Here is a 144,179-nt window from a genome sequence, read left to right on the forward strand (position 1 = left end):
CCACTCTAAACGGTACCGCCGATGGCTAACTTTTAAAGGTATGCAGCGTTCAGGACGTCTAGCAAATAAGCCACCTTTGTGGAGGCGTCTGGCCACTGTAAATCTTGATACTTGTCGTCCTGTGGCTGTGCAAAGTTGATGAGATATGGCACTAGCTGACTGAAAACGGTTTCTTTTCGCCTGGAGGACAATGTAACGGTCATCTCTTGGTGTTGTTTTCGTTGAACGGCCACCACCAACCTTCCGAACAGCTGTACCAGTAGTTTTAAAGGCATTCCAAGCACGAGAAACAACACTTTTGTTGATCCCGAACTCTTCGGCGACACTGGTCACACTACGCCCCTCCTCAAGCTTCCCAGTCGTTCTTCCTGGAGTAAAGTCATCTAAATGATTTCTTGAAGACATGTTTCACAAAACAAATCACTTGCACTTGCAGCGAATGTCTTTAACTACGGTGCTCTTCATCCTTTTATCACAGTTTTGACCTGCTCGCGCTGACCCACAAGGTTTACGTACACTTACATCAACTACGACGTTTTATTTCTAAAATTTGCATACAAAAAATCTTTCTACTGAATTACGTGCATATTATACTGCAATTTCATGGCTATCTTATACTTTGTTGGGGAGCTGTGGCCGAAAAACCACTTGTTGCTTAAGTTTAGCACACCAGCGTATGTTAAGTGAATAATTTTTAACTTTAGTAGAAAAATTGTTATCTGCCAAGAAAAGACAATTATTTCAAAGCAATCATTGGGGTTGGTGAGCGACAGCGAACAGTGGGTTTAGCCCCCCTAGTGTATATATATACACCGAAGAGTCATTACATTATGACCACCCTCCATCTATAACAATGGGCTCACCAAGGTTTTCATAGTTTCTCGCCCAGGAACAATGTCTTCATGAGGCACATTAGGACTCATAATCCTCATAGAACAATCCCCGACGTCTGTAAGCTACTTGAACATAGTTGCAGACCAGGTTGACCCATTCAGGGCAACAGTTCTTCCTGCGGGGGATGGTGCTTACCAACAGGATAATGCACCATGTCGTAAGGGTCGAATCGTCGAGGAACATTCCAGTGACTTTCAAGTCATGTCTTGGCTCCCAAATTCACCTGACCTTAATCCAATAGAGCATTTGTGGTCCTACTTGGAAAACCAAATTCGTGCTGCCACGCCACCCCCTCGCAATGTGAGGGAATAGCAGGACCAGTTGGTGAGCGCTTGGTACCAGATACCTCAGACTACCTATCAGCACCTTGTGGAATCAATGCCATAGCGGGTGCTAGCAGTTTTGAGGGCTAAAGGTGATCCTACATGTTATTAGCAGGGTGGTCATAATGTAATGGCTCTTCGGTGTACATATATATAAAAGTATGATGTGAAATATTTTACTTTATTGTTTTCTTTCATAAATAAATGTTTATTTATAAATAATATGAGGTGCCCTTTCACAAAAAGTGACGCCAGATCAAAAGTTATGAAATAGATAATTTTAAAAGTTCGAATGTTGGATCGAATATTATTTAATCTTACGTAACAATAGCTATAAAATTTGCTGATAAGACATAGGAGTCTAGCGTTTTCTACAACAGCAGTATTAGATTTCTTTTATCTGATGTTAAATAATAGTGTTGCGCTACCTGGGGTACCAAACATTACTATTTTATATGCAAATTTAAGAAAATTATGCATGCAATTACACGTGATGTAGTCAAAGGGATACATGGATCAGGTGTACGGGACGGCTAAAGGCCCGACCACAATTCCTTACAAAAAATGTAGCGGACACTATTTAGGTTTTTTTTTTAAAAGAAAATTGCAGAGAATTTGTTTATAATCTATGTAAAAACTATAATTTTGTCTAAAAGCGCCTTAAAAAAATTCTACAAAAGATTAAAATAAGGCTATTGTTTGACTTGAGGTAGAATCTGAAAAATCTCGCCATCTTATCTTCTTCCTCCACTGCACTACAGCTTTCGTGGGCCCACACACATCATAGGGTAAACCGATCAATCTTACCCTGAGAGCAGGAGTTACTGGAACGCAACAGAATTTAATTTTTAATATAAAACAAATTTCAAATAATTTCTTCATTACGAAAATTGTAACATTTCACTCTATGTTTTTCCTTACATTAGCGATGCATAATCTCTGAATTTTATTTTGTAATTTTATAACCGTCGTTGAACAGCTGATCAATTTTCGGGTTCATGAAAGATTTACCCCGACTTACCCCAATTTAGGGCATACGGGTAAATGTTTATTAAAATCCAAAAGAACAGTGCAAAATATAAAATACGTAGAATACATAAATTACATGGCAGCAGCCCATAAACAGAAATCAGTAAAAACAAAGTTGAGTAAAGAAAAGTTCAGTTAATAACTGGATCACAAGACAAAATGTTCAATAATTAAAAGTTCGTTTGGAATTGAATATATTTTTGTTAAACTCAATTCTTTGATCAATCTTTTACAACATTTGCTAAGAAGATAGGCATTGCCTGATTTTATTATATATTAGATCGCATAAAATGAGAAATTAGATTTAAGAAACAAAATCACCAAGTCACGATTGCATTTTTTCCTTAATTGATTCTTTACACGAAAGTGTTTGAAATGAAAACTTATATTTTAGGGTATATTGAAGTGATATTTTAGGTTATATTGAAGTGAACTAAACTGATAGCGCCCTCACTGGGGGATTAGCCGTATTTATCATAATTTTTGGATATTAATCCCGCTTTAAACTTTTACAGGGTCTGAGAAAACTTCGCCAATTTTTAAACAACGATAGAAAGCTATTTTCATACTTATTATATGTATAACTGGATGCAGATACCTTTAAAATATACAAATATTAATAAAGTGATTTTAGATAAATGTGAGTAGCAGTAAAGGTAAGCGTGGGGTTAAAAATGGGTGCTAATTGTGAAGAACTTCTTTACTAGTGCGTTACGTATGGAGTTGGACCTTACCCATGCAGTTTATTTGTACATGAACACAGAAGTAAATAAATTTAAGATCTCCTTTCCTGCAGAAAATTGTTTAACAATCAAAATTATTTAAGTAATAAGCTAATTTTTATAAATTAATCTCAATCCGAAAATTATTTTAACAATAATTACTGTTAAAAAATTTCTTATAAAAGGTTAGAGTATAAATAGCTTTCCTCATAGAGAGAAAATAAATTAAAATTGAATCGAAAATTCATAAAATTGGCTATACGCTCGCTTAGCAGGCAAACAAAGTATTGGAGATTCCCTTTTCACAAAATTTTATTATTGAATATTCAATCAGAATATGAATTACGGTTGAGAAAAATTGATAAATCTATAAAAATCAGTTACGTAAATATTAATTTTTAAATTAAAATATCGTCTAACCTCAAAGAGTATCGCATATTCTCTGACTAAAATAAATCTGTTTCAGCATTTTTTTTAATTATAAAATAAGACAAAAATTGTACAGTCATTGCTTAAAAATTACAGATACATTTTCTTTTTTGATTTACACAAAATCCTTCCATTTTATATTTTTTATGACGATAAAGCAACTAAGAGTTCTTTGCAACTTGATCCATTATTTTTTACAGTTCTGTCTAGACTTGTAGCATTCTTAAGCGGAGAGATTTTAAAATAAATTTTAAAAAGTAACGTAGGTCAGCAATTTAAGTTAACTACAAAAATTGTTTCTGGATTTACGAAATAAATTATGCCCGCAGTTTAAAAAGCATTGTAAGAATCTCTTCTAATGTCTAGTATGCTTAAATCTGTTGCCCCAAAAGTAAACATTCCATACATTCTAATGCCCTATTATAGCTAGATGATAAAAGTAGGACTAGTTATGTATTCAGTTATTGAAGAGTGTCTCGTAATTCTAGAACAAATGTGGATCAAATAGTTTGTCAAATAAAAATTCGGGTCAATCAAAATCTCATTGAAAGGCTAGAATATTCAAATTTCAAGTGGAGCTCTAGGCGCTTAATTAACAAAGAATCAACTATTTCTTAAGACAGCAATTTTTACATAAGAGTAAAATTCATTTCACTGATTTAGCATTAGCCACTGTTACAAGTTTAACTAATGACAATTGAGTTCTCTTCGAATATTTAAAATATATCGGCCATGTTTATTAGCTTACAGATTTGTTTATTCAAAAACGTAGTTAATTATCCGTTCTTCAACTATTAATTTTGATCCATTCGAACGAGAGATTAAGGAACCTAAGCAATTTCCGTCATTTAAAATGAAAATAATTATGTGTGTAAAATTTTAAATTAAATTTTCCAGCTTATAAAAATGTAAATGGAGAGGTTTTCGATGGGTGAACATCATTCAAAAGAATAAACTCCCAATAGATATTTGTTCGAAAAAAAAACAAACGATTTTAAATCAAACTTGAAGCACTGCTGTACTCATTCTTTGATCGTCAGCCATTTCTTTTTCAAAGAGTGGTTCAAATGAAGAAGTTGATGCTATCACTTAAAATTGAGCTATAATAAACCGTAAAAGATAGCTTACAAGATTAAAATTCATTGATATCTGTTGAATCCGTTGAAATCGATTCTATATGCTTTTGCTTCATAGAAGCTTCTTCGTTCTACTTACAATAAATGTTATTTCTTTCCTGTTGACTTTGACTGGGTACTGTACTTTAAAAATAGTAGCCTCTTTTGACATAGTTCGTTTTAATATATATAAACGAAGAACTCATATGATAATGGTAGAAACGATGTCACCAAAAATTGAATATTTCAAAAAATGTATCACTTTTGTTGAAGATTGTATTTAAATTGGAATAAGGGGTATGATCCTTTTATGGTATGGTTAATAACAATTGTATTTCTAGTCTTAAGAAATTTCGAGCTTTCGTAATGGTTATTTCGAACACAGAAAGTGATTTCGTAAATTCCGTTTTGTTCCAAGAGGCAACAAAAAGAGAAAAATCATATGTAAAACGTGAGTTTGTTTCCTTGCATATAAGCTTTTATATTGGAGAATAAATTTAAAAAATAAATAAATTGAAGAAGTTATTGTTATAATATTTGATGATTAAAGAAACTTGATATGTTTTCAGTTATTTTTCAGTTAATTTCTTTAAGTCCATTTAACTTCTTTGTTAAAAGGTTTTTTCGTTTTCTAATACTTATTGGGAGTTTTGCTTTCAATTGTTATTTTTACTTCAATCAAATTTTTTTAGGGTTCATTTTTTCAATGCATCCCAACTAACCCTATTTTTTATAGATTTTATTTTCTAATTTAGATGGATTGGATTTAGATTTTGTGAAGTCATTAATCTTTTGCACATTTTTTAAAAAAAATTTTAGGCTTTTTTTTATAAATATATAAGTTTTCGAACAGTTCAGAAATTAAAATATTTTAAGTTTATTTTAATTCAAAATCTTGGTTTTTTAATAACAAATGTATACTTCCAAAATGGGCCGGAATAGCCTGCTCGGTAGGGCGCTGGGCCCATGTCCGAGAGTTCGTGGGTTCGCACCCCGCCGGTCGAAGACTCCCCGTGTAGTAAAGGGTGACTGATGCACGTTACATTCATCGCGACACAAAGTCCTCCATGTTCCCATTACAAGTCAATACCTCTGGGGGTACTGGATTGGAGATTGATCGTTCTCTGATTCAGGTCAAAATTACGATCTGTGGATGAATGAATGGATGTATGAATGGGTCCGCCCTATAAAACGGGCTGTGACATGTGTGTGGCTGACGACAAATTCTTGGTCATAGAATGGCACCACTAAAGAAACAAGAGATGCACACGCTGCCTTAAATTTGCTCGGTTTCACCAAGCAGGCTTTCCCGTGTGGCAAGTAGCATTAGAAACAACAACAATACTTCCTAAATTATTTTAAGGGTTCAATTTACAATGGGATACCTGCAAGAGATGTCGTGTGGGTATCTCGATCCTGATTGGGTTGTTGAAACTTAGCATTTGTTTACGTTAGAAACTTTTCTTTCCATTCAACTTTTAGTAAGCCAAGCCTGTCAAGTACCAATATTCTTAAGTAACACAGCCTATATTCTTTCACACAGTTTTCAATTCTACCACTATATATTTAAGACAAGGACATCCGCGAAGTCATGTAGAACATAAACGTACTTATTATGCATCGAAATGACCAGGTACTCAAAACAAAACTATATCACGGTCACAATAAAATACATAAACAAATAATAAATCTAAGAAAGAATTATATTTCAACAAATGCTATGTTTTACACGTCTCCGTATTTAATTTACAGAACGTTCATTAACATTTTAAGTTATGTAAAGATACTCGAAATTGCTGATAAAGATTAGCTGCTGCTGACGTTATAGGTCACGTGCGTGGATATAGGCTGCTTTCTTTTTCTAGTGCAAGTACCGCGTTAGTATATTTGAGGTCCATTCACTGTTAAAATTGAGTCTTAGCACGTAAAAATACGGTGACCAGATCAAAAGTTAATTAGGGTGCTGTTTTTTTTTAAAATACTTTTATCACGCTTTATAATTTAAGGCGAATTTTTATTTCTCTCCATAATAAAAAAAATCTGCCCCTGTTTCGTTCAACTTAACTTTATATTTTGTTTCACTGAAAAAACTATATTTGAAATTGACCTGAAATTATGAAATTGTATAGAAAAACGTATAAAAAGCTAAAAACGAGCTCTTTTTTTTTCTCCCCCTTCTGAAATTTGTAATTATTATTGCAATTTTAAGTCCTTGTTTGTGAATGAATTCTTTCTCTCTCTCTTTTTTTTTTTTTTTTTTTTTGCCTAACGTAATTTTTTGTTTGTTTTGTGGTGCATTATCTAGGCTTAGAAACTTGAAACGATGAAAGTGTGTAGCAAGAGATTTGATAATATATTTGTTACCGGCAAAATATGATATGCGGCATTATATATAAAGCCTAAAACTAGCCGGCAAAGTATGAAATGATTTATATTTCACACATTGCCTAGGCATTCTATAGAATGCCGGATGCTATTTGGGCAAAGTATGAAGCAAACGTCCTGATGAGGTTACTATGAATGACCGAAATCGGTGGTTGTTGACAATCACATAGCCCAATAACTTTTTGCCATCTTCATCTATTCGGTGCCATTCCAGTTATTCCTATTATCTTTAGGTACCTCTCATCTGCGTCCAGCCAACTAGTCGGTGGGCGACCGCTTTTTCTCGTACCTTCTAGTTTTGAAAAAATTACTTTTTTTTGCGATATTATGGTCTTCAGATCTATAAAGGTGTCCCAGCCATCGAATGAGATTGGCCTTAATAACATGAACAATGCCTGGTTGTTCATACTTTTTATATAACTCATGATTACAAAGGGTGCGCCATTTGTTATTCGCATTGACTGCACCGAAAACTCTTCTGAGTAACCCTCCCTCAAAAATAAGGAATTTATCTCCTGTTTTTTATTTAGAGTCCAGCACTCACTAACATATAGGATCACAGGCCGGAGGACTGTTTTGCATATGGTAATTTTTGTCTTTTGTTTAAGAACTTTACTTTTCAGTTGGGTTTTAAATCCAAAGTAGCACTTGTTTGCCATTGCCAAACGGCTATCGATTTCGGTATTTATGTCATTTTCGCAGGTTACAGTAGTCCTCACATATTTAAATTCATCAACAGCTTCAAATTCATAAACATTCACATGCAAGGGCATTGCCTTAGTGACCCCTCTGTTTATCGCCATATTAAGTTTTGTCAGCATTAATGGTTAGTCCAGTGTTTCTTAACATTTTTGGTACACTGGTCCAAAAAAGTTAAGATTTGGTATGATATGCAACTTTGAGAGAAGCCTCAACCAGAGTTTTTCTGGAATACCAAATGCAAGTTTGGTTAATGTTGCAGATTTCAAAAACTAGGCTTTCTTCTTTGTAAAAAATTCTAGATCAAGTAACCTGGACAAGGTGTCAAATGTACGTAGCTTGATAGGGGATGATTAAAAATAGCACAGCGGACGTCATCAGGGGGTTGCCTCTGATGGTGCAAACTGAAAGCAGGTTAGTGGAGGATGTTAAAAATATGGCAGGGATATTAGCGGGCTGTGTGCATTCCGAACTGAATTTTTGTATCTCGATCACCTAGTTTCAAGTCCCACAGTGGACTGATCGTTAAGACACGGTTCCCAGCAGATTACCGAAGTCAAGCATCACTGGCTGCGGTCAGTGTGCGGGTGGGTGACCACTTAGATCAGTCTGCGTAGGGACAGAGGGTGTGCGGTATGGGTCCTCGTTAAACTGTGCTACCGTAAAGTGCTCGACTTCACGTGCAGGTCGTCGGGCTACCGAAGCGGGGGTGCCATCCCCTCCGCAGAGGATCAAAATTGTGATGGCATATCTTCGGATCATCCTCAGGGATGTTTCCCAGACCGTCGCCAATAGCCCATTGTGCAGCTCTAGTGCGACGTAAATGAAGAACAACAACACCTAGTTTCAAATATGTATTTTCCCCTTTTAGGGAAAAAAAGATCAATGTCATTTAAATATTATTGATCCAAACGTTTTAAAAATTAAGTCGGCGGACCCCCAAAATATGACCCATGGACCACCTAAGGGGTTCATGAACCACAGGTTAAAAAACCCTGTTTTAAAGGAATATATATGCAAAGAATCCTTAAACCAAAATGTGTGAAAAAATGTTAAATAAATTTTAAAAATTTGTTAAATAATATTGTTCGAATAAAAATTTTCTAAAAATTTTGAGGAGGGCCAAACTTACACATTGCTGGATGAATGAACTATTGTACGGTAGATGTAAATATAAAAAGTTTTCCTTATTTACTTTTTGTAATTTAACCGTTTAGAATATACAGGGCAATTCAAAATGAATCGAGCAATTACTAATTGCTATAGCTATTTAATGAAAGAGCGAATTTATCTATAAAACCAGCAAAAAATGCAGAAGGAACTTCAACTTTTTATATACGTGTGTCACAGATTTTTTATGTGACTTCCACTGGTCACTCGGCCATAGGTGGCACCACCTCTGCCTTAACGACGTACGTCAACAACAACAAAACGGACGTCCAGTCGGTAGTTCATTTCACGTCATGCATTCTGAAGCTTTTGTGCAAGTCATCGAAGCAAGCTTTTCCCTTTGCACAAACATCCCGTTTCTTCAAACATCCTATGCGTACATTGTTTTTATTTAAAAAGGTTCTTGATTGTGACGATGACGAAATCTTCTCTCCACGGCGATAACAGAATCACAATTGTTAAATTCTAACACGCAGAATGCACGGGACTTTCCCCTTTACCGCGCCTTACGTAATGAAAGTTGCATCTGCATTCTATGTAAATCATGTGGATGAATTATTTTTCATTAGATAGTCATAGCTGTTTGTAATCACTATATTAATTTTGAATGGTGTTATTAATATATACATACGTATATCTATATATATAAAAGTGAATGTGTGTCTGTTTGTCCTCTATAGACTCCTAAACCATCCGAGAGAAAGCTATGAAACTTGGCATACAGATAGTTCAAAGCACGAGGAAGGTTTCTGTCGACATTAGAACATTCTGCGACCAGCCGTTTCAGCGATATCAGCGAAAATCAAAATGGAATTTTCTGATTGATTAAAAGTTAGCCATTGTTTTAAATTTTGCTATAAACGATACAGTTTTCAAATATCTTGAAGATAACAAGAGTGATATTTTCTATCTTATAGCAATATTCTTTTTGAAAAGTAAATTACATATACTGTAATATTTAATTATAATTCGAGCAAGTTTCTTTATATTAGGTGAGCACAAGCAAGTAAGATTTCTTAATTATTTTGATTTAGTATTGTGAAAACTGTTTAATAAATATCAAGGCAAAAGCAAATTTTATTCAAAAAATATCAAAATAACATTTAATTGGTAATGTAATATTGGCTAGATTGTTTGCATTATTGTTATAATTTGTTAGGCTCCTATACTATCAGAGCTGACCTATCAAGCAATATTGGAGCAAAAAAGTCCGCAAGTTAACGTTATGTTAGTATTGTGCTTATGTTAGCTCTTTGGAGCAAAAATAGATGATGAGTCTATTATTCACGTGATATCAAATTCAGTATTATTCCTACTTTACAATGACTGAAGATGGCAACTTCTATTATTTCTTATAGGATGTAATACGTTTGTAGGTTGTTTTTTAAGATATCAAAAAACTTATGCAGTTATTAATACGAGAATAAACTATTAATACGTGAAAATTATTAATATTTTCAGGAATAATGAATTAATTAAATTATTTAAAACCGCCATTGAACAAATGCCATCTGACGATTACAAAGTAATAATAAAAGCAGATAAAACACCTGTTGGTCAACATCAAAGAAAATTCAACGCACCAACGATTGATGAAGTGGCAATTGTCATAGTTGGTGAAGAATTTACTTCTCGCGACATAACTCTTCATCGTAGAAATGGTGAAGTCCAGAAAGTATCAGAAACGCATCGTTCATATGATGCATTACAATATCCCATTCTATTTTGGCAAGGAGAGGATGGATATCATTTTAATATTAATATGAGAAATCCTACAACTAATGTGGACAAGGACATTAACAAAAAGGTCAGTGCTATGCATTATTATGCACATCGAATGATATTTCGTGAGAATGCTGATAATCATGTATTGAAATGCAGACAATTATTTCATCAATACATTGTTGACATGTATGCAAAAATAGAAAGTGAAAGACTCCTCTACATACGACTAAATCAAGTCAAATTGCGTTCTGAAGAGTACATCCATTTACGTGATGCAGTTGTAAATGATGGTAATCTCAGTGAAATTGGAAAAATAGTCATTTTACCATCCACACATACAGGCAGCCCAAGACACATGCATGAATATGCACAAGATGCAATGACGTATGTTCGTGCATATGGTCGTCCAGATTTTTTCATCACTTTTACATGCAACCCAGCATGGGATGAAATAAAGGAGCTTCTATTAACTGGACAATCGCCATCAGATCGTCATGATATTTCTGCACGTGTATTTAAACAAAAGTTAAAATCCTTAATGGATTTTATTGTCAAACACCATGTATTTGGAGAGACGCGCTGTTGGATGTATTCCATTGAATTGCAAAAAAGAGGTTTACCACATGCGCATATTTTAATATGGATGATGGAAAAGATAACACCTAACAGAATTGATGAAATCATCTCTGCAGAAATACCAGACATTGAAATTGATAAAGATTTGCACTAAATCGTCTCAAAAAATATGATTCACGGTCCATGTGGCTCACTAAATAATAATTCACCATGCATGTCAGATGGAAAGTGCACAAAGCGGTATCCTAGAGACTTACTTGCTGAAACTATTACAGGCAATGATGGATATCCACTCTATCGTTGACGATCTACTGAAGATGGTGGAAAATCCATTAAACTAAAAGTACTCAACAATACTATTGATGTTGATAATCGTTGGGTAGTACCATATTCTCCATTACTACTAAAAACGTATAACGCGCACATAAATGTTGAGTACTGCAATTCAGTGAAAGCTATAAAATATATTTGCAAATATGTGAACAAAAGAAGCGACATGGCAGTGTATGCACTGGAAACTACAACTGCTTCTAACGATGAAGTCACCCAATATCAACTGGGACGCTACATAAGTAGCGATGAGGCTGTATGGCGTATTTTATCATTTTCCATTCATGAGCGATATCCAACGGTTGTTCATTTAGCAGTACATCTTGAAAATGGACAGCGTGTGTATTTTACATCAGAAAATGTACGTGCAAGAGCAATGTCACCACCGCCAACAACATTAACTGAATTTTTCACATTATGTAGAAATGATACCTTTGCAAAGACACTACTGTACTCTGAAGTACCAACTTATTTTACGTGGAATACATCAACAAGAAAATTTCAGCGTCGTAAACAAGGTAGAGCAGTACAAGGACATCTAAATTTATATTCCACAGATGCATTGGGTCGTCTGTACACTGTACATTCAAATAACGCAGAATGCTTTTACCTGAGATTATTATTAATCAATGTTCGTGGACCAACATCTTTCCAAGAATTAAAAACAGTCAATGGCCATGTGTGCGCTACATTTCGTGAGGCTTGCCAGAAATTAAGTCTCTTAGAAAACGATGCTCATTGGGATATTTCACTCGCTGATGCTTCTAATACATCTCAACCACCACAGATACGTACACTATTTTCCATCATACTAACTACATGTTTTCCGGCTAATCCAAAGGATCTTTGGGAAAAATATAAAGACTATATGAGTGGAGACATTTTACATCGCATGCGTAGAATAAATGCTAATCCCAACATTTAATTTACATCAAATATATACAATGAAGCATTGATTTTAATTGAGAATGTATGTTTGACAATAGCCAACAAATCACTGACAGAATTGGGAATGATTGCTCCAAATAGATCTGGTAATGGCATTTTCGATCGTGATATACAACGAGAAACGCACTTCGATGTTAATGAATTACAAGCATTTGTTCGAATTAATCTACCGAAACTGGTATTAGAACAACGAACAGCATATGACACAATTATAAATGCAATATCTAACAAGAGTTGTGGCTTATATTTCTTAGATGCACCTGGAGGTACTGGCAAAACTTTTCTTATTTAAATTATTCTGGCAACTATAAGATCACAAAATAATATTGCACTTGCTATTGCATCATCTGGTATTGCAGCAACTCTTTTGGACGATGGTCGAACAGCACATTCAGCATTGAAATTGCCATTAAATGTGCAGGTAATCGAAACTCCAACATGTAATATTAGCAAAGATTCTTGTATGGGAAAAGTGCTAAGATCATGTCAGCTTATAATATGGGATGAATGCACCATGGCGCACAAGAAATCATTGGAAGCACTCAATCGCACATTAAAAGATATGAGAGGAAATGAGCAGCTCTTTGGTGGTGCACTCACTTTGCTAGATGGTGATTTTAGACAAACTGTACCAATTATACCCCGTTCAACACCAGCAGATGAATTGAATGCATGTCTCAAATCATCAGTATTATGGCGGTATGTGGAGAAAATATCTTTAAAGACCAATATGCGTATTCAATTACAACAAGATGAATCTTCCGAACGATTTGCAAAACAATTGCTAGACATTGGGAATAGTAAAATGGAAATGGACCAATCCACACACTGTATTACATTACCAGAAAACTTTTGTTACATTGTAAAATCCACTGATGAATTAATTGCAAAAGTTTTTCCAAATTTATCGCAGAATTATAAAAATAATCAATGGGTTAGTGAGCATGCTATATTGGCAGCCAAAAACATTGATGTGAATTTAATAAACTGCAAAATTCAAAATGAAATACCTGATGAAGAAACAACATATAAATCCATAGATACTGTTGTCAATCAAGATGAATCAGTTAATCACCCAATAGAATTTTTAAATTCATTGGATCTACCAGGAATGCCACCGCATATTTTATCTTTGAAAATTGGTTCCCCAATCATCCTTCTACGAAATATAAATCCACCACGACTATGCAATGGGACTAGGCTATCAGTAAAAAAATTGATGAATAACATAATTGAGGCAACCATTTTAAATGGAAAACACCAAGGAGAACATGAACTAATACCACGCATTCCCATGATACCAACGGATACTCCATTTGAATTCAAACGTCTACAGTTTCCTGTACGACTAGCCTTTGAAATGACCATTAACAAAGCACAGGGACAATCATTGCAAGTATGTGGATTGCATTTGATAAATCCATGCTTCACACATGGACAGCTGTACGTTGCGTGTTCACGAGTTGGAAAACCATCAAATTTATTTGTTCTTGCACCAGATGGGAAAACAAAAAATATTGTATATTTACAAGTACTACTAAGATAAAGTTCACCATCAATCATCAAATATCCTTCATTTCATGATGTATTGTTTAATACCACAAGTGAAGAAACATGTTTATTCTACCATCAACTATGCATCTATGTTTTGTTATATTCAAGTGACATATATGTAGGGATAATTTTATTATTAATTTTCATTTTGATGTATTGTATAAATTTGATCATTAATCACAGCAACGGGTGTGCGGGTACAGCTAGTATTGTATATAATACATTTGTGTATATGTATTATCCATCTATGTATGTATATATCAGGGATGAGAGTAGTTGGAAAGTAAAAGAGAGGAAATTCAAGAATAAATGAATCTATACACTGAGTGGCCAAATTATTATGACCACCCCTTCAGTCGTCTGCTTCCCTACCCTATACGGCGCAATGTGCGTCGAACAGTACGTTCAGAGACATTCACAGTTGCTCCTTGATTAAGATCACTTGCAATTTGTCGCACTGTTGCTCTCCTGTTGCGCTGCACAACCCTGGCCAGCCTTCTCTCTGATCAAGCATTCAGTACCCTGTGACGACCACAAGTCTGACGTTGAGATCCGGTTTTTTGCTTGATTGTCCATTCTTTGTACACATTAACAACTGCTGCTCTAGAACACTTCACAAGTGAAGTGCAGCCCTTTTGTGATGCTCGTTCCGACGCATCTCGCACCCACAATCACTTTTCTTTCCCATATCTGAGCAAGCAACACAGTATAACTGATGACTCACTTGTCCAGCATTCCCGTGTTATGGTTATCTTGCCCTCTAGCGGCAACGCTGTGACGCAATAACTCACTTGCAAAAAACTCTGAGGTGGTCATAATAATTTGGCCACTCAGTGTATATACAGAAATTTGACAAAAAAGTGCAATTTTTAAACTTGTAAACCATGTGATTATAAATCCCGATGATTAATTTTAAAATTGCATGAATATATAAATATGAATCACATGCATGATTTTAAATTAAGAGAATATGAATCCCGAAATGAGGCTTTTTAAATCACGTGAATATGAAACTCTATATTGAATTTAAAAAATGCGAAAATACAAATCATGATGCGTAATTTTTAGATCACGTAAATACGAATCACGATGCGAAATTTTTAAATAGCGCGAATACGAATCCCACTGTCTAATTTTTAAAGCATGCATAAATAGGAAAATCGATGTTCGATATTACAACCGCAAAAACGAATCACGACATTGAATTTTAAGCTTGCGTGAATACGAATCGCTACATAGGGTTTTAAAAGCGCGTAATTACAAATCACGATATTGGATTTTTAAATATCGTAAATAAGAATCGCAATGTACAACATTTAAATCGCCTGATTAAGAATCGCAACGATCAACTTTTAAATCAGGTAAATACGATAATCAATGTTTGAGGGAGGAATGAGGACTTCAATACTTTCGCTTCGCGGAAAATTTAATTTGTCCTAAAATATTTTAACTTGTGCAAAAAAAATTTTCAGCGGAAATTAGCGGGAAAAATCTGAAAAAAAAGTGGATATCCGAGAAATAATCACATCCCTGATATATATACATTTGTAATCACTATATTCATTTTGAATTATATTATTAATATATCAGTCCAACCTCGATATCTCGAACTTGAAAGGAGAGAAAAAATTCGAGATATTGAAAATTCGAATTATCGAAAATCGCATGTTATCGATGGTAGAATAGAGAAAAATGCTCTTTACATACCTTATTTACTATTCCATATTTATTCTAAAAACACTTTTTACGCTTTCATTTAAAAAAAAGATTCAATTGTTGTTTGCTTTAGCGATTTGTTGAAGAAAGTTTGTCTATAACACTTTCTAAGTGGCCTATAGCTTTAAATGTCTCCTCTGACATATCCGGCTGTCTCTCAATAAATCTCCTTACAGTGTCCACTGCAGAAAGTGCTTGTTTGTTAGTAACATTGGGCGGTAAACCTTAGATTTCCTCTTCTTCTGATGGTTCACAAGAAGCTTTCGTTTGATATCATTGTCATGCCACTGACCACACACTGTTGCTGCATCATCTACGTTTACAAAGTCATGAAATTCGATGTCATCAAGCTTCATGAGATCGGTCAATCTGTCCCAATCATTTTCGGTGTAGTTTTCAGCAGAATTAACGATATTGATTGTTTGACTACTTTCGTGATCTTTAATGAATCCAGACTTCTTGAAGTCATTCATTATCGTAGAGGAAGACACATCATTCCATGCCTTGTCAGCCATTCTTAAATTTTTTTATTCTTTTTGGAAAATTTTTTTAATTTTAGAAAAAAAATCTACACTATTTATGGAAAAAAATTCAAGTCATTGAGGAATTAGAAAAAAAAAAATCGTGAAATCAAGTCTTTTTTAATATTGAGTGTATAGAAAATTTGAAGGGAATTTTTTTCTTCTTCAAGATATCGAAAAATTCGTGAAATCGAGGTTCGACTGTACATACATATATATTGTATATACAGAGTTGCACATGCGAGTTCAATAATCTCCCCGAACCCAGCTCAGTAGACGTTCGTACGGACTCACAAGTATTTCTTCAAACATGTAAAATGATTGGCGATTTCATACACAATGGACCGACGGTTGGATTGTGGTTGATTGTCGAAATGAGTTGTGGTCGAATGAATTGTAAAAACGTTGAATAGAACAATGTGAAAAGCACGTTTTGCATACTACATACAAGGTATCTGCTACATTTTAGATTTTCAAATTCATGACTAATTAAAAGAACTTTTCATGACTTAACGAAGTTACTAGTTTCTCCTGACAAAAACAGAACAATACATTTAAAAAGCATTATAATACACTCATTGAAATGATAGGTTAACCAAAACAGTTATACTCTGCATCTTCATATTTAGAGATTTTAAATTTAAAAAACAGAGAGAAAAAAAAGAGTTAAAACAATAAAATAGCCAAAAAAATAGACAAGCAAATAGTTTTTCTTCTTTTTCTGCAGAATTATATTCTAAAGATACTTTTCTTGTTCATCGGAAAGGAAAGAAATACTTTGTATTTTCCTGTTCTCATTTCGGAATTTTAAAAAAAAATTCGCCAATGACTGGGTTGCTTCAGCTAGAATTTTAAATTGATAAAATAAAAAAATAATAAAAATTCCGAAATCCCAGAAGTTGAAAAGATAATTCACTCTAGAAATGATGTTTTTTTCTTTCATTTTATGAAAGAACACCATAATTTTTAAAGAACATGATGAAAAAATTTTATATTTTAATCAAATATGACTGTGTGATTTTGTTACAAATTCAGATACTCGGAAAACCATGAAATTAGAAGGAGGGGTAAAATTCATTTTGAAAATTCGGTGACCTAAATCCATGACTGTTTTAAAAAAATAGTTAAAATCATGACATTTCATGACAAATTTTGTTCGATACTGAATTTCATGACTTTCCAGGATACTCTATACAAGTCGACATGGTAAAGAAAACAATCTCATTTTCGAAACGGTAAAATTAAGTACTTTTTAAAAACACCCAATGAAAAAAAGTCCCTTTAAGTGTTTCGAAATAACGAAAAGAAGCATCTTTAAGCACCTTTTTAAAAACGTTACTCACAATGTATAATATAAAAATATTGAGAATGACTCTTTATTTTTGGACAATAATTGTTTATGTACACAAATGAAAGAAAAACAATGCTGATGATATGATTATTTACAGAAAAAAACATTCCGCAGTTATTTTAGTTTTATTTTCCTTTCCCTCCTTTGATGAAATGTGCTGTCTAGGTGGACCAGTTAATCTCGCTTGGAAACAACATCGACTGAGCAGAGCTCGCAGCGGATAAGTTCGAAATCTCTGCTCCTGCAAACAAATCAGAACTCTTTTAAGTAACAGTTACTCAAAATGAATCTTTTATCGAGTTTGAACTCGAAAGGGAAAAAGTTTCGACATTCGTGTCAAACTGAATTACTTATTTAATGAATAAATAACTTACCTTCAAACTTAATTTAATAACCTAAAAACAAATTATAATAATTTATAATTATTAAATTTATTATAATTATTCATAATTATATTTAATAATAATTTAACAAACTTAATTGTGTCACAGAGTGAAAAACCCTGATGTTCAAAAAATCGATATTAATTTATATATCATACATATTTCATGTTTAACATAACTTTTTGAACTAACATTTATATTGACAAATGAACAATATGACACCTTTTCAGTAACTACTGAAGAATATGACACCTTTTCAGTAACTAATGAAGAATATGACACCTTTTCAGTAACTAATGAAGAATATGACACCTTTTCAGTAACTAATGAAGAATATGACACCTTTTCAGCAACTACTAAAGAATATGACATCTTTCACAGTAACTAATGAAGAATATGACACCTTATAATTCACACACAAAAAAAAAAAAAAATTTACTTCCTACAAGAATCACGATATGGGATTTTAAAATCGCGTGAATACGTATAGCGATATTCTGTTTCAAAACAGTGTCGATACAAATCGTGATATTGGATTTTGAAATCCCGTGAATCGTAATTGCGATGTACGATTTTCAAATTGCGTGAATATGAATCACAACGCGTAGCTTTAAATCAGGTAAGTACCAAAATCAATGTTTGATATTAAAATCACGTGAATAAGATTAACAATATTAGCAGATTGTGAAGCACAAATACAAACTGTGATATTAGATTTTTAAATCTCGTGAATCGTAATTGCGATGTACGATCTTCAAATTGCGTGAATATGAATCAGAACACGTAGCTTTAAATCAGGTGAATTCCAAAATCAATGTTTGATATTAAAATTGCGTGAATGAGAATCGCAATATTAGAAGATTCCGGCGCAGTTCCAATCAAATAAAATGGCAAAAGAATTGCGTAAGACTTGATTCTTCACGTAATTGAAGAAGAATGTACGTAAATGTTGCGTTAACGGGATTTAGAGAAGGCTTCAAATTTTTTTTCGGATTCGTCTGATAACCAATGATATTGAGATAAGCGGAATTCTGCGATACTCGTGCAAAAATCGCATGCACTGCTTCTAGTTTTTATTCCGGCTGTTTAATGATGATTTACAATAGGGGTGCTCAACCTGCGGCCCGCCAACCCTCGATGTGCGGCCCGCGGCAGCAATCTGAACAAAATGAAGAGAAAAAAATTAAATATTTGTTTTTGAAAAATAATAAAAAAAATTCGGTAATTTAAATTTACACTTTTAAGTTTTTGACGCACCCAATCTCAATCAGTGTAGTTTTTCGATGGTTAACGGTACGGATTTCAGCATAGTTTTAAAAATCGCAATATTTTTAATACATCATTATTACGATTTACGAATTTTAATTACCACTTTTGACGCTTTTCGTATGTGCCGATTCCAATGACTTTTCGGTAATTATTGCTACCCATTTTCAAGTAGTGTCTGAAATAGCGATTTTTGTGCAAACTTCATGGAAAATCTAAATGATTTTAGAGCCTTTCTTCAACAGTTATTGCTGCACATTTCCCCTTGGTTTTTAAAACTTCTATATTTTAGCACGATATTATTACGAATCGCGAATAAAGAATCGCTCATTTAGATAACCATTTTTTGACATGGTTTTTTGTAACGATTTTATCGCAAATCAAATTATTTTTCAATCGTTATTTTAGAAATTATTGCTACACATTTCTACAAGGTTTTGAAAGTACCGATATTTTTTATACGCTATTGCGACATTTTAATTTTAAATTCCGCATTTAAATTACATAAAATTTTGATGGACTTTATTTACTCCAATTTCATCTGAAATATTAAAGTAATTTGGTTATTGTTTTAGTAGTTATTACGTTTTCCCCGTGATTTAAAAAGATTATGATATTTTTAATACTATGGTTTGACAGCAAGCGAGTTTTGAATCGCGCATTAAAATAATTATTTTTTACGTGCTCTGTTTGTGCCGATTTTATCATTTGCGTTGTACCGATTTTAACACGCATTTTTTAAGAGGTTTTTTGAACGTGATTTTTCTTCTTTCCCGTTATTGCTGCATTTTTATTTGTGATTTAGAATATACCTGATATTTTCACACAATAATACAACTATTGAAATTCGATTCAGTTTTAATTTTTTTTCGTTACTTAAAAAGTAATTAACGTATCTTAGCCAAATCAACACCTTCCCAGGAAAAAAAACGAGATGTGTTTATATTAAAAGCGGTCTGTTTTGCAAAAAAAATAATTCAAAACACGGCATAATTCTTTAGTCCCATGAACACGTGCAAGTTTAACAACACACATCGAACCTATTCTTTTTGTTGTCACATGTAATTTAAAAGTCGTACATCGTAATTTGTATTTACGCTATCTGAAAATTGCGCATCGCATTTCGCATTAACATTAACGAGATTTAAAAATAATCCATCGCGTTTCGTATTTACGGGATTTAAAATCACATATCGCGATTCGTGTTCTGGTGTTTAAAATATCATCCGTTGCTACTTTTCTCGCAATTCATATGCAAGCGTTTTAAAAACCATATATCGCAATTCATATTCATGCATTTTAAAAATCAAGTGTTGTGAGTAGTCCTTTCGCAATTTAAAAGCCACACGATTCGTATTCACGCGATTTGAAAAACAAGCATCGAGTTTTTTATTTGCGCAATTTAAAAATCACCCGTGGAAATTCGTATTCAAGCAATTAAAAAATAACACATAGCAATTCGTATTCAAGCAATTAAAAAATAACACATCGCTATTTGTATTTCCGCGATTTAAAAACCCAGAAGGGAAGAACACCATCTAGGACAAATTCCAAAACTGATTATGTTATTTGCTCTAAGTTTATTACTACCCACAACAGCCTCTGTCGAAAGACTGTTTTCCAGAATAAATTTGGCCTGTTCAAAATTACAGAGTTGTCTTTAAATACAATCATTACATTTTCATTTAATGGCTCAAAAAATATCACATGATCAAGTAGATAAAATTATCACAATATTCAAAAATTTTGCAAATTACAGTATAACCATTAAGAAATTTTTTAAACCATTTTCTACCTTCTTGGAGCATTTTATATCATTTATGATTATATGCTGGGAATTGATTTGTATATCATTAAATTTTAACTGTATAAAAAATTTTATCAAGATAAGTTTCGCAAAGTAATGTAAATTTTATTGATTGTTAATTGATTGTGTATTAATTGTAAATAGTAAGGGTCATGTTAAAAATATATTCGTCATAAAAAGTTGCAAACAAGTATCTTAATAGTTTTTTTATTATTAAGGAATATAGTTCCTTAAAATTTAATGTGTTTTCTTTCCTTCTTTTTCTTCCCTCTCAGCCTCTTATTATTAATTTAAAATAAAAATGTCTGAAAGTTAAAGTACATTCCCTAATAAATGCTAAATCTTATTTTCCACTTAAGGGGTTTTGTTTTAGTTTTAATCATTTTTAACCCTATAAACTTTCTTTAAATCAAAGTATTTAACTTGAATTTATATTAATAACTAGAATATTTATTTATTTGAAATTTAATTCTATGAAAAAAATGTAACGTTAAAATTTATGTTTAAATGGTTTTTTGTTTTTTGTAATGTGATAAAAAAAAGTCAATTTTTCCATAGTTTTTTAATTATTTAAATTTATCTAAATTTTTTCTGATAAATTGATTCTGATTTTCGAATTCTGTTTTCCTTCTTAAGTAATCAGTTTTGCATTTTCTAATTTTAAACGTTTTAAAGTAGTATTGTATTTTCTGCAAAGAGATTACAAGGTTAACTGACAAAAAGAATTTAGTGTTATAAAAACAATGATGTTTATATAACAATCACAACCAACAATTGCTTTCAATATGTCGGTCTAAACACTTTGGCATGCGGCCCTTCATTGGTCAATCTGCTATGCATGTGGCCCTTCACTGAAAAAGGTTGTGCACCCCTAATTTACAAGATCTGTAATATTATATAATAAATCAGAAGATCATAAAGACACAGTTTGTATCTATATATATGTTTAAAGTGAAAAGAAAAGGCATATTTTTGAAGTAATGTATTGAAATACCACAATTCTATAAATGCCAACCTGGAAGTCCTAAAGTGAAGGTGAGACAATTTTATTTAAGCGTTACATAATACAGGGTGCGTAGCCAAATCTTTCAACAAAACATAAGCACCTTTTAAGTACTTTTTAAGCACTATGTACACAAAGAAAATAATTTTCAAAGACTTTACATGATCATGATAAGATAATTAGTTTCGGACAAAGAACTCTTTTCTTGATTATACTAGCCACCATAAAAAGACCGAGAGATTTTTCAGTTAAATTTCAGACGGTGGAAAATGAAGCCCGAAATTGAGAATATCGCGCAAAATGCAGCAGAGTTGCACACAAGAGAGCAATAATCTCACTGAACTCAGCTCAGTGGATCCACAAGCGGACTCACAAGTACTTCATCTAACATGTAAAATGATCAACGCTTTCATACGCTATGAACCGAGAGTACAGCGAAATAGATTGCGGTTGAATGAATTGTAAAACGTTGCATAGAACATTGAGAAAATCACGCTTTTGCATAATATATGGCGAAAATTGACAGGGTAATCTCATTTTGTAAAAGGGAAAATTGAGCACTTTTTAAAAACACCCAATGAAAAAAAGCACCTTTATGGGCTTTTTAAATAACGAAAATCGAAAATAAGCACCTTTAAGCATTTTTTAAAAAAAGCAACGCACCCTATTATGAAAGCCAAAATTACAGTATAACCAACAAGATTTGCCCCTACCAAATCATTTTTTAAAAGGTTTCTAAGATCTTTAAATTGGATAAGAAGAACAATGGCATTGTTTAAATTTGAAAGAAAGAATTTCATAAATTTTTCCTCTTATTAATGCTTCTTAAAAATAATATTTCTATTAAGTAACTTTCAGAAACATTATTAAAATTTATCAAATTGTGTTCTCCATTGATCTTTCTTTTTAGTGCAAAGAGAAGTAACAGTTCTACCAGTTTGGTTCGAAATTGGCTAAATATGAGTCTATAACAGGCCAGTTTTTCATTAAAAAAAAGAGCACATTTTAAGTATTTTTCATGCATCGAAAAAATATTTTTAATCACATTCGAAAAAAAAAATCATAATTAGGATTTGTGCAGCAATAAAAATTCTTTCTATCGTTTAAAGTGCTTAATTTGCAAACATAAAATCAATAACATTTTCAAAAATTTGACATAATCATGATGATATAACTAGTTTCTGATAAATATTGCAGAGAAAATTGTGTAAATGCATTTTTTTTTTGTAATTTAGAACAACAATCGATATGGCAAAGAAAAAAATCTCTCTTTAAAAGAGAAAATTAAGCACTTTTTACAAACACCGATGAAAAAAAGCACCTTTACGGGCTTTTAAAAAACATAAATCAAAAATAAGCACCTTTAAACACTTTTTAAAAACGCCATGCACCCGTATAAGAATGTGCACCGAGGAACGGATATTGGAATGTCTAGATTTTGTAATATTGGTTTTAGAATGGCCTATGTAGGGCCTACAAAGGGTAAATAATGGATATAAAATATCAGGTGAATCTGAAAATTCTACACCGGGCCGATATTGGAAAAATGCCTTTCGAACCGTTACTGAGCCGAGATTCATGATTATTGGCCCAATAAAAGCCCAAGTTATTTTGCTGCCAGGGTTTATTCATTCTTCAACATGAGCATACACCCATAACAAATTAATATGCAGTCAAACTTATATATAACAAACTTCCATTTTTCGAATTTTTTCAAGGAACCAAAAACATTTCGGAAATTTCTTCATAAAATAACTTCCAATAGAGAAATGAGTTTTCTATTTAATGAACTTTTCTTTGAGATCCACTTTCCCTATTTCCCAAAATATATCAGAACATTTTAAACTTATTAATTCATTTTATGGGGGAAATGACCTTGAATTAATTTTCGAAGCCACTGCTTTATGAAGTGTATTACTGTTTTCTCTAAAAATTATCTTAGAGAAAGCAGTAAATTCCCTTTTTGTTTGCATTTCAAACGAAAAACTCAGTTTAAATGAACAGATTTAATCCGTAGAAATTTAACTTAAGAACGCATGTGGTAATGTATGTTTAAAATTACTTTTATAATAAATGCACCTATAATTTTATACATAAATTTACCCTTTTCTTAGTTGAAAATGTATATAGCATGATTGTGTAACACTGGATAATGTTTTGCTCTATTCTTGCTTTCCATGCAGATTTATTTTATGGTTAAGATTTATAAAATAAATAGTAGATATTTTTATTATGTCTGGTGCTTATGAATTTAAAACCTGTTTTGTGTCGTTTAAGTGTTTCAAAAGGGGATTTTCTATTTAAAGTATTTTCTATACAACGAACTTATAATCAGGATTTAGCGACTTCATTAAATAGAGGTCCGACTGTAAAACGACTTGCTAAATGAGATGATCATAACCAAAGGAATAGAAACAACACAAAGGACTTACGTTAAGTCTTCGACGACTGAATACAGATGATCCAACATTCTTTGCGTCCCCTTGGAGACAACAAGACTAGGAGGTTTCAATAATGGCAGGACGTCCGGATGATCGGCACTTTCGCTGAACGAAGTCTCCAGTAGCAAATAAGATTCCACCTGGTCCCACAGATGAGGATTTCTACTATGTTCAGGTTCTTTGCACTGCCTCTCAAGTAGCCTTGAAAAAAAATCAAATAATTTAATACCTTACAATGAGCAATAATTGAAGTCCTGGGGGTCACAGTAACTTTGCAACAATTTTTTTAAATAAAGGTATAATCATTCATTTTGTGGATGCTTTAGATGCTCATTTAACTTATAATCAATACTTTATCTTAACTTATAATCAATACTTTATCAATACTTGATTTTTTTTAAATTTTAAAAAAATTCAAAGTTTTTAAATCCCTAAGGCTTTTTTATTTTAACATATTTCAAAATAAATTTTTTTTCCTTAGTGCTGACGATATTCATCTTAACAATTTTGTGCATTCATTTGCTGATACATATATCAATTAGAATATTTTTTATTGATTATTTTGTAAAAAAGTAGAAAAAAATGGTTAAAAATTCTTGTTAGGTATATATAACATGCTGCAAAAATTGTAGTAGAGTAGGGAACCGATTATCTGGAACGATCGGGACCATCCCTATTCCGGATAACTGATTTTTCCGGTTTTCTGAATCGCTACAAAAAGCCGTTTGTTTATTGTTAAACCCAACAAAAAAAATGTTTTTTTGGAAATAATCTTAAAAAGAAGAAAAAACGATGAAGGAATACACTAATGATTATTTCTAAAATGATGGTAAGGTAAACATTTTTCAAAAAGAAATCCTAAAATCTTATAAGGAAAAAAAAATTTTTTTTTTAAAAAAATGGCGCGAAAATTTATCGAATTTGCTCCGGTTTTTTGGTTTTCCGGTTTTCTGATTTCCGGATAACGGGTTCTGTACTGTACCTCATGAAATGCTTATTCTATGCACAGTTTAACTAAGTGCATTATACTTAAGGTAAAAGAGTTTACTTCAAAGCGTTATCGTAAATAAAAAAAATTCCTTAGGGATTTAGTTAAGATTAAAACACAAAATTATCATGTATGAGAAAAAGAACTTTAAAGTCCGTCTGCTGAGCAAGTTTCTGTTTTAGGGCAATCTAAAACCATTTGCAACTTTTTTAAAAAAGTAGATAGAGAGATGATTTTTTTCCCAGGGCATTTGAAATAGTTTGAAGTTTTATAATAACCAAAAAAATTTCTCTCTTGATATTTTGGTCATTTTTTGGGTACTGTGACCCCTTAAAGTTCAAATAAATACAGTTGAACCTCATTAACGCGAAATATCGCTTTACATGATACACATGTTTCGTCCTGTGAGTCAGCAATCAATTATTATTCTATTTTACATATTTAACATGAAATTTTAAAGCTGATTATCACTTACAGGGTGGCCACTCAAATCAGATTTCAAATTTCCCTGATTTTTCCAGGTTTTCCAGTAAAAATCTTTCAGTGTGCTATTTTTTTTTTTTTGTTTTAACATTAATTGTAGGTGGGTACAAAAAATGTGTCAATATTATGAAGTATTTTATTTAAAATGTTATTCTCAATACATCATATTGAATAGATGTGGAGGAAATAATACATTTAGTATTATAGAATATGTTGTTTTTAATGAATAAATTTTTCTTAAAATTGTTAAGTAGTTTTTGTACAAAATGTACCAAATAGCGAATACAGAGTGAGCCTTGGATAAGTCCCGTTAAAAAAAAACCTTGGATAAGTACTGTTTAAAATATTTTCATGGAGCAAAAGAAAATAATTCCATGTGTTTTTACATCAATAAATTTTTACATTTATTTACATTTCAATATAGAGCCATTTTATGCTGTATTTGATCCAAACAGTGCTCTTTATAAAATACACTGATACAATTTTCTTTAAACCAATATCCAAAGTCAAATGTTTAAATAATGTTGTTTGTTTTGAATTAGCATTATTATTTTAAGAGATATCCAGTATTTGTAAAGGTAAAATTGTCAAATTTTGCCTTTATTGTCCAGTGACCGAGAGAAGTCACATAGAAAATCTGAAACCCATATGTACAAAAATAAGTTCCTTCTACATTCCACGTAGCTTTTGTCTATAAATTATTTTTCATTCAATAGTTATAGCCGCTTGTAATCGCTACATTCATTTTGAAATACACTGCGCAATACAATCCCCCTTTTAAGCTTGGACAATTTCATTTCTTACACCAATAATGTAAAAAGAAATTACTATTGCCCTGTGATAACTAGTGCTCTGGCTTGGATGCCCGTAAAAAAAATATCTAAAAACTGCATTGCTGATGGTTTCAGATTGTTATTATTTGCTTCAACACCAAAATAAACCAGCAAAGTTTATTTATTATAATAATGTATCTAACAATATATCTAACTATATATATATATATATATATATATATATATACAGTGGTGGCCAAAAGTATGGACACTTTTTGAAAGTTTCATGTTTTTCAACTTTGTGTGCTTGTAGAATATATTAATTTTCACTTAAATACAAAAGTTTACATATCAAATTGAAGGTAATTTAATGTAGAATTTAATAATGAATACAGTATTACAATATCTGTATTACAAATAAAGTAATGCAACTAATAGTAAGATCTATCTTAGATTTGCATTTTTTTAAAGTGATACTTACACAATCAATACTTAGTAGGGTAACCCTTATTTTTTAAGACAGCTTCCCAGCTTCTTTTCAGTGAGTGAACAACTGTTTGAAGTTCATCTTTCGTAATCACATGGTGCCAAGAATCAATTATAGCTTCAATAAGTTGTCTTTTATTGGATGGACGATTTTTTCGTGCAAGAATTTTCAAACGTTGCCACAAATTTTCAATTGGATTGAGATCAGGACTGTTTCTTGGCCATGGTAATATATCTATACCTTTATTTTGAAACCATGCTTTGCATACTTTTGCTGTGTGGTATGGAGCTGAATCCTGCTGAAAAATAAATGGTGCGTTGTTGGGGAAGAGATCCCGGATGGAAGGTATCAATTTTGGTTTCAAGACAGTTTCGATGTATTTTTTGGCATTCAGGATGCCAAGAATCACTTGAACTCGGCCCACACCATCTGCAGACATACATGCCTAAATCATAACATTTGTTGGGTTTTTTGTAGTTGCTTCAATGCAATCAGGATGAAGTGCTTCACCTACTCTACGTCTCACGTATTTTCTATCATCACTACCAAAGAGCGATATTTTACTCTCATCGCTCCAGATTACTTGCTTCCATTGATTTTCTGACCATTTAATGTGCTCTTTTGCCCACTTAATTCGCTTTTCGCTTTGCTTTTGATTTAAATATGGTTTTTTTCCTTGGAATTCTAGCTTGCAGTCCAAATCCTGATAACCCTCTTCTTATTGTTCTTGAACTTACTGCAATACCCGCTGCATTCATTTCACATCTAATGGCATCTGATGAAGTTTCTCTATCTTGAAGGCATAGCCGCTTAATTTTTCTATCGGCGGTAGCACTTGTGCATTTTTTTCGACCTGATTTGGCTTCATTTTCCACTGATTTCGTTTTATCATAACGTAAACAGAGCTTTCGTACACCAGAACAAGTCACTGAACCACTAACTTGTCTTGCAATTTCAGCATAAGAGAGGTCATTTTCTCTCAATATGACAATTCGGCTTCTTTTTGTAGATGTCCAATTAGTTCTTCTTGTTGATGACATTGTTTAGAATTAGTTTAATTAAAAGAAAGGACTTTAAAATTAAAAAACAGCAATACTCTATTTAATTGTACTAGTATGCATCATTCCGCAAAATATTTCCACAACAATAACTCTTTTGCCATCCAAATAACCTAAACTATAGTTACAGACATTTGATTGGTCCGAAGAACAGTGTTTGTGATTGGCTAGTACGCTTTTATTACAAAACATGTACTTTATCCAAAACGATTTATGTTTCTTTGTTCTACTAAAATAGGCATAACGTTTTTTGTAAAACAGATATTTTAATTTTGTTTTTATTATTAAATTTTACATTAAATTACCTTCAATTTGATATATGAACTTTTGTATTTAAGTGAAAATTAATATATTTTACAAGCACACAAAGTTGAAAAACATGAAACTTTCAAAAAGTGTCCACACTTTTGGACACCACTGTATATATATATATACATACATATATCCATAGAGAGAGAGATAAAATTTTTTGATTATTATTAAGAGTAAAAAAATGTAAGAAGATTCATAAATTTATTCCTTTCTTTAAAATCTAATAATTCAGGGTTGCCACTCAAATCTGTAAAAGAAATTCTGTGTGTTTTCTCCCTTACATATTATAAACAATATCTGGGTGGGTAACGAAATCTTTCAACAAAAAATAAGCACCTTTTAAGTACTTTTTACGCACTCAAATTTTTTTTTCAAAAATTTTCACTATACACATTAACAAAATGCAAAATAATTTTCAAAGACTTTATATGATCATGATAAAATAACTAGTTTCTGACAAAGAACTCTATTTTCTTGATAATATTAGCCATTAAAAAGTGATCCACAGATTTTTCGGTTCGATTTCAGAGGGGGGAAAATGAAGCCAGAAATTGGTAATATCTTGCAAAATGCAGCAGGGTTACACATGAGAGTGCAAGAATCTCATCAAACATGTAAAATGATTGGTCCAACGAATCATATTCCAATGGTACGCCGAAATGGATTGTGGTTAAATGAATTGTGAAAACGTTGAATGCTTTTGCGTCAATGTGAAAATAATGCTTTTGCATAATACATGGCAAAAATAGACATGGTAAAGAAAAATATATAATTTTCGAAAAGGAAAAAATGAAGCACTTTTTAAAAACACCCCATGAAAAAAGCACCTTTACGGGCTTTTAAAATACTGAAAATCGAAAATAAGCACCTTTACACACTTTTTAAAAACACTACGTACCATGAATATATTGAGAGAAAATATACAATCATTGTGCTCTAGTTCGAAATTATAAAACAATTTGTCATAATAAAGAAAGGATAACGAAACTGAGTAACTAAAATGGATTAAAAAAATTTCAACATTCCAAAACTCTTGAGGCATAACTCTTAACTCTTGAGGTTTCAAGTTCCTGAATTGGAACATCCAATTGACAACACTCAGAAACGATTAAGAATAATAGAAGAACTTTGAAGATGCACCCAATGATGGTCGGTTCAAAAAAAAAATTGGATATTTTTTAATCCCCAATTGCTTAAATTACGATATTATGAAAAATGGATGAATTCTCTGAGAATGATAATTCTCAGGTCTTACAAATCAAACATTTTACTTTCAGACACTAGCTTTTTTCAATTTTTGAATTTTCATTCCAGATTCTAAATTTAACAGGATCCAAGTTTAGAAAAAGATTTATACTTGTTTATTATTTTATTTCGTTTTTAGTTTTAAAATGCAATATTCTTATAAGGAGTGGTAAAACTTTGTAGCGTTTTTAATTGAATGTTACCATTTCTTAATATTTAAGCTGCTTTTTTTAAATAATGCGTTAAAAAAAAACCAGATCATCCAAATTTGGATTCTATTAAATGTTTTATAAGTCTCTTTGGAATCATTTAATTGCACCAATAATATAAGTATTTTTGGAGGAATTAGAAAAAATGATGTGTGGCTCAGAAGATCAAATCTCGAGTGTTATCACTCATATAATGAACCTGACATTATTAACCTTATTAAACGACAAAGAATAAAATGGGCAGGCCGCCTTATTAGAATGGACAAAGATTGTACCACAAAAAGAGTTTTCAATGCTAGACCAGTTGGCACATGAAAAAGAGGCAGGCTGAATTTGAGATGGATAGATGACCCAGAGAAAAACCTTTCGGTCTTAAAAACTAAAAATTGGAAAACACTTGCAAAAAAAAGGTTAGCCTGGAAAAAACTTCTTGAGAAGGTCAAGGCCCATCCTGGGCTGTCGAGCTATTGATGATGATGAATAATAAATATTTATACAAGTTTATTTGGACGAATTATGAATTATAGTAGTAGTCCAGACAAAGCTTGATGGTTTTTGTACCTTTTCTCCCACTAGCAACAGTCAATTATGTTTATAATTTACTAAATTATAATTTACAAAATTCTTCCAATTATTTTTTAAATGATTAAATTTAGCTTAACTATTTTTCTACTTTATAATTGAATAATAAATAGCTGTATTTTAATCGTTCACATATTTCCATTTCACTTTTTTATTAGTAAAGGGGATATATTTTTCTTTTTATTTCCCTTTCTTCTGTTCACTGATATGCAAAAGCACAATGCATTTAGTCTCCTCTTAAATCAAAGAGAAATCAAAACCAGCATGCCACTGCTTTATGTTTCATTGACAGCAGCTTATCGTAAAACGATTCTTTCGAACACACAGGAGAAAATGAAACATTTGTCCTTTTTCTGCCCCCTCTCCACATTCTCCTCTACTCGAATTCAAGGATGAGCCAAATTTTCACTTTTTTCAATTGTTCCAGTTAACAAAATGGTGAAAAAATGGAGCGAAATGTTTTCCCGTTTTCTGAATACCGGATAAATGGTTCTGTACTGTAGTTTAGTATAGCTGAAATATCTTCCATAAATATCCCCATCAGGGTGCGTAGCCAGATTTTTCAACAAAAAATAAACACCTTTTAAGTACTTCTTATGCACTCAAAAAATATTTTTAATCACTTTAAAAAAAAATTCATAATTACGGTCTGTTCAAAATTTATAAACATAAAATCAATAAAATTCGAAAACATTATCACCAACTTCATATAATCATGATAAAATAACTAAATTCATATAAAAAAAATTCAGAGAAGTTATGAAAATCATGCATATTTTTTTGTAATTTAGAAAGACAGTCGACATGGTGGTGTTGATCCTTCAGTTTACATAATATACTTGCAAAGTAACACTAACAGGGGTCTATTTATAAGAAATTTGGGTTCGTTAATGGACTCTTCACAAAATATCTTTTCATAAAAACGGACCCTTTACAAAATGATTTTTCTTTTTATCGGACCCTTTACAAATTTTTTTATCTTCATTATTGTTTTGTTAATCCAATAAACCCTTCCCAGGGCAGAAAACAAGAAAGATGGATGTAAATGATTGAAGTTTTGTCATCGGCAGACGACTCTTCCATTATTTGTCCGAAATGAATATTCTGCGTTCAGCAGTATAGGCTAAATACCAAACATTTGCACGTATATTCCGGCGCATAATGCGCACCTGTAATTTCTAATACTTTTTTTAAATTTTGAGGGTAAAAAATGTCTGACAAATCTGTCCTGGTTGCGTAAGAAAACCAGAAAGCCTTTTAGTGTGGGACATGTTTAGATCCCACCTTACAGATAATACAAAAAAATTCTTGAAAGAATGTAACACCGACATGGCAGTTATTCTGGGCGGATTAACACCATTAGTTCAGCCATTGGACGTCTGCTTAAACAATCCATTTAAAGCCAATTTAAAAAAACAGTGGAACACTTGGATGTTGGAGGGTGTGAAAACCTTTACGAAAGGAGGACATATGTGTCATGCAAGTTTGGAAACAGTGTGCAAATGGATATTAAAAGCATGGGATGAAATTAAGCCAGAGATAGTTAGAAAATCATTCAAAAAATGCAGCATTTCAAATAATCTGGATGGATCAGAAGATGATTGTTTATTTATGGATGAGGGTAACACACATGATGAAGACGAAACAGATTGTGATGACGTGCCTGAATAACGGAAAACGAATGTAATGAACTATTTATGTAATAACGAAAATCAATAAAGTATATAGGTAAAATAAAGGTATTTTTCTAAATTAAAATTTTTTTAATCTATTATTTTTTATATTCGGCGTATACCACGCAACCGTAAATCCCAATGTTATTTTTTGTATTAAAAGTGCGCATTATACGCCGGAATATACGGTATGTTGCATTTCTAATCTAGAAGCTGTTAATTTTTTTAAATAAATTTTTCTAATTATAATTTTGCAGTGCTGAGCATAATCTTGTATCTATTTACAATTTAAAAACTCCTAGAAAAAGTTTTTTGCAATCACCGGACCCTATTTGAACAAATTCATAAAAGCAGAACCCTGGTTGAAAGAATGCGAGTAATTTTTTTTCACAAAACCGGACCTTTCACAGAATGTCTGGACAGACCCCTGACTAAGGAAAATTAATGTGGTACTATTGTACAGCGAAGAATAAAAATTGTAACTCTAAACTACTTTCATCTAACATTCAGAAATCTTTCTTACTAATATCAAAATCTAATGATCTAAAAGCGTCTGAAAAATAGAATTTATTTCTATTTATAGCTTTTATTTTTTTTTAAGAAAAAAAAATGATAAGTTAAAGTTCATTACATTATTTAACAAAAATTTTGATTGAAATAAATATATTACTGTCATGTCTTCTCTAACATTATAATTTCAGTTATTTTTATTCTTTTTAAACTTACATCTTCTGAATTGCTACATACTTCAAAATGCTTGAATTAGCAATTCACAATTATTTTATACTTATATACTCTATAACCTTTCATTTTTATTTGGCATTAAAAGATAATTTTATCAACAAAAAAAAAAAAGTTATAGAATATTTGCAAGCCAGTGTTATTATAAGTATTTAAATTTTCATGAAGTAATCATAGATTAAAGACATAATAATGTATACAAAAGAGAGGCGATTCAAAGTAACTCACTCTTCTGTTTAAAGTGTGGACATCGTGCGTGTTTTCGGACTTCCAAGAGACTTGAACATCGTTTGAGAATTTTCAAACACTGATCCTTCCATGTTGCCATAGAGACTTGCCTTCTCTCTCACCTCATGATTTTGCTGCACGTGTGGAAGGAGACAATAATTAGTGATCAGAAAGTTTTTCAGCCAAATTTTTTCAACAAAAAATTAGCACTTTTCAAGCACTCAAAAAATATTTTTAAGCATTCTAAAAAAATATAATAATTAAGATACAAGTACTAATAAAATTTTTTTTTCTTCTTCCAGTTGTTGAAAGTTCCTCATCCAACGAAACATTATCAAAATGCAAGATAATTTTCAAACACTTTACATGATCATGATAAAATAGCTTGTTTCTGACTAAGAAATCTTATGCCATGAAATTATACACAATTTTAAATACATTCAATATGAAAGTGGCTCATTCTATTTTTTAAAATTAATTATTTTACTTTATCATGAAAAAAAATTTAATTCAAAATTATAATTCAGGGGTTGTTCAGGCCAAATTTACTACCGTTAAGCGGTACCTTCACAAATTCAACTTTAGGAAAAACGGTAGTTTCACTAAATACTTTTCATTAAAATTTTATTTTTGTATCCCATAAGAAACGATAAATCCATATTTTTGTGTTGATTTTTTAATATAATTTTTAATTTTCACAAAATAGGTACCTCTCAGAAAAAGTTAGATAGACCCCTGTAATTAATTCAACTATAATTTGAAAAAAGGTTATCGAGTGTATTTTTTAGATTTAAAAAGCTGTTTATAAAAGCATGTTCAACAAAACATTCAAAAGATTAATATTATTGATCTTTGCAAATCTCTTGTAAAATGCAGAAGAGGGCAGTCAATAAATGCACATCAGAAATAGCACATATTTCCTGAAACATGTAAAATGATTGGCACTTTCTAACGCTATGGACCAATGGCACGCCGAAATGAATTGCGGTTGATTGAATTGAGAAAACAATGAATAGTGAAAAACATGTTTTAGTGAAAACATAAAACATATGAGAAACATATGTGAAAAACATATGAATAGTGAAAAACATGTTTTTTGAATAATTTATAGCCAAAATTGAAGAAAAATATCATTTTAGAAAAGGGAAAATGATACATTTTTAAAAAAACACCAAATGAAAAAAAAAGCATCTCTAAGAGCTTCAAAAAAAAAGAAAAAAAAAAAAAACGAAAATTAGCACCTGTAAGTACTTTTTAACAAGGTTACAAACATTAGCATTTTTTTTACTTGCTCGATTCAAGACAACTTCATTATAAATCTACATTAACTTTTGATAGCTTTTTCAACAGTTACTTTTCCAGGGGTGATTGTGAGCCCAAGTCAAAATTCCGGAAAATTCATTGAGTTAAAAAAAAAAAAGAGAACAGTTTAATTGAAAAATTAGAAAAAAAATTTAAAAAAGTTTTTTTTCCCTTTTACTCACTATTTCTCAGTTCACTTAAAAATATTTAAAATTTTACACATACCTGGAGAAGTATTTAAAATTTACAAATATGTTTCTTTCTTGAGTTTATGATTACAACTTCTATTAATCATGAATATGAGCTTATAAAGTAACTCTCTGGCTCTCCCTTACAAACAAATAAAATAAACTGTGTTTTTAAGTTCTACATTTGAAAATTTGATTTCTGGAAACTTCTGTGATCAATGATTTTTTTAAACGTGTGGACCTTCGATCTCCGGAAACTTCCGGATCACTGTAAGCAAAAATTTTAGAAATCCGGAGCACAATCAGCCCTGCTTTTCGTATTTTAGGTTATGTCCACATACAGGGTTGCCACCCAAATATGGAAAGAAAAATTCCCTGTGTTTTCCCTGTACATATTATACACAATATATTAAAAGGAAACACACTATCAATGCGCTTTTGTGTGAGCTATATTGGGCTAACTATATTTATTAGTTTTAATTGCTGGAAAAACAGCTGAACATACTTAAATAATGCTATAGTAAATGATATAGTTTAGTATAGTATAGTTTTTTAAAAAATAAGCATTTTTTAAAAAACCCCAATGATAAAAGCACCTTTAAGGGCTTTTAAAAAACAAAAATAAGCACCTTTAAGCACTTTTTAAAAATGCTACGCACCATATAATTAGAAAAATATTATACAAATAATTCTTAAAAATCACATGCTTTAACACTGTTAAAAAAATCTGATCCTGGATGCGTAGAAAAATCAACAATCATTTCACAATATTTGCATTTAATCCCGCCTCGCTCAGACCCTAATATAAAAGCATATTGTGCTTTATAAAGTAATCGCTCTAACATTTATATACAACTCATTTATATACATAATATTTATATACATAACATTTATATACAAAAGACTAGCCACAAGAGGAATGAAGAAACTAGAAAAACCCTAGTGGCTGAGTGAGGCAAATCAAAGCAGAATGTAGTACTAAGTGCTATGAAGAAATGGCCAGTAACTTGTGTCATAAATCAGTATTTGTATGAAGAAAACAAGAATCCTGGTCATCGAGATGAGCTGATGCGACAGGAGAGGTAAGAATTTTGGCATTATAGAAATAATCAGAGTAAAATGCTTTTCCAGGCGTTATGTAGGGGATGGAATTAATGCCCTTAACAAGAGAATCAAAAAAATGAATTAAATAAGATTCCAGGCATGAAAATGAGCTGAAGTAACTGGGGTGGAAATAATTTTAGCATTGACCAATTTATGCCAAATACAGCAATAAATGATTTATCGCATTCTGGTTAATGGACTTATCTACCGCGTTATTTCAGTCTAAATTTTAAAGCACGTCTGGTTTATCCAATTTTCACCAGCCGAATCAAAACAAAACGGTTTACAAAAGTAGCTCTAGCAAAACCATATTTAAAATGTTCCAACTTTTTCAGGGGTCTGTCCAGACATTTGGTGAAAGGTCCGTTTTTGTAAAATTGTGCAAAAATGACTCGTAATTTGTGTATATAAAATAAAGGTTAAGTCACATTCTTTCAACCAGGGTCCTGCTTTTGCGAATTTGTGCAAATAGGGTCCTGTTATTGCAAAAAACTTTTTCAAGGAGTTTTTAAATTGTAAATAGATACAAGATTATGCTCAACACTGCAAAATTACAATTAAAAAAATCAAATTTTAAAAAATAAACAGCAATTGCTGCTACTAAATTAGAGATGCAACATACAAATATTTGGTATTTAGCCTATACTACTGAAAGCAGATTATTCATTTTGGATGAACAATGGAAGAAGCGTCTGTGGAAGACAAAACTTAATTCGTTTACATCCATCTTTCTTTTTTTCCTACCTGGGAAAGGTTTATTCGATTAACAAAATAATAATGAAGATAAACAAATTTGTGGAGGGACCGATGATTAAAAGATAAATTATTTTGTGAAGGGTCTGTTTTTTGTTTTTATGAAAATATATTTTGTGAAGGGTCCGTTAACGGACCCAAATTTCTTCTAAACAGACCCCTGTTTTTGTATACCTAATCATTCAATTTTTTTCAATCACTTATGAAATAAACTAATAAAGAATAATTGTTCAGATGGATACTTAGCTTTGGACAAATAAATTTTATAGTGAGTTAATGTTTTACTAGAAAATGTAAAATTAGCATTCTTGGTTGAACAAACAGGTGGAATTCAAAAATGATACAGAAATAAAAAGTACGGAAAATTACGAAAATACCGACACGAACAATCACTTCAAAACAATTTTAATAATGAGCACTAAATCTATATATCTTTTTTCTGATTTCTTATTCATTCTAAGACTTTTTTTTAGCATTTCTGATTTTCCAGGGTGTGTAGCCAAACACGGTAAATAAAAAAATCCCATTACGGAAAAGGGAAAATTAAGCACTTTTTAAAGACACCGATGGAAAAAAGCACTTTGAAGGTCTTTTAAAAAACGAAAATTCAAAATAAGCACTTTTTTAAAAAGCTAAGCTCACTCAATTCTTGTTTTCTTTTTTCCCTTAACCTGTGAAAAACCTGGTTTATACAGTAGATTCTATAAACATAATATTAAGAATGGTCTTCAAGCAACTGAGGAAGAAACTTACTTTTACTCGAGGAGAATTCAACTTTAGAAATTTCTTCACTATCAGAAGAGCAAAATCAACTTCTTGGTCTCTTCCATGAACCTAGTGTTGCATAAAATGTTCTTAGTTTAAATCAGAGCATTATAATATGGAATCATACAAGCAAATAAATAGAGCTTATGAAAACCAGCCACTAGAGTCATAAAAATTAATAAATTCATTTTTAAATAGATTCAGGGTATCTGCTACATTTTAGATTTTCAAATTGATAATTTTTCATGATTTTCCATACTAATTCCAAGAATTTTTCATGACTTACCGAAGTTACTATTTTCTCCGACAAAAACACAACAATAAATTTAATAAAGCATTATAATAACATTCATTGAAATGATAGATTATAACCAAAACTGTTATTCTCTGCATCTTCATATTTATTGATTTTAAACTTAAAAAACAAAGTAATGAAAGAGTTGAAGCAGTAAAATAGCTGAGCAAATCATTTTTTGTTCTGCAGAATTACATTTTAAAGATACTTTTCTTGTTCATCGGAAAGGGAAGAAATACTCCCGATTTTTCTGTTCTAATTTCGGAATAAAAAAATTCGCCAATGACTGGCTTGCTTCAGCTAAAATTTTAAATTGATAAAGTAAAAAAAATAAATAATAACAATATTTCTGAAATCACAGAAGTTGAAAAGATAATTCGCTCTAGAAATGATGTTTTCTTTCATTTTTTGAAAGAACACCATAATTTTTAAAGAACACGATAAAAACATTTTATATCTTAATCAAATATGACTGTGTGTGGGGATTTTGTTACAAATTCAGATATTCGGAACACTATGAAATTGGGGGGGGGGAATTCTATTTTAAAAGTTAGATTTTTCAACGACCTAAATCCATGACTTTTCAAGATTTTTTTTTTTTAAAAAAATAGCTAAAATCATGACATTTCATGACAAATTTTGTTCAATACTAAAATTCATTCCATGATTTTTCATTACTTTCCAGATGCACGGATACCCTGTAAATTTACCCAAAGTCAAAATTCTTGATGGTTTATGTTGGTTTCAGAGCGACTCATAAGTGTCACCATCATTATGAATTCATGGTGTTTGATATGCCAACAAACTTCCATCATTCCATGTTGTAAAATGCTACTTTAATACTATGATGATAGTTTACCATCAAGAAAAGTTTGATTTCCATGAATCAACAGTCCATGATGATCCATGTTGGTTCTCAGGAACATACCATCAAAACAATTTGGGATTTTTTAAGTTGGACCATCATAAATCAGTCCGAATTCCTACATTACGATGATGGTTGTTCATAATCAATCAAACATTTGTGGTGGTCTATACTGGTACAACAATACATTTCTATGGTTGTTTAATGGAAAGTCTTGTTGGTTCAGCAGGAATATACCATCAAATCCATTTGGTTTTCTTTTATGCTTCTTTCGTAAACTTTGATGCAAATTTCTGATGGTTCAACATAAACAAATCATCAAAACAAGTTGTTATTCTTATGTTGAGCCATCTAAATCAGTTCGAATTCCTACATTGGGGGTGATAGTTACTTGTGTTGGTTATCATGAAAAAAATATAATGGTTCATGATGGCATGATTGGTCCATCAATGGAAAACCACAAAAAATTTTGGAAATAAATGTATTTGACTGAAATTAGTTATAATTTACATTATTGTTTTTTTTTTATAAATTTTTTTTTAAATATTTAACTAGGCACTTGTCAGTCTATATATATACGAGCTCACAGCTTTGTGGTTACAAACTGTCCTGCACAAAATTCACAACTTCCAAAATCAGGGGTGATTGTGAGCCCAACTCAAAAATTCCGAAAATTTCTTGAGTCAAATCATGACTGACGCATTTCAAAAAATGAATGTCTTTATAAATTTAAATCATTGATATTTTCACAATATGAAACACTGAATAAACTATATGCGGCATAATTTAAATTAATAACTGCTTATAAGTTTACTTTTATCTCTAATTGTGAGCTATTACAAACCCTGCAAAGCAAAGGACTTCGTTTATTTATATTTATGTTTTTGATGTAATTTTTTGTTTATATTTATGTTTTTGATATTTTTAAAATTTTTTACGAAATTTTAACGTTTGTAATCAGGGTGCATAGCCAAATATTTCAACAAAAAATAAGCACCTCTTAAGTACTTTTTAAGCACTCCGAAAATATTTTTAAGCACTATATACATTAATAAAATGCAAAAAAAAAAAAATACATGATCATGATAAAATAACCAGTTTCTGACAAAGAACTCTTTTCTTGATTATATTAGCCATTATAAAAAGATCAAGAACCTTTTCGGTTCGCTATCAGAAGGTGGAAAAAAAAAGATAAATGCAGCAGAGATGCACATGAGAGTGCAAGAATCTCACAGAACCCAGCTCAGTATACGCACATGTGAACTCACAAGTATTTCATCAAACATGTAAAATGATTGGCGCTTTCATACGCTATGGACCAACGGGATGCCGAAATAGATTGTAGTTGAATAAATTATGAAAACGTTGAATAGCACAATATGAAAAGCACATTTTTGCATAAAATGTGATGAAAATTGACATTGTAAAGAAAAAATTCTCATTTTCGAAAAAGGAAAATTAAGCACGTTTTAAAAACACCCAATGAAAAAAGCACCTTTAAGGGCTCTTAAAAAACGAAAATAAACACCTTTAAGCACTTTTTAAAAATGCTACGCACCATGTTAATGTTTTAACGTTTAGAATCTTCTAATGTTTTTATGTTACACATTTTATTGAATATTAATTTATGTTCCATGTTTGATCTCCGAGTATGCTTGCGTGAAGTGTCTGCACACTCCAGGGAATGAATATATATATCATCGAGTGCTGCTGCTAAAATTAAAATAAATAAAAGTTTATTATACCTCCCAGCAAATGAGATAGAGTCACAATTATAATTTAAGAAGCTGGCTCTTAAGATTTTACTACTTTTCTGATAAGAAAATTACTGTACCAATACATAAAAAGAATTTTTTTAAAGTTTTTGATGAGTCAGTTATAATCCATGGTTAAAACCATTGAAAATTTGACACATGTAAAAAAAAATTTAATTTTTTTCCTTCAAAACAATTGGTAAAGGAAGTGGTTAAGAACTGATGAAATAAAATAGAATGAAACATATTAAGATTGATATTTTGAAATCCTTTATGAAAAGGCATGTATGAAAGAGGATTACTTCATCAATTATGATGTGAGTATACATGTCCATCCTTTTAGCATTCACTAACTTTTCCAACAAGACACCCGTCGTGACGTAGGAAATGCAAGTAGAAGAAGAAATCTTCTGATCCATGGCTACCTGAAAAAGAAATAAAGTTTCATTTCAAAATTATTTTACGCATTGCATGTTTCAATGATCAGTCTTTTTAGAATACAATTCTGTGAATTTTAACACAAGTCAGTACCACTCCCGGGCAGTGCCCAGGGTCCCCAAGCACTCAGGGATCCTTGAGAATCTTACTTTTTATGTATTCAGTTGTCTGTTTAGAAAAAATTTGTGTCCGTTAACAAACCTTTCACAAAATGTCTGGACAGACCCCTGGTATTGTATTAAAAAAAAATTAAGAGCAAAAACACTTCAAAATATATTTTTATTCTAGTATAAAAAGTGTGAATTTTTTCTCTCGATATATAGTGATGGATAATCCATGCAAACCCCAATAATTCGTATGGTTTATCACCAGGAAAACTTAAAAAGTCAATCAAAATCTATTTTTCCACATTAAAATGAAGCTTTTAGGTACTCAACTAACGTTTATAGATATGTTTAACTACCACCAACTCCATTTAGTATTTATAATTAGTTAAATAAAGTAATAATTGAAACAGTTAAGAATGAGAGAGCACTACAGGACAGTAACTTTTAAACTTGTTGTGTCTGATGTGCATTGAAAGATGTTTTAATAACTGACTTTAATACAGTTTGACACAATAATTCAAACCTTTGAAGCCCTCATGTTTTTTTTAAAATTTATTTTAATTAACTTGGTTCTGAAAATTATTTCATTATTTGAGGATTGCAATTGGTTATCTATTTTTTTTTTTTTTTTTAATTATGCTTAGTTTGAAAATGCTTTATTTTATGTGCATTGAGAATTTGGGGTGATAAATATGTGTTTGTTAAAATTATTGCGTATCTTATAAATGCTTTATTTTTTATGTATGTGAGGTTTTCTAAGTTCAACAGTATTTTAAAACAGTATGACATGTTATAGGAGCAAAAAACATTTCTGTGCCCAGGGGCTCTGCTTGCTATCAAGACGGTTCTGTCACAAGTCTAAATCATTCAGACACTATTTTCTTATCTTGGTAATTGAATCAAATTCTCATATGGAGTCATTATTAGCATTGATAATCACATTATTAAGGACTTCCTTATCACAAATTAACTGTTAAAAAATACCTGTTACTGGTGGGTAGAAACATTAAACACAGTTCATGAAAATCCAATCAATAAGAGCAGAGCCCCCAGGCACAAAAACAGTTTAGACTCCTATAACATGCCATGATGTTTAAAAACGAACTAAAAAACTTCACAAACATAAAATAAATCATTATGAAGGTATTAGGCAATAATTTTAATAAATTTAAACACATTTTGATTACCCCAAAAACTCAAACTAAGCATTTTTAAACTATGCATAATTGATTTTTTAAAAAAAAAATATATGCTAACTAGTTGTAATCCTCAAATAATAAAATAATTTACAAAAACATGGAAGTTAATTAAAATAATCAAATTAAATAAACATTAAGGTATAACTAATAAAATAAAAAAATCGAAAGGTACGAAATATTTTGTCAAACTAAAACAGTTATTAAAACATCTTCCAATGCCCAAAAACCTAAAATTTTCAAGAATACCTAAAGTTTTCATTGGAATGTAGAAAAATAGAATTCGTTTGCCTTTTTAAGTTTTACAAATATGCAATCAATCATTAGACGTAGAAAAAAAAATGTACACTTTATGCAATAGAGTATATTCAATTTTAAAATTATATAATGCAATGTTGTTTATTCTTAGTTTTTTTTTAAAATACAATTTATAAAAAGTAAGATACTTCTTGAATACCACAAAAATTCAATATATATAAAATAAGCATTTTTAAACTATGCATAATTTAAAAACAAATTAGGATGGTAATCAGTTGCAATTTTCGAATAATAAAATAACTTTGAAAACCATGAAAGCGAATGAGAGTAAAATAAAAGCATAAAGGTATAACAAATGAGATGCCATCAAAATGTATGAATTAATTTCGTCACGCTAGTCACTTATTAAAACATCTCTCAATGCACATCAGATATAACCAGTTTAAAAGTTGTCCCAAAGTGCCATGTAATTCTTAACTATTTCAATTAGTACTTTATTTAACTAATTTTAAATACTAAACAGAGTTGGTGGTGGTCACGCATTTTTAGAACTATTATGACTCAAACATAAAACTTGTCGAGTACCTAAAAACCTTATCGCAATGTAGAAAAATATGTGGGGCAATCATATTTTTCTATGTTGCAATAAGGTTTAACTCAAATGAAACCTGGTCACTAGTGCAAAGTAACGGTAATGATTTTATTAACTCACAAATGTTGTCATACACAGTACATATACTCAAAAACAGTAATCAAAACTGTTGGCACATTTATCCCATTGCGACACTAGCCGGACGATTCCATCTTTGAAGGAGCTAGTAAGCTGCGGTCTGATCCATCCCTGGAGCCAGTCACACACACGTCATCATCCGTTGTGAATCAATGTCCGCGAATAGCTTAATTCAGAGGTCCAAAAACATGAAAATCGTATGGTGAAAGGTCTGGACAGTACGGTGGATGTTCCAGCGTTTCCCACCAAAACTGCTGCAATGTCTATTTTCCCGCATTGGCTGTGTGTGAGCAATAACTTGTTTGACCACCTTATCTTCGGCGTGCAACCATACTGTCGCTATGGTTGTCAGTCCCTTTACCAATAGGTGGTGCCGTCAAACTCGCAGTTACGTGGCCCCCCATTATGTCAAATGCAAGGCTAGACAGACTCATAGATTTCGGGGTGCTTTTTAAGTTTTCTTGGTGGTAAACTATTCCAATTATTGGTGTGTGTTATGATAATCAATAACTGTTTATGATAATCAATGATGTTATGATAATCAGTAATGTTATGATAATCAATGATGTTATGATAATCAGTAATGTTATGATAATCAATGACTATTTATAGAAAGAAAAACAAAATGCAAACTTCATACACTAGAAAAAAAATTTTTTTTAAATGTATAAGGCAATGTTGTTTATCACAGTTTTTTCTTTAATACAATTAATGAAAAGTAAGATTATCAAGGGCACTCTGAGTGCCTGGGGCCCCAGGGCACAGCCCAGTAGGCTCATGCAGGGTACGTAGCCAAATCTTTCAACAAAAAAAGCACCTTTTAAGCACTCAAAAACTATTGTTAAGCACTACATACATAAAGAAAATTCAAAATAATTTTCAAAAACTTTACATGATCATGATATAATAATTAATTTCTGACAAAGAACGCTTTTCTTGATTATATTAGCCATTATAAAATAATTGAGAGATTTTTCCGTTCGATATCAAAGGGTGGAAAACAAAGTCTGAACTTGAGAATATCTTGCAAAATGCAGCAGAGTTGAAATGATGGTGCAAAATCCTCACCGAATCCAGCTCAGTATATGCACATGCAGATTCGCAATCCCTGTGGCAGAATTTTTTCGGGGTTTCAGCGACATACCTCTCTAATACTGATATCTTTTTGCAAGATACTTATAAAAACAACAAATATATATAGGTTACTAATTTAAAGTAACAGAAACGTCAACAAAAAAAAATTTCGCATCAAATAAAAAATTTTTTAAATTGAATATGTCATATTTTTTTTACTCTAATATTAGGGGCGATATTCTTGCATTTTGTCGGGGTAAAACACACTTATTTCCTTTTTCACATTTTGCAATTTATCCTCTCAATAAAAAATTTAAAAAATCGCGAATTTAGTAGCAGTAGTAATAAAATTCAATATAATCTTCAAAGACTTTACACGATCATGGTAAAAATAACTAGTTTCAGACAAAGAACCTTTTTCTTGATTATATTAGCTACTATAAAAAGATCGAGAGATTTTTCAGTTCGATTTCAGAGGGTGGAAAAATGCAGCCTGAAATTGAGAATATCTTGCAAAATGCAGCAGAATTTCACACGAGAGAGCTAAAATCTTACCGAACCCAATTCAGTACACGCACAATTGAACTCGCAAATATTTCATGAGTGTCGGATTTGGGTTCCTACACTGTATATTATTTGATGATCTCCCAAGTAAAACAGAATCTTTACCTAATAACCAACTATTGTGCCAGTTTCCCAGTTCCTCTCTTTACACACTCTATTGGAAATGCTGATGGCTGCAATTTTCCTGGGCTGAGTGACAATAATGTTGCAGTACCTCTTCCACGAGACTGATGGTAGTCGAGTATATACTGGGGAACTTGGGTAGTCTTGCCGCAACCAGTCGGTCCTTGAATAATTAACACAGGATTGATATCCAACTGTTGTAATATCTAGAAATTAAAAAATGACATTAGTTTGAAAAGACAAACATACTAGTGTCATGAAAAAAAATAACTTTTAAAAAAACTCAGCACAGGATCCGGACTTAGCCTAATTGGGGCAAAAACTTCATTCACTTTTTCAGTAATGAAGAACCGAACTTCATTGAGGTATTTAAATTTTTCACCTCATTATAGATAACATAACAAGAAAATTGACTAGAACCTAATATAGACACGGAAAAATTTACCCCTACCAGCCCTTATTTAGGGCATACGGGTAAGTATTTATTAAAAAAAAAAAAAAAAATTATAATAATAATAATCCAAAGAACAGTATAACCATAAAATACATATCAGAGATGGCAAACAGCCCAAGAACATGGCGGGCATAGAACAGCAAAAATCATGTAAGGTGATAAAACATTAAAACCGCAAAATATTAAAAGTGTCAGTTAAAAGAACAATTTAAAAGATAAACATGTAAAATTTACAAAAGGACAACATAGTATAACATATTAAATAGTACAAAAGTAATTACAATAAAATTGGAGAAAGAAGAGCGTATAAAAGACATAATAAAAGTTACAAAACTATAAGGTCAATAAAATTGAGACACCCAAGCTGGAAAGAGCAAGTTCCGAGACCATTAAAGACCATCCCCCAATACATCCTCTCAAGATCGTTTAATAATCTTTTTTATGATATTTCGGCAAGTTAGGTTAGCATAGCATTGATGTTAACTAATATTATTAAAGTGATTGTCTGGAATTGAGAACAATTCATTAACAAGTGATCAATAGATTGATATTCACCACAGTAATTACATTCAGGAGTTTTGTGAAATTATATTGGTGTTCTCCAAACACTGTTAAAATATGATTGAGTAATATAGATATAAAGTCCCCCCCTCAATGGTCAGACGAAATATTGCTTCGTTCATTTTATTGATTGACAATTCCATGTCCATCATGCCGAATGTAGATTGCTAACTTTGTCATCTACCTGGAGATAATTAATATCCTTGCTGACATTAGGACGGAATTTAGCTAAATTTTTGCACTTACGATGGCGCACTTAAGCCAATGAGAGGCTTGTATTTCTGTAAATATATCGCATTTTGCGATGTGCAAAAATACAGACTTTTGATTGGCCAAATTTGTCTATCCTAATTGCGAAAATTTAGCTGAATTCCGCCCAAGAAACCCATGAATATACGAAGTATAGATTTTTGTGTTCATACAATAGATTAATGAAGAAGTTAACAAAAAAATGACAGATTTTACATTGCACAGAAATTTTGCTTTAAAAAAGATCATTTAGGAAGGAAACGTAAAATAAATTTTCAATCGATTTTGAAGCGCCCTCTTATGCGGAGAGCCCGGGGCAGTTGCCCCTTATGCCCCTGCCTTAGTCAGAATCTGCCTCAGCAGCTAAATACAAATATCTGCTACAATATTGATTTTCAAATGCATGACAGTTCAGGAATAATTCCAAGAAATCTTCAAGCCTTACCAAAGTTACTATTTTATCCGGCAAAAACACAACAATAAATTTAAAAAAAGCATTATAATAACATTAATTTAAATGATAGATTATAACCAAAACAGTTATTCTCAGCATCTTCATATTTATTGATTTTAAACTTAAAAGAACGTAGCAAAAAAAAAATAGTTAAAACAATAAACTAGCTTGGAGAAAAAAGAGTTGAAGCAATGAACTAGCTGGAAAAAAAATACAAAAGTAAAAACTTACATACAGTCAGATATATGTACGAATTTAAAGTTGCTTTATATCTTCCTAAAAGTGCAATATAAAATGCAAAAACTAGAATTTAATTAAAATAATAGATTATAACCAAAACTGCTATTCTCTGCATCTTCATATTTATTGATTTTAAACTTAAAAGAAAATAGTAAAAAAAAAAAAAAAAAAAAAAAAAAGAGTTAAAGCAATAAACTAGCTGGAAAAAAAAAAAGAGTTGAAGCAATGAACTAGCTGGAAAAAAAATACAAAAGTAAATAATTACATACAGTCAGATATATGTACGAATTTAAAGTTGTTTTATTTCTTCTTAAAAGTGTAATATAAAATGCAAAAACTAGAATTTTTAATTAAAATAATAGATTATAACCAAAACTGTTATTCTCTGCATCTTCATATTTATTGATTTTAAACTTAAAAAAACAGAGTAAAAAAGAAAGAAAAGAGTTGAAGCAATAAACTAGCTGGAAAAAAATACACAAGCAAATAATTACATACAGTCAGATATATGACGAATTTAAAGTTGTTTTATGTCTTCTTAAAAGTAAATATAATATAAAATGCCAAAACTAGAATTTAAAATTGAGGAAATAAAGAAAATAAGTCTGAAGTCAAAAACACAACAATAAATTTAAAAAAGCATTATAATAACATTAATTGAAATTATAACCAAAACTGTAATTCTCAGCATCTTCATATATAGTGATTTTAAACTTAAAAAAACAGAGTAACAAAGAAAGAAAAGAGTTGAAGGAATAAACTAGCTAGAAAAAAAACACAAAAGCAAATAATTACTTACAGTCAGATATATGTAGTAATTTAAAGTTGTTTTATATTTTCTTAAAAGTAAATGTAACATAAAATGCCTATATTAGAATTTTAAACTTATAAAATAAATAAAATAAGTCTGAAGTCAAAAACACAATAAATTTGAAAAAGCATTATAATAACATTAATTGAAATTATAAACAAAACTGAAATTCTCTGCATCTTTATATTTATAGATTTTAAACTTAAAAAAACAGAGTAAAAAAAGAAGAATAGAGTTGAAGCAATAAACTAGCTGGAAAAAAAATACAAAAGCAAATAATTACATACAGTCAGATATATGTAGTAGTTTAAACTTGTTTTACTTCTTCTCAAAACTGTAATATAAAATGCCTAAACTAGAATGTTAAATTGATAAAATAAATAAAATAAGTCTGACGTCAAAAACACAACAATAAATTTAAAAAAGCATTATAATAACATTAATTGATTTATATAAACAAAACTGAAATTCTCTGTATCTTTATATTTATAGATTTAAAACTTAAAAAAACAGAGTAAAAAAGAAAGAAAAGATTTGAAGGAATAAACTAGCTGGAAAAAAAAAGCAAATAATTACATACAGTCAGATATATGTAGTAATTTTAAGTTGATTTATTTCCTCTTAAATGTAAGTGTAACATAAAATGCCTATACTAGAATTTTAAATTGATAAAATAAATAACATAAGTTTGAACTCAAAAACAAAACAATAAATTTAAAAAAGCATTATAATAACATTAATTGAAATTATATCCAAAACTGTTGTTCTCTGCATCTTCATATTTATCGATTTTAAACATAAAAAAACAGAGTAAAAAAGGAAGAAAATAGTTGCTGGAAAAAAAACACAAAAGCAAATGATTACATACAGTCATATATATGTAGTAATTTAAAGTTGATTAATTTCCTCTTAAAAGTAAGTACAGTATAAAAAGCCTAAACTAGAAATTTAAATTGATAAAGTAAATAACATAAGTTTGAACTAAAAAACACAACAATAAAGTTAAAAAAGCATTATAATAACATTAATTGAAATTATAAACAAAACTGTAATTCTCTGCTTCTTCATATTTATTGATTTTAAACTTTAAAAAAAAACACAGTAAAAAAGAGAGAAAAGAGTTGCTGGAAAAAAAACACAAAAGCAAATAATTACATACAATCAGATATAAGTAGAAATTTAAAGTTGATTGATTTCCTCTTAAAAGTAAGTGTAATATAAAAAGCCTAAACTAGAATTTTAAATTGATAAAGTAAATAACATAAGTTTGAACTCAAAAACACAACAATAAAGTTAAAAAAGCATTATAACAACATTAATTGAAATTATAAACAAAACTGTAATTCTCTGCTTCTTCATATTTATTGATTTTAAACATAAAAAAACAGAGTAAAAAAGAAAGAAAAGAATTGAAGGAATAAACTAGCTGGAAAAAAAATACAAAAGCAAATAATTACATACAGTCAGATATATGTAGTAATTTAAAATTGTTTTATTTCTTCTCAAAAGTGTTATATAAAATGCCTAAACTAGAATTTTAAATTGATAGAATAAATAAAATAAGTCTAAAGTCAAAAACAGAACAATAAATTTAAAAAAATATTATAATATCATAAATTGAAAGGATAGGCATAACCAAAACAGTTATTCTCAGCATCTTCATATTTATTGATTTTAAACTTAAAAGAACATAGTAAAAAAAAATAAAAATAGTTAAAGCAATGAACTAGCTGGAAAAAAAAGAGTTGAAGCAATGAACTAGCTGGAAAAAAAATACAAAAGTAAATAATTACATACAGTCAGATATATGTACGAATTTAAAGTTGTTTTATTTCTTCTTAAAAGTACAATATAAAATGCAAAAACTAGAATTTTTAATTAAAATAATAGATTATAACCAAAACTGTTATTCTCTGCATCTTCGTATTTATTGATTTTAAACTTAAAAAAACAGAGTAAAAAAGAAAGAAAAGAGTTGAAGCAATAAACTAGCTGAAAAAAAATACAAAAGCAAATAATTACATACAGTCAGATATATGTACGAATTTAAAGTTGTTTTATATCTTCTTAAAAGTAAATATAACATAAAATGCCAAAACCAGAATTTAAAATTGATGAAATAAATAAAATAAGTCTGAAGTCAAAAACACAACAATAAATTTGAAAAAGCATTATAATAACATTAATTGAAATTATAAACAAAACTGAAATTCTCTGCATCTTTATATTTATAGATTTTAAACTTAAAAAAACAGAGTAAAAAAGAAAGAAAAGAATTGCAGGAATAAACTAGCTGGAAAAAAAATACAAAAGCAAATAATTACATACAGTCAGATATATGTAGTAATTTTAAGTTGATTTATTTCCTCTTAAATGTAAGTGTAATATAAAAGCCGAAACTAGAATATTAAATTGAAAAAATAAGTCTGAAGTAAAAAACACAACAATAAATTTAAAAAAGCATTATAATAACAGTAATTAAAATTATATCCAAAACTGTTATTCTCTGCATCTTCATATTTATTGATTTTAAACTTAAAAAAACAGAGTAAAAAAAAAAGAATAGAGTTGAAGCAATAAACTAGCTGGAAAAAAAATACAAAAGCAAATAATTACATACAGTCAGATATATGTAGTAGTTTAAACTTGTTTTACTTCTTCTCAAAAGTGTAAAATAAAATGCCTAAACTAGAATGTTAAATTGATAAAATAAATAAAATAAGTCTGACGTCAAAAACGCAACAATAAATTTAAAAAAGCATTATAATAACATTAATTGATTTATATAAACAAAACTGAAATTCTATGCATCTTTATATTTATAGATTTTAAACTTAAAAAAACAGAGTAAACATGAAAGAAAAGAATTGAAGGAATAAACAAGCTGGAAAAAAAATACAAAAGCAAATAATTACATACAGTCAGATATATGCAGTAATTTTAAGTTGATTTATTTCCTCTTAAATGTAAGTGTAATATAAAAGCCAAAACTAGAATATTAAATTGAAAAAATAAGTCTGAAGTAAAAAACACAACAATAAATTTAAAAAAGCATTATAATAACAGTAATTAAAATTATATCCAAAACTGTTATTCTCTGCATCTTCATATTTATTGATTTTAAACTTAAAAAAACAGTAAAAAAAAAAGAATAGAGTTGAAGCAATAAACTAGCTGGAAAAAAAATACAAAAGCAAATAATTACATACAGTCAGATATATGTAGTAGTTTAAACTTGTTTTACTTCTTCTCAAAAGTGTAAAATAAAATGCCTAAACTAGAATGTTAAATTGATAAAATAAATAAAATGAGTCTGACGTCAAAAACGCAACAATAAATTTAAAAAAGCATTATAATAACATTAATTGATTTATATAAACAAAACTGAAATTCTCTGCATCTTTATATTTATAGATTTTAAACTTAAAAAAACAGAGTAAACATGAAAGAAAAGAATTGAAGGAATAAACTAGCTGGAAAAAAAATACAAAAGCAAATAATTACATACAGTCAGATAAATGTAGTAATTTTAAGTTGATTTAATTCCTCTTAAATGTAAGTGTAACATAAAATGCCTATACTAGAATTTTAAATTGATAAAATAAATAACATAAGTTTGATCTCAAAAACAAAACAATAAATTTAAAAAAGCATTATAATAACATTAATTGAAATTATATCCAAAACTGTTATTCTCTGCATCTGCAAACATATTGATTTTAAACATAAAAAAACAAAGTAGAAAAGAAAGAAAAGAGTTGCTGGAAAAAAAACACAAAAGCAAATAATTACATACAGTCAGATATATGCAGTAATTTAAAGTTGTTTTATTTCTTCTTAAAAGTAAATATAATATAAAATGCCTATACTAGAATTTTAAACTGATAAAATAAATAAAATAAGCATGAAGTCAAAAACACAACAATAAATTTGAAAAAGTATTATAATAACATTAATTGAAATTATTTTCAAAACTGTAATTCTCAGCATCTTCATATATAATGATTTAAAACTTTAAAAAAAAAACAGAGTAACATAGAAAGAAAAGAGTTGAAGCAATAAACTAGCTAGAAAAAAAAACACAAAAGCAAATAATTACATACACTCAGATATATGTAGTAATTTTAAGTTGATTTATTTCCTCTTAAATGTAAGTGTAACATAAAATGCCTATACTATAATATTAAATTGATAAAATAAATAACATAAGTTTGATCTCAAAAACAAAACAATAAATTTAAAAAAGCATTATAATAACATTAATTGAAATTATATCCAAAACTGTTATTCTCTGCATCTTCATATTTATTGATTTTAAACATAAAAAAACAGAGTAAAAAAGGAAGAAAAGAGTTGCTGGAAAAAAAAAACACAAAAGCAAATGATTACATACAGTCATATATATGTAGTAATTTAAAGTTGTTTTATATTTTCTTTTGTAAATGTAACATAAAATGCCAATACTAGAATTTTAAACTTATAAAATAAATAAAATAAGTTTGAAGTCAAAAATACAACAATAAATTTAAAAAAGCATTATAATAACATTAATTGAAATTATAAACAAAACTGAAATTCTCTGCAATTTTATATTTATAGATTTTAAACTTAAAAAAAACAGAGTAAAAAAGAAAGAAAAGAATTGAAGGAATAAACTAGCTGGAAAAAAAATACAAAAGCAAATAATTACATACAGTCAGATATATTTAGTAATTTAAACTTGTTTTACTTCTTCTCAAAAGTGTTATATAAAATGCCTAAACTAGAATTTTAAATTGATAAAATAAATAAAATAAGTCTGAATTCAAAAACACAACAATAAATTTAAAAAAGCATTATAATAACATTAATTGAAATTATAAACAAAACTGTAATTCTCTGCATCTTCATATTTATTGATTTTAAACTTAAAAAAACAGAGTAAAAAAGGAAGAATAGAGTTGAAGCAATAAACTAGCTGGAAAAAAAGACACAAAAGCAAATAATTACGTACACTACGACATATGCAATAATTTAAAGTTGATTTATTTCCTCTTAAAAGTGTAATATAAAAAGCCTAAACTAGAATTTTAAATTGATAAAATAAATAAAATAAGTCTAAAGTCAAAAACACAACAATAAATTTAAAAAAGCATTATAATAACATTAATTGAAATTATAACTAAAACTGTTATTCTCTGTATCTTCCTATTTATAGATTTTAAACTTAAAAAAAACAGAGTAAAAAAAGAAAGAAAAGAGTTGAAGCAATAAACTAGCTGGAAAAAAAATACAAAAGCAAATAATTACATACAGTCAGATATATGTAGTAATTTAAACTTGTTTTACTTCTTCTCAAAAGTGTTATATAAAATGCCTACACTAGAATTTTAAATTGATAAAATAAATAAAATAAGTCTGAAGTCAAAAACACAACAATAAATTTAAAAAAGCATTATAATAACATTAATTGAAATTATATCCAAAACTGTTATTCTCTGCATCTTCATATTTATTGATTTTAAACATAAAAAAACAGAGTAAAAAAGAAAGAAAAGAGTTGCTGGGAAAAAAACAGAAAAGCAAATAATTACATACAGTCAGATACATGTAGTAATTTAAAGTTGTTTCATATCTTCTTAAAAGTAAATGTAATATAAAATGTCTAAAAAAGAATCTTAAATTGATAAAATAAATAACATAAGTTTGAACTTAAAAACACAACAATAAATTTAAAAAAGCATTATAATAACATTAATTGAAATTATAAACAAAATTGTAATTCTCTGCATCTTCATATTTATTGATTTTAAATTTTAAAAAAACAGAGTAAAAAAAAAAAAAAAAAAGAGTTGAAGTATATATTAATACTAAATTAATAGTATATACTAAGAGTATATATTAATATTTACAATATATTAATAGTAAAATAATATTTGAAAAATTATTCATATAACTATGAAAACAACAACCATTCTGTAAATAATACCATAGAGAGAATAAACAACTATTTCTCTTTAATGTGAGATTCGTGCAAAATCAATCAACAAAGTAAATTTACTTACTAGAAAAGTTCAAATATTTAAAAAAAATCATATAAAGGCTTGGCATAGTTAAAATTGAAAAATAACACCAAGGTCGCACCACAATATAATATCATAAACATTATAAATCAAACATATGACGAGGAGAATACGAATACCAAATAAACATCCTAAAAATTAAGACTCACAAATATGTCATTTCATTATCCTGCGTGTAAGAAGATTAGTAATATGCTAAAAAAAGATCAGCTAAAAATAACACCAATTTGCACCACAATATAATATCATAAACATTATAAATCAAACAGTATGACCAGGAAAAAATACAAATATCAAATAAATATCCTAAAAATCAAGACTCACAAATATGTCATTTCATTATCATGTGAATAAGATTGGTGATACGTTAAAAAGAGATCAGATAAAAAATATAATTAGAATAGATTTATGATACAGTTGAACCTCATTAAAACACAAAACTGCATAACGTGAAATATCGATTTACATGAAACACATGTTTGGTCCAGTGAGTAAACTATCAATTATTGTTGTATTTTACATGTTTAATATGAAATTTTCAAGCTGATTATCTCTTAACATGAAAGGTTGCCACTCAAATCTGGAGAAGCAAAAAAATTCCCTCTTTTCCCTGTACATATTAAAAATTCCCTGTATTTTCCAGGTTTTTTCTCTGTTCTCCTTGTGGAGTGGCAACCCTGAAAGTATATTGCACTTAAATTTTTAGGGAAATTTGAAACCAGAAAAAAAAGAGAGCAAAATGTTTTTTACCTGTTCCCTGTAACTCGTGATGGGATGATCAGGATCATAGTTTGCGGCTTCATTAAAGTTGAGTAGATTTGTCTGGTTTCTTCATTATGCAATTCACTGACCGCTGGTCCCTCAGTGATGGCAGTACTATTATCGTCAACATCCTCCAAGGTAGTGAGGCTGACGGTTGAACCGGGCAATTCTAAGGTCTGTCTCCTAGTCAAAAACTAAAGAACAAATTGTCAAATGCTTAGTCTTCAGCATGTGGGAAGGATGCACAAGCTACAAAAACTAAAAAATACTAATGACCCCAGTGACATAATTTTTTCAGTTGGTTTTCTCCTCTGCAGAAATTTTTGCTCTATTTTTTATTTACATTTAATACTTTTAACTTCCACAAAGTTTTGAAAAACCTATAATTTTAATACAATATTATTTATTACAACAACGGAATCTCGAAATGAAAACAAGCATTTAGTTATCCTTTTTTGACCAGTCCAATTAGCGTGATTTCTCCGTCGGTTGTTACTGCTACGGATTTCAAGATTTTTTATTATCATTTTTTTTAATGTGAGGATGATTTACAAAAAAGGAAATGATTAGTGCTGTTTTCACCCTACGAAATTGGAAAAGGTCATCCATAATATTAGAATTAAAAAAATATTACATATTCAATTTTTTTTTAAATTATTTTATTAAAAAAGTTTTTTTTATGTTGAAGCTTTGATTAGTTTAAATTGGTAACATGTATACAGTCAGACCTCAATATAAGGTCACCCTAAGATACATTGCAAAAGTGACCTTATAAGCGGGGTGACCTTTTAACAGATTCATTAGCAGTTCATAACTAAGCACATAAATAGTACACATTATGATTTTTAAAAATGGTAATACAAACGAAAACAATCAGTCATAAATTAAATATTTAAGTCAATAAATTTTAACAGAATTAATAAATTAAAAAAAGTTAGATTTTTGAAAAAAAAATTAATTTTAAATAAAGCTGTTTACAAATTTCCTCAAAGTTTATAGACATACATTACATCTAACCTTATTTAAAATAATCATTTATGAAGGTTCGTCTCGTTTTTGGCTTCATTTTTCGAACAATGTTTTCTAGATTTTGTAACTTCTCAAAATGCTCCTCAGCTCCCTCATGGTTTGTAAAAAAATTTTGTTTGACATTTATTGCATTGAAGCTTTTCCTTTAAGTTACAGCTACAGTCTCAGGATCACTGTCATTGTCCACAACTTGTGAAACTTGTAAAACAATTTCAGAAATTGTAGCTTCAGAAGAGGTGGCAATTACCTCATCAGTCAAACCATATACAGCCTCCTCTTCAATGACATGGCCACGATTTTCCAAATCTTCCATCAGAACAGATAGAGGAAAATAGTCTTTTTCTTCGGTTTCGTCATCCATGATATTCAGAGAACTCACAAAACCTGCATGACGAAAACAATTTTCTATGTATGTGGTGGACACCATGTTAAGTCTCAGATAAAAATGACCTTATAAGCGATAACAATTTTTAAAACTTGACCATATATCCAATAATTTGTAAGAAATAATTCCTATTCAGTCAACCGGGACTATGGAAAAGTGACCTTATATATGCGGTTGACCTTATATTGAGGTCTAACTGTATTTGTTATTACTAAAAGTATCTTGAAGAAAGATATTGTTAGTACTAGAGAGGTAAGTCGAAGAAAGACTGAAAAAATTCTGTCAACACAATTTTTAAAAAAGCTTTAAGTTCAAAAATTCAACATACTTGTTCATTCTTTTCTTTATCCAGATACTTTTTAACATAAACATAACATTAATGAATTAATGTTATGTTTATGTTAACATTAATGAATTAACAACAATTAACAATTGGATTATAACATTAATGAATACCTTTTACTATTCAAAATTATGCGTAAACATAATAAATAACTTAAGTTCATTTAATGTCAATCATACCTGGAAAATATTGCAGTTTTTCTGTTTTGATGACTGTAAAATTCTCTATATGGAAAATATTTAGCACATTATGCAGCAATTATCATGAAATTTATAAAATTTCGTAAAATCCACTGGATTTTTTCCTAGCCATGTTTGTTTAATAATGAAACAAATCTTTCATTTTTATATATTTATCATAAAGAATTTTAACGAAACAAAACACAACATTCTATTCCTTAATAATCAAATAATGGTTATAAAAATAACTTACTGTGGAATGGTAGGACGTGGCAGAGAAAACTGCTGCATATTATTGATGCCAGTACCACCTGTTGCAGTGGGTGCCACTTTTAAATCTTCCAACTGGGCATTTAGGTCAAAAAAAGAGTTAATATGGTCCAATGTGATGGACATCTTTACTAGAAATAAAAAAAGAATTTTAATACTAGTTTTTAATTAATCAACAAACTACAAAATAATACAATTAGTTTATAGAGTATAAAAGATAATACAATTAGTCTTCAATATAATACAATTAGTTCATAGACTAAACAGGATATAACCTACAGTGTTCATTCTAAACAAAGTTGGTCCTTTTGATGAAAGATTTACTCTTTTGAGCCTATAAACCAGGGTTCCCCAACACGAATTGTTTATTGCTAGTATTAAACACATGTACTTATTGTTTTAAAATAAATAAATTTGTATCTTGAAAATAGCCCTTAAATGTTTATTTGTAAAATATTATTAAATTGTGTCCTATTGAATTTTGGAGAAAATTTTTTTTCTTTCTGGAAATTAAATAATGCATATGTTAATATTCTTTTGACATATATGAAAAGAAATTTTATCATTAGCCCGCAACTAATGATAGTGCTATTAATACATGAGTCCATAATAATTTCACACGTGACGTGGCTTTTTAAATTTCGATATTTCAAATTATTACAATACAATGATTATCAATTTGAGAACTCACTTTTCAAGACACGTTCAATTCACTACAAATCATTGCATTTTTCAAGTAATTTTTAAACTCCGATGTTTTGTAATAAAACGACATTATTATAACACATAAATTTCAATTTCACCTTCTTCAGGTAAAATTGAATTTTATGTGTTGTGACAATGTGAACAACACATAAGATTTCCAGATTTGAGTGACAACCATGTCCAGGTAATAAACACTGGACACGGTTGTCACTTAAATCTGGAAAAGATGTTCCCCGTGATTTCCATACACAATACATAAAGAGGAAACACAAAATAACTGTGCAAATGTGTGATCTTATATTAAGATAACTAATACTAGTTTCAATTGCTGGAAAAACTTAGAGAAATACAGAACAGTTCAACATACATAAAAAAAAAAAAAAATTATACAGCAAATGAAATAGTATAGCACCTATGGCTGAACAATCTTTAAATCTTAATTTGCACATTGAAAGGTCAACATTTTGTAAAAAAAAAAAAAAAAAAAAAAATTGCCTGTATTTGCACAGTTTAAAATGAAATATCCAAAATTCCCTGCATTTTCCCTGTGGAGTGGCAACCCTGCAGGGAGTCGTCCTCCCTGCATTATCTTCTCCCTTTACTCATACCTTCCCACTTGTCATCAGGGGTCTGTCCAAACATTTTGCGAAAGGTCCTGTTTTTGCAAAATTGTGAAAAAATAACTTGTAATTTGTGAATATAATATAAACGTTAAGTCACATTCTTTCAACTAGTGTACTGCTTTTGTGAATATGTGCAAATAGGGCCCTGCAATTGCAAAAAACTTTTTTAAGAAGTTTTTAAATTGTAAATAGATATAAGATTATGCTCAACACTGTAAAATTATAATTAAAAAAATTACATTTTCAAAAATAAACAGCAATTGCTGCTACTAAATTAGGGATGCAACATACAAATATTTGGCATTTAGCCTACACTGCTGAAAGCAGAATATTAATTTCGGACGAGTAAAGAAAGAAGCGTCAGCCGAAGACAAAACTTAGTTCGTTCACATCTGCTTCCCCCCCCCACCCGGGAAGGGTTTATTCGATTAACAAAACAATAATGAAAATAAACAAATTTGTGAAGGGTCCGATTAAAAGATAAATTATTTTGTGAAGGGTCCGTTTTTAAGTTAAAATATTTTGAGAAGGATCCGTTTTTAAGAAAAGATATTTTGTAAGGGCCTGTTAATGGACCCAAATTTCTTCTAAACAGACCACTGAGATCTCAGCAAAAAATTTATGACAACCATTTTTGCTCTAGGGAATTTAAATATTGAATGACCAAAAAAAATATACATATTCTTGGAAACAGAACTAACTAGAATCGTGTCATGTGTTTTATTATTAATAATTACAGACTATCAAAGACTAATTTTTTTACAATAAATTCTAAAATGAACTATATCAACTAAAGAGCGCTTTAAAATTAAATATCAAATATTTGGCTTAATAAAGAATGTTTTAAATTTCACATAATTCACAAAAATCAAGTTACTATGTGAAATCAATGTCGCTTTATTAACATTTCCAAAAAATTGAGGACATTTTTACTTTTTCAAAAGGCACTTCAGGGAAGCAGATTGTGAGCCCAAGTCGAAATTCCGGAAAATTTCTTGAGTTTAAAAAAAAAAGTTTAAATGGAAAAAAAAAATTTAAAACAAGTTTTTTTCCCTTTTTCTGAATATTTCTTAGTTTAATTAAAATATATTTGAAATTTTACACACACCTGGAGAAGTAATTAAAATTTACAAACGTGTCTTACTTTCTTAAGTTTATGATTATAGTAACTCTTTACTGATAAAAAAATTAATATTAATCATGAATATAAGCTTATAAAGTATCTCTCTGGCTCTCCCTTATAAACAAATAAAATAAACTGAGTTTTTAAGTTCCACCTTTGAAAATTTGATTTCCGGAAACTTCGGTGATCAACGATTTTTTGAAACGTCTGAACCTTTGATCTCCGGTAACTCCAGAATCTCTGTTACCGAAAAATCCGGATTTTTTTCAGAGCACAATCAGCCCTGGGGAAGTCCCCCTCTGATGATATTTCTCTATTGTGATCTGCCACACTAACTACAATAGCCGAGGTGCCAAATTTTTTAATAGGAAATATTTAATGTAGAAGTTTACAGGGATCGGAAGTTGCCAAGACTTAGGGGGAAAATTCACCCTGGGTCCCAAACTTCCAGCCCGACCCAGAGCTAAGTTAACAGATAAAAGAGCCAAAGCGTAATGCCTCTAAAGTCCTCTTTATTGCTTTGATTAAAAAGAATCAATCAAGCGTCAGGGTGCATTGCCAAATTATTCAACAAAAAATAAGCACCTTTTAAGCACTCAAATAATATTTTTCAAAAGCACTTTAAAAAAATCCCAACTAGGCAGAACTGGAAAGTGCTTGACAATTGACGGTTTTATCTGGTTTTAACCGTCATTTCATAAACAAAAACTTTCGGCATTGTTTTAGACAATTGTCACAATTTTTTTAATCATATAAATCGAATGGCATTTTAATACGCTACGGACTGACGATATGCGGAAATAGATTGGAGTTGAATTAATTGCGAAAACGTTGAATAGAACAATGTGAACAGTGTCTCTCTGCATACTTCGCAGCGAAATTTAACACGGTAAACGAAAAATCTCATTTTGGAAAAGGGAACTATTAAGCATTTTTTAAAAACATCCAATGAAAAATGCACCTTTAAGTACTTTTTACAAACGCTACGCATCGAGCGTGTAAAGAGGTTTATCCTTTCTCAAATAAACACAAAACAGAGATTGTTGCGTAATTAAAAACAGTTGAAAGTTATTCCTTGCTTCGGAGGCCACCTTACTTATGAGGAAACAAACTCTCAAACAATTAAGAGGCCTCACCCTGAGTAACAGAATTGAAATGACAGCATGCTTAACTTCTCGCAACGTTGCTAAAATGCGATGTTTATAATGCAGGCGTCGTTTTATAGCTGACAGGACTTGAATACAGCGTGGAAAATATTCACAAAAATCTGCTTCGTAACCAATTTAGCCGTAAACATCACGCCACTGAAAATTCCGCTCAAACAATTGACAAATCTCATAACTAATAATATAGTTTAGAATCATCCGAAGTTTACTACTTAACTACAGTTAACAAGCATAGAATATTACAAAATGCGGAATAAAAATTACCAGAATAAATGTTTATACCTTTAAATTTTTCCAACCGAAATTCAATACCTCAAAAGTCCTACTTTCGTATAAAAATGATGGTAGAATTGATGATAACCGTCGTGCAGTTTTGGAACTCTTTGCAGTATTTTGCTTATAGCTCGCTTATCGCAGAACGAGTGAGAGGTTGTAGTTGTAGTACATTTACGTCGTACAAGAGCTGTACAATGGGCTATTAGCGACGATATGGGAAACATCCCTGAGGATAATCCGGAGACATGCCATCGCAATTTTGATTCTCGGCTGAGGATGGCTCCCCCGCTTCGGTAGCCCGACGACTTGCACGCGAAGTCGAGCACTTTACGGTAAAACAGGTTAACGAGGACCAATACCTCACACCCTCGGTCCCTACACACTACACAAACTAATCCAAGTGATCACCCACCTGCACACTGACCGCAGTCAGTTATGGCTGGACACCGGTTATCGGTTGGAACCGTGTCTTAGCAATCAGTCCACTGGGGAACGAATAGTGATAGTGACAAGTGATACCCAGAAGGCATCTAACCTTACGACAACCTTGAGTTTTAACTTTAATTTCATTGTTACGAAACGGTTTGCGGTAAAAACCTTTTTTCAATGACGGAAAAATATTGCAATTTCCAACCTTTCCTCCTTAAAGGAAAACAAAATGATTTTTAAATCTTTTTTTAAAAATATTGTTATTTAGGTTAAAAAACAAGCAAATTGTAAACCTTATTTTTTGCATTTTTGTTTGCTGTTATGATTAGATTAGCAGAAATATTAAGCGAAAACCTTTTTCAAAGGAAACGAAATAAAGCAAATATTAACCTTTTCAGCGAAAATATTAATAAATAATAAGAAAATATTTTGCAAAGGGCCTCATTTAAAGGAAAGCAAATAAACGAGCATAAGACCATGATTTTGGATTGTTTTTTTAAAGTCTGCGAAAGTACAATACGAAAACTTTCTTTGAAAGGTTTCTCGACACAAGTATAAGTAATAGTTCTTTTTTAGAAACTTTTCATTCGAACAATCTCATTAAAATAATAAATAAAATTTGAATCTGGAGTTTAAAATTGACTCTTCAATATTTTGTTACATATTTTTTTATCCTTCTCGAATTTGGCTTTAGGGGTCCTATGCGTTGCGGTTCCTTTAAAATGTGGGGCCTTCTCTCGTTCATTTTACCTTATTGCAAACCTAATTATGGTATAGCAATAAAATATTCGCGCGAAGAGAATTTTATTTAAAATATTTATGTGCAGAAAAAATTCGCCCAACAGTCTATTGTGAGCTAGAGTGTCATCGATATTAAGACTCCACGATTTATGACTAACGAGGAGTGGTGGTAAAAATAAAATCAGCATTGTGCACCTACCGCCTTTATTTCCCTGACAAGCTGGTACCCGCTCTACAGCAGGGTGGATTCAAAACCTAGACCCACAGTTTTTTTCATCATATCTTTGGAGTGAATTTAAGAACATTTTGTTCACAGAACTCGATGTATAGTGTACAAAATAAAAGCCAGACCACCCTGAATAGATTTTGATCTAATGATTGAATTTTCACGTTTTATAAATCAATCTTAATATACCAAACAATCGTACCAAAGGGAATTTTTATACACTATTTAGGGGGCACATAAAGAGCCAAAATAGATTTTGTTAATTAACCGGAAGGAAGTTTTTTAAGCTATATATTCGTGGAAGCAACGTGTGAGTCGTGGTGTGGTTGTTAGCGCCAAGGGTAAAGAAGTTTGTCGACTCGGTGGGCAGGGGTTCGGTCCTGGTCAAGGATTAATTTTTAAATTTTTTTTTCTATTTACTTTATTTTATTTTTTAAAATTTATTTTTCGATATTTCAACGTGAATAAAGTGTTATATAAATAAAAATAATTATTTTTCTTTGGAAAAGAGGGAATAATAGTAGAAAAACGGATAAATTTCGACTCCGAAGCTACGCACATGACTCACTCTGTAACTCCCTTTAATATTAACTTATAATTTTCAAACTCTGCCAGATATTAGAGTATTATATAGCAAACAATCCTAATAAAGGAAATTTTTATACACTAATTAGGGGGCACATAGTGGGCCAAAATAGATTTTGTTAATTAACGGGAAGGAAGTTCTTTAAGCTATATATTCGAGGAAGCAGCGTGTGAGTCGTGGCGTGGATGTTAGCGCCATGGGTAAAGAGGTTTGTTGAATCGGTGATCAGGGGTTCGGTCCTGGTCACGGATTAATTTCTAATTTATTTTTTTTTATTTACTTTATTTTACTTTTTAAAATTTATTTTTCGAAATTTCGACGTGAATAAAGTGTTATATATATAAAAATAATTATTTTTCTTTGGGAAAAAGGGAATAATAGCTGAAAAACGGATAAATTTCGACTCCGGAGTTACGCACACGACTCACTACGTAATTCCCTTTAATATTAACTTATAATTTTCAAACTCAGCCAGAAATTAGAGTTTTATATACCAGACAATCGTAATAAAGGAAATTTTTATACACTAATTAGGGGGCACATAGTGGACCAAAATAGATTTTGTTAATTAACGGGAAGGAAGTTCTTTAAGCTATATATTCGTGGAAGCAACGTGTAAGTCGTGGTGTGGTTGTTAGCGCCATGGGTAAAGAAGTTTGTTGAATCGGTGATCAGGGGTTCAGTCCTGGTCACGGATTAATTTTTAATTTTTTTTTCTATTTACTTTATTTTACTTTTTAAAATTTATTTTTCGATATTTCAACGAGAATAAAGTGTTATATATATGAAAGTAATTATTTTTCTTTGGGAAAGAGGGAATAATAGCTGAAAAACGGATAAATTTCGACTCCGGAGTTACGCACACGACTCACTACGTAACTCCCTTTAATATTAACTTATAATTTTCAAACTCTGCCAGAAATTAGAGTTTTATATACCAAACAATCATAATAAAGGAAATTTTTATACACTAATTAGGGGGCACATAGTGGGCCAAAATAGATTTTGTTAATTAACGGGAAGGAAGTTCTTTAAGCTATATATTCATGGAAGCAACGTGTAAGTCGTGGTGTGGTTGTTAGCGCCATGGGTAAAGAAGTTTGTTGAATCGGTGATCAGGGGTTCGGTCCTGGTCACGGATTAATTTTTAATTTTTTTTTTTCTATTTACTCTATTTTACTTTTTAAAATTTATTTTTCGATATTTCAACGAGAATAAAGTGTTATATATATAAAAGTAATTATTTTTCTTTGGGAAAGAGGGAATAATAGCTGAAAAACGGATAAATTTCGACTCCGGAGTTACGCACACGACTCACTACGTAACTCCCTTTAATATTAACTTATAATTTTCAAACTCTGCCAGACATTAGAATTTTATATACCAAACAATCGTATTAAAGGAAATTTTTATACACTAATTAGGGGGCACATAGTGGGCCAAAATAGATTTTGTTAATTAACGGGAAGGAAGTTCTTTAAACTATATAATCGTGGAAGCAACGTGTGAGTCGAGGAGTGGTTGTTAGCGCCATGGGTAAAGAAGTTTGTTGAATTGGTGATCAGGGGTTCGGTCCTGGTCACGGATTAATTTTTAATTTTTTTTCTATTTACTTTATTTTACTTTTTAAAATTTATTTTTCGATATTTCAACGAGAATAAAGTGTTATATATATAAAAGTAATTATTTTTCTTTGGGAAAGAGGGAATAATAGCTGAAAAACGGATAAATTTCGACTCCGGAGTTACGCACACGACTCACTACGTAACTCCCTTTAATATTAACTTATAATTTTCATACTCTGCCAGAAATTAGAGTTTTATATACCAAACAATCGTAATAAAGGAAATTTTTATACACTAATTAGGGGGCACAAAGTAGGCCAAAATAGATTTTGTTAATTAACGGGAAGGAAGTTCTTTAAGCTACATATTCGTGGAAGCAACGTGTGTGTCGTGGTGTGGTTGTTAGCGCCATGGGGTAAAGAAGTTTGTTGAATCGGTGATCAGGAGTTCGGTCCTGGTCACGGATTAATTTTAAATTTTTTTTTCTATTTACTTTATTTTACTTTTTAAAATTTATTTTTCGATATTTCAACGAGAATAAAGTGTTATGTATATAAAAGTAATTATTTTTCTTTGGGAAAGAGGGAATAATAGCTGAAAAACGGATAAATTTCGACTCCGGAGTTACGCACACGACTCACTACGTAACTCCCTTTAATATTAATTTATAATTTTCAAACTCAGCCAGACATTAGAGTTTTATATACCAAACAATCGTAATAAAGGAAATTTTTATACACTAATTAGGGGGCACATAGTGGACCAAAATAGATTTTGTTAATTAACGGGAAGGAAGTTCTTTAAGCTATATATTCGTGCAAGCAACGTGTGAGTCGTGGTGTGGTTGTTAGCGCCATGGGAAAAGACGTTTGTGGACTCGGTGGTCACGAGTTCGGTCCTGGTCAGGGTTTAAGTTTTAATTTAGTGACTCATATATGTGATCTCAAATATGCTAATTAGTTAGTGCTGGCGATGTCTTAATTTACGAAATTAAACACATAAATGTGTTTTCTCTGAATAGACATACCTTTTTTCCGACGGATTCAGATTTTGAACCCCCAAAATATAGGGGGTAGCCACAATCTGTGGAATATTGTCCCTATAGTTTGATCATGAGGGGGATCCTAAGTTTGGAATCCTCTATCTTAATGTTACATTTTGCTTACCTCACCATACATAGAGACCTTTTTAAGCGAGTTAAAAAAATTTTGAACATAATTTTAAAATTCGTTTATCCAAAGATAATGGCATGCAGAAAATAAACTTTAGTAAATATTTATTATTTTTTATTACGCTGTTAAATAATAGCTGGCAAATTTTTGAATTATAAGGTAGACAACTTTTTATACAATTTTTATGTACGTAATTTTACATGGCAAAATACAAATTCGAGCTAAATCTATCGAATTGTTCCTGTGTATATTTAAAATTCGATTTCTCAGAAACTATTCAACCGATTATGCTCAAATTTTGCATTTTGTCATGTGAAAATGCATATTTTAAAAGGATGTTAAAATTTTATACCTCTCAATTTAAATTTTGTCACTGCTGTAATAGATTTTCTCGAAAAAGTTCATAAGTAAGCAGGTATGTTAATGTTCAACCATTCCTGAAATTTTGCAGCAGTTTTTTCTTGTCACGAATTTTTTCTCTACATTATCGGCAAAACATTGTTGAAAATAAAAATTTAAAATAAAAAAAAATATAAAAGGAACTAATAAAAAGAAAAACAAGTTTTTCTAAAGGTCTGTTTAATATACGTGTTTAATATTCGTCTGTTTAATATAAGTCTGTTTAATATACAAATATACGTCTAAAATACATAAAATTAAAATTGAAATGCGATAAATAAAATTTTAAACGAAGTTCTTTTAAAAACTAGAAAAACTTCTATTAGCCTTATTGTACCGAACCTTTGAGGCAATGCTTAATGTTCAAACTTCAATATTTTTATTCAATTAAAAATAATAATAAGAATAAAAGAAAATAAAAAAAAATAAAAGAAAATAAAAAAATAAAAGAAAATAAAAAAATAATCTCACTAAATTTAACTTTTGAAAATTATTGTAAACCCCAGATTCTCCTCTCTCTCAAAATACTGTCTTAAAAACTGCTGGTTACGTCATGTGCAACTTTGCATTAATATTACGGCTTCTGATCATTTACACTTTTAGAGTTTACTTGCTTGATAATAGTTTAAAATTGAAATTTCTTAATGATATTCTGTTTTATTGTTCCACGTTTAAGATATTTCCTTGTTTTGATATAGAAAGTAGGTGCACGGTTTAATTGCATTTCATTTGCCTTATTAAGTATTTAATTTACGCATTGTTATTTGTTTTTTTAAGATTATCAATTAATATTAACTCAATTTAAAACTTAAATTTATGTTTGGAATGGCCTTACCCAAAGGACATTAAACGGTTATTATGCTCCCTTCTTAATTTCAGTAAGTTTCAAGTAAACACTGAAACTATAATTTAAATTTAATTATCACTATTTTAATTTATTACTGTTATTACTATTTTACCTTAATTATTATTATTATTATACTTTTGGATGTATGAGTTGCCGATAGATTCAAGTAAATAGCTTTACAATACATTTATAGTTATTATAAAAAATGGAAATTAGCACTAACGTTAGTTAGATTTGCATTAATACCAAAATATAGCTCAACAAATAAAAATAATATTTCAGAAATTGAAGATTTTTCCGTATTAAAAAGTTTTATGAGGCTCCAGACTACTTATCAAGATTTTAAAATAGAAACTGTGTATTACTATAATTTGATTCTGATTTTTGCCAAACGTAGCATTTATAATATTTTCTTAACCCACACTCGAGTGTATCTATGGCTAGAAGTAATTAACTTGTAATTTCGGTAACTTTCCGATTAGCTTAAGCAATTTTAATTTCAAGACAGGATAATATATGTTTTATTCGTTTTTTAATCACCATAAGTAGAACTGATTGCTTATAGGAATAATTGTGATTCATTTTGAAATTGGAATTCATTTGAGAAATTTGATCTCTATAATCGATCAAAAATCGTCGAATACTGGCAAGTTTCGAATAATATCCATAAAAATTTTTGTGACCAGTTCTAAGACACCCTAGTTCAGTTTGTTTTAGGCGATAGTTCGGGTTCAACATGGAAGATAACGTGATCGATTGTAGCGGCTCATCGGTACTAATTGATGGATTGCTTCTACGACAAAATTTTCGGAACTTGAATGTAGTTTATCTATTGATTCGACTTCATATTTTATGTATAGTGCGAAGCAAAATTACTCGGCTAAAATAACTTTCAATCTAATATGTAAATTTTTTACGTCTTGAGTCTCAATTTTATTTTGTTCGAGGGCATAATCTTGTACATGCTAATTAATTTATACAAACGATATTTTAAGTTACAAAACCAGAAAAAAAAAAAAAACGATTTTTTCTTCTTTTTGAATTTTTGATCCTCAACATATGGAAGGTAGTCAATATTTTAAAAGTTTTCCAGCCTGAAAATATTGCCAAAGTTGTTTAGGCAGAAGAGCGATTGAATGTTTGGATCTCTTAATGTTAACAAACCTCTTTGAGCATTTCGCTAGATTTGAAAAACTTTTTTAAGCGAATCATGAAGTTTTTACACACTATTATAAGATTCGTTCATCCAAAGATAATTCTATGCAAAAAATAACCTTAAATAAATATTATTTTTTATTTTATTTGCTAATTGTCGAAAACACTTTTCATTGCAAAATATAGAAAAAAAATTTCATAATTTTTAAGAAAGTAATTTTAAAGGCAAAATGAGAAATTTGAATGAAATCGGACTACTAGTTTCCAATTAGTCCAATTTAAAAAAAAAATTATTTATGTAAAATTCGATTTCTGAAGAACTCTTCGATGATTTCATTCAAATTTTAAATTTGCTTTAAAAGTTATACAAGGCGAACTTTGCAAAAAGGAATTTTAACATTAAGTGATTCAAACTTTCGACCGTTCTCCTTCATAAACTGTTGATACCATATTTTGCAGATGGCAGGTGCTTCTCCTGTTTTAAGGGTCTAGGAGCTGAATTCCTCATAAAGCTAGACATTCAAACAACTAAGATCGAGTTGTAGTATGTACATTGAAGTCCGATCAATAGATAAAATATTTTCAGGGGTTTCCCTTTCTTGCGCCCTGTTTACGCATAAATGCATACATCGTTATTACATAGCACATGAATACATGCGTACATATATTGAACATAAATTGTGTATATACGTACAAACATACGGGAGTACAAATATACCCACATTTACATAGATACATATATACATTATATGTATATTCACATAAAGTATGTGTGTCCCGCAGTGGACTGATCGTTAAGACACGGTTCCCAGCAGATCACCGAAGTCAAGCATCACTGGCTACGGTCAGTGTGCGGATGGGTGACCACTTGGATCAGACTGCGTAGGGCCCGAGAGTGTGCGGTATTGGTCCTCGTTATACTGTTCTACCGTAAAGTGCTCGACTTCGAGTGCAGGTCGTCGGGTTACCGAAGCGGGGGTGCCATCCCCTCTGCAGAAGATCAAAATTGTGATGGCATGTCTTCGGATCATCCTCAGGGGTGTTTCCCAGACCGTCTCCAATAGCCCATCTTGCAGCTCTAGTGCGACGTTAATTAACTACAACTACAACAACAACAATAAAGTATGTGTGTATCTATATATATGTGAATTAACGTACATAAGATTATACATACTTATATGTAGTACTTAAAGTATATATACGTATGCGCGATACGCATAAAATAAATGGTCCATTCTAAATAATTTTTCATCTAATGATCGTATCTTCACATTTAAGGACTCAATCTTAAAGGTGCGAGAGGATGACATATATGCTAATTGATTTGTGCCCACGATATTTTAAGTTATGAAATCAGACACAAAAACATACTTTCTCTGAACAGACATACCTGTTTTATGGTGCTACTTGGGTTTTTGTCTCTCAAATTATAGGGATGGCCGCAATCTGGAAAAAAATAATCCCAATAGTTGTAGTCAGAAGAGCGGTTAAAAGTTTGTACCTCTTAATGTTAATATTTTTTACGTATGAGACCACATCTTGAGAGCATCTTAAGTGAATTGAAAAAATTTGTGCACTCAATTAAAACATTCGTTTGTCAAAAGCTAATTCCATGCAAAATATAAATTTTAGTCAAAATAATCATTTTTTATTATTTTATTCAATGATAGTCTAAAAAATTTTGAATTTAAGTTAAAGAATTTTAAATGGCAAAGCGCAAAATTTGAACGAAATCAATCGAATAGCTCTTAAAAATGCGACTTTTTCAAAATTCAATTTTTCAGGAACTATTCGATCCATTTTACTCAAATGTTGTATTTTGCCATTTAAAATTTCCTTCTTTAAAATGTTATGAAAAATTATATACTTAATAATCAAAAAATTTCGGCCATTACAAAATAAAATTTAAAAACAGTAAATATTTACTGAAAGTTATATTTTGCAAAGAATTATCTTTGGATAAACAAAATTTATATTTGTATGCAAAATTACTTTAATTCGTTTTAAAAGCTCTCAGGACATGGTGAAATACGCAAAAAGTAAAATTAACATTAAGGAGTCTAAGCTTTGGACTCAGACCTCACTATTGGGACGATTTATTTCGGATTGCGAATACCCGTTGGACGGCTCTTTTGACCAACCTATTATTAGGACCATATCTCCCAGAGTGCGGCTATCCCCTATATTTTGTGGGTCAGAAATGTGCATCCGTCGAGAAAAGGTATGTTTTTCAGAGAAAGTACGTTTTATTTTTGTCTAATTTCATAACTTAAAATATGGTTTGCATTAATTAATTAACATATTTGAGGTCCTTTTAATCCTTAAGATTGAGTTCAAAAACGTAAATATCCGATCATTAGATCAACTCGCAGTAGAGTGAACTTCAAGATACGGTTCCCAGTAGAACACCGAAGTCAAGGATCACTTGCTACGGTCAGTGTGTGGATGGGCAATCACTATGATCAACCTACAAAGGAACCAAAGGTGTGCGGTATCTATCCTAATTAAGCTTTTCCACCATTAAGAGCTCGACTTCACGCGCAGGTCGTCAAGGAGGAGATCCATCCCCTCTGCAGAGGATCAAAATTGCGTTGACATGTCTTCGGATCATCCTCAAGAATGTTTCCCAACTCTACACCAATAGCCCATTGTTCATCGTTAGTACGACATAGACCAACAAAAACAACCGATCATTAGATCAAAAAATTTTCAGAGTAGTCTGCTTTTTGTTTTCAACAAGTAATTTATTCATTCTACGTCCATATGACATACAATGTACTCACGTGTGCAAGTACTATATGCATGTACTGTCTAATAACAATGTTATTCATACAACGATAGTTAAAGTAACCACAGATATATAATTATATACTGCGTGTGTATTCATGTATTTTTATTTATACATGTGCATGCACCTGTATACATATAATGTAGGCATGTGTTCCTGTACGTACAATATGTATGTACATACAATTCATATGTATATGCATAAAATTTCATTCAATATACGCAAGTACGCTCACAAAAATTTCCTCTTATTTTTCAGAGAAAGGAGCATATCTGACGAGGAAGTCATTTATTTGAATGAAGATTGTTTCGCTAATTCCTTCATGTTAAATATGTTACGTATTCACTGGTGGTTATTATACCTATAATATCATTTGTTTATGTATTGACGAAATAGTTGATTTAATTATGGTACATCTGTTTTGTATTATTCACTAATGGTTATTATACAGATAATATTTTTATATATTAACAAAATACCTAATATAATTATGGCATATCTGATTTGTACAAATGCACTTGTCATATACTAATTGTTATGATAATCATAATATTTATTTGTTGGTGTGCATTAAAAAATATGTTTGGAATTTCTACATTCATTAAACGATTTTTTAAAAAAAAAATATTTTGTTATCATTAAATTTCCTACATTTATCATATCATGCATATTAAGTAAGAGATAATTAATCAGTTGCATTTTATTTATTTTGACAAAAGAAGATATTTCATGTCAATTTTCTTTGATATACAAAAAACTGAACACTTTTGACTCATCAAAATTTCTCACACCGCATAAATTTCTGAATAAGAAAGAAGAAAATACGCAGACCCTCTTTGAGTATTACATTGTTTGTTTGTTTGTTTTGTTCATTTACGTCGAATTAGAGCTGCGCAATGGGCTATTGGCGACGGTCTGGGAAACATCCCTGAGGATGATCCGAAGACATACCATAACAATTTTGATCCTCTGCAGAGGGGATGGCACCCCCGCTTCGGTAGCCCGACGACCTGCACGCGAAGTCGAGCACTTTACGGTAGCACAGTTTAACGAGGACCAATACCGCACACCCTCGGTCCCTACGCAGACTGATCCAAGTGGGTCACCCATCCGCACACTGACAGCAGCCAGTGATGCTTGACTTCGGTGATCTGCTGGGAACCGTGTCTTAACGATCAGTCCACTGCGGGACTTGAGTATTACATATGTTCTATTTATTTTGTGTTTTTATTAATCAAATCGTTAAATAAAATAAAAAAATTTCATATTAAACGATATTTTAACTTGTAAATCATTAAGTTCCTACATCAAAGTAAGTCAGACTGATAAAAAACGACTATTTTCCCCAAAATAATCAAGCAAAATTGATGGAAAGGAGAATTTTCCTCGGACTGGGAAAGCTATAAGAAGTAAAATATAAAACAAATAATGAAACGCGCCGTCATGCTATCGTGGGAGAGATGACATCAGAATGACGTTTTAGCCGACGTACACTAGCAATAGCATTAAATTGCATTGTCAATGAAAATCTTATGACAGGGTAGATTTTAGCTGAGCATACGAAAACGCAGCAAACGGAAACCTTATAATTATGTAGATTTAAGATGATTTTCATCTTAGAACTAGCTTTATTCAAGGTTTTTTTTCCCGCTTGAAAACCCTAAGACAACCTCGTTTTAAGGTTGTTATGTTGAAGGTTGTTTTCCAAGGTTTTGGATCAGGGTAATGTGCGTAGAATAAGCAGATTGTCGCAGACCTCGTTTTAAGGTTAGAAGGTTTACACGTAAACCTAGTAAAAAACCCTTTTTAGGTTTGCATGAAAAGATTTTTGTTGTGTTGAAGAAACCTTATATTGCTATCTGGGATAGGATAAAGTTTACAGAAAATAATAGCTTTTAGGAATCCGCGAACTCAGCGATTTATAGAGGACGTTGTTATCTAAGACGAATGATATCTAGCAAAACAACACGATCATCAGTTGCTCTGGAGATTTCTTCAATGTAACGTTTCCAACTTTATATAGCTGCTTACTAAATTTTAAAAAGAAAAATTTTTAATATTCTTTCTTATGCAAGCAAAACAAAATGGAATTTCTTTTTTAAAAAGAAAGAGCAACCCAAACACACCGGAAAAATATTCGTAAATAAACAGGAAAAAAATATGTATCATATTTTCTTTTTGAAGTTAAAACCTATTACCTCTGAAATCGCTCTAATAAATTTAATGATCTGATATGAAAGATCTGTTTAAACTTTACATTCCATACTTTTTTCAATCCTAGAACTTCAAAAAATAAAATATGCAAAAAGTATACAGTGACACACAATGTCATGTAATTTAATCTTGAAAAAAATCTTTTTAACGAAAATTGTATCAAAAAAAGTAAAGTCTTAATAAAAAATCATTATTTACAAAAAAAAAAAAAAAATGTAGGATAAAAAATGCTTATAATAAAACAAAATATAGTTTTTTTTTTATTTTTTTTTTAGTCTTAAAGTTCTAAGTCAGACATAGAAAATCACTCTGTAGAGAACTATATTCAAATTAGAAAAAAAAAATGTTTACAAGTAAATCTTTTATCATTAAAAACGCAACAATGTGGCCCTGGAAAGACTGGAAAAATCCAGGAAAATTAGTTTATTTGCTCTTTTTCTACTTCTTTTGTAACATTTTGGATATTCTAGCATGCATGGAGTGTTTTCTGTGAGTGAAATCCAGCAAAGAAAGCGTAAGGAATAATAAAAAAAAAGAATAAAAAAATAAAACGGCTCGAGAAAGGTTCAAATTTCAAGACCCCCTAGCTCCCTTTAATATCAAGGTATAATTTTCAAACTCGGACCCTAAGTAGGGGTCTATGGTCCAAACAAGGCTGCTGAAGAGAATTTTTATAGGCCAATTAGGGGGTTCACAGTGGGCCCCTAAAGGTATATTGCGTAGATGAGAGGAGAGAGCTTTTGAAGCGAAACTGTGGCAGGCTTCACGTATAACCGTGGACTGGAAGGTTGGCCACCAGACCAGCAAGTTCGCTGCTGGAGGGAGGGGTCTTGGGTTCAAATCCCAGGGACGGACAAATTTTGAAAAAAATTTCTTTTTTTTTTAAAATTATATTATTTTTTGTTATGTGTTTTTCGATATTCTGGGGGGTTCTACATGTAGGAAATAATTTTTTTTAATGGGAAAAATCCAGAAAAATCAGTTTTTTATGCTCTTTTTCGACTTTTTTTGTAACATTTTGGATATTCTAGCATGCATGGGGTGTTTTCTGTGTGTGAAATCCAGCAAAGAAAGCATAATGGAATAATAAAAAAAGGAATAAAAAATAAAATGGCTCGAGAAAGGTTCAAATTTCAAGACCCCCTACCTCCCTTTAATATCAAGGTATAATTATCCCACTCGGACCCTAAGTAGCGGTCTATGGTTAAAAACAAGGTCCGAAGAGAATTTTTATATTCCAATTAGGGGGATCTCAGTGGGCCCCTAAAGGTATATTGCGAAGATGAGAGGAGAGAGCTTTTGAAGCGAAACTGTGGTAGGCTTAACGTATCACCGTGGATTGGGTGGTAGGACTCCGGACAAGCAAGTTTGCTGCTGGAGGGAGGGGGCCTGAGTTCGAATCCCAGGGACGGACACTTTTCAAAATTTTTTCTTTTTTTTCCCTTTTGTTTTTTTTACATTGTATTATTCCTGACTGCGAAGCCATTGGCTGAGGGCTGGAGTCCCGCTCTGTGCATGGATCTTGCCTCTTCTCTTTGTGCTGTCCTCTGTTGTGTGTGTGTGATGTGTGAATATGTCCCACCCTATAAACGGGTGTGTGGCAGTGTGGCGTGGGCAATGTTGATAGCCTTCATAATGTAGGACCCTCAAAAATATAGAAAAACGCATTAAAAAAGTATATAATGCAAAATAAGCGAAAGAAAAAGAAGAGAGAAATTTTTTTCAAAGTTGCCACAACTGGGATTCGAACCTGTTACCCCCCGCTCCAACCATGAGCTACTAGTCCGGTGTTTCGACCACCCGACCACCCGAACACGTGCAGCCTGCCACAATTTCGCTTCAAAACCCCTCTCATGGTCAGCTATGCAATAAACCTTTGGGGCCCCCAATGCCCTCCCCCTAATTCACCTATAAAAGATTCCTCCGGCAGGCATGTTTGAACCACGGACCCCAACATAGGGTCCGAGTTCAAAAATTATAACTTAATATTAAAGGCAGTTTGACGGCTTCGAAATTCGAACCCCACCCTGCCATTTTATTTTGTTTGTTATTATTATTCCATTATGAGTTCTTTAACAAAGAAAGATGCTCGATTTTACACATAGAACACCTTATGCAAGATAAACTGTCGAATATATTGTAAAAATAATTTAAAACAATGTAAATAAACCAATTTTCCTTGATTTTTCCAGTTTTTACCCATTTTTCGCTATTTTTCGAATTTAAAAAAATTATTTCCTTCATGTAGGATCCCCTAAAATATGGAAAATAATATTTAAAAAAAATAATATAATGCAATATAAGCGAAAGAAAAAGAAAAGAAGATTTTTTGAAAAGCTGCCGCAGCTGGGATTCGAAACTGCGCGTCCTCGGCCCAGCTGTGAGTTTCTACTGCGGTCTCTTGACCACCAGACTACTCAACGCGGGAACATCTGAGCAACAGGAAAGGAGACTGTTAACAAATCAACTACGCACTACTCAAGCCCGTTCGACGGATCATGGGTTAGAGTTCCCTTGTCGTCAGGTTAACTTTGGGAGGTTTTCACGGATTTCCTTTCCATGTAACTCAAATGCAGGTTAGTTCCATCATAAAGTCCTCCACGTAGGCAAATTTCTCCCAAAACTTGATCCAGGAGTTCCCTTGTCTTCTGGATTTGGTTAAAAATCGCAAAACAACTGAGTTGGACAGTAGTAGTCGTGAACGCACAAAAAAATCGGATCGGCTGTTAAGTAAAATAAAGTCAAATACGTAGAAAGTCTTCTGTGGTAAGCGCATCATGGGTTAGAGTCCCCTTGCAGTCAGGCTTACCGTGAGAGGTTTTTGCGGTTTTCCCCTCCATGCAACTACAATGCGGGTTAGTTTCATCAAAAAAGTCAGCAACGGAGGCTTTCTCCAAATATATGTTCCAGGGGTTCCCTTGTCATCTGAATTGGATTCAAAATTACAAGGCTACGGTGTTGAACATTCACAGTCGTAAATACCACGAAAAGAATTGGGTCGACTGCTTTAATACAGAGAAGAGTGGCTGAGGGTAGAGGGCACTTGCCTCTCAATGAGTTGACCTGGGTTCGATTCTAATAATTATCTGGTCGATTCGAACTCAGCACCCAGCTCATACCGACCACAGTACAAGCGAAAAATATCCTCAGTGGTAGACGGGCCTTGAGTTAGAATAATCGCTAGACGTTAGGCTAACCGTGGAAGGTTTTACTTTCCTTGTAACGCAAATACGGATTATTTGCTTCAGAAAAAATCCTCCACGACGGCAAAATTCTCCCCGATTCCTGAACTAGGAGTTCCCTTATCTTCTGGATGTGGTTCAAAATTACAATGCTACGGAGTTGAACATTAATAGTCGTAAACCCTAAAATTGGGTCGGCTGTCCAACGACGGTAACAAAATAAAATACTGAGAAGGACAGTGCGAAGATAAATCCAGGGTAAAAGCGGGATTCAAACCGGCTAACTCTACTCTTAGAATTAGATTATCTATTCTAATTTCTGCTCTTTTTTTTTTAGATGTTTAGTCTGCCGCACACTGTTATCTTACCTGTTATAACAATTTGAATTAAAAAAAAAACAAAAAACTGAAAAAACGTCGTAGAAAACTAGTAAGCCGAAAGCGGAAAAAATATTTTTACGCAATCCTGCAAAACTGATTTAAGGCCAACATTAATTTTTTTTTTTTTGTAATATCAACGAGAGTATTTTAAATTAAAAAAATTCCACTAAAATAAGAAAGTTTTTTTAAACTACAAATTTCGGGGTGCACATCCACAATGAATTTAAATATTATATAATGAAGTATATAATAAATATTATATAATGAAATTATATATTATTATTTCGGTCATAGCATTTTAAATTATACAGATTTTGGATTTCAACGAAATCTTGTATTATGCTGTCGAATTCCAAACTACGCAAAATGTCGTATTCAATAGACATAAGTGCGAGCGATGTGTAACGATCTTGATTCATTGCTGATCTGTATTCGTATGCTGCAATTAAATTCACAAAGACGTGATTTAACCCAGGTGATCCAGGAAAAACATCGAGAAACAAAATTATCTGCAGGGATAGGGGGGGGGGGGGGGGCGTATGTGGATATCATCAGATTGAAATAGTACTTCAATTTTTACTTTATTTAGGTCGATAGCCCACTTGTTATTTTGAGCTAGTTTCAAATTTATTATAAGTGCTTTCTTTTATTTTGAAGTTTTGTTTAGAGAAAAATTACCAAATTGTGTAGGATATTATAAATGGTGTAAACCAACCAGTAAGTGTAAACCAGGGCCGGATTAACCTATAGGCACACTAGGCACGTGCTTAGGGCCTATGAAATTCAGGGGTCTACGAAAAACTTGAGAGAAAAAAATTTGTTGACAAAAATAATTTAGCTTTAAAAACAACAAGTGTATTTTGCACAAAATTATGAAGATACAAATAAAAATATAACATTTTTCAGTAATAAATTATTTTGCAGAATCTTATGATCTAATATATTACTTTTTTGCGATTTTTGGATTCAACGAAATCTTGTATTATGCCCAATTACGCTAAATGTCGTATTCAATAGACATAAGTGCGAGCGATGTGTAACGATCTTGATTCATTGTTGAACGCAAATAATTTTTTTCAATTTTAATCTGGAGAAAGATCTTTCTCCTTCTCCATTTGATCCAAGAATCGACAAATATATTTAAATATCCTCTTATATTATATCTTCTTTTTGAAAAGAAGGGAAGAGTGGGGGAAGGAGGGGAGGGCCCAAAAACGTCTATGCCTAGGGCCTACGAAAGGTATAATCCGGCTCTGGTGTAAACCTATTTGGTTTGGTAAGTATATATTATGTTGTTCTGCAACGAAGTAAAGAAGAAATTTTCTCATTCGGAAAAGATAACAAAACTGAAATATTTCATTTGCTAGTTTGAAACAGTGCTTAACATTCAAGGAACCAGTCTATTTGTTTATTTATTTTCTTGATAAATTTGTGTTTTGTGTAATACTTAGCTTTGTTAATCTGAAATGTTCTAATGTTTTTAAACATTATTATTTCTCAGAATTCCAATTGCTATTTTTAATTGAAATATTATCTTTATTTCTTTGTTTTGTAACTTTTATATTAAGATACTAAGTTTGCAGTATTCATTCTAAAAAAGGAAGGGTAGGACACTAGAAAGAGCCCCTACACCCATTGCAGAAGAGAGCATTATTTACAGATATTTGCTTGGCTTTTACGACACTCAAAATATAAAAATTTTTTAATTTTATCACTTAAATTTTTTTTGAGAAAATTAGTTTAAATTCAAAAATAATTTCTCAGTTAAATTGGTACATTCTATAAATTAGTTTTAAAATTAGCGTAATTATCAAATTTTGAAGCACATGACAAAATATCTATATGGTTCGAGAGTTGGTGGGAAATTTACATTTTTTAAAAATCCTCCGATTGTTTTTCTTTTCATGTTGATAACTATGCTTATTTAGGCACTTAATTTTAAATATTTTTCCTTTCTTATCTAGAAGATGAAAATGATCCTTGATATCTTTTTGGAAGCTGAAGATTGCAAACATGTATTGATGGTGTCAACTGATGTCATTTGTCATTGGTAGTCTGAAACAAGAAGCTATCAGCTGATCTAATGGTTAGTTAGCAATTAAGCTACCCTTCTATTTTAGTGGAGTATGTTTGATTCATGCTCTTGCCATTCAGGTCAAATAAAATATACATTAATTTTTTTATTACTTTTCCTAACTAAAATATATTGTATCTAATATACTATAGCTAATATTATATTTAATTTTTTTTTCAATCTAATTCTCTTGTGAGGGATTTAAATTAACTAGTGTCAGGGTTTGAAAAAACGCAGGGGAAATTGGGTTTTATATGAGAAAACCCAGGGAAAATTGGGTTTTTTCATTTAGTACTCATAAACTTTAAAATTTTACTGTGTAAATATTTTTATTTATTAAATAGTTCTGTATAAGCTTAAAAAGTGTAAAATGTAAAATACATATAATAAAATTAAAATAAGTTTTAATAACACACTATCACTAATACATATTGGAATCTTTATTGTTAATTATATAACGTTTCACAATTTTTGACTCAAACATTATAAAATATAAATGCAACAGTAATATAAAAGGAACAAGTTTATTAATCTTTTTGTTTTTACCCTCATATATTTACTATTTTATTAAATATATATTATAAATTTATAATCAGTAAAAACTTCAATTTTATTTGACTTTTATCTTTAATAAAATTAAACTGAACAAAATATTTAATGGTCTTCTATATTTATATAATAAGATTAATAGAAGGTGAACTTAAAATTATGTATAATTTTAAAGAGTATCAGTCACTTATCCTATTTTTCAAAGATTTAACCTTAGAAAAAAAGACGTCATTTTCAGATAAATAATTTTAACTTAATATTTTTAATTTCAAAAAAACCAATTAATATATAAAATTATAAAAAAAGCATAGATAAATAGTTTTGGCTTGTCTTTTTAAAACCAGAGAATGAAACTTTGAATTTGTTAATGTATCACTTAGTAGACATCTTAAAAATAATATTTTATTCTTTTGCTATTTTTTAATGGGGATAAGCTTTCTCCAAATAGTTAAAAATTGTCAGCAAATGTTAAGAGTTAACTTAAAGATTAATTTTCAAAGAGCAGCAAACAGATAAATTTTTTAATGCTTCATTTTTTATTTATTATTATTGTCATACACCAGATTCAAAGTGTCCATATTTCTCTCTTAGATGGCAATATTATCTAAGTAGTACTATCTATCTTTGTAGCTCTATCTATTCCTGATTTATTTCGTAGTTTACTCCACACCAAACTGAAAGTTGAAAAGTGTTTTTCGTCAGGGGCAGAGGATGTTAGTGCTCAGTTTAAAGCAAGAAAGAATTGTCAGAAATTTTGTGTAAGCTTGAAAGCTTTTCCCTTTTGGTAGCTTTTCCTTCTTTTTTTTTTGCCATAATTTTCCACTATTTTTGTGATGAAAACTGTTGAATTACTGTGTTAAGCATCATTGATTTTGGAAAGTATTCATATCGAAAGTTTTGAATTTCATAACACCTGGCAGAAATTCTGAATGATGCTTAGAAAGCTAGTTTTCTACTAATTGCTCTTGTTCATCATTTGTAAGTTGTCCTCTTTTTTTGACATTTGTGATGTATGCTAATAAATGAGATGGCTGAACAGTCTAATGGAATCTTTTTGCCAAACATTTATTATGATGTTGTGATTCATCTGCTCTGAAATTGAAGTATTTTCTGATTGAAGCTTATTTAAAGCTTCAGAAACAATTGATAACTGTTTTTCCTAATTAATAGCTTCTTGTTAAACCTCAAAATTATTCAATATTTTTGACATATTTTTATTGAATTTATTTTGATGTTCAAGAGCAATCGCATGATTTTTACGGTAATTATTGGCAAAAAGTTTTACGAAGTCACAATATGAACTCTACCTTGTATTATTTGGTAATTAAAGCAGTTTTTTTTCTTCATTTGCCCATCCATCTGCTTGATGAACTTCCATAATGTGTTCAATGACACTATTAGAAGATACTCCTTTTTCAACTAAATTTAAGAAACCCACTTAGTGTTCCAAGAAGGTTTTTTCAAGGGAGCCCCATCCAATAAAACACAGGCAGGTTTTCTCAAAGAGGGCTCACTTGGCAAACCCTGACTTGCATTAATAGAAACTACTAAAATTCTAAAAAAATTTATGTTCGTCGTTCTTGCTCAAATTTATTACCTTGTTAAAAGAGAAGATGGTAAGTTAGTTTACAATGGATGTTCATTAAGTGTTTTATTAATCTCATTATAACATTTTTAATGCTCATAAATTAGAGTATTTAAAGAAAATTATAGTGCTATTCTTAACCATTAAAAAAATGTTTCCTTTAAACTTTTAAGATTGTTCGGCGCAAAAAGTTATGTTGTTTAACCTGAATTTTTTCTTTTGTCACTTTCTCTTTATGCTGTTCTATCAGAAAATACTTATGAGGATATTTTCATTCTAACTTGCTTTAGTGTGTGGAGATGCCAACCATTAAGATTTATCTTTAATCATTAATTTATTATCTATAATCTTATATTCGAGTAATGAAAATTATTGTTTTTAGGAAAAGTAATCTGCTTAAAATGTCATTTTTTTCTTAAATATTAAGAGATAAGAAATTTTAGTGTAAAAATAGATATTCTACGATAAATTACCCCTGCCTCTTGAAACTATTGCTAAAAGCAAGAAATTGTAAAAAGATATCTAGAAACAAGAAAACAAAAATTAATAAAAGCAAAAAAGCAGAATACCTAATCACCCTTTCACCATTTTTTTTTTTGACTCATCAAAGTAAAAAATAAAAGTGCTTCAGGTATCACATGAGACGTGTTATTAGTTATTTTCATTTCTAAAAATTTCTGTGATATATATTTTTTAATTTGAAACCTCTACAAAAGTGATATTTTTTCATTTAATCGTAAATAACAATTTCATAATTCATGTTCCCTTTATGTACTTTTATAAACTTTAGTCTTAAAATTGTACTAATTTTTAATTTTCATAAACTTTAATTGTATGATTCAGTGCTTCTGAATACTGATAGCCAGTGTATAAATAATAGCTAGTGTACCTCTGCAAATATATAAATAATTGTATTCAGTAATACATTGATTCAATAGGAGCCTGAACAAAAGTTGAATCTTTTGGTTAAAAGAAATTTCTACTCATCATTATGAGCAACAACAAGAAGATATGACATGAGCTTTGGAAAAAGGCAGACATATCAAGTAAAACCAATCTGCTTGCATGCAAGATGAATCTACCAGGTAGGCTACCATGTCTGACTACAATTCTGTCTTCACTGTTTCATCTGGTAAGTAAAATTTATGCTGATAATTAGTGTTATATTTTTGACATATTGTATTAATCTGTATAATTTTATCTATATAATATATACAAGTAATTTGTTTTAAAAAAGTTAATGATGCAAATCTGTTTCGGAATATGAATAATCCAAAATACCTTATTTGATTCATATTCTGTTGTGATACCTTTCTGAATAATAAATGTCTGTGGTTCTAAAAGTTTTTGAGTTTCTACATCTTTATTACTAATAAATTAAAAGAAATACGGCTTAATATTTGTATGTTTTTCAAAGGAATATAAAATATGTGCTATATGTTAAAATATTTCTGTATACGAAGTTTAAAAGAGATCATGAAGTTTCTACCCCCATTGAAAAAAAACTAATCGGGGGCAAAAACTTTCCCCCCTGTTAAAATTGTATGTTTAGCTTATTGAGTAATTCTAAGCAAGGATTTATATACTTTAATCTGTAAATAACATAATAAATGGTTTTTTGTGTTTAGTTTTATCATTTTATTCCTAATCTTTAAGAGAGAGAGAAAATGTAATAATTCTTATAGGAATGAAGAAAGTGTATTTAATTTTTTTTATTTAAATGCATTTGATTTATTGCTTTTCACTTGAAATTTCTTTTTAAGTCATTGGTTAAATTCTATAAACTTAAGTGTGATTAGGACATAAAAGTGAAATGGCATATAACAAAAGCATTGAAATCAATAATAATTAACTGGAATTAATTTTATTTGCATTAATATCTTTTACTCTTTTGTTTAGAATGAAGTATAAGTGTAGAATAATAATTATAGATTATTATTGCCGCTAACTTTATTGGATTTACCAGTACATTTCTGAATCTTGTCAATTCCTCCGGCTCTATTGGTTTAATAAAAATTCTCCTTTTTGAATATAATGAAAAAAAATCCGTAAAAAAATCCTGATGGAAATAGAATTTTTACTCAATTTATTGCTTGCTTGAATATTTAAATAAGTATTACAAACACATAATCAATGGAATCTCATTTAAAGTATTTCAATTATATTCATTCGGAACTCTCCTTTTAAATTAATTAAAAAATCTTTTAAATATTAATAATAAATTAGTTGTCTATTACTATTTGAAATTCTACTAAAAATCATTTCAAGTTCATTTAATATTAATCATAACTGGAAAATATTGTAGACCATTCATAGCTATAAGTATAATAAAGTTTTTGTACTTTGATGTCAAAAAATTCCTAAAATTCTTTGTATGTAAAATATTTAGTATCTTATGCAACGGTTATCATAAAATTTAAATTTTGTGAAATCTACTGGATTTTTGTCCCATCAATGTTGTCAGTTATAAATATTAAATTGAAAATAGTAAATGAGATTATAAGAGATATACTAGCTGAATACCCGTTCTTCAGATAGGGTAAATAAAAAAGGAAAAGAATCAATAAATCAGTACTGAGAACTCAACGCAATAGTGCTGAAAATCAAAAGGCATATACAACACAATTAAAGAGCTTAATGGAAGAACCAGGTGAATGACAATTTTAAGGGAATTAATAAATTAGAAAAAATTACAAAGTATTTGTGTCAATATGGGTATGTTTAATGTAACAGAACTGTTTTTGCTTTTATCTTAACTAATACATATTAGTTTTTAATATGCTTGCATGATTTTTATTTCAAATACTTGGCAGTGGCAAATAAAATGAAGCAAAGAATTATTTGTCCCATATTCTAATAAATTAGTAATGAAATAATTTGGGTGCAATTTCTTTTTTCATTCTAAAAATTTCACTTACCTGGTTCTTCCACTAGTTTTTCAATTAATATAGCTAAAATAATTTAAGTTTTTTAAAAATTTAATATTACATGTTGTAATCACTGGTGGCATTATGTTAAAGTAAGCAACGCTCCTTGTTAGTAATTCGTACCATTAAAATAAAAATTAAGTGTATTTAGCATCACATGGCATACACTATCTTAGCTACCAGTGGAAAAAAATATTTTCCGAAACTGCGGAAAACCAGCTGTAGAATTTTTATCAAAACCAATTCACCAATCACCATAATAACAGCAGTACATATTACTGTCAGTGATAAATATGAATTAAGCCTCAGTTGTGAAAGGATATTTTTTAGGATTTTCTTAAACTAATTTCCCTTTAATCTTCCCTCCATGAGCTTGGCTTTTTAGCACATAGCTTATTTGATTTTATTTTAATTAATACACATTATTATTAATTGAGCACATAGCTTATTTTATTATAATTAATACACATCAATATTAATTGAGCATTGGTGTCAATAATAACATGCTGATTTTTTTGGGGTTGCTCAAAACATGAATAAATATATTTTCTCTTCATTTTTGCTTTTTAGTTCATAAGTTGCTTTTTTAGGTAAAACAAATTACCAACATTAGTTAAGCAATTATTGTAATCAATGATTGTATGACAATTTCTTACGTTTCTTCTGGAAAAGTAAATGCTTTTACTCCATTAGTTTTGCTTTCTAGTACAAGGCTTATATCTTTTATTTCAATATGCATAAATTACCTTAACTAATTTAGCATCATTGGCATCAATTTTTAACATTTCTCCTAAATGAATAGTACCACAGGGTTCCCACGGTCCTTAAAAGTCCTTAAAAACTGCTTAATTTTTATTTTGGAAAATAAGGGCCCTTAAAAGTACTTAATTTTGGTACAAGGTATTTAAAAGTCCTTAATTTTTTAGCATCACTATGGTTGATAGCAACAATTTTTCTGTTCAATTTTTTAAAACAAAATAGAGTTCTTTTATCAATTAGAATTAGACCACGCATTGACGGTAAAGCATTTTAGAGAGACAAAAATTATTGTGTGTAGGGGGTACAGACAAGGGAAGAAAACATGTTGTTTCATTAATATATTGGCTTTTTCCTTAATATATTCTGCCCTTTGCCTAGAATGATACTCTATGAGAACAGAGAAGCATTCTAAAAGAAAAGAATAGTGTGGACAAGGGGAATACTACACATGGAAGAGATAGTGTTTTTTTTGGGGGGGGGGTGCAGTTCTAAGGACCCACACTAACCTTCAAAATTGACAGAATTCAGGAAATTCAGTTCTACTGGTTATGCATCTGCTTATAGGAATTAAGTAAAACCCTAAGAAAATCAAAAAAGTATAGGAATTAAGTAAACACTAAGAAGTATCAGGGAAAAAAATTTTTGAACTGGAATCCATAACGTAAACTATTTCCTAAAATCTCGAATTAAATAAATTTGCATAATATTTCAATATGTAATAAGTAACTGCAAATTTATGGAAAGCATAAAATTTTTTAAAATTGATGATTGTATTAAAAATTAAGCAGATTTGTAAGAAACAGGGTTTGAAGAATCTTAGCCCACCTAGGTTTTTCATCAAACACCTTGAGTTTATTGATGAAAACCAAGTGTTTTTTCAAATATACTTAATTTTTTTTTCCTGAGTACTAAATAAGTAAGCATGATTTGCTTCTAACAAGAAAGTTAAATATTTGGTAACTATTTATAATTTGTTTTGTTGCAATGTAATTTTTTTTTTTTAAAGTTTTAGATTGTTTCGCTATTATTTTTATTTCTTAAGGATATGCAGATTTGCCTGGTAATTCTTTGGCGAGCCTGTTAATTAATGTGATTATATCAGTGCTTACATTATAATAAAATTGCTTTTTTTTTACTTGTTGATTTTTTTAAGAAGGTAAATAATTAAATAAATTGCACTGTCACTGGTGGCATATGCATATTCAATGATAGACATAAACAATCACACTATTTTCTGAAGTCCTTAATTTTTCAAAAAAGTCCTTAATTTCTTCAAAAAAAGGTCCTTAAAAGTGCTTAATTTTTGCTTTGTTGAAAGAGTGGGAACCCTGTACCACTTTCCCATTAATTTTGCTCTTGAATACATAAATTTTTTTTTTCTATTTTATTACTGTTGGTTTTAAATAAGTAATTTTTTAGAAACAGGTTTAAAAGAATTAAAATAAACAAAATGATACTGCATAGTATCAGACAAAGTATACATTTGGCGACATAAACCAAGCATGCTACCATACAATGTTCATTGAATTTATCTGACATAGTGAATATAGAATAATTAAATATTTAAATATGTGCACTAAACTATTTTTTTTTGATTAAATAGAGCTATAAGCTGACACTTTTCATTAATGTTATCTTTTAAATATGTGAAAAATTGAGTTGTTAAATTTATAACAATGGTTATTGCTTATCCAATCACAAAATTCCATTTCGTTTTTCGCTCATCCTATTAGAACAATTTGCCGTAAAATGTTTTAATGTCGACAGTGACCTTCCTCATTCTTTGAACTATCTGTATCCCAAGTTTCATAGCTTTCGAACAGATGGTTTAGGGGTCTATAAAGGACACACACATGGACAATAATTTTTATGTGTACAGATGACTACCTTTTGTTTAATTTTCTGAATTGCTTTGCATTTTAAAGTTTGACCAATAACTCTGTAATATATTAAAGTTATATTGCATAGTTCAATATTTCTTTTGACTAAAATGAAATTTTAAAATTTTTCAAATATGGCTGATTTTTAATAATATAATTATTCTTATTATTTTAAAAAAAAATAGAATTAATACAGATGAAAGCTAAATATAATCTTGAATTTTTTTTCTTAAAAAAAAAAAGAAATTAAAAAAAAAGGCAAATTTGTTTTAAGTGAAATAATTTTATGAATAAATTTGGAGTAAAATTTATAGTTTTAGTTATATCACTTATATTAAATTTACAAACTCACTACAAATAAACAAAACCTGTTTAAAAACTTAGTTTCAGCAAATTTCATAAATTTTAATTTAATTTTCTGCGATAGTTGACGATCTCTTCCATTTAGTACAATTTATCTTAATACATTGAATAAAATTATTTTTTCTTCAAAATGCACCAATTTTAATTTAAATGATTTAATATAATGTCTATTTTATTACATTACACATTGCTAACCTTTATACATTGCTTTTTTAATTCAAATATGTCTCATTTTAATCAACATTGATTTTATGCATTGTTTATCATTTTAATGAGACATTGTATCATAAACTAAATATTTATAGTCTTTTAAACTATTTCCTCTGAAACTGACATATAAGTTTCAAGTTTATTTGTGAAAATTAAATATAAAATTATATTATTCTCAGAACTATAAGCAAAACAAATCTTGTTTACATGCCTTAAAAAGAACAAAAAATTCTAAAAGCCCCAATTTTGGATATTTATCCAATGTAAGAGTAAATGCTTGGGTAAATAACCTAAACCCTGGGTATTTACCCGTCTCACATCTATAGTTGCAACCTCACTAAATCAAACCTCATCTCAACTATAAAAGTTTTTTTGAAGATTTTTCTTTCAAATTTTTTATTTCAAAATTATTTTTTCTTATAAACATTAAAATATTATAAAATGTAAATAATATTTTATATTATTTAAATTTTTTTTTATAGATTTAAGAAAAATCATTTATTGAAATTTTTTTATGAACTGGAAAACAGTTAATTTGAAAGAAATAATGTAATTTTTTTAATGAAACAAGACGGAAAAAATGTTTGGCGTTTTCTTTCATTATTAAATTTAGTTGATGCATTATTTGATTTTGTATAAATATTTGCATATTTTTTAGGCCTTTATTTTTAAATATTAGGTCCCTGAATACCCATTATTTTAGTTAAAATTTAGTTACAGTCCTATCATTAAAGTTTGCAATTCTAAGCAATGAAAAATCAAAAACATTATTGCAGTCAAAAGAATCACTGCAAAAGAAACTTGGACTGAAATCATTAAAACACATTCAATTGCTGGAGAAAAAAAAGAAAAAGATTTAACATTATAAAAAAAACTATTTGATTATTATTTCTGAGAGCAATCAAACGGATCTTTTTGTACATCTTAAGTGCATTTTAAGAGTGTTTTTTGTTTCCTTTTTCCTTAAATATTAATTTGAAATTCCTAATGTGTACTTTTTCACATTATATTTGACAAGTCTTATAAAATGCCTAGTTAAGAAAAAATGTATGGTTAATCTTGCTAAATTTTTGTGATACAACTTTTAATTGTGTGTAAGAATACTTTTTTTAAATCCTTATTTTCATGTTAAAAAATTCTTTTTGTCATGGAAAATTTCTTCATATCAAGTTTTTTTTTTATTAGGGTAAGCTAAATAAGTAAGATCCAAGCTAGAGTGAAGGTGTACAAAAATGCATAAAAGTGTATGTTGTAAATGTGCAAAAATAGTGTCTTATTGCTGTTAAGATGCAATGTGTGTTATTTTTAAAAGTAGAACTCTATTCTAAATTTATAAATTTTAGAAATGTTTTAAACAAATTTTAAAGGAAATATCAAGCAGGACTTTTTACTTTCTACTTTACAGTGTAGCATTTATAATCAGTATAAGAAAAAATGCACCTTAAGGTTTAACATTTTATTTTTATTTATTCAGTTTTTGATATAACTTAGTAATAATAATTTTTTTTTGTTATGAGACAACATAGATAGTAACTGAAGGCAAGTTAACTACTCTACTGACATTATTAACTTGACTTTGAAATTTTGTAAAATTTTCTTATTTCAATAGAATGAAATACATTAAAGGACTATACTCTTATGTCTGGACATAGAGGAACAATGTTACATTTTTTGTTATTCAGCATAAAATAACATAACTTTTAGGTATTTTTCTGTGAAGTTATTTAAAAAAAAAATGTGAAATATTCGTGCCAGATTCTTGTTTTTCTTCTGATTTTTCTGAAGTCATTTTTCAAATTTTCCTACATTTTTTTTCCTACGTGAGGAGAATGCTTAGGAAAAATCTCTCACAGGAATTTACAGTAGGTAGTTAAAGGCATTTACATTACAAAGTATTTATATATTTAAGAAATAACTTAAGATCCCCTTTTTCATCAAACTGTCTCAAGGTCAAAAGGATGGTGCATGTCCAGTGTCTTCTAGATTTAGATGCCCACCGAAAAACAAGACTCCGCCCGCCCTGCCCCCCAAAACGGGTGATTTTTTTGATTTTTAGTTATTATTTTTTTAAAAAAATTCCCAATAGCTCACGTAATTTATGTTTTCAATTCTGATTATTAGTGTGCTGAAAGAAGAAATACATTTAATTTCATAAATTATAAATTTTAATTACTTAGATAAATCAAACTTAAACTACTTTTATTAAAGCTAGATCTACTTTTGCTCTGAACACTTCATATATGTAACCTATTTTTTTACATTTCTAAACGTCGAACTCTTTTTTTCTTATCATATACATTTTTTCTAATTGTTTTATAAAGAATCCGGCGTGGATTCAAAACCCCTTAAGTTTAATGGCTGTTGTCTGCAGTGTGAATATTGAAAAGGAATTTAATTTCTTTATTTTTTCAATTTATAATTAATTATACTTTTTTTTTAAAAAATGATTTCTTATCTAAATTAATTTATTTTTCATTTGGCAAAATTGGTACTCTGTTTTTACAATTTATTTTAAGTTTTGAGTTTGATTAAAAAATAATAGCTTCTATAATTTGTTTTGTAATTAGTTTGTAGTAATTAAATCATATTAAGCTGTTTTTAATGGTATTAAGAATTTTTATTGCAGTATTGTTAAGTAATATTAAATATTATTTGTACATTTTAGAGTTCAGATCCTTCAACGTGAAAAGAATTTTAAAATAAAAAATCTTATTGAAATAAAATTTATAATATGTAATATATATCTTTTAAACAAATATGATTTTTATGTACCATATGAAAACCATACATACCACATAAAAACCATATGATGATATGGTTTTTATGTATAAAATTCTCCGATGTTTCGTTCAGGGCTGCTACAACCCTAAACACGAAATTACCTGGCATGGTTTTTGTATAGCAAGTTAATTATTTGTTTACTAAAACTACTTTGGCAAAAAGACCTTAACTAATAAATTTGTTAATTAAAAATTAAAGTTTTTTTTATATAGAATTTATATATCATACTTAATAAGTCGGGTTAATTTTGGTTTATTAGTTTGCATTAATTAAATAATATTAAACTTTTTATTATTACTGGTATTAAGAATTTTAGTACAGTTTTATTGTTAAATGGTATTGAGTATTTATAAATCTTAGTAGAATTTTAATCATTAAACGCGGGAAAAAATTCTCAATTGAAATAAAAAATTACACTCTTAAATCTGTTTTTTTTTTTTTTTTTTTTTTTTTGTAATTATTTTTTGCTAAAATATAAGTGCAGAAAAATCTTAATTACTAATCTTGTTAATTTGTATGACAGAACAGGAAAACTTAACAGATAGTTTATGTTTTCTCAGAATTAAGAAGAAACTTCGAAAACCCATGTTTTTTTCAAAATAGATTCAAATAAATGTAAAATTCGCCTCATCGATTTAGATTTTTTTTAAAACTCGCAAGAAAATATTTTTGTTTGTTGTTTATTTGATTTGATTTGCCTGATCAAACAAAATATTTTTAGACATCAAAATTTAATTTTTGAATAATCAAAATGTAAAAATAAAAATTTAAAATGCAAAATGTCAAAGTGAAGTGTACATTGATGTACACTTCAAAAATGCAATATCAAAATTAAACTGAATATTTTTGTTTAAATTCGTGAAAGAGGGTTTTTACGGTGCAAGAGTGACTTTTAAAATTTCTCTTTTATAACATATTTTATATTCATTATTTGAAAAGAGGTGCCAATAAGTTAAAAATTATACATTTTTGCCTTTTTTGATATTACCTTTTGCTCTGTATATTTTCAATTAACCAATATTAGGCTTAAACAAATACAACATGTCTTCATAGAACTAGTTAAGAAAATGGTGGTATGGGTAGTGTGGACAATGACTCTGTTCAACTTCCAATGGAATAAATGTTTATTGGTTAAATATATAACTCAATTGATGCTATGCATTTCCTAAATCAAAATGATTTTGTAGAATAATATACCTTTACAGTTAATGATTTCGATATTTAGCACAAAAACCTTACGATTAAGATCCCTTAAAGGTTTTAAGAAAATTTAAAGGTGATGTTTTATCAAGTTTGATAAAAGAATACCATTCAATATAGATAAATGAAAGAATTTTTGCCATACATTAAATTAAAACAGCAAATGGTTCTCTTTTGACAGTTGTTTTCATTGAGGGAAATATTACTAAACCATGCGCTCCTCATTTGAACCATTTCATCATCAAGTTAAAACTATGGTTATTGCAACTGATTCAATTTTAAATTGATTCATGCTATCAAATAAAATCGAATTGAATACTAATTTTTAATGTGTTGATTTTGTTTAAAATGTCATTTTTAGTTAAGTGAAGTGCCCTCCATAAGGCTTAGATTGTAATTGATTTAATTTTATCTTTAGATATACCTTTCTGAGTTATGATAAATGACTACTTAATAAATTATCAAATTTGTCACTAGCACCTTAGTTTGTCCACATTAGTCCTGTGTAGTAGAGCTACTGAGGATAAAAACAGCCTTTTTATATCTATAAAAAATATTACAGAATAACTAAACAACTTTGTAATTCTAGATATAAACCAGAATACAGGTAATCATTCAGATTATTAGTGAAAAAAAATTCTTGACTAGTTAGAAAAATATATTTAATTAGATTTTTTGAGAAATTTGTAAGAAATGTATCTCTCCAAAATGAACCTCCAGAAGAGAACTAGCCTATGTTACTTCATATAACCGAACCCTCAGCTTTACCCTCCTTTAAAATATTTCACCTTAAAAAGTTCTTTAATAATGTTTGAATTGTAAACTCAAAAATATGTATATGTTTTCAGCACAATTTGGACACTCATCTGAGAATTGAGAACATTGATATTTCTTCTGGCGTTCTCTTTATGATCATGATACTAAAATGGTATATGTTGCTGGAAAGGCCAAATATTTATTTGTTTTTATTTCTTTTAGAGCCTCAAAAAAAGAATATGCTATTTTTATAACTATTAAGAGTTTGGAACATCACAGGGTTCTTAGTTATCCTGATATTCTTGATATTTCTGATCATATTTTGTCCCAATTTTTATCTTTTTTGTCATGATGTTCCTGATTTTTGTGTGTGTTCAGAACATTCCATTTTCTACAAATAAAAATCATGTATATAATTACTGCCATAAGTTTGAATTTTCCATTATTTTGGGAATGGTTAAATTAATTTTGAAAAATTTGTATTTTCAACCCAGCATCGTTTTATTTTATGTAATTGTGCTTTTAAAATTCACAATATTTGATGATTCAAATTTATGGAGTGCTCATTTATATGCACGATTAAGTCATGCAACCTTACCTGCAGGATACTTTGTTTCAAATTATTTAGGAATGCAGTTACTTTACGAAAAAGATACTCAATAAATCTTATGTAATATAAAATTTTTATGGTGAAGAATTCAAGGTTCATACGCTTATTTATGCAAATGCAATAACAAACATTGCAGTGTTGAATTCTGTAGTTTTAAAAGTCATATTGATTTATCTCTTTCATCTGATTTTAAAAATATTCGATTCTAATCATGTCATAACAATTTCGAATGGGAAATTGAGGTATTATCCACTAAATTAATTTTGTACAAAAGTGTTAAGAAACACAATCACTCTGCTTTTGTTTCAAGATTATTGAAACCCTACTTTATACTTATTTGATAAACACATTGACTGCCGCGTCACCCATATTCAGATAACAGCATAGTTTCTGATCAGGCCACGTAACCCGTATTGGGGTGATGCTTATTTGCAATGACTTCTTGCGAAGGATATTCATATGTTTTTTAAAAGATATTTCACAGGACGTAACAAAACTATTGAATTTTTATAAATGTAATACAAAAATGATTTATTAAGGAAATTATTGTGAGCCTCATAAAAGCTTTCTTGTTCACTTCTATCTGACTCACTAAAAAGTAAGTTTTCCATTTCTTTTTTTTTTTTGAAATTTCAACTAATTAGAGTAAAAACTTTAAGTTATATTCCTCTTTACTCAGCAAAGATTCAAACTGATCATGTGAAGTTGTGAGATGAGAAGAAACAGACTCAAATAAACAGACATGATATCATGGAAACAAAATGGACCGAGATATTGTTCTTGTGACCGCCAGAGACTCATATTATTAAAATATCGTTGGGACTTAGCAGAATACACTTCATACTCTTGGCCTGAAGGAGATTTCACTGCAAATGCATGCGGCAGTCAATGTGTTAAGGAAGTCCTGAACTCGATTACAAAATCTAATTAAATATTGGTATGAGGAAATGTTAACTGATTGATACTGATTATTTTTTTTATTTCAATGTAACAGCACTGTAAAAATTTTTATGTATTGATTTAAAATTTTGTGTGTATTGATCTCCTTATATGTATCATTATGTATGTTCAGTACTCCATTAATAGAACTGTACTGGATACCATTATCTGACTAACACTATCTATCACTAACTATCTGACTAAACAAAGTTTTGAAACTAAAAATATTATATTTTGTATTTCTTTTGTGATAAAATTCACTTTTAATGTACTTAAGGGAAGCAAATTATTATTTTTTTAAAATTTGTCTTTAAAAAAAAAAACAAAAAAAAAACAGTCTGGTTTATAAATACTTCGCAAAAGAAATGTTCTGAATTTTTTTCTTTGGCTATCACTAAAACAGAACAACTGTTAGTTCAGGATTTGAGTATTTTTAGCCTGCACTCTTTATGCTAATTATGAAAATGGAAATGTCTATGCGAAGAAGAGTCACAGTTAATAGAAATAAAAAGCATTTGTAATCTAATTTTTTAATATTTGAAAAATTACTATAAGACTGCATTATTTAAGTTTGCAGAACTTTGCAAAAATTAAGAATTATTCTTTGATTTTTTATAATTTTCTTGTAGGAAGAAAAATCTGGTCAAATTAAAAACTTTGGACTGTTTTCCTGACCAAACTTTTATGACCATATTTCCCAGATAGCGAGCAATATTCCCCTTCATTTTGGGGTCAGTAATTCGAATTCGTAGAAAAAAGGGTGTGTTGGTTCAGAGAAAGTAAGTTTTGTGTCTGATTTCTTGATTTAAAATATCATCTGCACAAATTATTTGTGTCACCCACTCAAACAATTGAGTCCTAGAATGTGAAGATCCGATCATTAGATCAAAAGTTATTCAGGGTGCTCTGTTTTTTGTTTTGCAATTACATTAGGTAATTGCAAAACAATTGTACATTAGGTAATTTTCTATGGATTTTTAAATTTTATGGTGTTTGAAATTATAACTCTAATGATTGAGGACCCCAAGCTATGACTTTTTTTTTATTTTCCTTTGTAAAAGAGTTTCCAAAAACACTCTTAATCTTGCAGGGCAAAAGTTTTTTATTGGTAGACCAATAATTGTCTGAAAACCCTTTTTTTTAAAAAATATTTTGGAAATCATTCCTTGCTCAGAAAGGTCTTTTTCAGTTAAGAAATAAAAAATCAGGCAGACTTGTATGCACTTTTAAGGAAGCAATTATTGAAAAGATCGCTGGGGACATGCCAGGAAAAGGGTTTTTGAAGCTTAGCATACATTTTTAATCACATATAATTTTTTAAATCATTCATTCTCAAACGTTAAGTAACATGTAAATTTTTAGATGTATCAAATCATTTTAAAATGTTAACAATAATGGTATTAATTCAACGTTTAATAAAATTTATCATTTATTGTATGATATTAGAAATCTATGGCACTAAATTGTCGCATTTGGTTATAATCATTCACAAGGAATGTTTCAAAATTTTGTAGAAAATTTAACCTTTGAAACATAGCCAAAGAAGGAGATGAAAAAAATCTTCGATATCTTCATCTATATTTTCCTCCTTTTTATTTTGCTGTCCTCACTCAAAGTTATTAACATTATGAAATCGCCCTCCCCTTGTCATCTTATTACACTTTTTGGAAAAGAAAATTCATTAATCTAAAAATAGATTTGTTCTACAAAATCTGCATATGATGTCTAATATACTGCATATTATAAAATCACTGAAATTTCGAATGTTTCCTGGTCTTAATTTCACTATAAATTATGTTTGGGGTTACTGAGGCGTTATTTTAGGGTAGCTTAGGCAGAGTAACTTTGATTGGGGGTTTAGCACTTTGCCAAAACAAATTTCCCTATCTACTTAGTGGGGAAAACAGTGGAAAGAAACGAAGGTTACCCACAAGATAGCCATATCTGAAACAGATGGAGATTCATCGTGTTCGATTAATGTCAAGTGAAGAAAGTGAAAGGCTTGATGTACAACAGGCAGTAGTGCTTAGAAGGTAGAAGTGCTGAAATACCTTTAGTAAAATATCACATTAACTACTAAGGATGCTTTTGTTTCTTAAAAGAAAACATTTAATGGTTTTAAGAATTGCTACCAAATTTTTTTTTAAATACATTCGAACCTCTTTCACTCAAAATTGGCAGGAGTATCATAATTATTTATGTTAACCAGATTTCATCTTGTCCGATATATTCTGAATAATTGACACATTATGCACATGCTTCTTATCTATGTTGTGAACTTTCATGTCAGCTCGAAATTTTCATGTTAAATATGTAAAATACAGTAATAATTGATTGCTGACTCCCGGGACCGAACATATATTTCATGTAAAACGATATTTCACGCTAAGTGATTTCGCATTAATGAGGTTTGACTGTATTTCCTTTTTTTTTTCACATGAAGAAACTGATATTTTTACCTTTTTCATTCATGTGAGAAATGATAAACACAAAGGAATAAAAGATATTGTTATCAACATATTTACATCTAACTTTGTGACTACCCTTGGAAATTCTTTTAAGTTCTACTTTAGAACAGGGAATTCGTTTTTTGATTCTAGTTACTGTTTTACCTTCTGCCTGGCAATGTATTCGTGTCATGATGTCTTATATCAGCTAATTGTCGCTTGTCTTGATGGTATTTCTTGATTTTATTCATTAAGTATTATCAGAAATATATTGTAACTGGTTTTATATATTTACTTATGTATTATATTCAAAACTTATTTTTAACTAGTCTGAACAATTTCAAGAAGATTTGTTCCTGACACTGTTGCACCTACTCCATCACTTACAGCTAAAGAATGGCTGAATGAAAAAGAAAACAAAAATCCTATTCAGATATCTATGAAGGTAAAGTAATAGTCATTGTATGTTTCGTAATAACTGTAGATAAAAAAAAAAAAGAATTAAAATGCATAGCTGTCAGCTTTCATGAAAAGATTGGTGGATTCCCAACTTTTGAGGAAATCTTCTATGCTCATAGAATATATTCAAGTCTTACAAATTTTTGAATTTTTTTTTAACAATATCAAAAAAGTTCGCATTTTTGCAATTTTTTTAAAAATATTACTGCAAATACTATGTTAAATTTTCATTCAGTTGAGTTTTAGTAAATGTTTTAACTGTGATTTTTATTTTATCAAGCATTCGGGTAAATTTTTGAAGTAACAGATTTAAAATACCACTTTATTAGACAAAGTAAATTTTTTGGTTCTTCTATCTAAGAGAAAATTATCTGCGTGTATGTAGTGTACATAAAATCTTAATGCTGTTAGAATTTTAATATTGTCAGAATATTAAACTCATTTTTGGTTTACTTTGAAATAACAAGGAAAAGCCCCTAACTACTCCAAAATGTTTCCTATTATGTCATATATTGTGTCGTATGAAATTTTTTTTTGTTTTGATTTTGTGAAAAACAGAAAAAAGGATAAAAGCTGCAAAAGTAAACTCATTGAATTATACTTATATATAGGTATTTTGTGTGAAAAAATATATAATGATTCTTCAAGACACAAGAAATATTTTTAAACAAATCTGTATATCATGATCTCTATATATCTTTAATTTCATTGAAGATATTTAGAGATATCACTATTGGCAAAAAAATATCTAGATTCACAATTCTAAATATTTTGTAATTTCCAAAATATATTTCCAAAGTGTTTCAAAGTACTCAGTCTGCATCAGTCAATTTTCAATGATAATAGAATAATAAAAAAGGAAAACTAATGAACTTTTCTGAAATACAATTGATTAACTTTTTTTTTTAAAAAAAATGCATATGTGTGTAAATACCATGTTGTTAATTAGTTATGGATTAAAAGCATGTGTAATGAAATATTCTTACTGCATTTTGTATTTTTTTAAGTGTTAAAATTTATACATTATTTAAAAAGTTGTACTATTGTTTAAAAAAAAAATCTATCAGAAATATTTATTTATGAAAAAAATGGTTTAAGCACGATAAGATATGTATTAAAAAGGTAGTATTATCTAGTAACATATTTTTAAATTAATGAAAGTTATAAAAAGAATTTATTATGTATATAAGAAACTCATTCAGTTTTGTTTTATCCATTCCAATGTTGACACAGTTAAAATAATAAGTTAATTGTGTGATTGTTTGAATTGCCTTGGAACCAGTTGTACTAGAGTTTCTGATACTGAGTGAGTTTTAATGGTATATAATATGTTGTATATAATGCGTTGTATATAATATGAAGCAAACTGTTTTGTTTTTATTATACATTTATTAAATAAAATTAATAAATGAAATGAACTATATACATGATGAATATTAGTGGCGCTGCAGCAATCGCAGTAAACAATGAAAAGTAGTTCATGGGAGAACTTCCAAAGTTGAACTTGAAGGACTCTTGATTCTCTGACAGCGATGCAAAGTGGGGTGGGGGATGTGATAAGGGTAAAACAAGTAAGCGTACTTTTTTCATATTAAGGGAAAAGTCCCTAAATTCTTAATTAACTGTCTATTTTTTTTAGAACTATCTATTTCAATCAGTCTTTGCTCTGCAACGCTGCATGTATGTAGCTCTGTGCTATTAATGTCACTGTTATACTTATTTTCTTTCTTTAATAAATTTGTTAAGTTTAATTGTTTAGTTAATCACTGTCTCTATATTCCTCCTTTCCTTTACAAATCAAGGCCTCCAAGTTTTCATTTCAATGGTTGTAACCATAACATGCAAATGAGAAACGTAGAAATAATTTTGGTTTGTTTTTAAATTGAATTGTGTTTTATGTTTTGAAATATTATAGACGGGGGCTGGAGCCAGAACCAATAAACCAGTGGTTTATAATTCGGATCGTCAGTACTTAATAACTGTTGACAGAAACAATGAGAGGAAGTATATATTCATTTCAGAAGAAAACAAAGTTGATTACTGAGATCTGAGAAAAAACAGCAGTGAAGATGATCATCATAACAAGTAAAAAAAATAAATAATGAACCTAGAAATATTCTTACCTAATTTATTTCCTATTATTCCTTAACAGATTGTAATAATATATGGGCTTATTTCATGAACTTTTCATTTTGCTCTTACTAACATATTTTATCCATTATTAAATTGTCCATTATTTTACCCATTAGTATCATTAAGTACAACTCTTTCTACTAGAAATTTTTTTACGGCTGTTACATTCTGATACCTTAAGTTTTCATTGATTACAAAGTAATATAAATAAAATGAATTTTTATAATCAGTGTTAATTAAAGTTATATAAAAAAATTTCTTTTTAAATATTTAAGGAAATACTATTATTTTGAGGAAAATTATATAGGGTTAATTATATAATGTTATGCTAAAATATTTTTGGAATTAATACTGATTTATTAAAGGAAATTCATTTAGCTTATTGCCTTAAACTAATTGGATTGATGGTTTGAATTTTATTATTTTCGGAGTTTTACTTAATGTAAAGAATTGGTCTTAAACTTGAACTTATGCAAGTATAAGTAATAAATTCTATGACTAAATTCATAAATTCTGTGTTTATCTCTACAAATAAATTTGATGAGAAATGATCAAATGAATAAACACATAACATGCAAGAGAAAATAGCTTCTCAGTTTTAGGCTCTTTTTTTTTTCTCCTTATGCTAACCTTTACTGTTACCCACATTTATGTAAATCAAAGCGTGTCATTGGTATTTCTCATATATTATTATTATTTTTTGAAGTTTTTAGTAGATCGTTGCATAAATATTAGACAAATAGGAAAAATAGATTTTTTAGATTTAATGATTTTTATTTGAAGTATATATATATATATATTGTGTATATTGTGCAGTAGATTTTCCTATATGTAGAAAACTTATTGTTTCCTAAAGTGGAAGTTTAAGGCTGTAGGAATTAAATAACGTGAATTGATATGAATTTTTCACTACTTTTTATTAATGAAACTTCTTCACAATAATTGAATGCTAGACATTTTTAACTCCTTATAAATATATAATTTTTGTACTTTTAATATCACTATTTTGAGGATGACTTGAAAATTGTCGCAATAGCAGATTTCTCTTAATATGTCATACTCGTTAAAGCTTTTACTGTATTCATAATTCCAGGGCTGATTGTGCTCCGGAAAAAATCCGGATTTCCGGAATTTTCGCTGACAGTGATCCGGAAGTTTCCGGAGATCGAATGTCCAGACGTTTCAAAAAATCATTGATCACAGAAGTTTCTGGAAATCAAATTTTCAAAGGTGGCACCTAAAAACACAGTTTATTTTATTTGTTCTTAAGGTAGAGCTAGAGGGATACTTCATAAGCTTATATTCGTGATTAATATTCATTTTTTATCAGTAAACAGTTGTTATAATCATAAACTCAAGAAAGAAAGACATATTTGTAAATTTTAATTATTTCTCCAGGTCATCATAGGTATGTGTAAATGGTATAGGTATGCGTAAAATTTTAAATATATTTTAAGCAAACTAAGAAATATTGAGAAAAAGGAAAAAAACCTTGTTTAAATTTTTTTCTAATTTTTCAATTAAAACTGTTTTTTTTTTTTTTTTTTTTTTTTTTTTTTTTTAACTTAAGAAATTTTCCGGAATTTTGACTTGGGCTCACAATCACCCCTGTAATTCCATATTTAAGAAAACTTTGTTTTTGATACGGAATTTACTCAAAAGTTTGAAAAATATCTTCCATAGAGCAAGATTTTATACAATTGAAATGTTTTACATCTTTATCAAAAATAATTGAATGTATGCATCCCACTCTACTTATACATTATCAAAACTGAACTAATAATTTTAGTGATTCAAATAGTTTGAGTACAAAATAAATGATTTCTGCATGGGATATGCCCATATTTCTAAAGTAACTTAAGTATCTAATATTTCAGAAATCTTTAGTGTAATTTTGCATAAATATCCTTTTTGAATATAATAGAAATCTTCAACATCACTTATACTTTTATGTTTTTTTTCTTTAATTTTTATATTTTATTATAATATATATTATGTGTGTCTTTGATAAATTATTTAACCCAAACCAATTTAAACAATTACCATTTTATAAGAATTTAATTTTAAAACTGATGCTGTTCATTTTTGGATATTTCAGTTATAGTTTTATTATTTTGTTTGCCAAATTAGCTTTCTATAAGCTATGCAATAATCACAATATTGCAATTTTCTGTGTATGAAGCTTATATTTTACATTCCAATAAAATATAGAAATTACCTGAATTTTAATATTAACATTCAAAAATGTATAAATGTCAAATTCAAGAATGTTTTAAAAAAATTTCTGTTGGTGAAATTATTTCTTAAAATAATATTAATCAAATATTTATTTACAAATAGGAGATATATAATCCAAATGTGTTAAACTTAGCTTTGATTATTTTTTTAATTGTTAGGATTTGGCTATTAGTTAAGGAAACGATGGTTGGAAGATATTGAGGTGGATGTTAAAAACTGGAACTTTAAAATCCAGAACCGTTATTAATGATTAACCATCCGGAGCCAGGCTCGGGCTTTCAAGGGTCTGAGTTAAACTAGTGAGTATAATACTAAAGTAATCAACCTCTTTAAATTTTAAACCCTGATTACAGAATAAAGTCAAAATAAAATAATATATAATAAACTGTTAAAATAATTATGAAGGTTTAATAGTACTGAGTAGTTCGTTAAAACAATTTTATATGCATGTTTAAAAATGTGTTGTGAGCCGTGATGGCTCAAGGGATGGAACGTTTGCCTTCCAGCATCGGCTGGTCGATACAAATTCTGTGCACCAACCACAGTACTGATGTAAAATATCCTCTGTGGTAGACAACAAAGGGTTAAGAGTTCCCTTGCCGTCAGGCTAACCGTGGGTGGTTTTCGTTGTTTTCTTCTCCTTCTAACACAAATACGGGTTAGTTCCACCAAAAAGTCCTCCACAAAGGCAAATTATTTCCAATACTTGATCCAGGAGTTTCCTTGTCTTCTGGATTGAGTTCAAAATTACAAGGCTTCAGAGTTGAACATTAGTAGTCATAAACCCAAAACAATTGGGTTGGCTGTTCAATGCTGGGTTATAAATCATCTAAATCACTGTAGTGCACATTATTCCTTGCATAAATAGATTTTATTTTTAGACATATTAATAGAAGTGCCTATGCTAAATGGTAATTTATAATGATATTTAAATTTAAAAAAATGCTAAATTCATATTATTTATTCTTTAATTAATTAATTTTTTTATCTTTAGGAGATAAGTTGGGTCTGGAATGGTTTACTCCAACCTGTGAAGTTAACCATTGTGGGCATGCATCTTCAGCCGTCTTATTCTGTGCTTTAAGTATGTCAATTTTTATCCTATTTTTATTTATTTGTTTAATTATTTCTTTTTTTTTATGTGATAGTTTAACTTGATTATATCCTGCTATCAGTTACTAACCATCAGCTGTGGATTGCTGAATGTATTTATATTGGTCAAATTTTAAGACAAATTATTAAATTATTCATGTTTAAATTTATATATGGTTTATGTAGTTGCAAATATATATGTATGTATATTTATTTATATATATGTATATATATTTGTTTTTTTAAAATGCATTTTTTCTTATAGAAATATCAGTGTTTGTACGTACTGAGAATATCGGGAAAGCACAATTTGAAAAATTTAATTTTACCCTAAATCTAGGAATTCTCAGAGAATTTGACACTATCAAATTACAGATTATACAAATATTATATCAAATTTATCAAATTACAGAATTTCACTCTTCTGTTGATTAGAAAAATTTTTGTTGATTTTTCTGGTCCCATCTTCATTAGATGTGTGCTTGAGATTCTATTATTCTTAAGCGTTTCTGGAATGTTGTCGAATGGATGTCTGAGTTAGGGAACTTAAAATTTCTGTCTTAAAAGTATTTTTTTCATTCCACTTTTGTTTCTTAATTTCCTTTATTCATTGTAACAAATTATTGTTTTATTATTTTGGACAATACATTATTATTACAAAAAAAAAAGGTTTTTACCATCTTTAATGCTTATTCATACCTGTCAAGTTTCCTGTTTTTTTTTAACGAAAACTCCCTGTATTTTATGACTATTTCACGTTCACCCGTATATTGTAAAATTTCTCTGTATTTTTTGAAGAGATTTTTAAAAAAATTTTGCAATTAATATCCACCAATCATAAAATCACTTCTCTTATTCCTCAGCAGATGGCGCTATAGCCAGTTTTGCAGTTCTTGCACTGCTTCGCCCGTTAAACCGTATGTTGGGAGAATGCTGATGCGAGTTGTTTATTCAGTGAATTGTTTTTTATCTGATAACGAATGTGTTATTTACTTATGGGAATCTTGTTACAACTTTGTTTGTGTTTGCATTGTATTGTTACTGATCGTCAACAAAAAATTGATATTTCGGTTTTCAGAATTATTCATTGTGTATGACAATTAGATAGGCAACTAGAAAACGAACTGTATGAAAACAGCTCCAAAATATTACAGATATTATGTTAGGGATGTTATGTTAGGGAAATTTTCCCAGTTTCACTTATCACTTTCTGATAAAAAGCTTGTAAGCTTGCTTTTTATAAAAACTAATCTTTCTGGTAACTGTTATGAACAGAACTTTAATGAAAATTTCCTAGTCCGAGCAAATTAGCTACTTATGTTCGAAATATAAACATGTAAAAATTCTGTAAAATAAAGCTTATTAAAAATTATGAAAACTATTTTGATATTGAGCTCTTATTGTATAAGAAATAATGATTAATAATGGTTTAAAAAATCTTCTTTAGTCCGAGATTTATGTACATATTTTTATTGCATTAAATGTAGGTGATTATTTCATTTCCAATTCTCTTTTTCACTTACATGTTTATGATTGATGTATCAAAACTATACACATAGTCTGAATAATGTTGCTAGTAAAATCTCCATTACTTTATTTCTCCAATGTTGGCAATGTATGCTTATTTTATTGCATTTGCTTTCTTTAAAATTCATCTGCTTTTATAAAAAAATAAAAGCAGAATATTGTTTATGCATCAGCATACTTTATTATTAAGAAGAGAAGAGCATTATTTATTGTTCAGAAGAGACATGAAGCAGATGGCAGCTTTCTCTTTTTTGTGGTGATACTTTACCCCAATGTTTTTCCCTTCGCAATCAATAAATTAGTCCTATTTATTCGTGAATTTTATGATTAAGAATTGATCTCATCATATCTTGCTTTGTCCCAGGATTTAATATTTAGGTAAGCGCTTCTTTTAACAAACAATTCTGTTTGGCAATTTATAAGTGTCGTTTTTATTTAATTTGATTTATAAATTGATCTTTTATTTTATTATTTTCTTTTCTTTGTTATAGTCATCAATTTTGTTTTATATTAGTTATTTTGATGACATTAATAAATCTTTCTTTTATTATATATATTTTTTAAATTTAGCTCATTATAATTTTTGTTTAATTTCAATTAACTTATGAAATTTTTTTATTAATTTCAAAATTTCATCATCTTAATTAATATTTTTCTATTTATCCATCTTGTTTATGATTATTTTTCTTTCCTTTTTTTTATAAATAAAAGATCTTTACATACTGCATTTTCATTTTTTTTTCTTCCTTCTATTTTTAAGAAAGTTTCTTGACTGAATATGTTTTAATTTCAATTAAATACTGATTATTTGTTCAATGTTTTTAGCAATTTAATATTTTTTACAATTTTTTTGATGACTTAATTGAAAAATTGCTTTTATTTTATAGCTAAGGATTAAAAGTATTAGGTTATTATCATTTATTTATTTATAAATCTATTTATCCATTACTGATTATTATTTTTCATTTTACTTATTTTATTTTATTTATATATTACACTATTGAGTGAGAAAGCTTAATTGGGAATCAAAATTATAATTATGTTGATACAATATAATTATGATGATACGTAAAGTCAATCTACAAAGGGGAATGAGCTCCTATTGGTGCAGGCTTACCCTATTTTTTATTCTCTTTTGAACTATTGAAAAGTTTAGATGTCTCCCTATTTTTTTAAAAAAAATCTCTAAACAAGAAATATTTGTTAAAAAGTCTTTTTTAATTGAAAGAAAACTTTTTATATCTAAGAATGAACAACTTACTAAAAATGTTTTTATTACCTGAATAAAAATTATCTATGCTTAATATTAAAATGTGTTTAGATTTTTTTAAAAAATAGTTTTCTTTTTGTTGTATGAAAATCTTGCACATTATTTATTTAGAAATGTTGGGTATTATGCCTTGCCACTTACCTTCTTTGTGGATAATTAGGACTCAGACAACCAAAATTCCATTTCATTAATATATCAAATTGAAATTTGGTTTTGTATTTAATTTGACTAAAATTTAATAAAGTTTCAACTTTTGTCATAGGTTAAAAATGTAAAGTGTTTTTTTGTTTGTTGCTGTTAATAGTGTATTAATTTATTTTGCGATTTTTAGTTTTATATTTTATTCCCATAGATAACAAATCAGAAATTATATAATTTGAAACTCTTAGTGGTATTTTGAAAGCTAAATGCCTAAATAATAACAAGATATGAATTGATTTGCCTACCTATAATTTTACGTCAGTAAGTTATTCTTTTTAAACTAGTCTACTGACTAGCTTTCATTTATTTTCATCTCATGGATGAAAATAAATTAAACCACTTTTCCTCTATTTTTAGAGAGTCTTCTTGATTTTAAGTGCCATTTTAGTGTGTGTCATGCGTACCTTTCTGTCTTTAGCAAAATTGTGCAGATGTCTATAAAAATTTTTTTAAGGGAAGAGCATATATAATAAATATTTTGTACATGTTTTATATATAAATGTGCAGGCTTTAAATGAAGGAAGTTAAATGTATTATTTTAATTTGTAAAAATATATTATTTTAATTTGTAAAAATATATTATTTTAATTTGTAAAAATATATTATTTTAATTTGTAAAAATATATTATTTTAATTTGTAAAAATATATTATTTTAATTTGTAAAAATATATTAATTTTATTAAATTTAAAATTAAAATATGTTTTGTATAACTTTTCCGTTTCCTAAAGTGCTTTATAAGATTTTTATGTTTAAAAATAAAACATTAAATTTTTTTTCTTTTTTTTTAGAGTTTAAATAACTATAAGAATTGAAATATATTTCTATTAAAGTTAATGGGGAAAATATCTTTCCTGTAAGTCATATAAGTAAAACTTTTTTTTGTTTTTAACCATATAAATATCATAAATTTTTAATGCTAAAAATGATTGTGAAAAATTCTTACTCAATGTGAAAAAATTGTTTATGTGTAATTTTTTTCTTGTAATGTAATTTTTCATGTAACCAGGTGGAAATTTAAAATATCACATAGTCTAAAAATAGTTACTGAAATATTTAGGGAAATATCTTATTTGTTTTATTTATTATATTCATTCTAATTTTTATTCCAGGTAAGCCTGCTAGATTTTATTAATAATTATTTTTAAGTCTAATGACTTTGGTTAAAATTTTAAAAATAATTTTCAATTGTTTTGTTAATTTTGATACTTGTATAATCAAATGAGAAAAAATGCAACATTTTCAAAAAATTACCCTGTAGTAATTTTTGAAAATGTTGCATTACTGTAAATTTTACTTTGATTGGAATGTGAAACGCATAGAAATGTTTCCTCTGGCTATAAAAAAAGCACTACAGTACATTTTTTCAATTCTATTCTCAATTCTATATTGTGTATAGATTTAATATGATTTCTACTAAAACTGCAGGATATTTTGTTGTAGTTTTAATCTTTTTATATGAATATTAACATTACTTTTTTTTGTTTAAATTAAAAAAATGGATTTAGAAAGGAATATAAAATTACATACCTGCCAAGTATCCTGTGTTTTTTTTTACGAAGACTCCTGTATTTTTCGACTATCTCCTGTTTACATCGATATTCTCAAATTGGTTGAAGAAATTAAAAAAAAATTGGCAGTAAAATATCCACTGATGGCAAATATACTTCTCTTCTTCCTCAACAGATAGTGCTATTGCCAGTCATGCGCTATGTTTAGAGTTAATAATTTAAGTACCCCTTGCAATCAGGCTAACGGTGGGAAGTTTTCGTGGTTTTTCTCTCCATGTAATGCAAATGCTGGCTAGTTCCAACAGAAAATACTTAATGAAGGCTAATTTCTCCCTATACTTGATTGATCAAGGAATTCCCTTGTCATCTGAAATAAGTTCAAATTTACAAGGCTACAGAGTTGAACATTAGTAGCCGTAAACCCAAAATTGGATTGGCTCATTAACAATGGTTATAAAATAGTTTTAAGTAATTATAAATAGTAGTTTATAAAAAGTATTTAGATTAAGAGATTCTTCTTAATTTATATTCTTTAGATTTAGATTGCTTTCTTTAGAGATCTCCTTTAGATTTTGATCAAGATTTACATATTTTTTACTTCGCTAAATATAAGTGCTTATGTTATTTCCAATTTTAAATTTCTCTTTCTGACTTACCAAACTATGCATGATGTATCAAAACTTTATGCGTAGCCTAAAAAATGTCTCTAGTAAAATCTCCGTTATTTTATTTCTCCAATGTTAGCAGGTATGAAATGACATATTATTATGTGAACTTATATTTATTTCAAAATATTTTCTTTAAATGGTTTTGACATTTTTTAATGTTATAAATTTTTATTATTGTTTATTTTAGGTGAAAGGGAAGTTTGATAAATTATTCAATGTAATTCAAACATTTATTTAATTTGCTTATGAATTGCTCTATGAATTGTATTATATTATTTATATTAATTTTATTTCATTTTCAGGCTGTTGTCGGCTCATTACCAGTTGAAGATGTTGTTTTATCGGAATCTTAAAAACTATTGATTAGAATGTGTAATGGGAATCTTAAAAACTATTGATTAGAATGTGTAATGAAATTAATAAGTATTGTTTAATTACTACTCCATTATGTTATTAATTATATTTATTTTAAGGTATTGCCTTTATTGCTGTTATTTTCGCATTGGTTTTGTAAACTGTTTATTTTACTTGTACTATTTTATATTTAATGATGCATGTGATTTTCCGTTAAATCGCGGACTTCCGCAAATCAATAATTTATATTCTGTCTAAAATTTATCGGGATTCTGCTAATCTGAAATTTAAATTTGTTACAATGCTGATTCTCATAATGAGGATTGAATTCAGTCCTCCATTTAATATATATTTCCATTTTATTTTTTTCTTGAATTAAAGCTTTCAAAAAAAAAAAATTTTTTTTAAACGAAAATTTGAAAACAATTTTTAGTTAAAATATATTTTAAAAAATTAATTTTTTTTTGTAGAATAGTGTTATTTTTATATTGAGTGTTATTGACTGAACTTGTGTAAATAAAATTTGCATTGTTAAATCTGGATCTGCTTGAGTTTAAATTGTTTTTCTCGATATTTTGAGATGCTTAGTTAAATTAAAATGATTTTTTAATACATTATCTGGGAGCAACTTTAATGATGCAGTGAAAAATAGAGGTATGAATGGCTCCAGGAAAGAGTCAGAAATTTAGCAATTGGCGTGAAGAGATATAAAAAGTGTAGCTGTTATTTTTGGTATGTTTGCTTTAAAAATTAAATCAATAAAATAGAGAAGGAAAAATAATCAACTCAATGATATAATGAATCGACCACTCTCATGATAAGTGAAGGCTTTTTTAAATATTCTGTTTAATAACAGACTGTGTTAATTGGTCAAAAAATAAGTTCAGTCTTGAAAGTTTTTCAGAGTGGCATCCATGAATATTATTTATTGCAATACTTGAATCACACAACATACATTTAATTAACCCCTTCTTAAGGGAATCGGTTCATTTCACAGCTTTTAAAATCCTTTTTTTCTTTCTCTCTTTCTTTTAATGCCGTGACGACTCATAAAATATGAAAAGGAAGTAATTATATAATTTTTTCAATATCTATATTCTTTTCTGTGTTCATAAGAAAAAAATATTGTATAAAAATTTTTATATCTCTTTAAATTTTGTGAATGTTACTTTTGTGCATTAAAATTACCATCTTTTAAATATCTTCTGTGTACAGTGCGCAAAAAAAGATATCACGCTAAATAACTTTCATTCTAATGATCAAATTTTCATTTTTTAAGTGTCAATCTAAATGGTGACCTCAAATATGCTAATTATTAAGTGCTAATCATTAATTAAGTTATGAAATCAAACAGAAATATGTATTTTCTCTGCATTAACATATGTGTTTTTTTGCATCTTTTCATTCTTAACTTTCCAAATATAGGGGGTAGCCGCAATCTGGTAGGGCCGCCACTCAACAGTAAAAACAGGGAAAACCTGGAAAATACAGGAAATGTAAAAATCACCTAAAATAACAGGGAATTTTTATTTTTTCTTTACAAACTGGGAAAATACAGGGAATTTTGTTTCTTATTTTTATCTTTTAAAAAATAGTGACCACTCAAAGCGTAATGTATGAGATATTTAACCATGATATTTCAGCTATACTAAACTATTTCATTTACTATAGCATTATTTAAGTATGCTCAGCTGTTTTACCAGCAATTAAAACTAATAAATGTAGTTTGCCTAATATAGCTCACACAAGAGCACAGTAATTGTGTTTCCTCTTAATATATTGCGTATATGTACAGGGAAAACACAGAAATTTTTTTTCTTCCTGATTTGAGTGGCAACCCTGTCTGGAAAATATGGTCCCCATAATTTGATCAGGGGAGCGTTCCAAAGTTTCGACTCCTTAATGTTAATTTCACTTTTTGTGTTTTTAATCATATTTTCAAAAATACTTAGGAAAATTTTTAAAAAAAATTGCACTCACTCATAAAACCTGTTTACTCAAACATAATTCCTTGAAAAAAAATGTTTGTAATCTATTACTTTTTCTTATTTAATTGCAGATGAAAATTTTTTTAATTATGTGGTATGAATTTTTTTATACCATATTATTCTATTTTTTCAAGAAAAATAAAATAGAAATCAAATTATTAAAGTAAAAATTTTGATATCAATATTTTTAAAAAGTAGTTTGATTTAAGCAATTTTCATAGAATCTTAAGAAAAATTACAATTTACTAATGTTCTAGAAATTCAGAAAAAACATTCTAAAAATACTTATTTTGATATTCTCTGTAAGTTTTTATGATTCTGTTACAATTTACTGTTGTACTTAAATTTTCAGGCAAGAGTTTGAATCATTCAAAAATAATGAAAATGAATTATTGTCTACATCTTCAGAGGTAGTTGGGGTGATAGTGACTAGCAAGAGACAAATTCGATTGCAAAGATGATGCTGGAAATCAGTGTGACTTTATATCCCGTTACTTTGCACCCTGGTTGGGAGTAGCTGAGGACCCAATTACTGGTATTTATCTTATCTTAATTATTTGATGTTAAATTTATAATTATGCAAAATGAAACAAAAAGTTGAGGTTTTGAAATTTTTGTTTTTTTGATGCTATATATAGCCAGGCCTCAGTTGATCTATTTTTCTTTTAAAATAAAAAATCTCAAGTGACAGATGGTAAAAAATATATTTCATTATGAAAAACAAAAAACTTTATTACCTTTAAATATGAAGTAAGAAAAATTTAAATCGTTTTAATACTCTTGTTACCAGCCTTTAGATAAATCCGATAAAGTCCCATCTCTGTTTTGTCTCTTGTCGACCGTAATTTTTTTATGTCTTTCACTTTTATTTTTGAATTTCTTTTTTGGACACTTAGCATTTATTCCTTTTAAAAAAATATTTTGGTTTCCTCATTTAGTCTGGTGGGTCTTGAGAATGGGTGGCTATGTTCATAACACACTGAATTAAATGTTTGAGAAAGTAAGAGAGTAGATGAGAGTCCATTATATAAGGTTGTTTTTTTTTCTGTAATAGTGTAAATTATTAAATTTTCTGCTAATTTTTGCTGTGAGAGCCATTGTTTTCATTTCTGGTCATTATTGTTATTTTTAGTTGCGTAATATATATGATTGCTTCGATTACGACTTGGATTTATTATAAAATGAGTAGTCACAGAAGCTATTAAAGTTTTTTCATTTCCTTTTTTATGTCCTTTGTTTGTTTCGTTTTTGTATGAGTATGCAATGCTGTTTAAGCTTAACCCAGTGTAGTTGATTTTCTCAAATTCCTTTTTTGAAATAATATGAGTGTAAGATGCAGGATTTTAGTTTCGTTAATTCTATTTTTTTTTTAACCCTGAAGCTTTATTTTCTTTTAGAATAATAATTTTTACTTTTATTCACTTTATAATTGAAAAATCCATTGTTCTAGAGTTGGCTCCAGTTCCAACTTGTTCTGATTGATACTTTATTGTAATCATGGTTAGAAATTAAGAAAATATAATCACTGGTACAATAAACAAGTAACTAAAATATATTACTACGTAATTCATACACAGTTTCAATGGTCTATTTGCTTGTCTCTATTTGAATTTGCATTTTAAGTTGATAGAGTGAATGTTAAATGAAATATAAGTACAGAGAATATAAAAGCATGGAATATGGAGAATAGAAAAATTAATGGAGAATAGATTATAGACAATTAGGATAATGATATAATGTAGAATATGGTCAATAATAGAATATGGGCAATAATAGAATATGAAATTGTCAGATGGAACTTCATTCCTAATTATGAAGAAATATTCTATTTTGTGCTATATGCTGTTTTTTATTATTTAAAATTATATAACTAAAACAGCTTACCATTCGTTAACAATGATTGCTGGTCAAGGAGGCCATGGATTATTTATTCTATGATGGTCTGATTTAAAATTTAGCAATCGCGGGCACTCATTAGTTTTGAGCCCTGGTTGTAATTTTTTCAATTTAAGATATCTTTTTTTAATCTTAAATTGTTGACAATAACTTTAAATGTTAAAGAATATTACCTTTTTTCATTGTATAATTGGAAACTCTGTTGCTTCTATGTTGTCTCCAGTTCAAGTTCAGTTTAATTTAAATTCTATGGTAATACTTGTTTTAGTTAAAAGTAAAGAAAAATTTAATCATATTTTCATGTTTTTATCAAATGTTTTGACCTTTTATTATTAATAATTATTTTATTAAATTACTTCTCAGGTTCTGCTCATTCAGTGCTTGCTCCATATTGGTCTAAAATTCTACAGCAGAACTGTATTTGTAGAATTATTTTTCTTTAGTCTAATTATTGGGGTGCACCAGCTGTGGTCTGCTGACTGTAGATGTGCGGCCCACAGGAGCGTCTGACTGCAATAAAAAAATTTCTTTTGATTTGGTTTTTGCTTAAACATTATGAATTTTCTTTAATTAAAATATTTAATTCAAATTTATATTACTCTATAAAATGCATATATTTTTTGATCTATCATTCTTTAAGCTTCTGTTTGGTTAGAATTTATATTTCCTCTTCCAATATTTATGTATGCATATATATTTAGCAAATTAATTTTTGTGAAAAATGGAAAAAGTTTTTTAAAAAAAGTATTAGTTTTTTTTAGTTTTAAATAAATTAAAATAGTTAAAAGTATTTAATTTTCTGCAAATATGTTATTAAGTTTACTGATAAAACTATTTAGTGCTTCATAATGTTTAGATTAAAATCATTATATTTGCAATTAACTTGACTAAATATGCGTGCAACCCTGTGTTAATCTACCTGCCATGCAAATGGCACTTACTTAAAAAACTTGGGCACCCCTACAATAAGTAATTTTTCATATGGTTTTTCAATTTATTTTATATTTGAATATTCAATTCAATGCATACCCTGATATTTTGGGAGAATGAGGAATTTTTCAAATTTTACTGAAAATTGTTTTTTGTTTTTTTTCATGAATTATTGTATTTTGTTTTTTCTTTTGTCTCCCATGATTGAAGGAGACCTTTTTGTACTATTTTAAATTTGTCAAAGGGAGAAAGCTACACTTTGGTTGCAGTGAAAAGATATAATTACCAAGATGATTGTGCTTCGGAGAAATTCTGGATTTTTCGCTAACCGTAATCCGGAAATTCAAGGTCAAGAAGTTTCAATAAATCATCGATCAAATTTATGTATAAAAATTCTTGTACATTTTATTTACAGATATTAGAACTAGAATTTATACTTTGCATCTCTTTCAGTTGTAAATATATTTTTTCTGGCAGAATGATAAATGTGATCAGAGATAAAAGTAAACTTATACATAATTATTCATTTAAATTATGGTGCATATAATTTATTTAAAATTTCATGTTAGAAAATATCAATATGAATTTATAAAGACATTAATTTTTTGAAATGCGTCATTTGTGATTTTACTCAAGAAATTTTCAGAATTTTTGAGTTTGGCTCGCAATCACCCCTGTCATTATTAAATAGCTATCTAATAGCTACAAGACTTTTTCTAAATTGATGCATTTTTATCACCTAAATCACAACAAAATCCTAGCTTGAGTGTCACAATTGTCAATTTTTAGGAAAGGCGAAACACAAATTACATTTATTACATTAGGGAATTATTCATAATAATTCCCTAAATTTGCTCAAAAAAATTTTTTTTTTCTTTTAGGAGAAATTATTCTGAGGTAATGTTTCTTTACTTGTCTTTGCATGACATTTTTATTCTGAGAATGACTTTTTTTTTCTATAATTCAAAACTGTCACATAATATTCTAATTCAGGGTTTCCACTCTACAGGGGAAACCTGAAAAAATACCTGGAAATCACCTAAAACCACAGGGAAAAAATGCTGAGAATTTTAAGTTTTTTGTCACAAACTGGGGAAATGCAAGGGATTATATTTCTTATTTAAGTCTTTTAAACTAGTGGTGACCACTCAATGCACAATCTATGAGATATTTAAAGATGATATTTCATCTACACTAACTTATTTTATTTACTATAGCATTATATGTTTGAAGTATGTTAAGCTCTTCCTTATTTCTTTAAGTTTTTTGAGCATTAAAAACTAGTATAGTTAGCCTAATTTAGGTCACTCAAGAGCAAAATAATTGTGTGATTTCTCTTAATCTATTGTGTATAATATATACATGGAAAGTACAGGAATTTTTTTTCTCCAGATTTGAGTGACTAACCCTGTAAATCTATTTTTGGACTAAGTTGAATTTTTACCACCAAATTATCCCTGTGCAGAATAGAAAAATAACAATACTTGTATAATTTTTTTTTTTTAAACTCAATATTATTCTATATGTAATGCTTCAGAAAAGCATGCACAAACATTTTATCCTACAAATCGAAACATTTCTGATGCTTTTTATATTTTAATGATCACATGAATGTAAAATACTATGCATAACATTTATACATATTGAATAATATCTATTAAAAAAAATGTAAGCAAATTTTTTTTCCTGGAACTGGTACACTTCTTATCGTGTTATCAAACATTAGCAGTTGTTGTTCGCAAGCACTTACATTATTTTTTTTAACTGCAAGTCAGAATGTTTTTTTTTATAAGAAATAGTAGCTTAAAATTTATATACAGTATACTCTAGGTATCTCCAAGTTGAAAGGACACTTACGAGTTTTCCCGATAACAAGTTCAGAACTAAATATGTGTTCTAAAAAGTAGAAAAATATATTCTAAAATCTGACTCTAAAAGGTAGAATCATGAAACATAAGAATAACTATTATTAAATATGTAATGATAATGTATAATGTAATGATAATAAATATGTAATGATAGTTGATTATAAGTAAAAATACAACAATGATAATTTTATTTTTAAATGTAAGATAAAATTAATTATGCACTAAATAGACAATAATTGGTTTACTATAAACTTATCTTGTGATTTGTACGAAAAAATTCATTTTTTATTTAAAAAAAGTTAAAGATAACAAAAAACTCTTCGACATAAGAATTCAAACTAATATTAGATGGATATCTAATGCGTAGCTGCCAACTCTATTGGATTTTGCCCGTTTCTCCTGGTCTACTGGTTTAATTAAAATTGTCTTGGTTTTTGTACATTTTAGAAAAATCCTTGAAATCGAGTAAGTTTCCTAAAAAAATCTCTGCTGAAATAGAATTTTTGAACAGATTATCGCTTAAATATTTAAATAAGTATTACCAATACATAATGAAATGAATCTCATTCATAGAAATCAGTTAAAAACTTTTTTTGTTCTAAAATGTTTGGTTTATTTTTATTCAGAACTCTCTTTTAAATTAAATCTTTTAACTATCTTTGATGAATTAAATGCCTATTACTATTTGAAATTGTGAGTAAACGTAATACATTAGATTTCAAGTATGTTTAATGTCAATCATAACTGGAAACTATTGCAGTTTTTCTATTTTAATGACTTTAACAATCCCTAAAATTCCCCAAGTGTAAAATATTTAGTGCAACAATTATCATGAAATTTATATTATTTTCTAAAATCTACTGAAATTTCTCCCTGACAATGTTAAGGAGGAAAAAAAATTGGCATAAAAATGTGAAATTTATAGAATAAATGTTCTAGGTTCACTCAAATGTTTTTTTTTCTTTCTTATAGCTCCACGATGTTCTGCTCAGGATGGTGACTTATAAATGAAGCATGTTGATGACAGAGTCCTTATCAGTGGCAATGCTGTTGTTGTGATTCAAGGGCAAATAAACGTTTAACTACTCTTGTTACATTTTTTAATAACTTATTATGAGTTGAAGAACTTAGTGGAAGAAGGGACAATTTGAAAATAAATGCTTAAAATTATATATTTTAATAATGTGCTGTGATTAGTAGTAAATAAAGAACATTATTTTTCCTCTGCTAAGGTATTAAAAAAATGGTTTGTTGTTGGAAAACATATTTTGCTTGCAGATTCTTCTGTCTTTTGCTCCACTTTCCAAAGTTGATGTTTTACACACAGGGTGCGTTGCGTTTTTAAAGAGCGCTTAAAGGTGCTTCTTTTTTATTTACATTTTTTAAAAGCCCTTAAAGGTGCTTTTTTATTCGTAGTTTGTAAAAAGTGCTTAATTTTCTATCTTTTAAATCAAGATTTTTTTCTTTGCCGTGTCGATAGTCGTTCTAAATTACAAAAAATGCATGATTTTCACAATTTTCTTTGCAACATTTATCAGAAACTAATTATTTTATGATGATTATGTACAGTTTTTGAAAAAGTTTCTGAATTTTATTGATTTTATGTTTATAAATTTAGAACTTTAAACAGTAGAGAAAAAAAAACATTTTATTTCTGCATAGAACCTAATTATGATTTTTTTTTTTTGGAAAGTGATTAAAATATTTTTGTGAGTGCTTAAAAGATGATTATTTTTGGTTGACAAATCTGGCTACACACTGTGACACACTTTCTCTAGATTCTTCATATCAGAGAAATTCCAATTTATACTCTTAATCTTCAGTTCTTTTTTTTAATATTTTATTTGTCTTAGTGTTATATCTGTAATTTTATAGTAATAGTAATTTGACTATTACTATAGTAAAATTACTATTACTATAAAATTACTGAGTAAATATAAAATTACTGTTAGTAATTTTATATTTTATTTATCTTATTGTTATACTATTATTCAGTCTAATTATTGTAATTGTTTTTATTTTAAACTATATTATTGATTTAGATGAGTAAACCACTTATATTTTTTGTTTGTTTGATTTCGACTATTTGTATGTGTTTTGCTAGTATTACAATATTTCTAATTTTATGGTATAAAAAAAAGTTCCTAGATTTGACATATTTATCTATTATGTTAATCTATTCTATTGATTTGATTATTGTTCAATTTGTTTATGGATTTGCTGTGGTCATTAATCATTCATTTTGTTTCCGTAATCTAGTCACTGCTTAAATTTAAAAAGTGTAAGTTAAAGTTAAGTTTTTCTGCTAAATAAGCTCGGAATGCTTGCTGTTTTTATTATTTTAAGAATATTCTAAGTACAAAAAAAATTATTTTAGATATTAAACTGTTTTATGTATTTAAAACTAAAACTATTTTATATATTATAAAACTATCTTATAAATTTAAAAAAAAATTGTGTTTAAAGATTGTTGTTTACACAAAGAGATCATTCTCCTGTGTTTAAAGCTGTAATTGAATTTGTATAAAACTAATGTTGAGAATGAATAGTAATGTGTTAATTAAATAACAAATTCAATAAACATCTTAATAGACTAGTTTTAGAAAAATCATCTTTTTTCGATGATCTGCGTTAAATGTCCCTTTTTCACTCTGTGATTCAAGATGATTCAAACTACTGTAAGCAATCTTTTAATAGATTCACAATTTGAAGAGAGTTGTGCTTTTAACTATATACTTAACCATTGGTTGAAATCTTGACAAGGTATCTTAATTGCAATAGTAATTTGAAGCAACTTGTTCTCTTCTAGCTTTTGCCTGGATCATATATGGAGTTTTCTGTAATAAATGTAGTTTGTTTTTAATCTAAAAATGTAATTAGTATTCACAATGTAGTTTATTCTATTTCATATTTGTCCCGGGGAACAGTCTCACAGCATTGTCTGCTAAAAGCTTTTCTGTGAGATTTGTTTACCAGGACTGATGTATCTACAATGGTTTACGCAGATTCTCATTTACTTTGAAGAATATCTCTGTGCCGTAACAAGATAACATTTCAGTCATTGATTTTGCAATATATATTAAATATAATTGTATACTTTTTAAATTCGTAAAATTAATTAAACTCTTTATTTTCTAGCACAGTTCTCAGTTATTAATATAATTGAAGTCTTAGATTGGATTCTGACCCACTGCAGAATTTTAAGCTAACATGACTTCTATTTTTCTATCAAAAAAAAAAAAAAAATGCTTCTATTTTACAGCTGACTAAGCAAACAAGATTTTTAGCTGCTCCTTTTCTCCGGATGTTGCCACTAGTAACGGTCATGGACCTTACGTGATTGCACCATCATAGAGTCAAACTGGCTACCAATACTCTTTGTCTATTGTGTAAGAACGAAAAGAAGTAGACATGCTTTAAATTCTCAGATCAAACGTGATTCATTTTTTTTCTTCCTATTTTATACTTTTCACATATGCTGTACTCTTACTTACCACTGAAAAATAAATAAATGAAAAGAAAAATATATTCAAAAGAAAACGTATCTCATTTATTTATCCTTTCTTGAAGATGATAGAGAAAGCAACTATTTTATAGTATTATATATCCAACGTACTCAATTCACTTAATATACAGTAGGGAACCGATTATCCGGAACGATCGGGACCATCGCTATTCCGGATAACTGATTTTTCCGGTTTTCTGAATCGCTACAAAAAGCTGTTTTTTTTTTGTTTTTTTTTGCTAAACCCAACTAAAAAAAAATTTTTTTTTGAAGTAATCTTAAAAAGAAGAAAAAACGATGAAGTAATACACTAATGATTATTTCCAAAATGATGGTAAGGTGAAAATCTTTCAAAAAGGAAAGAAAAATCCTAAAATCTTATGAGGAAAAATTTCTTTTTTTTTTTTTTAAATGGCGGGAAAATTTATCGAATTTCGTTCCGGTTTTTTGGTTTTCCGGTTTTCTGATTTCCGGATAACGGGTTCTGTACTGTACAAGCTATTACTACTATATCACTACAACCATTTTAGTTTAAATGAATCTCAAGTTAGAATTTAATGCTAATATATTTAATTAAAAACTTCATGAAAGTTAGAAAATACATCCAATAGTAGGCTAGTAGAAGCTATTTGACTAATATACTGATTAGTATTGAACAAAAGCCTGCTTTTGACTTGAGGAAAAGCCAGAGTTTCGGGAAACGAAAAACGTTAGTTTACTAATTTTTCAACGAAATAATTTTGATAACTGTAATTCAACATCTTTTTATTTTCAACTAGCTGAATATCCTCTCTTTGAACAGGATTAATAAAATGAAAAAGCAATAGCTCGGTACTGATCAATACAATGAAATTGTGAACAAAACTGAGCAGTATATACTGACAAAATTAATAAACAAAATCATAACAAAACCCTTTTTTTTGCAGTTCATCCCATTCAAATGGAAATTAACTGTATTCAGCATCACTAGACATAATATTGAAATTTACCATTAACTTGAAATTTTTGTAAATAAAATTTTTTTTAAATTCATATAATAGGTATTACCCATATTAATTAAGCATACTAACCCATATATGCGTTACATGGAGAGTAAAACCTCCCACGTTTAACCTGACGGCAAGGGGACTCTATCCCATGATCCATCTACCACTCAGTATATTTTGCGTCAGTATTGTGGTCGGTGCAAGCCGAATGCGGAATTTATATCTACCAGCCATTGCCAGGATTTGATCCCGGTTTACTTCATTGGAAGGTGAACGCTCTATCCTCTGAGCTTGCTAAAAATTTATTGAGATATTTTTTTGTGAAATATGTATACAAACTTCTTTTCTCCATCTTTGGTATGTTTTATTACTAAAGAATGAAAATGGTGTTGCTGGAAAAATAATATTAACTGAAAGGCAAATAATAATTAGTTTTCTTTTAAAAAAGACGCATGATTTTAGTTTCGTTAAATCTTTTTTTTTTAACCCTGAAGCTTTATTTTCTTTTAGAATAATAATTTTTACTTTTATTCACTTTATAATTGAAAAATCCATTTTTCTAGAGTTGGCTCCTGTTCCAACTTGTCCTGATTGATACTTTATTGTAATCATGGTTAGAAATTAAGAAAATATAATCACTTGTACAATGAACAAGTAACTAAAATATATTACTACCTAATTAATACACAGTTTCAATGGTCTATTTGCTTGTGTCTATTTGAATTTTTATTTTAAGTTAATAGTGTGAATGTTAAATGAAATATAAGTACAGAGAATATAATAGCATAGAATATGGAGAATAGAAAAATTAATGGAGAATAGATTATGGACAATTTGGATAATAACATAATGTAGGATGCAGGGTGCGTACAGACTCCTTATACTCCTTAGAAACTCCTTGGAAATAAAAAAGTCTCCAAGGAGTACTTGGAACTACTTAGATTTCCAACGTAGTCCTTAGAAACTCCTTAGTTTATTGCTTTGCATAGATTAACTTACTAAGTCCGCTGATGAATTTGCTGTCCAAGCTGGGAAACTAAATGATATGCAGTGGTGCAAGTGCTGCGCTGATCCGCTCCAATTGTGGAAATCTGCTCCTACATACTCCAAATTGAAGTAGTTGGCTTAAATTGCTCCAAAAAGGATATTTTTCCTTGGGTATCGTGAAGTCACAATTCTGCGGCAACCCAGCTACTGCCATGTGGGTTGCTCTGGATTCAGTGGGAAAGATTCTTGCACTTTCATGTGCAACTCTGCTTTATTTTGCAAGATCTTCTCAATTTCAGGCTTCATTTTCCACTCTCTGAAATGGAACCGAAACTTCTCTCGAATTTTCGGGGACCAACTAAACATTGACAAAATTTTAAAGCAAGAGAAAATTTTATTTCTCTTGTTAATTTCATTGTTATTGAAGTGCTATCAACTTCGTCAATGGCAAGCTCATGGCCTTCTTGCGCTATTCTATTTATAGATTAGTACCATGATCTTTGAATTAATTTGAGGGACCATTCACTAAGTACATATTTTCATGTTTCAGAGCAGTCAAGAATCACAAAACTTCATAACCTAAAAATTTCCATCTCCCCTTTATTCATTTAATTTAATAAAGATAAAAATTAATTGAGTTTCTTAAACGTAATTTTTTTATCTGAGGGACCATCCACTAATTGCATATTGTATTTAAACATTGATTTTTTTTAAATAATATTTTTCTGTTTTTTTCTTATTCAATTTTTTATTGTATTATTACTTTCAAAATTTTCGGTGCTCTTAATTTGTTCAAGGAAAAAACTTAATAATATTTAGAGGCAAGCATGAAGAGAGGGGCTTTCAATATTTTAAATGCAGCAAAAAATCTTATGTTTTTCATATTTGTCATTCAAAAATGCTTTAATTCATCTCTTAATGATTTAAAAATTATCTTTGATTAAAAACAATTGATATAAAAAAATTTAATTGTCACAAATTTGTGAATGATTATGAGGGTAGGGACAATATAATAATTTACTTCTGACAAATTTTTTTACCTTCAATACTCATTGAATTTGCATTTAAAAATTATTTAATTTTTTTAATTATTTCATTAATAAAATACTGTACTAGGTAACCAATTTTAATAAAAATTTATGAGGGGCCATTCTCTAATTTACATTTGTAATAAAAATTTATTAAAGATTTCTTAATTTGCTTAATTCTTTACATATTTTTATGAATTCAGTATGATCAATATTTATCTTGTTAATGTTTTGTTGAATATGCCATTACCAATAACATTTATTAAAATTTTAAAGAAAAATACACTCGATACCCTTAAATAGTAGTTAAACTAATTAGAGTCTTGAATTACCTTTTACCGAATTAAATAAAGCAATTATTTATAAAAAAAATAGTATGAGCCACACAATATTGAATTTATTTAAATTGCTTTTACCAAAAGCTCTTTTTTTAAAAAAAAAAAAAAAAAAAAAAGAAATATTTTGGCTATATTAAATTAATTTTTAGGTCTTTTCCAAACTGAGACACCATTGATTCACTTGCTGTATGATGAAATGGTGTCTCTAGTTAGGCATTGTTAGGGCGTTTTTTAAAGAGTTCTGCTTTTCTTAGTTTGTCAGGAAAGGACTTAAAATCATTGGATGTAGAAAACGCAGATATGTGGCAAAATTCAAATTTAATAGATGTTGGACTAGATACCAAAATGTGATGACATCCTTATCTTCTTCAGAAAAAAATTCTATGTGTTTAGGTGCCAGGTCTATGGCATGTACAAAAAAGTTATTAAAAGCATTGCCTCTTGAAAATAGGTTACTGTTCCATCTTAAAGTGTTGCATCCTGCAATGAGAATGGAAGACACTTCTATTAAGGCATCTTTGTTACTAGATGAATGAACGAGGTTACATAGAAAACCAGAAGGTTATTCTTCTGACTGAAATGAATATGCACCAATTGATATGTTTTGGAAAAACTATTTTGTGAAGAAAGAAAATTTGAGAAATATCAAATATCCTCTTTTAGCAAAGCTTTTTAAATCTCTTTTGTGCATACCACATGGGAATGCCGATGTTGAAAGAAGTTTTAGTGTGAACAAAAAGCTACTTGACAATACGGCAAGTTTAAATTCACATAGTATTAATGGATTGAGACAAGTTATGTCACATATCAACAAAATAGGGGGTTTAAATAACTTTAAAGTTGACAAAAATATGATTAAGAGCCTTGTGCAGCATTTAAAAATTATTCTGCTCAATTAGAGGTTGAGAAAAAAGAATGTGAAAACACTGAAACTGAGGAAAGCAGATTGAAAGCTGCTGAAATTGATTTGCAAAAAAAAAAAAATTGAAGGCTTCTCAGGATCTCTTAGCCACAGCTGAAAAAAATATTAAAAACGGGTTAAATAATAAAAACATGTCGATTATAGAAAGCGAACAGATCCTCTTATCTGAGGAAAAGTCGAGGTGAGCAGAATATTTAACAGCATTGGAAGATACCAAATAGAAACTTAATTTTTTAATGCAGGGACCTTCATAAAAATGAAAAAAATAAGACATGTTATTAATGAACAAAATTGAAAATTCTTGTTATTAAATTCTTGTTTTAATTCTTTTTATTACATATGCTCCAAATCTTCATTTCGCTGCTCCAAAATTGCTTTTTTGTTGCTCCAAAGCCATGTTTAGCCACTTGCACCTCTGGATATGACTTAGCTGTCAAAATCTAGCAGTTTAAGAAAACTTTTAAAAGAATAAAAATTGAATTGCAAGAGTTAGAAGAAGAAAAATAACTGCAAATAATTTTGCATGTTACAAGCAAACTTAACTAATAATTTGCTATGATTTTTTTTTTGGTATAAAATGCCTTAGATTTTCTTATGTATTCAAATTTAAAAATATAAGATTGGTAGGTTTTTATGTCAATCCTTAGCATCTGTACTTTAACAAGATTTATTAAAATATTTGAAATTGGAAAATGTATTTATGTGTCAAAGTAATAACTTAATTTATTTTTCTTGACGAAGTTTGACAAAGTCAAAATTTATTTCAAAAGGGATAGAAATTAAATTCAAAATATACATTTTTGCAAGTTCCTTTTAATAACTGCTTTTTAATTTTTTAAAAGAAACTATCTTTTACACAAAGTTTTTAAATTTTTGATAAGTCCTTAAAATTTTGGACTCCTTGGATACTCCTTGGATTTCTTCTTCTGATATCTGTATGAACCCGGATATGAGCAATAATAGAATATGAAATTGTCAAATGGAACTTCATTCCTAATTATGAAGAAATATTCTATTTTGTGCTATATGCTGTTTTTTATTATTTAAAATCATATGACAGAAACAGTTAGCAGTTAACCATTCGTTAACAATGATTGCTGGTCAAGGAGGCCATGGATTATTTATTCTATGATGGTCTGATTTAAAATTTAGCAATCGCGGGCACTCATTAGTTTTGAGCCCTGGTTGTAGTTTTTTCAATTAAAGATATCTTTCTTTTAATCTTAAATTGTTGACAATAACTTTAAATGTTAAAGAATATTACCTTTTTTCATTGTATAATTGGAAACTCTGTTGCTTCTATGTTGTCTCCAGTTCAAGTTCAGTTTAATTTAAACTCTGTGGTAATACTTGTTTTAGTTAAAAATAAAAAGAAATTTAATTATATTTTCATTATGATTTTCAGTATGAATTTTCTTTAATTAAAATATTTAATTCAAATTTATATTACTCCATAAAATCCATATATTTTTTGATCTATCATTCTTTAAGCTTCTGTTTGGTTAGAATTTATATTTCCACTTCCAATATTTATGTATGCATAAATATTCAACAAATAAATTTTTGTGAAAAATTGAAAAAGTTTTTTTAAAAAAAGTATTAGTTTTTTTTAGTTTTAAATAAATTAAAATAGTTAAAAGTATTTAATTTTCTGCAAATATGTTATTAAGTTTACTGATAAAGCTATTTAGTGCCTCATAATGTTTGGATTAAAATCATTATATTTGCAACAAACATGACTAAATATGCCTGCAACCCTGTGTTAATCTACCTGCCATGCAAATTCATCTAAAGTTTACTATGTATGCCTATGCGAAATAAAGTGTTCTGAGAAGCTTAAAATGAAGAAATAAGCGTTCTAAAATGCTTTAAAAATGCAAAGACATCTTTCAATGGCTAACTAACGCAAGGCGCGATATCAGACCTTAATATTGACCCATAATATTTAAATTGGACCTGGTATTATTTTACAGGGTACACAGCGTGACCCTAAAGTTTACTATGTATGCCTATATCAAATAAAGTGTTCTGAGAAGCTTAAAATGAAGAAATAAGCCTTCTAAAAAGCTTAAAAGCTTTCTAAAAAAGAAATAAGCCTATAGGTCAATTAGGGGGTATCATCAGAATTTTTCTAAGTACCGTAATCGTCAGAATTTTTCCAAGTACCGAAAAGGTCAGAAATTTTCTAAGTACCGAAATCGTCAGAATTTTTCTAAGTACCGAAATCATCAGAATTTTTCTAGGTACCGAAATCGTCAAAATTTTCTAAGTACCGAAATCGTCGGAATTTTTCTAAGTACCGTAAAGGTCTGAAATTTCTAAGTAATAATAGTTATATAATATAAATTTGATAATATAATTATATAATAATAATTTTATGTTATTTTTTTTTAATTATTTTAAATTATTTTAGTAGCGAAATCAACAGAATTTTTCTAAGTACCGAAATCGGCAGAATTTTTCTAAGTACCGAAAATTTCTGAATGTTTAATAAGTATCGAAATCGTAAGAATTTTTCTAAGTACCGAAAACGTCAGAAATTTTCTAAGTACCGAAGACTTCTGAATGTTTTCTAAGTACCGAAATCGACAGAATTTTTCTAAGTACCGAAAACGTCAGATATTTTCTAAGTACCGAAAAGGTCAGAAATTTTCTAAGTACCAAAATCAACAGAATTTTTCTAAGTACCGAAATCGACTGAATTTTTCTAAGTACCGAAAACAGCAGAATTTTTCTAAGTACCGAAATCGTCAGAAATTTTCTAAGTACCGAAAAGGTCAGAAATTTTCTAAGTACTGAAAACTACCGAGTCTTTTCTAAGTACCGAAATCGACAGAATTTTTCTAAGTACCGAAATCAACAGAATTTTTCTAAGTACTGCAAACTTCCTAGTCTTTTCAAAGTACCGAAAAAGACAGAATTTTTCTAAGTACCGAAATCAACAGAATTTTTCTAAGTACCGACATCGGCAGAATTTTTCTAAGTACCGAAAACGTCAGATATTTTCTAAGTACTGAAAACTTCTGAGTCTTTTCAAAGTACCGAAAAAGGCAGAAATTTTCCAAGTACCGAAATCGACAGAATTTTTCTAAGTACCGAAATCAACAGAATTTTTCTAAGTACAGAAGTCGGCAGAATTTCTCTAAGTACCGAAGACTTCTGAATGTTTTCTAAGTACCGACATCGACAGAATTTTTCTAAGTACCGAAAACGTCAGATATTTTCTAAGTAACGAAAAGGTCAGAAATTTTCAAAGATCCGAAATCACCAGAATTTTTCTAAAAACCGAAATCGTCAGAATTTTTCTAAGTACCGAAATCGGCAGAATTTTTCTAAGTACCGAAATCGTCAGAAATTTTCTGTGTATCGAAAACGTCAGAAATTTTCTAAGTACTGCAAACTTCTTAAAAATTCAAAGACATTTTTCTATGTTAAATAACGGCTCGGTATCGGACCTTAATATTGACCTATAATTTTTAAATTGGACCACGTATTATATTACAGGGAAGTAGTGTACCCTATCACAGGAAATAATTATAGGTCAATTAGGGGGTACACAGCGTGACCCTGAAGTTTACTATGTTTGCCTATGCGAAATAAAGTGTTCTGAGAAGCTTAAAATGAAGAAATAAGCGTTCTAAAATGCTTTAAAAATTCAAAGACATCTTTCAATGGTTAACTAACGCAAGGCGCAATATCAGACCTTAATATTGACCCAGAATATTTAAATTGGATAAGCTATTATATTACAGGGTATTAGTGTATCCTACCACGGGAAATAATTATAGGTGAATTAGGGGGTACACTATGTATATTTTAAATAGTGCATTAAAACAAGGAAATTCGAAGACACTTTTCAATGTTTACTAACGGCACGGTATCGGACCTTAATATTGACCTATAATTTTTATATTGGACCACTCATTATATTACAGGATAATAGTGTACCCTACAACAGGAAATAATTATAGGTCAATTAGGGGGTACACAGCGTGACCCTAATGTTTACTATGTATGCCTATGTCAAGTAAAGTGTTCTGAGAAGCTTAAAATGAAGAAATAAGCCTTCTAAAAAGCTTTAAAAATTCAAAGACATTTTTCTATGTTAACTTTCGGCACGGTATCGGACCTTAATATTGACCTATAATTTTTAAATTGGACCACGTATTATATTACAGGGTAATAGTGTACCCTACCACAGGAAATAATTATAAGTCAATTAGGGGGTACACAGCGTGACCCTAAAGTTTACTATGTATGCCTATGCGAAATAAAGTGTTCTGAGAAGCTTAAAATGAAGAAATAAGCGTTCTAAAATGCTTTAAAAATGCAAAGACATCTTTCAATGGTTAACTAACGCAAGGCGCGATATCAGACCTTAATATTGACCCATAATATTTAAATTGGACCTGGTATTATTTTACAGGGTACACAGCATGACCCTAAAGTTTACTATGTATGCCTATGTCAAATAAAGTGTTCTGAGAAGCTTAAAATGAAGAAATAAGCCTTCTAAAAAGCTTAAAAGCTTTCTAAAAAAGAAATAAGCCTATAGGTCAATTAGGGTGTATCATCAGAATTTTTCTAAGTACCGAAATCGGCAGAATTTTTCTAAGTAACGAAAACGTCAGAAATTATCTAAGTACCGAAAACTTCTGATTGTTTTCTAAGTACCGAAATCGTCAGAATTTTTCTAAGTACCGTAAAGGTCAGAAATTTTCCAAGTACCGAAAAGGTCAGAAATTTTCTAAGTACCGAAATCGTCGGAATTTTTCTAAGTACCGACATCGTCAGAATTTTTCTAAGTATCGAAATCGTCGGAATTTTTCTAAGTACCGTAAAGGTCTGAAATTTCTAAGTAATAATAGTTATATAATATAAATTTGATAATATAATTATATAATAATAATTTTATGTTATTTTTTTTTAATTATTTTAAATTATTTTAGTACCGAAATCAACAGAATTTTTCTAAGTACCGAAATCGGCAGAATTTTTCTAAGTACCGAAAATTTCTGAATGTTTAATAACTATCGAAATCGTAAGAATTTTTCTAAGTACCGAAAACGTCAGAAATTTTTAAAGTACCGAAGACTTCTGAATGTTTTCTAAGTACCAAAATCGACAGAATTTTTCTAAGTACCGAAAACGTCAGATATTTTCTAAGTACCGAAAAGGTCAGAAATTTTCTAAGTACCAAAATCAACAGAATTTTTCTAAGTACCGAAATCGACTGAATTTTTCTAAGTACCGAAAACAGCAGAATTTTTCTAAGTACCGAAATCGTCAGAAATTTTCTAAGTACCGAAAAGGTCAGAAATTTTCTAATACTGAAAACTTCCGAGTCTTTTCTAAGTACTGAAATCGACCGAATTTTTCTAAGTATCGAAATCAACAGAATTTTTCTAAGTACCGAAATCGGAAGAATTTTTCTAAGTACCGAAAACTTCTGAATCTTTAATAAGTATCGAAATCAAAAGAATTTTTCTAAGTACCAAAAACGTCAGAAATTTTCTAAGTACTGCAAACTTCCTAGTCTTTTCAAAGTACCGAAAAAGACAGAATTTTTCTAACTACCGAAATCAACAGAATTTTTCTAAGTACCGACATCGGCAGAATTTTTCTAAGTACCGAAAACGTCAGAAATTTTCTAAGTACTGAAAACTTCTGAGTCTTTTCAAAGTACCGAAAAAGGCAGAAATTTTCCAAGTACCGAAATCGACAGAATTTTTCTAAGTACCGAAATCAACAAAATTTTTTTAAGTACAGAAGTCGGCAGAATTTCTCTAAGTACCGAAAACTTCTGAATGTTTAATAAGTATCGAAATCGTAAGAATTTTTCTAAGTTCCGAAATCGACAGAATTTTTCTAAGTACCGAAAGCAACAGAATTTTTATAAGTACCGAAATCGGCAGAATTTTTCTAAGTACCGAAAACTTCAGAAATTTTCTAAGTATCGAAAACGTCAGAAATTTTCTAAGTACTGAAAACTTCTGAGTCTCTTAAAAGTACCGAAAAAGGCAGAAATTTTCCAAGTACCGAAATCAACAGAATTTTTCTAAGTTCCGAAATCATCGGAATTTTTCTAAGTACCGAAAACGCCAGAAATTTTCTAAGTACCGATAACGTCAGAAATATTCTAAGTACCGAAATCGTCGGAATTTTTCTAAGTACCGAAATCGACAGAATTTTTCTGAGTACCGAAAGCGTCAGAAATTTTCTAAGTACTGCAAACTTCTTAAAAATTCAAAGACATTTTTCTATGTTAAATAACGGCTCGGAATCGGACCTTAATATTGACCTATAATTTTTAAATTGGACCACGTATTATATTACAGGGAAATAGTGTACCCTATCACAGGAAATAATTATAGGTCAATTAGGGGGTACACAGCGTGGCCCTAATGTTTACTATGTATGCCTATGTCAAATAAAGAGTTCTGAGAAGCTTAAAATGAAGAAATAAGCCTTCTAAAAAGCTTTAAAAATTCAAAGACATTTTTCTATGTTAACTAACGGCACGGTATTGGACCTTAATATTGACCTATAATTTTTAAATTGGACCACGTATTATATTACAGGGTAATAGTGTACCCTGCCACAGGAAATAATTATAGGTCAATTAGGGGGTACAGAGCGTGACCCTGAAGTTTACTATGTATGCCTATGTCAAACAAAGAGTTCTGAGAAGCTTAAAATGAAGAAATAAGCCTTCTAAAAATAAGCCTTCTTCTTCTGGCTTATTTCTTCATTTTAAGCATCTCCCAACACTTTATTTGACATAGGCATACATAGTAAACATTAGGGTCATGCTGTGTACCCCCTAATTGACCTATAATTATTTCCTGTGGTAGGGTACACTATTACCCTGTAATATAATACGTGGTCCAATTTATAAATTATAGGCCAATATTAAGGTCCGATACCGTGCCGATAGTTAACATAGAAAAATGTCTTTGAATTTTTAAAGCTTTTTAGAAGGCTTATTTCTTCATTTTAAGCTTCTCAGAACACTTTACTTGACATAGGCATACATAGTAAACATTAGGGTCACGCTGTGTACCCCCTAATTGACCTATAATTATTTCCTGTTGTAGGGTACACTATTACCCTGTAATATAATACGTGGTCCAATATAAAAATTTTAGGTCAATATTAAGGTCCGATACCGTGCCGTTAGTAAACATTGAAAAGTGTCTTCAAATTTCCTTGTTTTAATGCACTATTTAAAATATACATAGTGTACCCCCTAATTCACCTATAATTATTTCCCGTCGTAGGATACACTAATACCCTGTAATATAATAGCTTATCCAATTTAAATATTATGGGTCAATATTAAGGTCTGATATTGCGCCTTGCGTTAGTTAACCATTGAAAGATGTCTTTGAATTTTTAAAGCATTTTAGAACGCTTATTTCTTCATTTTAAGCTTCTCAGAACACTTTATTTCGCATAGGCATACATAGTAAACATAAGGGTCACGCTGTGTGCCCCCTAATTGACCTAAAATTATTTCCTGTGATAGGGTATATTTCCCTGTAATATAATACGTGGTCCAATTTAAAAATTATAGGTCAATATTAAGGTCCGATACCGAGCCGTTATTTAACATAGAAAAATGTCTTTGAATTTTTAAGAAGTTTGCAGTACTTAGAAAATTTCTGACGTTTTCGGGACTTAGAAAAATTCTGTCGATTTCGGTACTTTGAAAAATTCTGTTGATTTCGGTACTTGGAAAATTTCTGCCTTTTTCGCTACTTTGAAAACATTCAGAAGTCTTCGGTACTTAGAAAATTTCTGAAATTTTCGGTACTCAGAAAAATTCTGTTGATTTCGGTACTTTGAAAAATTCTGTCGATTTCGGTACTTACAAACATTCTGATGATTTCGGATCTTAGAAAATTTCTGACCTTTTCGATAATTAGAAAATTTCTGACGTTTTCGGTACTTAGAAAAATTCTGTCAATTTCGGTACTTGGAAAATTTCTGCCTTTTTCGGTACTTTGAAAAGACTCAGAAGTTTTTAGTACTTAGAAAATATCTGACATTTTCGGCATTTAGAAAATTTCTGACATTTTCGGTACTTAGAAAAATTCTGCTGATTTCGGTACTTAGAAAAATTCTGTCGATTTCGGTACTTAGAAAAGACTCGGAAGTTTTCGGTACTTAGAAAATTTCTGCCTTTTTCGGTACTTAGAAAACATTCAGAAGTTTTCGGTACTTAGAAAAATTCTGTCGAATTCGGTACTTAGAAAAATTCTTTTGATTTCGGTACTTAGAAAATTTCAGCCTTTTTCGGTACTTTGAAAAGACTCGGAAGTTTTCGGTACTTAGTAAATTTCTGATGTTCTGCCTTTTTCGGTACTTTAAAAAGACTCAGAAGTTTTCGGTATTTTGAAAATTTCACACGATTTCGGTACTTAGAAAAATTCAGACGATTTCGGTACTTAGAATATTTCTGACGTTATCGGTACTTAGAAAATTTCTGACGTTTTCAGTACTTAGAAAAATTCTTTTGATTTCGGTACTTAGAAAAATTCTGACGATTTCGGTACTTAGAAAATTCTGACGATTTCGGTACTTAGAAAAATTCTGATGATTTCGGATCTTAGAAAATTTCTGACCTTTTCGATACTTTGAAAATTTCTGACGTTTTCGGTACTTAGAAAAATTCTGTCGATTTCGGTACTTGGAAAATTTCTGCCTTTTTCGGTACTTTGAAAAGACTCAGAAGTTTTCAGTACTTAGAAAATATCTGACGTTTTCGGTACTTAGAAAATTTCTGACATTTTCGGTACTTAGAAAAATTCTGCCTATTTCGGTACTTAGAAAAATTCTCTTGATTTCGGTACTTGGAAAATTTCTGCCTTTTTCGGTACTTTGAAAAGACTCAGAAGTTTTCGGTACTTAGAAAATTTCTGACGATTTCGGTACTTAGAAAAATTCCGCCGATTTCGGTACTTCGAAAAATTCTGACGATTTCGGTTTTTAGAAAAATTCTGGTGATTTCGGATCTTAGAAAATTTCTGACCTTTTCGGTAGTTAGAAAGTATCTGACGTTTTCGGTTCTTAGAAAAATTCTGTCGATGTCGGTACTTAGAAAACTTTCAGAAGTCTTCGGTACTTAGAAAATTTCTGACGTTTCCGGTATTAGAAAAATTCCTACGATTTCGATACTTATTAAACATTCAGAAGTTTTCGGTACTTAAAAATTCTGTCGATCTCGGTACTTAGAAAAGACTCGGAAGTTTTCGGAACTTAGAAAATTTCTGACGTTTTCGGTACTTAGAAAAATTCTGATGATTTCGGATCTTAGAAAATTTCTGACCTTTTCGATACTTAGAAAATTTCTGACGTTTTCGGTACTTAGAAAAATTCTGTCGATTTCGGTACTTGGAAAATTTCTGCCTTTTTCGGTACTTTGAAAAGACTCAGAAGTTTTCAGTACATAGAAAATATCTGACGTTTTCGGTACTTAGAAAATTTCTGACATTTTCGGTACTTAGAAAAACTCTGCCTATTTCGGTACTTAGAAAAATTCTCTTGATTTCGGTACTTGGAAATTTCTGCCTTTTTCGGTACTTTGAAAAGACTTAGAAGTTTTCGGTTCTTAGAAAATTTCTGACGATTTCGGTACTAAGAAAAATTCCGCCGATTTCGGTACTTAGAAAAATTCTGACGATTTCGGTTTTTAGAAAAATTCTGTTGATTTCGGATCTTAGAAAATTTCTGACCTTTTCGGTACTTAGAAAATATCTGACGTTTTCGGTACTTAAAAAAATTCTGTCGATGGCGGTACTTAGAAAACTTTCAGAAGTCTTCGGTACTTAGAAAATTTCTGACGTTTCCGGTACTTAGAAAAATTCTTACGATTTCGATACTTATTAAACATTCAGAAGTTTTCGGTACTTAGAAAAATTCTGTCGATTTCGGTACTTAGAAAAGACTCGGAAGTTTTCGGTACTTAGAAAATTTCTGCCTTTTTCGGTACTTAGAAAACATTCAGAAGTTTTCGGTACTTAGAAAAATTCTGTCGAATTCGGTACTTAGAAAAATTCTGTTGATTTCGGTACTTGGAAAATTTCTGCCTTTTTCGGTACTTTGAAAAGACTCAGAAGTTTGCAGCACTTAGAAAATTTCTGACATTTTCGGTACTTAGAAAAATACTTACGATTTCGATACTTATTAAACATTCAGAAGTTTTCGGTACTTAGAAAAATTCTGCTGATTTCGGTACTTAGAAAATTCTGACGATTTCGGTACTTTGAAAAATTCTGCCTCTTTCGGTACTTTGAAAAGACTCAGAAGTTTTCAGTACTTAGAAAATATCTGACGTTTTCGGTACTTAGAAAATTTCTGACATTTTCGGTACTTAGAAAAACTCTGCCTATTTCGGTACTTAGAAAAATTCTCTTGATTTCGGTACTTGGAAATTTCTGCCTTTTTCGGTACTTTGAAAAGACTCAGAAGTTTTCGGTACTTAGAAAATTTCTGACGATTTCGGTTCTAAGAAAAATTCCGCCGATTTCGGTACTTAGAAAAATTCTGACGATTTCGGTTTTTAGAAAAATTCTGTTGAATTCGGATCTTAGAAAATTTCTGACCTTTTCGGTACTTAGAAAATATCTGACGTTTTCGGTACTTAAAAAAATTCTGTCGATGGCGGTACTTAGAAAACTTTCAGAAGTCTTCGGTACTTAGAAAACTTCTGACGTTTCCGGTACTTAGAAAAATTCTTACGATTTCGATACTTATTAAACATTCAGAAGTTTTCGGTACTTAGAAAAATTCTGTCGATCTCGGTACTTAGAAAAGACTCGGAAGTTTTCGGTACTTAGAAAATTTCTGACGTTTTCGGTACTTAGAAAAATTCTGATGATTTCGGTACTTAGAAAAATTCTGATGATTTCGGAATTTAGAAAAATTCTGCTGATTTCGGTACTTGGAAAATTTCTGCCTTTTTCGGTACTTTGAAAAGAGTCAGAAGTTTTCAGTACTTAAAAAATTTCTGACGTTTCCGATACTTAGAAAATTTCTGACGTTTTCGGTACTTAGAAAAATTCTGCCGATTTCAGTACTTAGAAAAGACTCGGAAGTTTTCGGTACTTAGAAAATTTTTGACGTTTTCGGTTCTTAGAAAAATTCTTTTGATTTCGGTACTTAGAAAATTTCAGCCTTTTTCGGTACTTTGAAAAGACTCGGAAGTTATCGGTACTTAGAAAATTTCTGACCTTTTCGGTTCTTAGAAAATATCTGACGTTTTCGGTACTTAGAAAATTTCTGACATTTTCGGTACTTAGAAAAATTCTTAGGATTTCGATACTTAGAAAAATTCTGACAATTTCGGTACTTAGAAAATTTCTGACGTTTTCGATACTTAGAAAATTTCTGACATTTTCGGTACTTAGAGAAATTCTGCTGATTTCGGTACTTTGAAAAATTCTGATGATTTCGGAACTTAGAAAAATTCTGTTGATTTAGGTACTTGGAAAATTTCTGCCTTTTACGGTACTTTGAAAAGACTCAGAAGTTTTCAGTACTTAGAAAATATCTGACGTTTTCGGTACTTAGAAAATTTCTGACATTTTCGGTACTTAGAAAAATTCTGCCTATTTCGGTACTTAGAAAAATTCTCTTGATTTCGGTACTTGGAAAATTTCTGCCTTTTTCGGTACTTTGAAAAGACTCAGAAGTTTTCGGTACTTAGAAAATTTCTGACGATTTCGGTACTTAGAAAAATTCTGACGATTTCGGTACTTAGAAAAATTCTGTCGATATCGGTACTTAGAATACATTCAGAAGTTTTCGGTACTTAGAAAATTTCCGACGTTTTCGGTACTTAGAAAAATTCTGATGATTTCGGATCTTAGAAAATTTCTGACCTTTTCGATACTTAGAAAATTTCTGACGTTTTCGGTACTTAGAAAAATTCTGTCGATTTCGGTACTTGGAAAATTTCTGCCTTTTTCGGTACTTTGAAAAGACTCAGAAGTTTTCAGTACTTAGAAAATATCTGACGTTTTCGGTACTTAGAAAATTTCTGACATTTTCGGTACTTAGAAAAACTCTGCCTATTTCGGTACTTAGAAAAATTCTCTTGATTTCGGTACTTGGAAATTTCTGCCTTTTTCGGTACTTTGAAAAGACTCAGAAGTTTTCGGTACTTAGAAAATTTCTGACGATTTCGGTATTAGAAAAATTCTTACGATTTCGATACTTATTAAACATTCCGAAGTTTTCGGTACTTAGAAAAATTCTGTCGATCTCGGTACTTAGAAAAGACTCGGAAGTTTTCGGTAATTAGAAAATTTCTGACGTTTTCGGTACTTAGAAAAATTCTGATGATTTCGGTACTTAGAAAAATTCTGATGATTTCGGAATTTAGAAAAATTCTGCTGATTTCGGTACTTGGAAAATTTCTGCCTTTTTCGGTACTTTGAAAAGACTCAGAAGTTTTGAGTACTTAAACAATTTCTGACGTTTTCGATACTTAGAAAATTTCTGACGTTTTCGGTACTTAGAAAAATTCTGCCGATTTCAGTACTTAGAAAAGACTCGGAAGTTTTCGGTACTTAGAAAATTTTTGACGTTTTCGGTACTTAGAAAAATTCTTTTGATTTCGGTACTTAGAAAATTTCTGCCTTTTTCGGTACTTTGAAAAGACTCAGAAGTTTTCGGTACTTAGAAAAATTCTGACGATTTCGGTACTTAGAAAAATTCTGTCGATTTCGGTACTTTGAAAAATTCTGCCTTTTTCGGTACTTTGAAAAGACTAGGAAGTTTGCAGTACTTAGAAAATTTCTGACGTTTTCGGTACTTAGAAAAATTCTTTTGATTTCGGTTCTTAGAAAAATTCTGACGATTTCGGAACTTAGAAAATTCTGACGATTTCGGTACTTAGAAAAATTCTGTCGATTTCGGTACTTAGAAAAGACTCGGAAGTTTTCGGTACTTAGAAAATTTCTGCCTTTTTCGGTACTTAGAAAACATTCAGAAGTTTTCGGTACTTTGAAAAATTCTGTCGAATTCGGTACTTAGAAAAATTCTGTTGATTTCGGTACTTGGAAAATTTCTGCCTTTTTCGGTACTTTGAAAAGACTCAGAAGTTTGCAGCACTTAGAAAATTTCTGACATTTTCGGTACTTAGAAAAATACTTACGATTTCGATACTTATTAAACATTCAGAAGTTTTCGGTACTTAGAAAAATTCTGCCGATTTCGGTACTCAGAAAATTCTGACGATTTCGGTACTTTGAAAAATTCTGCCTCTTTCGGTACTTTGAAAAGACTAGGAAGTTTGCAGTACTTAGAAAATTTCTGACGTTTTCGGTACTTAGAAAAATTCTGCCGATTTCGGTACTTAGGAAAATTCTTACGATTTCGATACTTATTAAACATTCAGAAGTTTTCGGTACTTAGAAAAATTCTGCCGATTTCGGTACTTAGAAAATTCTGACGATTTCGGTACTTTGAAAAATTCTGCCTCTTTCGGTACTTTGAAAAGACTAGGAAGTTTGCAGTGCTTAGAAAATTTCTGACGTTTTCGGTACTTCGAAAAATTCTTTTGATTTCGGTACTTAGAAAAATTCTGACGATTTCGGTACTTAGAAAATTCTGACGATTTCGGTACTTAGAAAAATTCTGATGATTTCGGATCTTAGAAAATTTCTGACCTTTTCGATACTTAGAAAATTTCTGACGTTTTCGGTACTTAGAAAAATTCTGTCGATTTCGGTACTTGGAAAATTTCTGCCTTTTTCGGTACTTTGAAAAGACTCAGAAGTTTTCAGTACTTAGAAAATATCTGACGTTTTCGGTACTTAGAAAATTTCTGACATTTTCGGTACTTAGAAAAATTCTGCCTATTTCGGTACTTAGAAAAATTCTCTTGATTTCGGTACTTGGAAAATTTCTGCCTTTTTCGGTACTTTGAAAAGACTCAGAAGTTTGCAGCACTTAGAAAATTTCTGACATTTTCGGTACTTAGAAAAATACTTACGATTTCGATACTTATTAAACATTCAGAAGTTTTCGGTACTTAGAAAAATTCTGCCGATTTCGGTACTTAGAAAATTCTGACGATTTCGGTACTTTGAAAAATTCTGCCTCTTTCGGTACTTTGAAAAGACTAGGAAGTTTGCAGTACTTAGAAAATTTCTGACGTTTTCGGTACTTAGAAAAATTCTGCCGATTTCGGTACTTAGGAAAATTCTTACGATTTCGATACTTAGGAAAATTCTTACGATTTCGATACTTATTAAACATTCAGAAGTTTTCGGTACTTAGAAAAATTCTGCCGATTTCGGTACTTAGAAAATTCTGACGATTTCGGTGCTTTGAAAAATTCTGCCTCTTTCGGTACTTTGAAAAGACTAGGAAGTTTGCAGTACTTAGAAAATTTCTGACGTTTTCGGTACTTCGAAAAATTCTTTTGATTTCGGTACTTAGAAAAATTCTGACGATTTCGGTACTTAGAAAATTCTGACGATTTCGGTACTTAGAAAAATTCTGATGATTTCGGATCTTAGAAAATTTCTGACCTTTTCGATACTTAGAAAATTTCTGACGTTTTCGGTACTTAGAAAAATTCTGTCGATTTCGGTACTTGGAAAATTTCTGCCTTTTTCGGTACTTTGAAAAGACTCAGAAGTTTTCAGTACTTAGAAAATATCTGACGTTTTTGGTACTTAGAAAATTTCTGACATTTTCGGTACTTAGAAAAATTCTGCCTATTTCGGTACTTAGAAAAATTCTCTTGATTTCGGTACTTGGAAAATTTCTGTCTTTTTCGGTACTTTGAAAAGACTCAGAAGTTTTCGGTACTTAGAAAATTTCTGACGATTTCGGTACTTAGAAAAATTCCGCCGATTTCGGCGTTTCGAAAAATTCTGACGATTTCGGTTTTTAGAAAAATTCTGGTGATTTCGGATCTTAGAAAATTTCTGACCTTTTCGGTACTTAGAAAGTATCTGACGTTTTCGGTTCTCAGAAAAATTCTGTCGATGTCGGTACTTAGAAAACTTTCAGAAGTCTTCGGTACTTAGAAAATTTCTGACGTTTCCGGTATTAGAAAAATTCTTACGATTTCGATACTTATTAAACATTCAGAAGTTTTCGGTACTTAGAAAAATTCTGTCGATCTCGGTACTTAGAAAAGACTCGGAAGTTTTCGGTACTTAGAAAATTTCTGACGTTTTCGGTACTTAGAAAAATTCTGATGATTTCGGATCTTAGAAAATTTCTGACCTTTTCGATACTTAGAAAATTTCTGACGTTTTCGGTACTTAGAAAAATTCTGTCGATTTCGGTACTTGGAAAATTTCTGCCTTTTTCGGTACTTTGAAAAGACTCAGAAGTTTTCAGTACTTAGAAAATATCTGACGTTTTCGGTACTTAGAAAATTTCTGACATTTTCGGTACTTAGAAAAACTCTGCCTATTTCGGTACTTAGAAAAATTCTCTTGATTTCGGTACTTGGAAATTTCTGCCTTTTTCGGTACTTTGAAAAGGTTCAGAAGTTTTCGGTACTTAGAAAATTTCTGACGATTTCGGTTCTAAGAAAAATTCCGCCGATTTCGGTACTTAGAAAAATTCTGACGATTTCGGTTTTTAGAAAAATTCTGTTGATTTCGGATCTTAGAAAATTTCTGACCTTTTCGGTACTTAGAAAATATCTGACGTTTTCGGTACTTAAAAAAATTCTGTCGATGGCGGTACTTAGAAAACTTTCAGAAGTCTTCGGTACTTAGAAAATTTCTGACGTTTCCGGTACTTAGAAAAATTCTTACGATTTCGATACTTATTAAACATTCAGAAGTTTTCGGTACTTAGAAAAATTCTGTCGATCTCGGTACTTAGAAAAGACTCGGAAGATTTCGGTACTTAGAAAATTTCTGACGTTTTCGGTACTTAGAAAAATTCTGATGATTTCGGTACTTAGAAAAATTCTGATGATTTCGGAATTTAGAAAAATTCTGCTGATTTCGGTACTTGGAAAATTTCTGCCTTTTTCGGTACTTTGAAAAGACTCAGAAATTTTCAGTACTTAAAAAATTTCTGACGTTTCCGATACTTAGAAAATTTCTGACGTTTTCGGTACTTAGAAAAATTCTGCCGATTTCAGTACTTAGAAAAGACTCGGAAGTTTTCGGTACTTAGAAAATTTTTGACGTTTTCGGTTCTTAGAAAAATTCTTTTGATTTCGGTACTTAGAAAATTTCAGCCTTTTTCGGTACTTTGAAAAGACTCGGAAGTTATCATTACTTAGAAAATTTCTGACCTTTTCGGTTCTTAGAAAATATCTGACGTTTTCGGTACTTAGAAAATTTCTGACATTTTCGGTACTTAGAAAAATTCTTAGGATTTCGATACTTAGAAAAATTCTGACAATTTCGGTACTTAGAAAATTTCTGACGTTTTCGATACTTAGAAAATTTCTGACATTTTCGGTACTTAGAGAAATTCTGCTGATTTCGGTACTTTGAAAAATTCTGATGATTTCGGAACTTAGAAAAATTCTGTTGATTTCGGTACTTGGAAAATTTCTGCCTTTTACCGCACTTTGAAAAGACTCAGAAGTTTTCAGTACTTAGAAAATATCTGACGTTTTCGGTACTTAGAAAATTTCTGACATTTTCGGTACTTAGAAAAATTCTGCCTATTTCGGTACTTAGAAAAATTCTCTTGATTTCGGTACTTGGAAAATTTCTGCCTTTTTCGGTACTTTGAAAAGACTCAGAAGTTTTCGGTACTTAGAAAGTATCTGACGTTTTCGGTTCTCAGAAAAATTCTGTCGATGTCGGTACTTAGAAAACTTTCAGAAGTCTTCGGTACTTAGAAAATTTCTGACGTTTCCGGTATTAGAAAAATTCTTACGATTTCGATACTTATTAAACATTCAGAAGTTTTCGGTACTTAGAAAAATTCTGTCGATCTCGGTACTTAGAAAAGACTCGGAAGTTTTCGGTACTTAGAAAATTTCTGACGTTTTCGGTACTTAGAAAAATTCTGATGATTTCGGATCTTAGAAAATTTCTGACCTTTTCGATACTTAGAAAATTTCTGCCTTTTTCGGTACTTTGAAAAGACTCAGAAGTTTTCAGTACTTAGAAAATATCTGACGTTTTCGGTACTTAGAAAATTTCTGACATTTTCGGTACTTAGAAAAACTCTGCCTATTTCGGTACTTAGAAAAATTCTCTTGATTTCGGTACTTGGAAATTTCTGCCTTTTTCGGTACTTTGAAAAGGTTCAGAAGTTTTCGGTACTTAGAAAATTTCTGACGATTTCGGTTCTAAGAAAAATTCCGCCGATTTCAGTACTTAGAAAAGACTCGGAAGTTTTCGGTACTTAGAAAATTTTTGACGTTTTCGGTTCTTAGAAAAATTCTTTTGATTTCGGTACTTAGAAAATTTCAGCCTTTTTCGGTACTTTGAAAAGACTCGGAAGTTATCGGTACTTAGAAAATTTCTGACCTTTTCGGTTCTTAGAAAATATCTGACGTTTTCGGTACTTAGAAAATTTCTGACATTTTCGGTACTTAGAAAAATTCTTAGGATTTCGATACTTAGAAAAATTCTGACAATTTCGGTACTTAGAAAATTTCTGACGTTTTCGATACTTAGAAAATTTCTGACATTTTCGGTACTTAGAGAAATTCTGCTGATTTCGGTACTTTGAAAAATTCTGATGATTTCGGAACTTAGAAAAATTCTGTTGATTTCGGTACTTGGAAAATTTCTGCCTTTTACGGTACTTTGAAAAGACTCAGAAGTTTTCAGTACTTAGAAAATATCTGACGTTTTCGGTACTTAGAAAATTTCTGACATATTCGGTACTTAGAAAAATTCTGCCTATTTCGGTACTTAGAAAAATTCTCTTGATTTCGGTACTTGGAAAATTTCTGCCTTTTTCGGTACTTTGAAAAGACTCAGAAGTTTTCGGTACTTAGAAAATTTCTGACGATTTCGGTACTTAGAAAAATTCTGACGATTTCGGTACTTAGAAAAATTCTGTCGATTTCGGTACTTAGAATACATTCAGAAGTTTTTGGTACTTAGAAAATTTCCGACGTTTTCGGTACTTAGAAAAATTCTGATGATTTCGGATCTTAGAAAATTTCTGACCTTTTCGATACTTAGAAAATTTCTGACGTTTTCGGTACTTAGAAAAACTCTGCCTATTTCGGTACTTAGAAAAATTCTCTTGATTTCGGTACTTGGAAATTTCTGCCTTTTTCGGTACTTTGAAAAGACTCAGAAGTTTTCGGTACTTAGAAAATTTCTGACGATTTCGGTATTAGAAAAATTCTTACGATTTCGATACTTATTAAACATTCCGAAGTTTTCGGTACTTAGAAAAATTCTGTCGATCTCGGTACTTAGAAAAGACTCGGAAGTTTTCGGTAATTAGAAAATTTCTGACGTTTTCGGTACTTAGAAAAATTCTGATGATTTCGGTACTTAGAAAAATTCTGATGATTTCGGAATTTAGAAAAATTCTGCTGATTTCGGTACTTGGAAAATTTCTGCCTTTTTCGGTACTTTGAAAAGACTCAGAAGTTTTGAGTACTTAAACAATTTCTGACGTTTTCGATACTTAGAAAATTTCTGACGTTTTCGGTACTTAGAAAAATTCTGCCGATTTCAGTACTTAGAAAAGACTCGGAAGTTTTCGGTACTTAGAAAATTTTTGACGTTTTCGGTACTTAGAAAAATTCTTTTGATTTCGGTACTTAGAAAATTTCAGCCTTTTTCGGAACTTTGAAAAGACTCGGAAGTTTTCGGTACTTTGTAAATTTAGGATGTTCTGCCTTTTTCGGTACTTTAAAAAGACTCAGAAGTTTTCGGTATTTTGAAAATTTCACACGATTTCGGTACTTAGAAAAATTCAGACGATTTCGGTACTTAGAATATTTCTGACGTTATCGGTACTTAGAAAATTTCTGACGTTTTCAGTACTTAGAAAAATTCTGTTGATTTCGGTACTTAGAAAATTTCTGCCTTTTTCGGTACTTTGAAAAGACTCAGAAGTTTTCGGTACTTAGAAAAATTCTGACGAGTTCGGTACTTAGAAAAATTCTGTCGATTTCGGTACTTTGAAAAATTCTGCCTTTTTCGGTACTTTGAAAAGACTAGGAAGTTTGCAGTACTTAGAAAATTTCTGACGTTTTCGGTACTTATAAAAATTCTTTTGATTTCGGTTCTTAGAAAAATTCTGACGATTTCGGAACTTAGAAAATTCTGACGATTTCGGTACTTAGAAAAATTCTGTCGATTTCGGTACTTAGAAAAGACTCGGAAGTTTTCGGTACTTAGAAAATTTCTGCCTTTTTCGGTACTTAGAAAACATTCAGAAGTTTTCGGTACTTTGAAAAATTCTGTCGAATTCGGTACTTAGAAAAATTCTGTTGATTTCGGTACTTGGAAAATTTCTGCCTTTTTCGGTACTTTGAAAAGACTCAGAAGTTTGCAGCACTTAGAAAATTTCTGACATTTTCGGTACTTAGAAAAATACTTACGATTTCGATACTAATTAAACATTCAGAAGTTTTCGGTACTTAGAAAAATTCTGCCGATTTCGGTACTCAGAAAATTCTGACGATTTCGGTACTTTGAAAAATTCTGCCTCTTTCGGTACTTTGAAAAGACTAGGAAGTTTGCAGTACTTAGAAAATTTCTGACGTTTTCGGTACTTAGAAAAATTCTGCCGATTTCGGTACTTAGGAAAATTCTTACGATTTCGATACTTATTAAACATTCAGAAGTTTTCGGTACTTAGAAAAATTCTGCCGATTTCGGTACTTAGAAAATTCTGACGATTTCGGTACTTTGAAAAATTCTGCCTCTTTCGGTACTTTGAAAAGACTAGGAAGTTTGCAGTACTTAGAAAATTTCTGACGTTTTCGGTATTTAGAAAATTTCTGACATTTTCGGTACTTAGAAAAACTCTGCCTATTTCGGTACTTAGAAAAATTCTCTTGATTTCGGTACTTGGAAATTTCTGCCTTTTTCGGTACTTTGAAAAGACTCAGAAGTTTTCGGTACTTAGAAAATTTCAGACGATTTCGGTATTAGAAAAATTCTTACGATTTCGATACTTATTAAGCATTCAGAAGTTTTCGGTACTTAGAAAAATTCTGTCGATCTCGGTACTTAGAAAAGACTCGGAAGTTTTCGGTACTTAGAAAATTTCTGATGATTTCGGAATTTAGAAAAATTCTGCTGATTTCGGTACTTGGAAAATTTCTGCCTTTTTCGGTACTTTGAAAAGACTCAGAAGTTTTGAGTACTTAAACAATTTCTGACGTTTTCGATACTTAGAAAATTCCTGACGTTTTCGGTACTTAGAAAAATTCTGCCGATTTCAGTACTTAGAAAAGACTCGGAAGTTTTCGGTACTTAGAAAATTTTTGACGTTTTCGGTACTTAGAAAAATTCTTTTGATTTCGGTACTTAGAAAATTTCAGCCTTTTTCGGTACTTTGAAAAGACTCAGAAGTTTTGAGTACTTAAAAAATTTCTGACGTTTTCGGTACTTAGAAAAATTCTTTTGATTTCGGTACTTAGAAAATTTCAGCCTTTTTCGGTACTTTGAAAAGAGTCGGAAGTTTTCGGTACTTAGTAAATTTCTGATGTTCTGCCTTTTTCGGTACTTTAAAAAGACTCAGAAGTTTTCGGTATTTTGAAAATTTCACACGATTTCGGTACTTAGACAAATTCAGACGATTTCGGTACTTAGAATATTTCTGACGTTATCGGTACTTAGAAAATTTCTGACGTTTTCAGTACTTAGAAAAATTCTGTTGATTTCGGTACTTAGAAAATTTCTGCCTTTTTCGGTACTTTGAAAAGACTCAGAAGTTTTCGGTACTTAGAAAAATTCTGACGATTTCGGTACTTAGAAAAATTCTGTCGATTTCGGTACTTAGAATACATTCAGAAGTTTTCGGTACTTAGAAAAATTCTGTTGATTTCGGTACTTAGAAAAATTCTGCCGATTTCGGTACTTAGAAAATTCTGACGATTTCGGTACTTTGAAAAATTCTGCCTTTTGCGGTACTTTGAAAAGACTCAGAAGTTTGCAGCACTTAGAAAATTTCTGACATTTTCGGTACTTAGAAAAATACTTACGATTTCGATACTTATTAAACATTCAGAAGTTTTCGGTACTTAGAAAAATTCTGCCGATTTCGGTTCTCAGAAAATTCTGACGATTTCGGTACTTTGAAAAATTCTGCCTCTTTCGGTACTTTGAAAAGACTAGGAAGTTTGCAGTACTTAGAAAATTTCTGACGTTTACGGTACTTAGAAAAATTCTGCCGATTTCGGTACTTAGGAAAATTCTTACGATTTCGATACTTATTAAACATTCAGAAGTTTTCGGTACTTAGAAAAATTCTGCCGATTTCGGTACTTAGAAAATTCTGACGATTTCGGTACTTTGAAAAATTCTGCCTCTTTCGGTACTTTGAAAAGACTAGGAAGTTTGCAGTACTTAGAAAATTTCTGACGTTTTCGGTACTTCGAAAAATTCTTTTGATTTCGGTACTTAGAAAAATTCTGACGATTTCGGTACTTAGAAAATTCTGACGATTTCGGTACTTAGAAAATATCTGACGTTTTCGGTACTTAGAAAATTTCTGACATTTTCGGTACTTAGAAAAATTCTGCCTATTTCGGTACTTAGAAAAATTCTCTTGATTTCGGTACTTGGAAAATTTCTGCCTTTTTCGGTACTTTGAAAAGACTCAGAAGTTTTCGGTACTTAGAAAATTTCTGACGATTTCGGTACTTAGAAAAATTCTCTTGATTTCGGTACTTGGAAATTTCTGCCTTTTTCGGTACTTTGAAAAGACTCAGAAGTTTTCGGTACTTAGAAAATTTCTGACGATTTCGGTATTAGAAAAATTCTTACGATTTCGATACTTATTAAACATTCAGAAGTTTTCGGTACTTAGAAAAATTCTGTCGATCTCGGTACTTAGAAAAGACTCGGAAGTTTTCGGTACTTAGAAAATTTCTGACGTTTTCGGTACTTAGAAAAATTCTGATGATTTCGGTACTTAGAAAAATTCTGATGATTTCGGAATTTAGAAAAATTCTGCTGATTTCGGTACTTGGAAAATTTCTGCCTTTTTCGGTACTTTGAAAAGACTCAGAAGTTTTGAGTACTTAAACAATTTCTGACGTTTTCGATACTTAGAAAATTTCTGACGTTTTCGGTACTTAGAAAAATTCTGCCGATTTCAGTACTTAGAAAAGACTCGGAAGTTTTCGGTACTTAGAAAATTTTTGACGTTTTCGGTACTTAGAAAAATTCTTTTGATTTCGGTACTTAGAAAATTTCAGCCTTTTTCGGTACTTTGAAAAGACTCAGAAGTTTTGAGTACTTAAAAAATTTCTGACGTTTTCGGTACTTAGAAAAATTCTTTTGATTTCGGTACTTAGAAAATTTCAGCCTTTTTCGGTACTTTGAAAAGACTCGGAAGTTTTCGGTACTTAGTAAATTTCTGATGTTCTGCCTTTTTCGGTACTTTAAAAGACTCAGAAGTTTTCGGTATTTTGAAAATTTCACACGATTTCGGTACTTAGACAAATTCAGACGATTTCGGTACTTAGAATATTTCTGACGTTATCGGTACTTAGAAAATTTCTGACGTTTTCAGTACTTAGAAAAATTCTGTTGATTTCGGTACTTAGAAAATTTCTGCCTTTTTCGGTACTTTGAAAAGACTCAGAAGTTTTCGGTACTTAGAAAAATTCTGACGATTTCGGTACTTAGAAAAATTCTGTCGATTTCGGTACTTAGAATACATTCAGAAGTTTTCGGTACTTAGAAAAATTCTGTTGATTTCGGTACTTAGAAAAATTCTGCCGATTTCGGTACTTAGAAAATTCTGACGATTTCGGTACTTTGAAAAATTCTGCCTTTTTCGGTACTTTGAAAAGACTCAGAAGTTTGCAGCACTTAGAAAATTTCTGACATTTTCGGTACTTAGAAAAATACTTACGATTTCGATACTTATTAAACATTCAGAAGTTTTCGGTACTTAGAAAAATTCTGCCGATTTCGGTACTCAGAAAATTCTGACGATTTCGGTACTTTGAAAAATTCTGCCTCTTTCGGTACTTTGAAAAG

The 144,179-nt window shown here is 29.7% G+C and overlaps 2 protein-coding genes and 1 long non-coding RNA gene across 8 annotated transcripts; 2 read left to right on the forward strand and 1 right to left on the reverse strand.

The window, feature by feature from the left end:
• Positions 1-6,695: 6,695 nt before the first annotated feature.
• Positions 6,696-60,791, reverse strand: LOC147801898 (uncharacterized). 6 transcript variants are annotated; one of them, XR_015430418.1, is made up of 10 exons: positions 60,381-60,780; positions 56,465-56,612; positions 55,552-55,688; positions 54,264-54,469; positions 44,665-44,888; positions 40,495-40,617; positions 37,267-37,347; positions 33,167-33,300; positions 24,379-24,588; positions 17,484-17,728 (listed from the first exon to the last, which is right to left on the reverse strand). XR_015430418.1 is itself a non-coding variant. In XM_087154973.1 (8 exons), exon 8 carries the CDS (start codon positions 16,128-16,130, stop codon positions 15,786-15,788), a length of 345 nt encoding a protein of 114 aa, XP_087011099.1. In that variant the 5' UTR covers positions 16,131-17,728; positions 24,379-24,588; positions 33,167-33,300; positions 37,267-37,347; positions 40,495-40,617; positions 44,665-44,888; positions 56,465-56,612; positions 60,381-60,791; the 3' UTR covers positions 6,696-15,785. The 6 variants fall into 6 exon arrangements, 2 of the variants coding, with proteins under 2 accessions (XP_087011099.1, XP_087011098.1); XR_015430420.1 differs by lacking the exons at positions 54,264-54,469; positions 55,552-55,688 and adding an exon at positions 41,722-41,811 and having other exon boundaries at positions 60,381-60,770; XM_087154973.1 differs by lacking the exons at positions 54,264-54,469; positions 55,552-55,688 and having other exon boundaries at positions 6,696-17,728; positions 60,381-60,791.
• On the forward strand, positions 11,564-12,322 carry LOC147801899 (uncharacterized). The gene has a single exon (XM_087154533.1). The coding sequence runs from the start codon at positions 11,564-11,566 to the stop codon at positions 12,320-12,322; it is 759 nt and encodes a 252-aa protein (XP_087010659.1).
• Positions 60,792-76,583: 15,792 nt separating the features above from the next.
• LOC147801900 (uncharacterized) lies at positions 76,584-115,190 on the forward strand. Its single transcript, XR_015430609.1, has 10 exons — positions 76,584-78,144; positions 81,205-81,398; positions 93,321-93,470; positions 95,468-95,583; positions 97,513-97,682; positions 100,127-100,267; positions 100,963-101,052; positions 106,539-106,643; positions 108,931-109,113; positions 114,245-115,190. It is a non-coding gene; the product is annotated as an uncharacterized LOC147801900 (long non-coding RNA).
• The last annotated feature ends 28,989 nt before the right edge of the window (positions 115,191-144,179 follow it).

The sequence above is a fragment of the Parasteatoda tepidariorum genome, chromosome 11 (assembly GCF_982258835.1).
Source record: "Parasteatoda tepidariorum strain Cologne lab strain chromosome 11, Ptep-v5.0, whole genome shotgun sequence".
Taxonomy (NCBI): Eukaryota; Metazoa; Arthropoda; class Arachnida; order Araneae; family Theridiidae; genus Parasteatoda; species Parasteatoda tepidariorum.

Bases quoted from the DNA above. Each gene is read 5' to 3' on its own strand.
- LOC147801899 (XM_087154533.1), top strand. From the start codon at position 11,564: ATGGCAGTGTATGCACTGGAAACTACAACTGCTTCTAACGATGAAGTC.
- LOC147801898 (XM_087154972.1), bottom strand. From the start codon at position 55,665: ATGGATGACGAAACCGAAGAAAAAGACTATTTTCCTCTATCTGTTCTG. The intron at 54,470-55,551 runs GTAATTGCCACC...TTTGTTCTTTAG, and splicing joins TATATGGTTTGACTGATGAG to TTTTTGACTAGGAGACAGAC. The intron at 54,191-54,263 runs GTAAAAAACATT...ATATACTTTCAG, and splicing joins TCACGAGTTACAGGGAACAG to GGTTGCCACTCCACAAGGAG.